The 123,886-nt window shown below is 34.3% G+C and overlaps 3 protein-coding genes across 8 annotated transcripts in view; all 3 read right to left on the bottom strand.

Annotated features, from left to right (window-relative positions):
* Positions 1-10,207: 10,207 nt before the first annotated feature.
* Positions 10,208-77,150, bottom strand: HK1 (histidine kinase 1). Its single transcript, XM_090009673.1, has 13 exons — positions 76,923-77,150; positions 67,368-67,610; positions 66,462-67,253; positions 59,405-59,652; positions 57,170-57,329; positions 56,323-56,449; positions 36,508-36,597; positions 32,380-32,532; positions 32,192-32,261; positions 29,173-29,215; positions 23,469-23,609; positions 20,141-21,619; positions 10,208-10,498 (listed from the first exon to the last, which is right to left on the bottom strand). Exons 1-13 carry the CDS (start codon positions 77,148-77,150, stop codon positions 10,208-10,210), a joined length of 4,065 nt encoding a protein of 1,354 aa, XP_089865799.1.
* Positions 77,151-82,425: 5,275 nt separating this feature from the next.
* On the bottom strand, positions 82,426-111,326 carry ERD7 (Senescence/dehydration-associated protein-like protein). 4 transcript variants are annotated; one of them, XR_016432380.1, is made up of 6 exons: positions 110,214-111,326; positions 109,706-109,872; positions 108,098-108,182; positions 107,387-107,602; positions 90,086-90,284; positions 82,426-82,615 (listed from the first exon to the last, which is right to left on the bottom strand). XR_016432380.1 is itself a non-coding variant. In XM_090008869.1 (5 exons), exons 1-4 carry the CDS (start codon positions 111,236-111,238, stop codon positions 107,410-107,412), a joined length of 1,470 nt encoding a protein of 489 aa, XP_089864995.1. In that variant the 5' UTR covers positions 111,239-111,326; the 3' UTR covers positions 82,429-82,615; positions 107,387-107,409. The 4 variants fall into 4 exon arrangements, 2 of the variants coding, with proteins under 2 accessions (XP_089864995.1, XP_089864994.1); XR_016432379.1 differs by having other exon boundaries at positions 82,427-82,615; positions 90,122-90,284; XM_090008869.1 differs by lacking the exon at positions 90,086-90,284 and having other exon boundaries at positions 82,429-82,615.
* Positions 111,327-123,329: 12,003 nt separating this feature from the next.
* LOC149835936 (amino acid permease 3-like) overlaps positions 123,330-123,886 on the bottom strand; it is an 11,087-nt gene continuing 10,530 nt past the window's right edge. For all 3 annotated transcript variants that reach the window (XM_090010723.1, XM_090010722.1, XM_090010724.1), the window contains exon 8: positions 123,330-123,886. This exon is cut by the window's right edge and continues 64 nt beyond it. In XM_090010723.1, coding sequence (XP_089866849.1) covers positions 123,522-123,886 — 365 coding nt within the window. In that variant the 3' untranslated portion in view covers positions 123,330-123,521.

Raw genomic sequence — 123,886 nt, 5'->3', positions numbered from 1 at the left:
GATGGTCATCATTTTTCCATAAGAAGTTGCGCATTACTCTCTCCATATTGTTGATAATTGACATTGGGATTCTAAAGCAGCTCATCCAGAATTATGGAAAGGAGGCCAATATTGCTTTTATGAGCACCAATCTCGTTGTTCTCGATGAGATATTGCCCTTCCATGACTCCATGTGTGCACAAACTTTGGATATGAGTGGAGCACACGTCTTTCCTTATCTTCCCCATAAACAACGACAACCCCAAGTAGGCTAGGGGTAGACATTTGAGTTGCCAACCACTGGCTTGTTGTATGAGCTGAGTTATGGCCAATGACATCCCCTTCAACTCTAGGGTTGCATCCCTTAAAGTTATAATTATTAGTTTCTTGGGAGGCATGTAACCATTGGAGGTGTCCCTTCCCAATGGTTACCTTATGGCCATATATTCTTAGCATCTCTCACTTTGCCATAAGGGGCAACCTATGTTGTTATGATTGTTCTCAATAAGAACTATGCATTGACACACACTCTTGAGCGATATTTTATTCACAAAGACTATGTGGATGTATACACTCATCATATAAATATATACTTGAGTTTCACCAAACTCATGTCTAGTAAAAACTTCCTCAGTGATTGTCTAGGTTAACAAATCTACTACCATGTCACCTAAAGGATAATAATCAATTGTTATTCCATTCTTTATAAGGCTCTTATTACTTGTATGTTTGTCACGCATTATGCAGATATTTCATATGTTCCTCGTAAGACTTTTATTCATAAACATTTGAGTCTTCTCTAACTCTCATGCCTTAAAGGTTATTTGCTTTTAATCTTAATCAACTTTCATATCTTATAGTGGTAAATAATACATTGCTAATTATTTTTTATTTTCATATCATGTACCAAACAAAGGGTTAATTATCTAATTATGGGACATAATTCACATGCCATGGAATTATCTATGATATTAGTTGTTACACTAATTATCATCAATGTACCTCTTATGGACATGTAGAATTTTATACTCATCCCAAACTTGTTATACTATGCATAAAACAAAATTTTCATAATATCTTGAGAATAAATATATTTAAGATACATGAGTTTTTATGTCAATTTGCAAATATTGAGACTTATTCACATACACTATAGATTTTGCAGGATATCATGAGGTATTTTTGTTAGCATTTCACCATCATAGTCTAAGTCATGTCTATCTTACATAAATATATGAAATTTTTAGACATCCTTTAATTATAACCCTTGGTGCAAATAATGCATCAATCTTATGCATCTTAATAGAGCAAACAAGCATGTACTCTTATCTAGAGTACCACTATGGTAAAGTTTCATCATGATTTTACTCATATATTATATATCAGCAATATTGTATTATCTCATATAAGTTCATATGTATAAATTGGTCAATTCGGTCTCTTATCACTCTTCCAAGACCTTAAGACATCTTGTGTCAACATTCCGTATATACTAAGTCATATCATAACTCACTGATAGCAATTACATAAATATTAGTGAAAACACTCATCACTTGCATGGATTCATGACAAATACACACACTATTTTCATTGATAAACCAAACTCTCACTACCCATTTTGCACCATCCCAAACAACAAAGAAAATCAACATCGTGTGCATTTTTAAACATGTACTTTATCACATATTTATAAAATATGCTAATTAGACCTGTCACTTCCTGATTACTTTGGATTGATATATATTTAAAATCATGAATCAGACAATCCAATCCATGTTGCACACCATGTAATGCCTGTGATTTTTTACAATGATTAAATAATTATTTATACCTTAAATTGATGGAATTAGAAGTTTATCTGATTGTCATTTTGAGATTGAAATTTTAAATTGAATTAAGTCAATAGTTTAAATGTAATTTAATATTGAATTTAATTAGGCATAAAAATAAAATTTAATCACATGTAGGAATTTAATTGAATTTGGTAAAAATTTAAGATGAACTTAGACTTTCATTGGGATGCGAGTTTTATTAATAAAATATGGATGTGAATTTGATATGATTTACTTTTAGTGGATTGGATCTTAATTGGATTTAAAATCCAGTAAGAAAATCCAATAAAATATCTAATTAAGGATAAATTATGGATTTTAATTAAAAATAAAATTGGTATTGATTATGAGCATGGAGTCCAATGGGCTGGATGTCCATTGTGAACCTCACATATGGCCACACCACTTGAAAAAAATATTAAATATTAAATAATAACAAAAATAAGGAGATAAAAGAAGAAAAACAAAATAAAAATTTTTGAATTTATAAAAGATAAAGAAAGGCAAAAGACCAAATGAATTGGACTCTTGAGAGGTCTATCCACAAGGGGATGTCTCCCATAGTTGGCCCGCTTGTGTAGATTTTAATATAAAGTCAAATCATGAATATATGTTATATATAATAAATAAGAAATAGTTTATAATATATAGTAATTAAATAGTTGGAAGAAATTTTAGAGATAACCAGAGATTTAAGAAATTAGGTTTTTTAGGATAAAGGGTTAAGAGTTTGTTTAGGTTTAGAAGTCTGAACCCTATGCAAGACCCCCCTTGTCATATATTATAAGAAAAAAAAAAGAGGAAAAAAAAATAGAAAACTTATTTTGTCTCTTTATTCTTCCTCACATCTTCTGCTTCCTCATAATCCTAAAGGTAGTTCAGACCTTCATTAGAGAACTACAACTACCGTGGTTAAGGTCTAAACTAGCCCAGAATAAGGTACATGTAGATAAAAAAATGACAATATTATTGTGGGAAACACGTTTTTGGTAGGGAATCTATACTTTTATGGTGTTCGATTTTGGGATGCATTAACATACCCTCTTTTTGATACAGAGCTTAGATCTACATGTAATCTATGACTAGAACATCTATGGCTATTAGATCTAAATGAAAAAGATTTTTGAAAGCCCAAAATGATGTTTTGGAATATCAGTTTTGAGAAAATTATTTGGAAAAAGCTAGTTTTGAAACCTTAAAAAGCAAAAATTATATGAATATTAGATATGTATCTTATTGCTTTGTTTAACATGTATAATGAAAATAAGACATTTTTGAGTGCTTCTTTATAGGTCTTGATGTTGTAAATTTGGCTTTTGCCTGGATCTTGGTTAGAGATACGCAAAAAAAAATTGAAAAAAGGTTTTGGCAAAAATGTTTTTGGGTTGTAATGTTTTATGATGAAGAAAGTTGGTCTGAGTATATATGGTAGATTAGTTCATGTTTAGCATGATTAAACATGTTATTGCACAAATAAATCATAATTTCATATTGTTTAAGGTTTCTTGTGATTCTTATATAGGTGAAATTATATTTGAGATATTGTATAAAGGTTTTGTGATTCTTAGATGGTGAATGTTAATATTTTAGCAAGATTAGCATAAATATAATCAAATATGTGTTGTATAATATTATAAATATGTTTAGATTATAAAAAATTATGATTGAATGGATTATAATATGATTATTGCTCTTGCTTAATGAATCTTGCATAAGTTTGAATCTTGGCTATACTATTTTTGTTTTTTTTTTCTGGCCAATTTTAGAAAAAAATTTGATATCTTTTAAAAATGGAGTTAATAAATAAAAAAAAATACTAAAATATTTTACATGTCTAGGGCTTGAATTTAGAATCTTGTCTTGTTCTATTTGGGTATGTTTAAAGGTCAAAACATCCATTATAACAGAGCATAGATTTTCCATCCTATCAACATAACTGTTTTGACTAGAGATTTTGAAAGTTCTAAAAACCTAATAAAAACTGATCAAAATAAATTATAAAAAATCTGACTGAAAGCTAACATGCATAAGAGAATTATGTAAAAAGGATTTTGTCAAAAGATGTTTCTGTAAGTTTTGGAAAATTCCCCAATCTGGGATGAATTTCTGTAGTCAACAGGATCTATCTTAAATTTTTCCTAAATAGGGTTCAGTCCGTGATTTTTTTTTATTTTACTATGACTTATTTTGCAGTTCTGTTTCTTGAATTATGATCCTGAGATATTGAGTCAGTTCCAATGAACTTTTGAGAGTGAAAATTGATTCCTATGAGTTTTGCAAGCTTTTCCAAAATCAGGTTAACGGGGCTCTAAATTGCATAGTATGGCGTGTGTTGGTGCCTAGTTGTGTTTTACTTTGTGCAGCGTGTTTATTGGTGCTTAAATTGAAAACTTGTCTGATATGCATGTTAACTCAATGCAATTGAATTGTGTATGCATAAATATGAATGATTAGTCTATATTGACTATGTAAATGCATAATGATTGCATTATTATATATATTTTATAGTAGAGACTAATCGAAAGCATGTATAGAGTGTTATGAATATTATTGCATATGAACCGTGAATATGATTGCATGTTTGCATTGGCATGATTAGCAAGAGAGTTAATTAAAAAATCAAAATAAAGTTAATTCTCTTGTGACTTATTGAGAAAGTAAGCATGGTATTGATGATTTTATGGCGATATTGCTTTAGCATGAAAAATTGCTTTAACCCTAATCCATAAAGCCTGTAACTAGGAGAACTATCATGATTTATCTGCGGTGTGGTAGGTAAGACTCGCGAGAAAAATCTGATATACCGGGTTGCAGGAGGTTAAAAAATCTCTCTAAAAATTACATTGCAATGTTCTAATTCATTTGCAGGTAAAAAAAAAATAAAACGATAATTATTGCTAAGTATTGCTTGTTGCTATAAAAGCTATGCGCATTTAATGCAGTGCAAAATGCAAATCAGGTAAATATACATATTGCAAATGCATCACACATGAGTTTATTTTTACTGTATGCAAAACCTTCATGCTCACACACACCACAATTATGGATATCTAGGAATGTTGTGATTGTAGTTCAAATATCATGTTGAACATAATTTGAATGTATGAGAATAGAAATATTTTTCTTGTTGTGGTTAAGGAGATCATGCTTGTCATGATTTTAGATAGTAGAATATGGAGTGTGTTTGTTGCAGGTACATATTTGAGCATGCACTTGTGTGAAATAAATGTTGCATATTTAATGTGATTGTCATAACTGTTATAAATGTTTGTATAAAACGATAATTTTGTAAGCATATCATGTATGTAAAGTATATATCACGAATGTATTTTTTTAATTGAATGAATCATGTGTGTGAACATGAATAAGTTCTATCATGTATAGTATTTGTATGTTGAATTATGGTGTGACATGTATCATGAATAAAAAATTGAATTATTTATGACATATTTTATGCATAAAAACACATATGATTGAATCATGCATAATGCATGTTGTAATTGAATCATACATGAAAACATGTTATAAATAAACCATGCATAAAAGCATGTGTAGATGAATCATGACATAATATGATCATGCATGAAAGCAAATATGAATATGTCATATAGTATGCATGAGGGCATAATTACAAGTTGACATATAGCATGCATGAGAGCATATAAGATTAAGTTATGCATATGACATGGGTTGTTAAGTCATGCATAAGGACATGAACTCGTAATATCATGTATAAGGACATGAGAGGGTTATCTTGTGAGATAATGACACTAGAATATGACTTGTGACTTAATAATAAAGATAATCTTGGACCATGGTCTATTTGAGGTATCAGTGAAGTCGAGCTCTTAGAGGTGTCTGGATTTTATCCCAATCTCATGAGATGGCTAGGTTCATCCCGATCTCTTTGTCCTCTCGAGGGAGAAAATGATAATACAAGTCTCATGAGATATATTGAGTTTTTTATGATTGAAGTTGCCTCTTGTCTCCATCACACGAAGGTTAGAGGACAGGTCTACCAATGAGTCCTAGGTGATAGTACCACAACTCTACAGAGTTAAGGTTGCATGCTCGGTTTTAGCTGACAATTTTGGTTTGGTGTAGGCCTAAATCTAGGGCCGTGAGTCCATTTTCTCAACTGTTGTATTGTAGGGTTAAATTGCTCGAGAACGAATCAGTTAAGCTATAAGAAAATAAAATAAAATACATAGAATAATAAATACTCATATGATTGTTTTTGGATGTTTATACCTTCTTTTGTACCTGATGGGTCTGAATAAAAAGAGAAACAATGAACTAGATTTTTAGAATAACTGCTATCATATGCATAAACATATAGATGCGAACATGTAAAAACTACTAAGATTTGCATATATCATTGCATATAAATTTCACATGTTAATGAAAAAGACATGTTTATGGTCATGTGATTGACTTGTTAATACAAGTCACAAACTTGTTAATGCATGTGTGGTGTTTGTGTGTGTAAGACACACATGAAAGGTCGAGTTAGGGCATGCTTCTTATATATCTTAATGCAATAATGCATTAATGTCTTGAGAATGGATATGAAAATTTGATAATTGAAAGAATGCATAACACAGTCATGAGTTGGACATTAGTATGCTCTTTTGAGAAAAAATAATATGAAATTTTATATTTTTATAGGTTGTTATGTCTTATTACACTTGAAAATATGCGCGTATCAAGTCTGCTAAAATGGTTGAATGAGATTTCGATCTATTGGTCATACGCATTTTTTTAAAAGCATATGATATGTTTGTGAGAGATTCTCATGTCATGAATTGTTTGATAAGCATGCATGTGTGTTTCACGCTATACACGATCAAATGAGATTGGGCCTAATCATGTATGTGCAAATATGTATGAATTGTGTATTGTTATTTATTTATACGAATACCTATCATGGATATGAATGAATATAATGTTTAATGTTATGCATGAGAATGAATGCAAATTTTGAATGTTATGGATGCAACTTACGTAATTATGAATACCATGAAATGATTAATAAAAAATATGAATGAATGATATGCGAATGTTTGGATGTTGAATCTCTTGACCTTATTTTTTGTAAATGATTGGAATTACACCTTGAATGTACCATTACAAACTTGATATTTGTTCTTTAAGTTTAGTTTTGAGTTTCCTACGAGCAAGTGGTTGATGCGCTACGACATTACAGATAACCTCCTAAATGACTGAGATAAAGTGTGGGTTGCTACGTGACTAAAAACTTCACTTTTACCTACTCTAATTTCTGTTTAGGAACCATCAAAGGAAGACACTATTTAATGAGGATTTTTTAATAAATACCACCTCCTCCCACGGGTGCTTGGGAACCCTCTTCTAGGAGAAGAGAATGGTGTTGGGAGTGGAGATGCCCCATTTCTTCTCCATTCCCAACACCTGCTTCCAAACACAGCCTTAGCCATTAACAAGAAACAAATTCTGGCGTATTTGTGATTCATAAGCTTGTTATAAGCAGGGTTGAGCCCTAGCCTAGCCTGACCTCCAATCAAAATCAAACATGAGTTAGACTAGGCCAGTTAGGCTTGCACCCTACCCATAGTCTATCATTTTTAGAAAAAGGTGGCCAACTTATAGGCAGCACATAGTCCACGATGCACACATGGTTAGGTTAGTGTGATGCGTGATTATCTATTTTCTCTCGGACATCTCATGATCGATTGCTTGTGTTTGCATTCTTGTTAAAGCAGTGAGAGTATTTTATTGGGGAGCTTGGAGGAGATCTTAAACTCTTACACCATCATTAAAGGCACTCCGTTAGATTTTGAGGAGTGGGGGCCAGGCTAATATGCATCTTCATGCCAATGACTAATTTCAACCAATAACCCTTGGACTTGATCCGCACCACACCTTAAAAAAAAGGAAAAAAGAAAAATTAATAGGTAACCGATAGTGGGCCAAGCCTCAACCAAGCCCATATAGTGCATCCAAATGGATGAGCCATTTTGATCAAGCTGTAGCCCATTGTCAACCTCAACATGTGAATTCTTTGATAAATCATGATTAATAAAAAAAAATGGCCAATTTTCGTAGGTTAATTCTTCGATTATTTATGATTAATTATGTAATAAATTGCATTAATCAACTAAAGAAAAATTATAAACAATACAATTGTTTTTTTTGCTAAAAAAAAGTCAATGTCAGGATACATTAAAGTACCATTAATAAACCACCATGTAAAATCTACGAGAAGAAAAAAAATAAAATTGCTAGAAAGGAAAAAGTGTGATATAATTTTTTGTTTATTTCAACATATTATTTAAAATTTATTGTTTTTAATACGATATTAAATCACAAACACACACACATATATATGCATATTAAAAGCGCCATATATTTTTTAGTTTTTTATTAAAATGTAAACATTGCTTTTTATTTTTTTTTTCTTGTTTATTCAATACATGTGCACTCTCTCTACATTTAATACTCGACTTTTGATTTTTTTTGACAAAAAATTACTATAGTATACAAAAAAAATGACACGCTTCCTGAAATGCCTTAAAACTTTTTAAATTCATCTCCTCTCCAAAATCAACAATATTATTATTTTTAGAACCATTTTAGCCTTCACAACTATTATTTTCAGTGCGAATTTTCTTCATCTTCACCAGAAATGCCTTAGATGCACATATTTTAGGCGAATTTAGCAAATTTTTTATGCGAGGTAACTCAACTGTTTGTGAGGTTTCTTGGTTCAAGTTAAAAAAAAAATTACAATTTTTTTATGCATATTTTTGAATATTTTATATGAATTAACTCAGTTATTTGCTATATTTCTCGATTCGAGTTTAAAAGAAATTTTATGAATATTTTATACGAATTTAAGAATTTTTTATGTGAAGTAACTCAAGTATTTACGATATTTGTTGTGTTTCTCAGTTCAAGTTTAAAAATAATTTTGTAGATTTTTTACATGAATTTATGATTTTTTTATGTGAAGTAACTCAGGTATTTGTGATATTTAGAGTTTCGAATTTAAAAGAAAGTTTGCATGCACTTATTTTATGTAAATTTCATAAATTTTTATGCAAGGTAATTCAAGTATTTGTGAAGTTTGTAGGAACAGTTTGTAGCACATTCTTTCTTGTCAAGAGGGAATGACCTAAGTTACTTCACATAAAAAAATTTAAAATGCACATAAAAAAAGTTATATTTTTTTTCAAACTTGAATTGGGAAACCTTGCAAATAGTTGAGTTAACTTGCATTAAAAATTTATTAAATTTGGATAAAATATGTACTGTTTCCTATCATTTTTCATTTTAGACAATAGACAATAGACATATTTGTACACTGTAGTCATTTCTCATTTTTTCAATCTTTTTTACTTCAGACACTTAACACCCTTCTCTCTCTCTCACACATGCACACAAAGCTGCTCAATTGTCTTTTCTCATCAAAATTTTGTCATTGTACCACCTTTTGGGTTGTGATTTTTTTGATATCCACCTTCATTATGGTTGGTAAGGATCAAGTGATCTGCCAAATCACTTTAAACTGTGATTTGACATCCTTACCATTCACAATGTCCACATGAATCATGAGGTCTTGTGGTGTGATCTGCTCTCCCATCATGGGTGTGTTTTTAGGCTCTTCTTAAGGGAATTTTTGTACTACCATTAAGATCCTTCAAAAGGTATTTTTTACCACCAGGGCATTTTGGTTTTCAATATCACCTAATCCCAACAGCTAACTTTTCATAAAAATGGGCATTGCTTAAGTCTCCAGCTTAGATCGCGGTTCTTCAGTGATTTGTACGATTCGACTTTGACATGTGTGAAAAGATCAAGTGCCATATGATTGCACAAATATTTGTGCATTAAGCACCTGATCACCCTTCATCTTGACATAGCCTGTCACCGGGACCTGATGGAGGGCGATAGGATGCTTAATGCACAATTTTTGTACAATCATAATGCACTAATCGAACCAAATCTAACCAAATAATCAAATCAAATAGAATCGGTCATTGATCAATACGATTATATATCATTTAGAAAATAAGTGCATATTTTAGAAAATTTTTGGACCCTATAAACCATCGTCTACTTTATTTCTGCATTTTCCATGTTTTAGATAATTTTTTGTTGATTTATTCTGATTTGTTGAATTTGTTAAAAAAAAAACACTTAAAAAAAGCTGATTAAAAATGATTCATTTGAAAAAGGATTTTGACGGCATTACGGACTGTGCTTTTTAACCGAAGTCTCGATTCGAAACCAAAAAAAAAAAGAAGCCGTTCCTCATGTATGTGTATACATACTTATCCCAGAGACCACGAATCAACCAGCCATTCCTTTTTGCGTGTTAGTTTCCTCATCGCTTTGTCGCTCAGGCTCTGATGGCTTCATTCCGATGGCCGGATGAGTGGGGAAGGGAGGGACGAGGGCGAGGGTTTTCCACACGTCGATAACGTACGATGAACTGAATGGTTCTTCGTTAGGGAGAGGATGGTGGAAGCCATGAGGTTGGTGTCGATGGGCTTGGTGAGGTAGGCGTCCATCCCCACATCCAGGCACTTGGCTTCGTCGGAAGACATGGCGTGCGCCGTCAGCGCCACGATCGGGATGTGCTTTCCGGTCACCGCCTCCGACGCTCGGATCGCCCTAGTCGCCTCGTACCCGTCCATCCTCGGCATCTGCATGAATGCATTTAAATATCTTCAATTCATATTCATCTGATGGCAGCCAGGTAACAGAAACAACCAAATAAGGGAGTTTCTTGAATAGAGGAGAGGATGATATGTTTGAATCAGTGAATGGGCATGTTCCTTTTCCATGCCAGATGCAACATCTGAATTCAAGGGATGGGCATCCAAATCGGCATTTTGGGCTGTCAATGTTTCACTTAAAGTCGCCTCATAAACAATATAACATTCTCATGTAAAAATTTACATGAAGAAAGCGTACATTGTTCCGACTACTGAATTTATATTCTGCCTATGTAACTAAGTGTGCAACTATATGATAAGTAGTACAGACAGAAAGAAAGAAAGCATTTGCTTTTGTCATGATGCCTGTTGTATAGTACAGCTGTCAATCAATAAGAAGATACAAATGAATGGATGAAGAAAGAGAGAAACGTATCAGCTTTTTTACTTGTGTACTATTTATTGAGTTTGAGGAGGGATGTCATGCGTTTGAATTGTTGACACCCCATTACCTTTCTAATTATCTATCTAAGGTTGGGCTCTGACAGTATCAATTCATTGCTTAAGGAGATGGTAAAAAACAATTACCAGAGGTTACATCTGGAGACCCATCCAGTGGGTTGTCTTCCTGCTGAAATTCTCTTTCCAGATCTATCAGGATCTTGTTTCTTCAAGCAATGTTGCTATCGTCTTCTAATTTCCTCTTGAAAGCCTGCACAAAGAGCAGTTCTTCCCTTGATAAAACTGTTCATATCTTTCTTTCTTCTCTTCCATATTCTGACACTCAAAACAAAATGATCCTACTCAGTATCTTGTCACTAGGTTTTCTTTTGCCTAGAATTTCTTCTAAGATCAAATTGATTATCAAGTTTCTGACTACAAATGATGATGCCCCTGCAGAGTGTACACGGACTGATGGTTTTTTTATGGTGCTGAAGGAAGCATCGTGGAATGACAAAAGGCCATCACATGGATGGAATGATTAGGATATGTTTGCTTAAGTTAATGATTTTGTTAGATGCCAAGAGCGAGCATGCAAGTGTGCAAGAGCCTTTGTACTTCTTGCATGATGGCATTTGTTATATGATAGGTTTCCTGATGGTATGGTTGCTTGATAGGGAACAACTGTATTTGAATCGGTGCAGTTAGATGCTTCTTATCTGCACTAGATGAGACATGCGGTTTCCAAGTGGGAGAGTTTCTTGGACAGGAGGGAGGATGATAAATTTGAATAAGCAAAGCTGGATTTTCCTTATCTATGCTATATGGGACATCTGAATTCAAGGGATGGACATCCAAATTAGTGTGTTGTGCTACTCAGTGTTTCAGTCGGTCACCTCATAAAGAATATAAACATTCTCATGCAGAAATTCACATGGTAAAACCTTTTGTCGATCTGATTATTGCATTTGTATTCTGCCTATTTAAGTGTGCATCTATATGATAAGAGGTACAAAAGAGAGAAAGCATTTTCTTTTTGGCATGATGTTTGTTGTATAGCACAGCTGTTACAGAACAGGAAGATATAAATAAATATATGAAATGAGGATGAAGGGCTGATTGGTTTTTGCTTTTTCTCTTTGTCAAGTTTGAAAAAGGATGGACATGTGTTTGAATTGTTAACACTATTGACTTTCTACTTATCTACCTAAAGGTTGGGTTATGAAAATACCAATTTGTTGATTAAGAAGATAATATATAAAAATTACCAATGGAATGCATCTGGAGACCAATCAAGTGGGTTGTCTTCTTGCTGAAGTTCTATTTCTAGATCTATCAGGCTCTTGTTTCTGGAAGCAATGTTGCAACATTTGTCTAATTTCCCCCTTGAAATTTTACTCAAAGAGCAGTTCTTCCCCTGATAAAACTGTCCATATCTTTCTTTCTCCTCTTCCATATTTTGACACTCTCAAACAAAATGATCCTACTCAGTATCTTGGTGGTGCTCCTTTTCCATTTTTTCGTGAATTTCTTTTAAGGTCAAGTTGAAATTATCAAGATTCTTACTACAAATAACGATACCCCTGCAGAAAATATGTAGACTGAAGTTTTTTAGCTGGTACTGAAGGAAGCATCATGGAATGACAAAAGGGCATCATATGTGTTGGGTGAATAGGATTTGTTGGCTAAAGTTAATGATTTTGATTGGATGCCATGAGAAAGCATGCAGACGCCAAAGAACCTTTATACTTCTGGCATTTGTATATGAGAGGATTCCTATTAGTTGGGTTGCTTGAACAATAGCGAGTTAGATGTATTTGAATCGGTGAAACTACATGCACCTTGTATGCATGAGATTGGGTATGTTGTTTCCAAATTGGAGAGTTGCTTGAACAAGAGGGAGGATGATAGACTTTGAATTCATGAAGCTACATTCTCCTTATTCCCAAGAGGTGATATCCATGAAGAAACAAATGGGGAAAAGGGAAGAGCAGAAGAGAGTAGAGAAGGAAAGGAAAAGAAAGAAAGAAACCAAAATGAAGAGATGATCACAGGGCTGTGATATGTATTATGCAAAATAAAGGCACTCTCCAATGCATTGGATCACTTATTGGACCCATATGGGGGGTGTTTTTGTGAAGAATCTTCTAGATTAAGTGAGTTGGAAAAGAAAGAAAATGAGAAAAAAAGAGAGTCAAAGATCCCTCGTAGTGGAAGGATATCCACAGGATATTCTTCCCACTACCCCACTACACCACTAACCCACCCCCTTGGGTCGATCTCCCCTCTCTCGCTCCCTTGAGAGGAATCTTCTAGAAACTTCTAGAAGATTCCCTCTCCACTCACATTGGCTATAAAAAGCCCTCCCCCCCCTCACTCTCTCAATCGGTACTCTCTCTCCACGCATTTTGGAGAGAGGTGCTCTCTCTCTTCTGCCAATTTCTCCCTCCTCCCCTCTTTGCGGATTTTTGGTTGGGATTATTAAGCTTCTTCTTTTCACGATTTTGGGAGCAGCCTCTAATTAGGCTCTCCCTAAATGCACGAAATTTGAGGTAGCTCTCAAAGGCTGGAGCTCACTACTTTATTGGAGGAAGCCTTGCCATTGGAAAGAGCTCCCTGTTAAAATATGTGTACTCGTACACATATATGTATGTTGAAATATAATCCTTAAATGTATATATATATATTTATATATATATATAAATATATATATTTTCTCTTCCTAAAATACCCTCAAGGGTATTCTTGTAATTTGTCATTTTACGCATATTCCAATTGGAATATGCATTGTAATATTTCTTTTATTTTCTGTTTTTTAGTTTTTTATTTTTTGTTTTTTCGTACCATATTGGGGGCCTCCCAATAGAGACGTTGGGAGCCCCCAACGGTCACAAATGTGACCGTTGGGGGCTCTCCAACATCTCCTTTGGGAGCCCCCAAGGTGGTCCCTTTGAGAGTGTATAAATAGGGGCTCTCCCCTTGGTATTTACTACTCCTTTAGAGGAGCTTTTGCTCCAAGTAATGGGTGTTACACCCTTCCTCTTTTCAATAATATCAACTTATGCCTTATAGGCATTTTTTGCCCCTTTGTGGGTTTATGTGTTAGCACATTATGTGCTTGTGTTTTCCCCTTTAGTGGGTATATTCGCACTTCATGTGCATGTGTATTGGTTCATTATTGAACCTAATATATTCAAAACCGTTTCCTTACATGGTATCAGAGCAAGGTTACGATGGGGTTGTCTCTTGGTGCAACGGAAAACGTGGTGCTCAAGAAATGGTGAAGTATTCATTGTTGCTTTCTTTTTTAGAAGTTTTCGGTATGTATCTATTTTCTTAACATATTATGCATTATGAAACTATTTTTCTTGCACATTTAGTGTTTTTGATAGTTGAATCATTTCCTTTCACATTTCGCGTGTTCGTATATTTTAAAATATCTCCTTTTGAATTTGGTAAACTTGTTTATTGTCCAAATATATAATTCTTGGTTATATATTTATCGATTCCTCATCACATATAATAGTAATTTATGTTTTGCAAAATTGTTTTTCAATTATGTGAGATTTATGATTTTTCCATAAGAATTTCGTGATTAACCTATAAGTTAACTTTTTATATATGATTTCTTGCTAAATTAATGATCTTTGCTTAAAAACTCTTGTGTATGGTTTTTAGTGCATTTTTTTGTGAAAAAAAAATATTTTGATATAATTCTTGTATGAGAATTTCTCACATCTAAATCTTTGTAGTTTACTTTTTTATGAACCCTAAGTAGTTCTTGTTAATGATAAATATTTATGAACTCCTAAAAGTCTCTCAATGGTTTTGGTTTATTTAAAGAATTTTGAAAAATTATTTGTGATAAATATGTTGTATGAACCATTGTGTTCATTAGGAAAGATCTTTTAAAAATCTTCTCACACTATATAGAATGCATAGTGTATCTATTGCATCCTTTGGTATAAAAGATTTCATTAATTTTTGATTTTTCTTCTAATAATGCAACTTTATAAACATGTTTGTTTATATTTTTCACATAAGGTTTCAAAACCTCTTGATTGTATCTCTAAGGATGCCTACATTAGCCATAATATGGTCGTCTTTGTCTTAAATTGCATTTATCAAGCATATAATTGCATAATTAAAAGCTTGAGTCTCAAGCAATTGTTCTTTTTATTCAATACATGCATTATTGCATGCTTACTACTTTTACGCTTTTTTGCGTATTTTGTTCAAGTGTTGTGAGAGTGTTTGTGAACACTTCTTTTATAAAGTATTCATGCTTGTATGCGTATTGTCTTTCCATAGACAATTTTACATGGTATTGTCTCTTCGTAGACATTTTTACTTCTTGGAGCTTTTGTTCTCCATTCTTCTCAATAAAATTCTTTATATTTTGTATGCCTTTGTGCATTTGAGTTTCTTTATTGTACCTTCGTGTACATTTGTTCTAAGTGTTCTTGTGCATTTCTGCACATTGGTGGTGTTGTGCTTATCGCACACTTTATCTCCTTTTTGAGATATTTTCACATTATGGAGCTTTTGTGCACATTTCTTTTGGTGAAAGTGTAATGAATTTAGATATTGATTCTTTTGTCGAATCATTATAAAACATTGTAAGCGCTTATGGCACTTTGTACGTTTCCGCATATCTCATCACAATCAAAGAATATTAAAATTTGTTGTATGTGATTTAATCCCAATTCTATAAATTTTCAAGTATTTTTTGAATATCTTTTCCTTGGATATTGTGTTAAAGCTCTCTTTGCGAACCATTACGGTTCTTGTGATATCTTTGTTAAAAGCTTGATTATCTTCTCTTGATTATCCCAAGATGATTTTTTTATGTCATTATGTTTGTTGAAAAGGTATTTTTGCCTTTTATGACACTTATTTTATCCATCACAAGTTGTTATATGATGCATCAATCCTTTTATGGCCTTATTGTTATATTAGAGATGGTTGTTGAGGTGAGTTATAGGCACCTTATGTCATTTTAGATTGTCCACTTGCCATATTAAAGATGATTGTTGAGGTGAGTTATGGGCACCTTGGGAACTCTAAAATGATTTGTTATATGATCTCTAATTATGAGTGTGTCACTCATTTTTCCTCTTTTGGCCATTGATCTAGTGGATGCTCTCATTTATATGTAAATGTGATGGATATATGAAACCTTAAATGTTTTAAGGTATATTAAAATCAAGGTTTTTGGGATTATTGAATCTTATGAGTGCATTTGCACATTTGTGATTTCGTGTTTTGTGCTTTTGTGCACAAGTGTTCCAAGTGTTCTTGGTGTGTGTATATTTACACATTTATTCCAAAATGTTATTGTTATGGGTATTCTTTTTAAAAGGAATATTATTTTATTGATTCAAGGTTTTATTTATATGTTCGTCATTACAAGTTTTATTGCCTCGAAAGTCTTCTCCTTTTATGCCCCTTATCTAAGTGTCATCATATGTATACAAGACATATTATTACACCTTTGTGTGTTGGTAGCCCTTTGTTGGTTTTTGTTCTCTTGGTCTAGTAGCTGAACACACTTGTCTTGAGTGTTATTATATGTAGACAAGGCACGTTGATTCACACCATGTGTGTGATTTTAGTCCATGTTGGCATTTGTGTCCTTGTTCTAGTCGCTGCAATGTATGCCCATGGTTGACTTCTTTCACTCATTTCAAGTGCCATTTTATGTAGACAAGAGATGTATTGTGTTTTAGCCCATGGTTGGCTTGATACTCTTGTTCTAGTAGCTGAACATACTTGTTTTTGAGTGTCTTTTTACGTAGACAAGAGATGCTTTTGGTCCATGTTGGCATGTATTCTCTTGTTCTTGTCGTTGATACACTCATTTCAAGTATTATTACATATAGACAAGATGTATTTTTACACACCTTTGTGTGTGTCTTTTGGCCTTTAATGACATTATGGTTATGTTCTTGTTCTAGTAGCTTATACACTTGATTTGTAGGTTTTTGAGGACTAATGAGGTATTTGCTTGTAGTGGATGAACTACTATTGAAAATTACAAAATTTCATTCATAACTTGTGTTTTTAGATACAAGTGAATCATATCTATGATATGTTTTTAAATCAAATTGATATTTTAGCATTTAATCTATATATTAAGTGCTTACAGTTTTTCGGCCACTTTTGTATTTGATATGCAAAATGAGTCTTTTGTATCAAATGATATTCATTCTTGAATCTTGGGTGGATGTTTTAATATACTTAGTCAAATCATGCTTCTTATATATGACATTTGATTGACATAAATCTTCTCCCTAAAGATGTGAAAAACTCTATTGTTGATCTATGCGTGTTAAATATACCTTTATAAAGCCCCTCTTATTGAAGCTCATATTCGTCAAACCTTTTGAACATTTGTATCCGTGTTCATTTTGACTAAAGTATGTTTGGAGCATGTTCATTAATGATTTTTTTAAGTGTTAATTCATTTTATGATAGTATATGCATATGCTCATTATGGCCTTTTAGACTCTCATTCAATAAAGCACATGTAGCTTATGCCTCTTCGTAGGCTTATTGTGGTGTCCCTTAGTGGACCGTTTTGTTATTCCCCATTATGGGGTTGTGTTTATCCAATGTTGGACCTTATGAATGCATTATGCATTTTTGCAATTCGTTTTCGCTCACTATTTAACATGATATATGATTTTGAAACCTTGGTTTTCTAAATTTTCTTTTCATGCTAAAGTAGTTATCCTATCATATGCTTCAAATTTCTATGCATAAGTTATAATTTTGCACCTTGTTAGGAATGTTCCATTTGAGTAAAGTGCAAATATATTTTTTACTTGTTCTTTGTTGTTATTCCACAGGATCTTGGAGATAGGATAAAAAGAAGTACCCTGGATGGATCGGGAAATGTGTTCACTATTAGAAGGCAATTGGAGGAAGGCATTTTCAAGTTTCAATAACATCCTTACCGAAGCCTCTTGGAGTCTTGCGACTTTTTTCAATCTTTTCGTTTCCCCGCAAAGATTGAGGGGGGGTGTTAAAATATGTGTACTCGTACACATATATGTATGTTGAAATATAATCCTTAAATATACATATATATATTTATATATATATATATATATATAAAGATACATATACATATATATGTATACGTATCTCTATTTATATATATATATAAATATATATATTTTCTCTTCCTAAAATACCCTCAAGGGTATTCTTGTAATTTGTCATTTTACGCATATTCCAATTGAAATATGCATTGTAATATTTCTTTTATTTTCTGTTTTTTAGTTTTTTATTTTTTGTTTTTCGTACCATATTGGGGGCCTCCCAATAGAGACGTTGGGAGCCCCCAACGGTCACAAATGTGACCGTTGGGGGCTCTCCAACGTCTCCTTTGGGAGCCCCCAAGGTGGTCCCTTTGAGAGTGTATAAATAGGGGCTCTCCCCTTGGTATTTACTACTCCTTTAGAGGAGCTTTTGCTCCATGTAATGGGTGTTACACCCTTCCTCTTTTCAATAATATCAACTTATGCCTTATAGGCATTTTTTGCCCCTTTGTGGGTTTATGTGTTAGCACATTATGTGCTTGTGTTTTCCCCTTTAGTGGGTATATTCGCACTTCATGTGCATGTGTATTGGTTCATTATTGAACCTAATATATTCAAAGCCGTTTCCTTACACTCCCCTCTTTCATTCACGATTTTGGGAGTGACCTCTAATTAGGCTCTCCCTAAATCCACAAATTGAAAGAAGCTCTCTAGGGAGGGGATCTCACTCTCTCTAAATCCACGTTTGTGTATTTTCCTATTTCTACACACACTACAAGGAAGGGATTCTTACACTAACCTCATAGAGTTTGTAGAATACTAAAATATATATTTAGGGGTCTATGCCTATGTGAATACATGGAGTTTTGTAAATTATTAAATTAGGCATATGATAATTTTGTAGATCCTACATGCATGTGTTGATTTTTAGAATATGCATGTGTATGATTTTTAGAATATGCATGTGCATGATTGTTAGATTATGCATGTGCATGATTTTTAGATTATGCATGTGTATGATTTTTATAATATGCATGTGCATGATTTTTAGAATATGCATGTGTTGATTTTTAGAATATGCATGTGTATGATTTTTAGAATATGCACGTGTGTGGTAACTATGGTTTTAGAATATACATGGGTATGATTTTTAGGCCCTCTTGGAATCAGATATTATGTATCCATAGCTCTTCATAACATCCACTTCAATTGGTGTTTTTTCATGAAAAACAGACATGAGATAACAAAATAAAAAATTTCACTAAGATTTCAAATGGCTGTCCGAATTCCAATTGATTATGTTTTGCTTCTTCTTGGAGAAACACGATCAAACAATTCCCAACCATGGTCATTGTGGATCACATCATCCATTAGGATACTAAAGGAACTCCAGATATTTGATATTTTTTTCTTTGAATGAGATTTCAGTTCCAGCTATTGTTTCATTAGATATCTTACAACTAGATTCCTTCTTTTCTCTAATTTAGTTTCTCCACCACCATAAACCCTATTTTCCTTGGTAATACCTCAATGATAAATGGGATTTAGAAACTGATCACCAGGCAGGTATGAGAAATGAAAACATTACAAATCACATAGTAGAGCAATTAACAAGAAAGGAAAAAGATTGGAAGCATGGGTAGTTTAGATACTTTTCTTATTTTCTGGAGTTAGCTAAATAATTGCAGTGTCAACTAATGCCATCATGCTAATTCCAGCATCTCAAGAACTAAAGAACTTATTATGAAACGTGACAAAATCCTACAACTTGTCATATAAGGTGATTTATTTAAATGAGTTGGAATCTGGAAGAGGAGCAAAACCATACTACTAATGAAGAATTTGAAGAGTCATCTGCACCAATGTTGGAAAGGGGCCCAATGAATTTAAGGAATGGAAAGCATAGATACAAAAGCCAAGCTGCCCTTCAGTACAAAAATAATATAATCAACAGCAAATATGGTGATGGATTAAATTATGGTGATTTATGTTCACAGGTTGCATTAAGCAGAGACAAAATCTGCAATTGAAGTTACAAATTAAAATCAGTTAGTGAACATGTACTAGATAAATGCACTGTCATAAATAGGTTTTATGCATCCTGAGTTATGAAAGAACTTATTCCATTAGAAAAAGTTTGTACCTGACAATCCATGAGGATCAGATCGAATGGTTCAATCTTCTCGTCTTGCATTTGGACTAGAGTGACAGCAGCATTCTGAGATAGACTGCATCTTTTATATTTTTCTGCATTCAAAATGTGTTCTAGAGCATGTACTGCCTGTACTCCATCTCCCACTGCTACAACTGTGGCTCCCAATTTTTCAAGCATTATGGTTGCAACTCTCCTTAGTACTGCTGTATCTTCTGCAAGTAATATATGTAGTCCTTCAAGAGTTTTCTGATTGGGGATGTCCATAATTGGAGTTACACTTCTTTTTCTAGGATCATCATGCTCTACATGCATTTTTCCAGGGGTTATACTTCCACTGTCAAACTCTATTAGTTCTGTTTGTTGCTTTGTGGTGTTTCCATCATTTGAGGTGGAAGTAGCTGATCCTGTTCCATGGTAAAATAATTTCTCGTTCAACTCATCATTGTCATAAGATTCCAATATCTTCTTGCATGGACGTGCTTCATTATATGATAGTCTAACGAGGCCTTTTCTCTCATAAGCCATTGAAGAACTATATTGATTTTGATGTTCTTCTGGTTGTAAAAGCTCTCCTGAATTCACTTTTTTAATGTTATTGGGATGGCTATAGTTCTTAACCAGACTTCCTGTGCCGCAGTCATAGGAATAATTATCAGGATTAAAACAGACTGTTGAGGCTTCTATTGCATGGTTGAATTTCATCATTTTTGCAGGTTTTTGAAGTGCATTATCTAGCTGCTTTGCATGGGCTGGCGATGCTTCTGCTGAACAATTGTCAAGTGATTGATATGAGTTAGGAGATCCATCTTCTAACTTTCCTTTATTTTTAGACACACTTAAGGTTTCTTCATCAGGCATATCTGAATCATCTGACTGGGCCACATCAGAAAAAGGACCCATCTCAACACAGTTTTGTGAATCATCATGTGCCCTTGAGAAGTGTCGAGCATTGGTTCCACTAACAGCTTCCAATATTTGAACCAGTTTTGATTTATATAACGGCCTATTGACCATTATTAAATAACCCTTCCTTCTGAGTTCCATCTTTAATATATTGGGGGTGTTATGGCTAATCACCCATGCAAAGACTGCCTTGTGACCATATTTATCTAGAAAGTCTAGTTGCTCCTTCCATTTGCCTGAACTTATGTCCAGCAATCCTGTATCAACTACAACAATAAGATCTAGTCTCAAAGTATTTTCGAGATTATGGTTCCATGGAAGTGTAATAGTGGAACTTTTACATTTTGAGCATTCTATTATGTCAAGGCATTTCTGGTCAGACTGATTCTCCATTTTCATGTAATGGTGCATATCTATAGAAACCGTGCCCTTATCTGGATAAAATTTGTCAAGAATTTCTGTTAATTTGTTCCAGCCAGATGATTCACATGTGTGTATGCCATGGCCCTTCAGCCACTGGGACATGGTAGATCTACCCATGCTGCCTTTTACTGCAAGTAGTACCTGCAAATTGATAATGAAAAGCTGAGAAAAAGCAAGATATTCCTGGTCACAGGCATCAGATGAGAAGAGACAATTTCTTTGAGATGTGGATGTTATTGTTATGTCACAAATTGATAAATTGAACATTTTCTAATCATTTCATTGGTTTCTGCATACATGTTCATCTCCAGCAATTGCTTACTTTTTAAATTACATTTTGCGTTCTGATTTATAATGTTAATCTGGGCTGCTGGACGCTAGATGAACTCTATGGATACCTTATGATAATAGTTGACTAGGATTGAAGAAACCCTTTGTTCAATATATTTGTCATTCTTGGGAGACAAACAATTGTGAGGCAAGCCACTCATACCGTTGTGCTCAAATTTGAAAAAAGTAACATACCGTTGCGTTCGGCATTTCGAGACGCATCCAACGACATATTACACAAATATCAAATTCCGAAATTCACCAGAAAATAACCCAAATTTCGCTTGAATTTAAAGGTCAAAAATAAAACTCTTTCTTACGCTTCGATTGGCTCGTCTCGACCTTGTCGACGAGACCTTGGCCAAGCCCAGACTTAGAAGCATTAGTTAAAAATCGAGGTTTAAACGATTTTTCTCTCAAACTTAGCCAAATTTTCGAAAAACCAGAAAAATGACTAAGTATGAAAATACATGATATTACAATGCACAGGAAAACAAAAGAAAGATCCATTTTGACCATTACCGAATGGATTCACCTGAACTGTCCCATTCTTGACTTGACCCAAGTTGGTATAAAATCAAAGTGCAGGTTTAAAGTGCTAACCAGTTTGTGCCTTGAATTGGATGCAGATTTTGATGTCCCAAACTAGAATAACCCCATATCAGGCCCAACTTAAAATTTAGCTAAAACATATATTTTTTCCTATGTGTCTGGTTTTATATACCATACATAAAATAATAACATTATATGAAGTTATTATGATATGTTGTTTTAAACATTAAGATAGTAAATAAACAATAGTAAGATTAAATATATAAGATCATGAAGAAATTGGAAACTTTTTATTTATTTATCAATAGATGTGAGGTTCTTATGCTAGTAAAATAAACATGACTCAAATCCAAAACCTGCTGGTATTGACCAGACTTGTGCCAGACCTGATTTTGACCCAAGCTGGCCTGAACATGGTTGGGTCGATAAGTGCTTCGTACTCAATTGAGTTTAACCTGGCTTTACCTGATCCTGAGCAATACCCCCAACCTGACTAGAACCCTACTTCACTCCACCCATTGCCAGCCCTGACTGGAATCGGTTCATGACTACGGTGTGTTCAGGTTTAGGTTAGGTCCATAAACTAAATTAATGGTGGTGGGATTTAGTCCAAAATATATACCATAGGGTCTTATCTGCTAAGAAACACTTAACTGAGAAAGAAGATTAAATAAGAAATCCTAACAACCTTTTCCTTTTTCTGGGTATAAGAGGTTATTTTCAGAGAAGGTGGACAATCAGAATTCAGTTTTATGGTAATCTTATTTACAGTTCAAGTTCTATGATTTGAAACTTTATCAGCACCACATTTGCACACATGCTTATCATTTAGATGCTTTCTATTGAGGTTCTGTAGTCATTCATACTAGAACATTCACAACATAAGAGAAAAGCAAAAGGGAAAACATGCACACACATACAGTCTGGTGTTTTCCCATTGTGGAATCGTAAAACAAGAGAAATCTAGAATAAATGAAATAAAGACAAATAACAACTCAAGCTGATTATCTTAGTCTGCAGTTGCAACTTGATAAAACCTTGAAAGAATCAGGCCACCCATAAAATGTTATCAACATTTAATCTAGAGGTAAAGCTCATGTTTGCTCACCATCATACTTCTATTTTCAAGTTTTATTGAGCAAGTCTGGCGCATGCTTTCTGTAGGAGCATTCAAGACTAGGTATAGTTGTATCAAAGTCCCTGGGCCTTTCTTTTTGACAACTTTGATTTCTCCACCCATTTTCCTTACCTGGAATATTCATCCTATTAGATGGAAAAAGCAATGCTAAAAATATGGAGACAGCATAAGGTGTTAGTGACACCAAATTGAAAGGAGAAATATATGCTTATAGATGTTAAGTGTTTTATTTGACACCAACTTCCAAACAAGCACCAAGGAAATGAATGAAGAAATGAAGCTTCATATAGCAGGATAGAATGAAATAACTCCAGGCAACACAAACTTTTAGTCTTGATCGTTTCATGTGACCCAATTCATTTTATTTTTTCCCTTTTTTCAGCATGGATGCTTTCATATCAATTCAGATAAAGTAATAGTATGGTCATGGTTTTGTGCCACAAAGGTCACAGGAATATGATCACGAAATGGGAATTGACATCCAGGTATCATTTTCAAGTTCAAGTAGAGTGTTTGTGTTGGTGTTGGTGTTGTTAAGATGAATATACTATTTTTGTACTATTTCATATGTATATAATACATATATATATATTATATTGTACTTAAGTCAACTTAAGTTGACTTTGACTGGCCATTGGAGGCTAGTCCAACTGCTAGTAAGTCTCCTTACTCTCTCTTCTCTCCTTTTTTTTCTTTATAAATTGTGGGTGTGTGTATGTGTGAAGGTTGAGAAAGTGAAGGGTAGATTTAGGTTCTTGATGAGTGTTTTGTAGTGTGGTTCTTTGTATCTTTGAATTTTATTCTTAATGAAATTATTCATTCATAATACTTGTGTTCCATTTTTATTTCTTATGGTGAGCTTGTATTCAAATACATTATATTTTGGTTCTTGATTTTTATTTTAGCTAGAGTACATCAGGATCCGTGCCATTTCGTTACATGGTATCAGAGCGAGACATCGTGGTCTTAGAAAAGATTGGTATTAATGAATGGTATGGATTCAAGGACTTCGTATGTATCTTTGGATTTTTTATTTTCATATGTATGGTAGGTGTTTTAAAAGGGTTATATTAAAAATAAATGTTTTTTTTAAAATTAGAATATTTAGAAATTGTTGTCTTTTGATATATGAAATATATGTTTTAGATTATGGATATGTATAATTATATTTTGCAAAAATATATGGTTTCTTAAAGTCTTATATGTGCTTCATGATTTGCAAAATTATATTTTTTGTATGTCTCTTAACGTATGTGTATACATGGATTATCTTTAGGATTTTTAATATATCATGATGTTTCTTTGGTGATTTTAATTATGTGACCTGACATGGATTTTAAGATATATTGTTTGAACCAGAGTTAGTGAAAGCTTCTTAGATAGGTGGGAAGCTCACTTCCCGCAAACTTGCTTCGGAAGCGCGATACTCCTCGCTTTCGAAACTTGATGAGAACCTCAATTCCTCCATGCTTCTCCTATACTTTCCACACGCTTCATCTATTCTTCTTATATGTTCTTTTACTTAACTTTTCTTGTTTTTTATGTGTTTTCTCTCACTCTTCTCACTCACTTCCATGTGCTTTCTCTAAATTGGTTGTCATCATTTTTAGATTTTGTTAAAAATGTAATTCTTACACTAAAAAAACATAAATTTAATATTTGTCACTTTTATTTTAGTTTTTATTCGTGTTTCATTTTGATTCCCATTCAATTCTTTTTTTTTTATTCCTTGCTTCCCACTTCCTATACATTTTAAAATGCATCGCTTCTTGCTTCTGCTTCCTAGTCTGACAATCTTGATTTGAACTCCATGATTAAGATTATGAATCTTAGATTTTTTTTTGTATGGCATTGTCATTGGTTATAATGTAGATGTTTTCTATAGGTCCTTCTATCATCATGTGAATGTGTTATTCCATGTATGTTTGAGTAATATCGCTCTATTTTAAAATATCTTATTAAGTAAAATTATTCTCAAGATCAATGGCTTGTGTTTATGCTTCTTATTGAGCATTTTATGAAAGAAACTTATATTTTTAGACTCTTGTATGCTTATTGTTTAGTACTTAGTAGCTTTATGTACTTTTGCCCATTGGTGGCTTATAGTTTTGAGTGCTTGTGCTCTTTTGTAAACCTTAGTGGTTTCTTTCTTGTGTATTAATATTTCATTGCATGCTTCTTATAGATTTTATATTTGTTGCATTGTGATAAAATTTCTTGTATGACATATGTAGGTTCATGGTTGGTGATAGTTATGTATGTTATTAAACTTCTATATAGCTCTTTGTGAATCTCTATATGTTTGCTATCAATTGTCTCATAGTAGATTTATGATTTAGATCTAGCTTCTTAGAAGCTATTCTTTAATAAGATCATATATTCTTGTCTCTTATTGAGATTTATTAGATCCTTTTTAATGTGATGTATTGAGATTTCTTAGCGCACTTGTTCCTTGATTGATGAATTTATGATTCCATTATCTTTTGAAGGATACCCAAACTTCATGATTTTATCTCCTCTATGCAGATTGCTTATATTGGGCATGATCCTTGTCCATTATTTGCTTGTTTAAGTTTGTGAAAATTATCATGAGACATCTTGTGTTGCATATAATTGCACTTATTTCTAAATTTTTATTAAACTTTATTTGAAATTGTGTCTTTCAAATCGTTTTTTGTATTTGAACTCACCTTATTTGAAATTGATCTTTTCGTGAGTTCGTTATCGTCGTACTATGGCATTTGTTTGTCTATCACAAAATTTTATATAATGCATCATTTCTTTTTGGCCATGTTGTTCGGTCAGAGTTAGCCGTTGAGGTGAGTTATGTGTGCACCTCAAGTCATCTTATTAGTCCGTAATTATCAAAGTTTATGAGTGTTATATTGACACTTGTCATGGATTTGATTGATAGTTGATTGGTCTCTAGATCCATGTTTTTGTTGAACCAGAGTTGTTTGTTAAGGTGAGTTGTATGCACCACCTCTGTTTTATCAGTTTAGATTGCCGGCTTATAGTTTGGCTCTAATTGACGGTTGTTTGATCTCTAGTTCTGTGAGTATATTGTATCATTCATTTGTATATTTGGCCATTGTTATTATGAATGGTTATAATTATGTTTATCTGTGATGGCTATCTATTTTTTTGAAACCATGGTGTTTTGAAAGTTTATAAAATTTAATATCTCTACCTTGATTTGCAAATCTTTTCCTTTTCTTCCTGGTGACATTAGATTGTTTTCATTACAAGCTCTCTTACTTCATGTGTTTTCGTATATTATGCCTCTTATTTAAGTATCATTTTAGGTAGACGAGATGATTTTTCAATGTGGTGAGTTATGTGCACCCATTGGTGTTACTTGCAGTTTTACAATCATTTGTGAGGTGAGGTATGTGCACCTCTTGTGGTTGTAGCTGGTTTATATTGTCAGGGAGCCTGCATTGTCGGTGCATGGTCACGAGAATGATTATTGTTGACATTTGTGTTCAGTTTCGATTACCAGTTTGTTGGTGCATGGTCACTGGTTTGATAATGGCTAACATTTGTATTGTGCTCTTGTTCTAGTGGCTGATACACTAGAATTTTGTTGGAGGTCTAGTAAGGTGATTTCTTGTGGTGGTCGAACTATTGTTGAGATTTGAATATATCATTCATTATGTTATATGAGATTTTTAAATCTCTTCATAAATTTTTTAAACTTTTTATACTCATTTGCCTTTGTATGGGAAATGGTTATTAAAATATTTTCATGTATTTTGCATTGAATATGCTTTAATTGCATGATTAAGGATATTTTAAATTTGTTCCATGTTGGTTGTCTTGCGTGTTTTGCATAAATTTAATTAATGTTTTTCTAAGCATTTGTTAATGAAAGATATATTATATTTTTTTACTTGTCTCTCTTTGTAAGTTGTTGATGTGTGTATCCATTGTGAGAGTTCATGGTGTAAGCATTTCTTGATATTTGTGGGATTTTAAATCTCTTCATATTTTTTATAAGTTGTTTTTTCTTGAAAAGTTTTCTTGTAATTGGTCCATAAGTGACTTTTTCATTGATTCTAAACTTTTGCATGATTCATTCATATATGCATTAGTGGTGTGGTTAATTGATTGATCCATGTTTGTCATATTCGTCTTTTCTTAATCTTTATTGAATGATTTGAATCATTTCTTGTATCTTTCGTTGGGTAGAAATTATTCATTCTTAAAAGAAAAGCTATCTATGAGTAATTTTAAATTTACTCTCCTTTATGAGATTTTATGATTTAAACTCTTTTGTGAGTTATTTATTCATGATATCGATGTTGTTTCAAAATCCATATTTCATACCTTTTATGCCTTAATGTGCTTTTCGTGATAGATATATGTGTGTATTGACTTTGAATAATGCATGTTTTCATGAATGTTTGAAGTGATTAATGATTTATGAACTTATCTTTGAAATATTTTATGCATGAATCTCTCCTTTTGATAATATGCAATTATGTTCTTTTATGAATTAAGAACTATGATTTCTTAAAAATTATCTATTGAGGTGAGTCTTTCAATAACTACTATGCTTGAAAAATTAATGTCGAAATTTTTTCTTACTTTAAATGATTTTGAAAAATGCTAAATTGTCTTATTAATTATTTTCTATATATTGTATTTTTTGCGTGTTTGACCATCCTCTCTCCATAATATATAACTAATATAGTTAATTTTTGAAATCTTCTTATGATATATGTGTACAGTTGAGATGTTTTGTTAGCTCTATTTACAGGTTCTCAAGTATTGATGATATTGAAGATCCTAAAGACCCTTTGTATAATGGAGCATATGTTTGAAGATCAAGAGCACCCTTTAAGGAAGCAACAAATGAAAGAACTTGATGAAGTTAATGAAAATCTTTTATCTAATGGGTTTTTTATTTGTATTTGCAAACTTACAGTAAGTCACTGTAAGTTTGAGGAGGCGTTGTTGAGATGAATGTACTATTTTGTATATATATATATGTATGTGTATGCATATACGTACATATAATATATATTTATATATATCATATATTGTATTTAAGTCAACTTACGTTGACTTTGACTAGCCGTTGGTGGCTAGTCCAATGGCTAAATATTCTAGCCGTTGGAATAGGTCAAACAGCTAGTCAAACTAGTCATTGGACCCTCTCTAGTAAGTATCCTCACTCTCTCTTTTCTCTTTTTTCTCTATAAATTATGGGTGTGTGTATGTGTGAAGGTTGAGAGAGTGATGGGTAGATTTAGTTTTTTTATGAGTGTCATGAGTGTTTTGTAGTGAGATTCTTTGTATTTTGAATTTCTTCTTTGTATTTTTGAATTTCATTCTTAATGAAATTATTCATTCATAATACTTGTATTCCATTTTTATTTCTTATGGTGAGCTTGTATTCAAATGCATTATATTTTGGTTCTTGGTTTTCATTTCGGAGTGCATCGGGATCTGTGCCATTCCGTAACAAGTGTTGCCTTCTAATAATTTTAGTTTAGAACATTATTCATTTATTTTCCTTTTTGGAACTTATAATGCACTGATCTTTACCCACATGATTTCAAGGCATTGTCACTTTTGTACAATTTCAGAGTAGATATTGCACTTTAGTTACTCACTATCCTCCATGAATATCAGACGATCAATAAAATAGTGAAAAGTTGTATCTCACAAAGGTGCGGACAATGCATAGACCAAGGCCTGTCCCTCCATACCTGAAAATAAAACAACACAGTAGAAGCACTAATAGGAGTAATTTCTTAAGTATTAAATTACTACCTATTTATTTTTCTGACAAAGTGTTTGGAATATTTAAGGGAAAAATAGCCTGTATTAGATGTTGAATGATCAAAAAGTGTGTAACACTATCTCATGTTAAAGTCCATAGCATCACATTCATGTATGATGAGTACTTCATAAAAATAGATAAGTTCAAAACATTCAATTCTATGGCTTCACTGCAAAACAATGAGCCAATGGTAAAAGCATAGATGAATTATTTTATTTGAAAGGTTGGTGATATATATATATATATATATACACACACACACACACACACACACACACACACACACACTATGAAATCTAAGATGTTATTCTCCCTTGTTAACGAGATTTAAGGGCTCTTGCCTGTATGTTTCTTAGACATGAAGGCTGTATTTACTAAAATGACTTTGTGAAGAGAGAAGTTGAAGAAAGTAACAATAGGAGGTGTTAGATGCCTTCCTGTGTGAAATCATACTGATGATGTGTTTTCAGTAAACAATTAGAATTGCATTAGCAGTATGAAAAATGAAAGGATGTCCTCGAGGGAAGACTGCTACAATGAGCTTGTTGATAGACATTGGAAAATTTACAAACGATATGTTCTTTATTATATTAATAAAGATTACAAGTGCTAGTCACAACTGCTGTGTCATTCTCTGTTGATTGTTGTGGACAGCAACTCTGTTATTCATGGTATCGGAACCATCCACAGTCTCTCTCTCCATCTCTTTAATGACTTGTGAAGCAATTCTGAAGTTCAAAACCAGAATCTCTGATGGAACTTGAACACTTGTGAAAATGTAGATGTTATAGAATGTGGATGTTATAGAAGTCACTACTGTCTGATCATCCTTTTTCCAAGCTATGTAATTTGGACTGCAAAAGGCTGTACCTTGATTGCTGTGCCTTTCTTTAGCTACAATATTAATGGAAAACTCAGAAGTTAAAGGAGTAAATTCATCAAGAGGACCCATTAAGTCATGACTAGAGAGAAAGGGGATAATTTTTCTTTCAAGTAATAAAATCGGTGAAGTGATGCTTTTCAAAGACAAGTTGGTTTTGGAAGGAAGAATGAAGAGATGTAGGTGTTGTATGAGAATTAGATGAAGTCTTTGCAAAAAAAGGACAAAAAGAAAGAAAACAGACAAAGTGGACACAATGAAAGAAAGTATAGAAGGATTGAATAGAATGAACAGAAGATGAATCTACAGAAAAGACACCTGCAGATAACATTTGCAGTGGGGTCAGCAGATGATATCAACGAATGACGTTACCTTTTTTTGAGATTAAAAAAACTGTGAGATCTGGTGTGCAACTGTGTGAACTTACACTTTTTCCTTCCTTTTCTCTATTAACTTCATTTGTTATCTCTTTTATTTTAATGGATCACAAACAAATCAAATGGGTGAATTTGTTCCATATTGATTTAAAAGAGAAAAACAAACAAGATAGAGAGTAAAAAAGACAGGCTGCGCGTGTTTCACCCAAAATGGTGGGAATATGATTTCATTTTCATACGAAATGGGTATTTTCCATCTTTAGGGAAACAGTCATAAGGTGGCATCCATGTGGGATCCATGATTTTTTCTATGAAGCAATGTGTTTCTTAAGAAAACATTATCATACCCTCCCTGTGTATCTCTTTCACATGAAAGGCTCGATTCTTGTGTCTTTCGTGCGAAAGTGGCTTCCCTTCCACATCCTTGAAACAAACAATCCCTTAGAGATAAGAGAAAAACAAAGAAATAAATAAAAGAAAGGTGATGAAGGAAGCTGTGGACTGTAATGAATGGGGATAGAAAGAAAAGAAAAGAGAATAAGGTGATGAAAACAAGGAGAGGGTAATGGCCTGATCTCACCTTAATAAGGGGTCTCCTCTATGATCTCATGAAACAACTGGAGAAGCTTTCAAAAGGCAGAAGTAGACTTTGCAGCCAAGGGAAACAATAAGATCTTCCAGTCATAGGATGGCCTTTCTATTAAAAGCTTTGGTATTTAAGTGATGTAGAAAGAGTTACAATTATGCCCTTAATCATTTATATACTACACATATAAGTATTTGAAATTAAAGTTTGCCATTAGTAAATTGTGTTGGACATGAACCCATAAGTAGCTGATGAGTGATCTATAAATGTTCTGCTTGAAAATGACAAAAAGGTTGCTGCTGCGAAGTATTACAAAACTTCCATTCTATGTATGCATAACAAACTTAACCATCTTACACACACACACACACATGTACACACACTCAGCTCATTACATTTTCTTTTTCTTGTATTTTTATTTCTTTTGTATATTGTATTTTTTCTCTCTTTGTAGGTAGCTGTTAGACTCTTCCTAACAGCTAGCTATTCCTTCTTTGTATATATAGGACCAAAGGCCTATCTTGTATTTTATGCACAGTATTTTTGCATTTTGAAGATAAATAAAACTTTATTTGTTATTCTAAGCATGTGCTCTTCTGAGCCTTATTTATTTTACTTGTGTACTTGTGAAATCTTTTGATTTTGTTTGTGAGCATTGTGCTTGTATTCTTGTGAGCGCTGTATGATTCAATGAGGATATTTGTACTTGGGACCGCTTCATTATGATTTGATGTATGGATCATCTCTGCTCATTGTATCAATACTGTTCTTTTGGTGAGCTTAAAACATTTAAAAAGTTACTTATGTAATCTTACTAGTAGGTTGTTATTTACTCTTTTTTTGAGATCCTGCGCCTGGATCTGTCTTGCTTCCACTCTTGATTTCAGTTACTATAGTCAGATGCTCCATAATATATTGGCTATTCTTGCTTCATAGTGATCATAAGTGCAAGTAAATGATTGTACATGATCAGACATTTGACCTGAACAAAAATTGGGCTACTTGAAGTATTCAAATTTATGATACAAACTGTAGAAGGATGTTAGATATTCTACATACTTTCTAGTGGTTGTTGGGTCTGCTTGCTCGAAGCTTTCAAATACTGATTCCCACTTGCTTGGATCAATCCCTGAAATATAACATGAGACTTGCCCACAATGATTCAACCTATTTGCATGGATACCATTTTCATATTTGATATGGAATATAAAATTAAAAAATCAATTTTCAGCTTTTTGAAAACATACCACAGCCTGTGTCTTCAACTTCGAACCAAATAGTCAATCTGGTGTCTTCCATGGTTTTTCTTCCATTGCTTGTTTCTTGATGAAGAAATGAATTATTTATGCTGCTAAAGGCATTGGAACTCTCACACCATCCTCGGAAAATTATGTAGCCCGCTTTTCTCCAGCCAAAACAACAAAAATGCAAACTACATTAGCAGCTTTATTGCTTATACAACAATGAGATGATAGTCTTTCTTCTCTTTTATTCCATAACTTGCTTTCTCTGTTAATTCTATTTACATCTGTATGCACAATGTGCATATATATTCTTGCTATTGTGTATTTGAACTCCCATCATATAAATAAAAGCAATATGTTTTTTTGTTTCCAGAAAATCTCTGTATGTAAATTGTGGGAGACACTAGACTGTGGTTCCTTGATTTCTACTTTTCTCGGTTCTTATTAGTACAAAGTTCATTATGGATTATTTAGACTATTTTAGGTGCAGTGTCTCTTAAAGGGTATGTTATGCTACACCAGTTTTTCAAGATTGCTAGAAAAGGTGGCAGAAGAGAGAATGTATGTGAAGCAGAAGTGAGAAGCAAGGTTATTTTAGGCTTATGTAAAGTCAAAATAGAAACTGACTGAGAAGTGAAACAGGAAAATATCGGGAAGTGTTTGCTAAGCAAATGGTTTTTATTTTACTCAAATGTTTGAAAGAATAAAAAAGTAATACTGTAATAGATAATCATATGTTTTTCTTCTTAACTACTCCCATGTCATAATGAACACGTTGAAATAGGTTTTTTCATGTGAATAAATAGTACAAGTATAATATGGATGTAGGACTATCAATTTACACAAAAGTTTACTTGCTGAGCAACATCCCTAATAACAGGAATTGAGTTTTTTTTCATATAATATGTTGGCACATTGGTTACATCTATACAATTTTATGACTGTTCAATCTCAGAAGGCTTATATACTTCATTGCAAACAAATGTATAGTTGGATTACTTGTATGTTACCAAAAACATCATGAATACTAATGCTTAAACAAATGATTAAATGCTAGAACGACACATTTTTCATGGGAAATGTGTTTCATGCCAAGGGAAGCACATTTCACATGCAAGGGGAAACATGCAAGAATTGCATTTCTCTGAATTTAAAGCATGCTTGCCAACATTTCGGAAATGATGCCAATCAAGGTTGGGAAACTGTTTTTCTTGGAAACACATTTCTCATGTGTAACTATCTTGCCTGGTAATGTGCTATTTTTCATTGCACTTGCTGCTAGAAATCCCACTTTAGTGGTAGAAATACTGGTTGTGTTACTCTGTGCACAAATGTTTATATATAGGCAGTTTCACCAGATGAGGGAAAAATGCTAGTTTAGGTTTAGCTTGCTTCTTCTTGGCACATAATAGATGGACCAGATTCTGTTTCAGATAGTTCCTCTTCTAATCTCTTGATGCCACCAAACTCCACATTAGTGAGAGATGATTATTTGGGGATTCTAAACTTGTTAGTTGTTACCAATCAATGTCGAGGAAAGTTCAAAGTGCCTGGGCCAAAACTCATGGACTCATGCTTCTCACTCACTTCCATGTGCTTTCTCTAAATTGGCAATCATCATTTTTAGATTTTGTTAAAAATTTAATTCTTACACTTAAAAATCATTAAATTTAAGAATAGTCACTTTTATTTTACTTTTTATTTGTGTTCCATTTCAATTCCCATTCAATTCTTATATTGTTTTTTTATTCCTCGCTTTTCACTTTCTATACATTTTAAAATGCATTGCTTCTCGCTTTTGCTTCCCGTATCATTTCTTGCTTCTGCTTCCTACTCTGGCAACCTTGTGTACAACACCTGGTTAACTCTTTTGGTCTGATTGATTTTCGGCATATACCTTAATTGCAAAATGAATTGACTGATTCAATGGCCAGAGATGGCTGCCTTGTTCCCTTTCACCTTCCTCAGTATATTAGCAATTTCCATTTCCTTTGGAGAGACTGGCCATCTTGCTTGCATCATGCTATTAGGATTCATTTTGGAGTTGGCTGTCATGAGGTTTTACATGGTGTCGTGCATAGTCTAACCATGTATTTAACCTAGTTTTCAGTGGAACTAGGTTTTAGATGAGAAACCATGTTTTGATAAACTAGGTTTTAACCAAAACTTTTTCTATGAAAAACATGAGGAACCCAGGTTTTTCTTTGGACATAAAGGCCCTCCCCCCCTTCATGTCCCTCTCTCGCCTATCTTCTTTTGACTGAAATAAAGAAAGAGAGGAAAATATGGTGGAACATGGCCTAAGACTCCCTTTCAAGTTTCAGAGTTGGTCCTGACATGTACAACCTGCTCTTCAAATAATTATGTCTTTGGAGGGGTCTTTAATGAAAATATCAGCAACTTGGTGTTCTAGATTGGCACATTTCTTCTATCCTTTATCTGTTAAAATGTGTGGATATGTTTGGATCTATCATAAAAAAACTAGATTTGTTACAAGTTCAATGTACTTGTTATCACAATAAATAATTGTCCGTTTTGTTTTGAAACCAAAACCATTCAACATGCTGTTAATCCATATTACTTCAGAGATTGTCCTTGCAAAGGCTTTGTCTTCTATCTCTATACTTGATCTAGTAACACTCTTCTGTGTTTTGCTTCTTCATATATCAAATTATTTCTAAGATATATACAGTATCCTGGTATTGATCTTGGTGCATTTAGATCAATTGCCTAGTTTGTGACTGAAAATCCAAACAAAGAATTTACGTATGTTTTTGGATTTCTATTTTATGATAGACTAGTTCATGAGATATTGTTCCTTTCACATGCCTCAATATTCTTTATAGGTCTTCCATGTGAACATTTGTTGGGCAATGCGTAGATTCACATACTTGGTTAACTGCATATGCGAGATTTTAGATGTGCTATGGTCAAATATGGTAACACTTTTGCCATGCTCCTATATAATTCTGTATTGGCAATTGATTCACATCATCTATAGACATTTTATTTCCTAATATAGCTGCCGTATTGATAGGCTTGCAATTACTCAACTTAAACTTTTCTAGCATATCCGAAGCTTGCTGAGGTCTTTCATTTTAAATCCACTTTCTAAGAACCCTTTCATCTTATATCTTAAAACATTGTGGAAAATTTAAGACCATGTTTGTGATGTTTGTTTTAGGCCATATGTGGATCTATTAAGTTTGCAGACAAACTTTCTTGGTTTTGCTTGATATAACCCAACAGGTTATTCCATGTAAACTTATCCTTTCATTTTTCCATGCAATAATTCACTCTTAAGCATCCATATTGACATAACGGCCACCCATATAATAAAGTGAGTGGAAGCACAACACAGTTACTATCTTCACAATTGGATATGTCTCTTCAGAGTCCATCCCATATTGTTAATTGCATCCTTTTGCCACTCGTCATGCCTTAAAGGGTTCAGGTGTACACCTAATGTGTATTTAACTTTACAAATGGGTTTGCTTCCAATGACATTCTTATTTATTGTCTTTCTACTACTATCTTTGCTTTTAACAATCTCTTGTATATTCATCTCTATCAGTTCAAGCATTAGATTGTAAAATGGAAATACACTGGGAGAATTTTCTTTGTTTTTTATCTCATTGATGAGAAAAATAAATTGTGCTTTCCTACACACACACAAACACACACATATATATATAATATGAGCATTTATCTTCCTGCCAACCTGCACTTAATGCAGTTGTGAAATTGATAACCCCTAGAAAAAGGTCATGTAGAACCACCTCCAGATGACTTTCTTTTTTCATGCCTTTTCTTTTTAATGATTCAAGATTGAGAATTAGAGATGACAAAGTAAAACCAATATAGCATCTGAAATAAGCAATTAATAAGTATGTAACTGGATAAAATTCATGAATGTACAAACTGATTTCAGACAAAAAACGTTTGCCCACCTTTTTATCCAAAAAGAATCATTATAGCACCTATAAATATGTTTTTCTTTGGTAGGCCTTTAAAATTTTTGGTAGCCATGTGTTACTATATAATGATCAGCAGAAAAAAATTCATGGCGTGGCTGTTCATAAGATTAAGGCAATACGTTTCTAACTGGGTTAGAATTATGATAGCACTTACATGACGTGAACTTGATAGAGTTGCTGATCAGATTTGCAAATATTTGAACCACCCGTGCAGAATCACCTCGAACAAGCTTTGGCATGTCATCTATGAAAATAATTAAGAAGCATAATGAGTTAATGTATCAATTTGGAAACTTAACAAGTTATAATGGAATCCTTTATTTCTAGCCTTATCAAACGGGATCCAGAACTGGCTATTTGTCTCCTATGTTATTGGTTGCTGTCAAAGAAAACGTGCTCCAACTGCTTTCTGCCACAGCAAACCCGGAACAGTAGAGGGATGAGAGCCCTTTGTAGATGGTTCCAATCCTCGTCTATGGCCTCACCATGGCCAAAAGCCAGTAAAGTGTATCTTTAATCTTATACACCCAATTGTATAGAACCCTTCTATCTCACTTATTTTTGTCCTAAATAAGTATGAATATATATAAATATTCACACACACACACAGATATGTTCTTTCCTGGAACAAAATTTAAAATGCCCAATGCATGGACCACAAAATATAGTAATGGATGTTTGTGATGATCAGTGAGCTAGACTGCAAAGAGTTTGCAAGTTTATGTACAATTGAAGCCAAAGTTTGAGAAAACATCTCAATGGTTGCAATATTTATGAGCAATATTAGCCCTGTTATATTAGGGGCTGGGAGTCCAATTCTGTTAGGATGATGTATGTTGATTTGCATATGTCATAGGGATGTTTATCTGCAACAGATGGATTTTAGGTCCAAACTTAAGAGACATGGAGATACTAGGTATCTTGTATCATAGATCATCACTGCACACCGATGCACATACACATCAAGACTATGATGATGAGTTTGCACAGATCTTTTTCACCTCGGTAGCTTAGCATAAAATTCATTTCAATTTTAACTCAAATTTTTCATCCATAGTTGCCGAATGTCACGATAATCATATTTATTGCACTTTAAAGCTTCTTTTGAAACATGAAAACTCCAACATCATGATGAAAAAAACTCAAGTGAAAGGTTGTGTAAATACCACAATTTTTTTTTGAAGTTTATAATTTGATTTTTACCCCCTTCAGATCTTCCAAAAAAAAATCACTTATTTTTAAATTATCATGAGGAAGACACTGATATTACTTGAGACCAGTAGTGATAATTATTCTTTGGGCCAACTTTAAACTTCAGCCTGGTTTTGCATCCATATCTGTGATGAACATTTTTTGGTGTTGGGTGGTTAAGTCAACCATGTTTGCAGATTTTGGAACTAGAAATGAATATATAACTGCTCGAGCATAAGTTGCATCTGGCAAGTAATAGTACAAGTCCTCCTCTTGTGAGCATAAAATTTGTACAGCTGACCGTGCACACCATCAATTTGGAATACCATATGTGACTCAATCTGACTCCACATATGGGTTTCGTTATGGTCTGTTTGCTAGGGATCACATCGAATCATGTTTTTTTTTTTTAAATATGAAAATACGTTTGTGTTTAAACCATGAAATTTAATTTCATTGTAGGCTGATTCTTTCAAGTTCTTGAAAAACCTGCGTGCACCTTAATAATCTCATGATCCAAAACTCCTTTTTCTTCTTTTTTTTTGAAAGACCAGCTGGGGTTAGGCAGACCCCTACCAGTTATACAACTATACCATTGGGTTTTGAACCGGCAATGTCCCAATTAAAGCTGACGTGCACTAGCTGCTCCTACCAAACAAGTGGAACCCACCCGTTGGTCAAAACTCCAGTTTCTAACCAACAGAACAACCCATATATGGATCAAACCTACAGGATCAGATCCACCCAAAAAAATATGGAAAAACAGTATTTCTCACTAGATAACATGAACAATTGACTGTACAAATTAAACATACATCCTAATGAAGAATCTCCATGAAAATCCTCAAATCATCTTAATCTACAAAATTCAGTGAAAGCTCAAATTTTATCCCAGGTTTGGGCAATTTACTAGAAGTGGATCCCATCCCACTCATCAAGCTAAAAAAATGAGAGGCTTGGTCAGGGTGCATCACAATTAAATCCAGCTAGCAACTAACAGAACATGGCCTCAACTTTGAAAATAAAAATTAGGTAAATCAACTGCCCTTCGGTTTTCAACTTTGGAAATAAAAACAGAAGAAGGCGACTTGACTAAATCAACTTTGGAAATGAACTGCTCCTTGCTATTTATTTATGCTTATTTTAAATAGCAGTGTTTGGATTGTTTACTTTTATTTTTTAATGATAATTTATAAATTTTACATTTAAAAAAAAATTCTTTCTTTCACAAGAGCTTATTTTCTTCCATTTCACCTCCACCACCATTACTAATCTTTTCAAGTTAAAAATGCCATAAAGTGATATTAATTAGTTTACTTCAGTTTTTGGCTTATTCTCTAATTCTATTGGCATCACACCAATTTTGGAGAGTCAACGGCTCAGCCAAGCACAGTGGGTTTGTCCCTAGGTTAGTAGAGTCTAGTCTATTGTAGGTTAGAAATGCAATGAGACTTGACATTGTATTTGGGATATGGATCAGATTCAAGACACATTTTGTAAAGGGGTCTGGATCAGGGATCCAGTTATATAAATGGGAATGATGATGGATTGTGGGACTTAAAACACCACGAAAGCATCGTTTACTGGTCTAACACAAATGGAGATTCTCAGAAGCAATGCTGTTTAAGCAGAGTTTCACAATGGACGACATTACAATGAAATGGAGCAACTTCAAGACCCACGTAGACCCAGAGACCTGAATAATCTTGCAAAGCTACTGGGACGATATATCATATTAAGAGGGAGGTAACATGCCAGAAGAGTTGTAAGCTGTGAAGATAGATCGTGTGTGAAGATGTGTGACACAGTGAGCATGGATGTGGAGCAGCAATCAGGATGCAGTCAAGTCAAGGTCCTAGAGTCTAGCCTAGGTTATATCAACAGTATTTTAGGAATTGTTTTAATGGGTCTTTGACTGGATACAAATGTATTGGATTTATGGAGTCCATTAATCTACACATATACTCCTTGGTGGGAATGGACTTAGGCTAGAATAGGTAAAGATAGCTAGAATTAGGTGGGGTGAGCCACAAACAAACTTAAAAGGGGCGAGCGAGATGGGGCTTGGGGTTAGGATAGACCATGCATGAATAAGAAATACCATGTTGGCATGGGAAGTAGCATGAGAGTTAAGTAGAGCTTAGGTAAGGGGTTACTTAGGTCCTAAGTTGCTTAGACCTCAAATTAGAGAGCCTATTGTTAAAATGTATATATATGTATACATATATTGAAGTATGTATGCATATAAATCTATATGTAATATCTAGTAAATTTTACCTAATAATAAATGTAAATTTTTTATTTAAATAAATATATATTTTAGATATGGATCTTGGGCCCTTTGGGTCAAGATCCAATATCCAATTGTAGTTGGATAGATAAGTCTTATTTTTTTTAATAAGATGTATATAATTAAGAGTTTCATAGTGAGTCCCTTTTGTTTTAAAACAACTCTTACAAGCCCTCCTCAGTATTCGTTTGGGAGGAAAAGGGAGGCTGAACTGAAGAGAGAGAGAGAGAGAGAGAGAGAGAGAAGGGGAGCCGGCTGCAGGCAGCATCGCCTATTCTCCTCCTTCTTCAACGCCTCCTTCATCTTCTTCTTTTTCGAGAATCATCGGCAGCAAGGTACGGGCATTCTCTCTCGTGACTCGACAAGGGAGGGAAATCACATGGGCCGTTTCAGATATATGTTTAAGAAAAATAATAGGTTCTGTTTTCTTTTAGGAGGTGCGTTTTTGTATAGGTAAAAAAGAAAAATCGGTTTTGATATGGGGGTTTTTGGACTGAATGATCGATTAATCAAATACTGGTTTTTGTTTCATGTATCACGAGGTTCAGATGAATCTTCACACTTTTGATTCAAGCATGTACAGATTGTCAATTTCTACCTGTTCCGATTTGTGGTGGCAGTTAATTTAATTTGGACTAAATCGAAAACTTGATTTCTTATCTATGCTAAAAATCTGACTGCGAATTTATGTTAGTAGTGGACTTCGTACCTACTGAAAAAATTGTCTTACATGTTTGTGAGATATGTTATATCTAGTGAATCTGATGGGTTGATTTCTGCATTTTTTATCATGATATACTGACTTTGGGATGGGCAAACATTCTGATTTGTCAGGCTTATTTTTCTGTTCTTCATGCCTGACCTAATTTTTTTTATGTTGTGTGTTGGTTAAACTTCGAATCATAATAAACTGAATTGGTGTCGGTTAGTCTTGGTTTAATAAACCTGGATTTTAGTCTGAAAAGTTTGAGTTTCTATTCATGTGTATTTAAACCTGAATAGGTGCCTATTAATTCAGGGATTTAATTTTCTTTGGAGGGTACGTGTACATGCATTTGTGAGTATGCCCATGTGGTTTTGATGATGCATGTGTACATATATTCTTATGCATGTGCTGCTTTGATAGGCATGTGTACAAGCAGTTTTATTGAAGTTTTTCTACATGCAGCTATGACAAGCACTATGCCTGTGTTTTTTTTTTTTATATGATAATTGTTCGCCTTGGCCAAGAATCTAATGTTATTTATTTTAACCACAAGTTCAAGTTTTATAAACTGTATAGGTGTGTTTGCACCTTCACAGAAAAATCTGAGTTTTAAGCCATGGAAGCGTGTTAGTGCTTATGTAAATATGGGTTTTTAAATTTAATTAATCTAGATTTCCGTAACCCACGATTTAGAAGTCTGACAATTTTTAAAGGTCCATAAATCTGAGCTTGTCTTAACTTGTTAAATTTGGTTTTGGAATTGAATAAGATAAATCTGATTTTTTTTGTTAGTCTTAAATCTGTATTTTGATGTTAAACTTAAGTGGAGTCGGTTTTAGTCAGAAATACATATAATTTTAGACTTAAAGATCGAGATTTATTACAAGTACTTAAATTTTTGCTTAAAACATGATTTAGTTCGCATTTGATTATAAAAACCTGGATTTTTTTAGAGTTAAATGAAATCTGGGATTTTGTCACTAAACCTAGAGTTGGAACTATTAAAACCCAAGTTTAGGTGATTGATTTAAACCTAATTCCCTTTTTGAATTTAATGAACTGGATTCTTCTTTTGATCTGTCAAAACAATTTTCAGGATAAATAAAAATCTGATTTTTATTTAGTTATGAAATCTAGTTAGATTGAAGGAAATCTGAGTTTTTAATTAGTTATAAAATCTGGTATTAGATTTAATTAAATCTGAATCTATCTTGCTTAATTAAATTTGGTCTTAGACTTAACAAAATCTGAGTTTTTCTTGATTAATTAAATCTGGTTTTAGATTAAATAAAAAACTTTGTTTTTATTTAATTGGTTAAATATAAATTTAATTAAGTTCAAGTTTAATTTAAATCTGAGATTTAAATTGAATAAATCTGGATTTTTGTAAAATGATTTAAATGTGAGATTTAAATTATATAAATTTACATTTTTGTCAACACGATTTAAATCTGGGATCTTGTCAAATGAATCTATGTTTTTCTTAAATAGGTAAAATTTGAGACTTTAAATGTAAATCTGATAATTTTTTGGGTATGATTATATAACCTGAATTACTTGTTGTGGATAAACTTCTAATTTTTTTTTTATAATCTGGTTTTGGTTAGCTATGTAAGGAACCTAGGTTTAGCCAAAGATGTGAATATGTGTTTCATTCATGTGGATTTGTTGTGAATAGCAATTCGTATATTATATTGGTGTGAATGAGTCTATGTTTTGTTTAAATGACACAAATTGTGCAGTGGCTATGGTTGAACCACTTATGGGCCTTTTGAGGTTGTGTTTGTGCCTTATTATTGAGATAATAAGTGTGAAATGTGCTGATATGTTGATTTATAATGCTTATGCTTTAGTTTTGCATGTGAAAGAATAATACACTGTTATGACCGAGCGGGATGATGATCCAAATCGGTTGATGCATGATGATGTGCATATTTGAATGATTAATGCTTGGTGATGTGCATGTTTGAATGGTTAATGCATGATCATGGGCATATTTGATTTGATGGTGCATGTTATGGATATTGGGATTTATTATATTCTTGTGGAAAGAAAATATAATATTTTAAAGAATATAAGAAACTTGAACAATATAATAATTTGATATCTTGGTATACCAAGCAATGCCGTCTAGGGTGAGGATGCTCTGACGGTGGCCGTTCAGGGTGATGATGCTCTAACGGTGGTTGACTAGGGTGAGGATGCCTGCATGGTGGCCTAGGGTGAGGATGCTCTTGTCATCCCGACACTGGGTGAGGATACCCGATGTCCTGACTTAAGGTGGGGATGCTTGACGTCGGTCGAGAGACATGTGTATGACTCAGTTAATAAAATACAAATTGTGTATTTGAAATACAGTTAGAAACTGCCTTAGACCTCGAGGATTTGACTCGACTAATATAACCGTGGGTCTTGTAAAAGATGAAACTTAATTGTGTTGCATTGAGAAGGGACATGCATTCAAAAGCGATACTTGGTAATTGAACTTAAAAAGCCATTCATGCATGTTGCGTTGGTTTATGCATCTCTATATGTTCAATTTAGTATGAAACTGTTGGTTGCTTGACTTGAATTGCTTATATTTGTAAGCCTCTTATAAATGTGTGATATTGGTTGAGCCCTCTTAAACTTGTTTGATTTAATCTATGCTAATTTTCCTTACTGTTGGATTTCGAGAGGGTTTCATACGAGAACTTAAGTTTTTTTTCGTTTTCTAAAAATGTTTTTCAGGCACTGAGGCTCCGTGATGATGGGACTGGCTGGATGGAGGACTCGAGGGTTATGAATATGGTGGCTCGAGTTCTGACGGATAGAGTTGTTTTGTCTTTTTGATTTGGGAATAATGTGAAACTTCATTGAGACTATTCAATTAAGTTTAATTCAATTCGAGTTCATGGTTTAAATTTTATTCTATGTCTGAAATGGTTGTTGGGTTGTGTATTAAATCTATAATGTGCTCCGGATCCCTAGGATGTTTTCCGCAATTGTTAAAAAAAAAAATTCATAGTTTTTTGAGGGTCAATTTTGGGTCGTTACAATATGTATGTATAGTATCATTTTTTATATTTTTATTTATATTTATTCTTTTATTTTTCTTTCCTTTTTATTGTAGTCAACTAAATGCCATTAGACAAGCTTCGGTTTAGGCCCACCCAATTGTCACATATTAAGTATTGCCCTCGTTCTCCCTTGGGAGTCGAGAGTAGTAAGTTGTGCCCTTATGCTGATCGAACTGTTCAAGCACCAAGTTCGTTATGATCCATTTTGGTTTTCCACTTGCGAAGTTGGAGTTCTCAGGTAGCACTGCCCCGTGGTGCTAGTTGAGAGCTGCCAGACAGGTTGTGTAGACAAGATGTTCTATCATACCCACCTCGAACCACAGGTCCCAACATCAAGGATGGCCACATTAGGCGTGATACTCACCATCTTAATTGATAATGCCTAGATCTATTCTAGTTGGAGCAGATCCTAGAACTTAATTCCTAACAAATTCAGACTTGCGAGTGAAATCAACTTAAAACCACTTTAGATTGATCTGCATGGATTTTCAAGCATGCCATGTGGTTTCCATTCTTTTATGATTTCATGTGCTGGGAAGAGTTTAATCAAACCTCTTGTTGCACATGAAGGTGTGTGGGGGATTCTTATGCCTATTTGCACCCAAAATGAGTGCCATGTAACTTCACATTTTTTCTAGTTTAATGGGGGGTTATTGGGTGAACTCTGAAGGGTGGTTGGATCAAATATGGATGTTATGGGTCATCCTTGTACCTATATGCATCCATAATGGACACTTTTATTAAGTTGTATCATATATATATATATATATATATATATATATATATATATATATGATCATATATGTATATACATACATAGTATATACATATAAATATATACAACAACAACAAACAACAACAACTACGCCTTCATCCCAAAATAATTGGGGTCGGCGATATGAACCAAAAAGAAAATCATTATGGGTCTTCCACATGAATCCTTTTCCTCCAATCATTTCTATCCAATGCCATGTCCTTGGTGAGGTTCAAAGCATTCATATCCTTTCCTATCACCTCCATCCATGTCTTCCTAGGCCTACCCCGACCTCTTTTAACTAATATATTTTCCCATTTCTCCATCCTTCTAACTGGAGCATCATTAGGCCTTCGCCGAATATGTCCAAACCACCGTAAACGATTCTCTCTCATCTTATTTTCAATGGGTGCAACGCCTACCTTCTTACGTATCTCCTTGTTCCGAATCTTATCTTTTATTGTATTTCCACACATCCATCTCAGCATACGCATCTCAGCTACACTCATTTTTTGAATATGATGTCTCTTGGCAGCCCAACATTCCTTGCCATATAGTAAAGCAGGCCTAATAGTCGTCCTATAAAACTTTCCCTTCAACCGCAATGACATTCTACGATCGCACAACACTCCAGTTGCACTTTTTCATTTCATCCACCCAACCTTTATCCTATGATTTACATCTCCATCAATTTCTCCATACTTTTGAATGATAGATCCCAAATATTTGAAACAATCATCCACCGGTATTTCTTGCTCACCAAGCTTCACTACACTCTCATCATTACTTCGTTGCTTACTAAACCGACATTCCATGTATTCTGTCTTACTCTTACTCAACTTAAAACCTCTTGCTTCCAATGTCTGTCTCCATAATTCTAACTTAGCATTAACCCCAGCTCTAGACTGATCAATCAAAACAATATCATCAGCAAACAACATACACCACTGACACATTTTCTTGAATTGATCTCGTAAGCTCATCCATCACTATAGCTAATAGGAAAGGGCTTAAAGCAGATCCTTGATGTAACCCAACCATTATAGGAAAATTGGTTGTCACCCCTCCACAAGTGCGGACATTGGTTACTACTCCTTCATACATATCTTTAATTATTTTAATGTACTTGAGAGAAACACCTTTCTTTATCATTGTCCACCAGAGAACGTCCCTAGGTACTCTATCGTATGCCTTCTCTAAATCAATAAAAACCATATGCAAATCTTTATTCCTCTCTCTATTTCTCTCGATAAGTTGTCTAAGAAGATGTATAGCTTCCATAGTTGATCTTCCAGGCATAAAACCAAATTGATTCTCCGATATCATGACAACCTTCCTCAACCTAGACTCAATCACCCTCTCCCAAAGTTTCATAGTATGACTCATGAGTTTTATACCACGATAGTTTGTGCAATCTTGTATATCACCCTTATTTTTATATAGAGGCACCAAAGTACTCTTCCTCCACTCATTAGGCATCTTATTTGTCCGCCAAATCTTGTTAAAAAGATTTGTCAACCATTCTAAACCTTTCTCTCCCAAGCATTTCCAAGCTTCGATAGGAATACCATCTGGGCCAACTGCCCTTCTTGATTTCATTTTCTTCAAAGCCTCTGCAATTTCTTTCTTTTGAATCTTGCGCATGAAGTCACGATTCATCTCATGAAAAGGAATAAAGAAGTCTCCAAGATCCTGAGCATGACTTTCATTAAATAGCTTATCAAAATAATTTTTCCATCTTTCCTTAATCTCCTCATCTTTGACCAAAACCCTTTGAGTTTCATCTTTGATACATCTAACCATACCCAGATCCCTCGATTTCCTATCTCTCATCTTTGCAAGCCTATAAATATCCTTCTCGCCTTCTTTGGTATCCAACTTGTCATAAACCTCCTTATATACCTTATCCCTCGCGTTCTGAACTACTTTTTTAGCTTCCTTCTTTGCTATCATATACTTCTCCAAATTCTTCTTATCACGACTCTTACTTAGATTTCTATAACACTCTCTTTTAACCTTAATAGATTTCTATGTTCATATGATTGTAATAGGTAGTACCCAATAGGAGTATTTCAGTCTTTTCATTGTATAGGCTGTGCCCACTAGGGGCAATAGTGTCTTTGTATATTTTTTGTTTCCTTTATTTTTTTCTGTTTTGTAAATTTCTGGTTTTGTTATGGGCAATATTGTCATTGCCCAAATATAGTTGTTGGGATGCCTCCAACAGCTATAATGGCTCTCCTTTGTGTATCTATATAGGGATGATTTCCCTTGGATGTAAAAGGCTTGTCTCAAGCAATAATCCTAATAAGACATATTTTTACTCTTTGTTTCTTGTCCATTTGTGGGTTGTGATTGTGTGCTTGTATTTGACCCATAAGTGGTCCTTGAGTATGCACACTTTTGTGTATTTGTAAAGCCCATAAGAAGCACTCTATTACTCTTTTTTGTATTTGATTACATGGTATCAAAGCTCTTCTAATTCTCCCATCATATCTCCCATAATTTCTCCTTACCTCCCAAAATTCGATCATAGATTTTAGCCTTGTTAACTCCTCAATATAGAGCATGTCTAGCTAAGATATTTTTTTATTTTGAACTCTCTTCATATAACCAGACTAAGAATTATCCTGCATGGATGAGTGCCATGAATGATGAAATTAGAGCCTTAGAAAAGTCCAAAATTTGGGATATCAAAAATTTCATGGAAAGAAGACAATAGGCTGTAGATGAGTATTTAAAATTCTAACCAAGAGTCATGATGCTAGATTAGTGGCCAAGGCTTATTCTCAGGAGTATGAAATAGATTATGATGAAACCTTTTCTCCGTTAGTTAGGTTGACTTATGTTAGAAATCTTATAGCTGTAGTTGCCATTAGATGTTGGCCTATTTATCAAATGGATGTAAAGAATGACTTCTTTAATGGGGAATTGAAGGGAGAAGTTTATATGGATCCACCACCTTGATATGGAGTTCCTGTTGAAAATGTGCTTCAATTAAGGAAATCCCTTTATGGTTTGAAACAGACGCCTAAAGCCTGATATGATCGATTTAGTTCTTTTATAGTTAAACTAGGTTTTATTTTCTGTTATACTGACATTGCTATATTTATTAAGAAATTTAATACAGGTATTGTTATTCTTCTTCTCTACGTTGACGACATGATCATCACTGGAGGAAACAAACAAGAAGTTACTTTTATTAAGAATGTTTTAAAACAAAACTTTGAAATGACTGATCTAGGTTTTCTTAGATACTTTTTAGAGATTGAGGTTGCATATTCTACTCGTGTCTATTTTCTAACTCAATCCAAGTTTACTTCTGACATCATAGATAATTCTGAAATTACAGATGAGAAAATGGTGGACACTAATGCAAAAATGAAGATAGATGACACACCTTTGAACGATCATACTCCTTACCACCAAATGATTGGGCCTCTCACATATTTGACCACACATTCAATCCATATCGTCAGTCAATTCCAACATTGTCCTACCACTGTCTGTGTATATGAGTACCGTTATGCGTATCATTAGATATTTACAAAATTCTGTTTCTAAAGGGATTATTTTGTCTTCCTCCTCCCCACTCGAATTAATTGCTTATACTGACTCTGACTGGAGAGGAGATCTTAATGATAAATGCTCAACTACATGTTTCTGTGTTTTTGTAGATGACTCATTGGTGTCTTGGAAATGCAAAAAACAATAGAAGATGTCATTATTGTCAACCAAAGTTGAGTACTGGGACATGGCCACCACAACATCAGAAGTTGTGTGGTTGAAAAGATTATAAGAGACACTCTATTACTCTTTTTTGTATTTGATTACAACTTTGTCTCTCTAAAAAAACATGAGCTCTTATGAAACTCACTAGTCACTATTTGTTTTATTGCTGGTTCGACCAGATACCTACAATCATGGTCACCATTTCCCTTTTTCCAGTCTTGTCTTTAAAGTATCTGGATCCAAATCCTTTTCGGTTCTTATGGGGCTCGTCACAACAGATTATAGAGACAAATAATTCTTATTTATATGTGAATTAATGATAAAGTTATGAAGGTTTTGTTAGAAAGTGACTTGGAATACATTGGGTTCAATAATGAACCCATACTTATGCACGTGGAGTGCAAATATACCCATTAAAGGGAAACAACATAAGCACATAATGTGCTAACACATAAAACCCATAAAAAGGGAAAAATATGACATAAAGTCATAAGTTGCATATTATTGAAGAATAATGGAGAAGGGGTAAAAACCCCATTACAATGGAGCATAAGCTCCCTCAAGAATTGGAAAATACAGAGGAGACCCCTATTTATAACACAAGAAAGGAGCCACCTAGGGGGCTCCCAAAGGAGTCGTTGGGAGCCCCCAACGGTCACATTTGTGACCGTTGGGGGCTCCCCAACAACTCTTTGGGGAGCCACCCTAGGTTGCGCAAACCACGAAAAAAGGAAAAAATAAAAAATAAAATAAAAGATAAAATTACAAACATATTCCAAATGGAATATGCGTAAAACTGGAAATGTCTAAACTACCCCTATGCCTATAAATAGAGAAATATATATTTTATATATATAATTAGGATAATACATATGCATATATACCATATATGAATATGTATTATACTTTATATATATAAAATATATATAATATTACAAATGTTGAATGATACATTTTAACACCCCCCCTCAAGCTTTGCGTGGGGGAACAAAAAGGTTGAAGACGGCAAGAAGAAGAATCTCAAAGCTTCAAGAGCCTTCAGAACGAATGCCATTGTAAATATTTTCATCCAATGTCTTTATCGATGAGCACCTTCTATCCAAGGGGCTTCCTTTTCTCTTATCTTCAAGATCCTGAGAAAAGAAAACAACAAAGAACATTGCACTTTACTCAAAAAGGAACATTCCTAGCAAGGTGCAAAATTTATGTATAATATGATAGTTACTTTAGCATGAAACGAAAAATTTAGAAAACCAAAGTTTCTAAATCATACATTATGTTAAAACAAAAATGAGCGGAAGCACATTATGCAAAAATAAATTGCAAGAATGCATAATGCATTCATAAGGTCCAACATTGGACAAATATAACCTCATAATGGGGAATAACAAAATGATCCACAAAGGGATACCACAAGAAGCCTACGAAGAGGCATAAAATACCTATGCTTTATTGAATAAGAGCCCAAAAAAAAGGCCATAAAGAGCATATGCATATACTTATCATTAAATGAATTAATACTCAACGAACTCATTAATGGTCATGCTTCAAACATGTAATGAAGTCCCAAACAAGAGAAACGAAGTCTCCAAGCATACTTTAGGTAAAATAAACCCAAGAGTTCACAAGGTTTTAAAATCATTTATGAAAGTCATACTTAATTGACAAAATCCACATTTTGCATATAAGGGTGGCAAAAACCATAAGCACTTAATATATAGATTAAATGCTAAGAAATCAACTTGATATCCATATCAAAAAATATGAGTTACTTGAAAAACATAAGTCATGAATGAAATTTTGCAAATTTCAACAATAGTTTATCCATTACAAACAACTTCCTCATTAGTCCTCCAAAACCCATAAATCGAGTGTATAAGCTACTAGATCAAGAATATAAAGCCATTAAAGGCCAAAGACACACACAAAGGTGTGTAAACGAACCTCTTGTCTACATATAATAATACTTGAAATAAGTGCATCTACGACAAGAGCAAGAGAATACATCCCAACATGGACTAAAAAGTATCTCTTGTCTACGTAAAAATACACTTAAAACCAAGTATGTTCAGCTACTAGAACAAGAGTAATAAGCCAACCATGGGCTAAAACATAAAACATCTCTTGTCTACATAAGATGCACTTGAAATGAGTGAAATAAGCCAACCATGGGCATACATCTAAGCGACTAGAACAAGAACACAAACGCCAACATGGACTAAGATCACACACGATGGTGTGAATCAACGTGTCTTGTCTACATATAAGATCACTCAAGACAAGTGTGTTCAGCTACTAGACCAAGAGAGCAAAAGCCAACAAAGGGCTAAAAACACACGAAGGTGTAATAAAATTCTTGTCTACATATGATGACACTTAGATAATGGGCATAAAAGGAAAAGACTTTTGAGGCAATAAACTTGTAATGACAACAATAAAACCTTGAATTAACATAATATTCCTTTTAAAAAGAATTCTCATAACAATAACATTTTGGAATAAATGCATGTAAAAAATATCTTCAACAAGATACTATAATCGATAAAAATTCTTGAGAACAAATGTGTGAACATACACACACTAAGAACACTTAGAACACTTGTGCAAAAACACAAGAACACAATAACATAAATGTGCAAATGCACTCATAAGATCCATAAGCAAGAAAAGGTTGGGCAATAATCCCAAAACCCTTGATTTTAAATATACCTTAAAACATTTAAGGTTTCAAAACACCATATGTCCATCACATTTACATAGAAGCATCCATAATATCAATGGCCACAAGAGAAAAAATGAGTGACACACTCATAATTAGAGATCATACAACAAATCATTTTAGAGTCCCAAGGTGCCCATAACTCACCTCAACAACCATCTATAATATGGAAGGTGGACAAACTAAAATGATATAACACGAGGTGCCCATAACTCACCTCAACAAACATCTCTAATATAACAATAATAAGGCCAAATAAAAGATGCATTAAATAACATGTGATGGACAAATATAAATGCCACAAAAAGGCAATAAACACTTAAGGAATCATTTTTCAAAGAAAAGAGGACCGATTAAAAAATTGAATAAAAAAGGTCCAATAATCAATAATGTGCTTTATAACAACAATTTTGCATAAACACAAATTATGCTTAATCTTCAAACAAGTCATTTATACCAAAAAGGACTTATTAAGCAATAACCACAACAACATAAAGAATTCATCAAGACAATCAAGTTTTTAATCAAAGAAATCATAAGAACCGTAATGGTTCACAAAGAAGGCTTTAACACAATACTCAAGGAATGAATATTTAAAACACTTGAAAATTTATAAATTTGGGATTAAATCCCATACAACAATTAAAAAAAAAAAACTTTGATTGTGATGAGATATGCGGAAACATTCAAAGTGCTAAAAGCACTTACAATGATTTAAAAAGGACTCAATATCTAAATATATTTTTCACAAAAATAAATGTGCATAAAGGCTCCATAATGCAAAAATGTCTACGAAGAGACAATACACATGTGAGCACAAAAGGCTTTATAAAAGATGTGCACGAGGGCACTCATACAATACTTGAACAAATACACACCAAGGTGTAAACAAACATGCACTAAGGCATGTATTTCATAAAAAGAGGGAATGCATACAAGCGCAAATATTTGAGAAACAAATGTGAAAGTGAGCAAGTATGCACTTTATAAAAAGAGCAATGCTTGAAATTCTCAAACTTTAACAATTTGCAATTGAGGACAAAGAAAACCATATTATGGCCAATGTAGGCATTTTTTTTAAAAGATATTATTAAGAGGTTTCGAAACCTTATGAAAAATACAAACCAACAAGATGAAAAATGAAATCATTTATACCAAAAGGATGCAAAAGATGAACTATGCACTCTATGTAGTGTGAGAAATTCCTTTTAAAAAATCTTTCCTAATGGTTTATCATAAACAATTTTTCAAAAAAGAAACATTGAAAAACTTTTAGGAGTTCTTATAAGTTATCATTAACAAGAACTACTTTAGGATTCAACAAAGATTTTTAGATGAGAGAGATTTTCATATAAGGATTATATCAAATTTTTCAAAGAATGCACTAAAATTCATAATCAAAAGAGGAACTCAAATCAACTTAGGGTTCATATGAGAGTTAAGAAATTTTAAGCAAAGATCATTACTTTAGCAAGAAATCATATATATAATTTTAAAAAATAACTTATAGGTCAATCATGAGATAGTTATGTAAGAATTATAAATCTCACATAATTGAAGGTAATTAAAAAAAAACATAAATTGCTATTATATGCGATGAGTAGTTTGATAAACATAAATTATATATTTGAACAACAAACAAGTTCACCAAATTTGAGGGAGATAATTTTAAAATATACGAGCACACGAAATGTGAAAAGACATAATTCAACTATCATAACCATTAAACGAACAAACTATATGCAAGAAACATATTTTCAAATGCATAATACTTTAAGAAAAGGGATACATACCGAATAACTTCAAAAGCATAATACTTTAGGAAGAGCAATGAATACTTCACCATTTCTTGAGCGACACGCTTTTCGTTGCACCAAGAGACAACCCCATCATGACCTCGTTCTGATACCATGTTAGAAAGTGACTTGGAATACATTGGGTTCAATAATGAACCCATACTTATGCACGTGGAGTGCAAATATACCCATTAAAGGGAAACAACATAAGCACATAATGTGCTAACACATAAAACCCATAAAAAGGGAAAAATATGACATAAAGTCATAAGTTGCATATTATTGAAGAATAATGGAGAAGGGGTAAAAACCCCATTACAATGGAGCATAAGCTCCCTCAAGAATTGGAAAATACAAAGGGGGAGACCCCTATTTATAACACAAGAAAGGAGCCACCTAGGGGGCTCCCAAAGGAGTCGTTGGGAGCCCCCAACGGTCACATTTGTGACCGTTGGGGGCTCCCCAACAACTCTTTGGGGAGCCACCCTAGGTTGCGCAAACCACGAAAAAAGGAAAAAATAAAAAATAAAATAAAAGATAAAATTACAAACAGATTCCAAATGGAATATGCGTAAAACTGGAAATGTCTAAACTACCCCTATGCCTATAAATAGAGAAATATATATTTTATATATATAATTAGGATAATACATATGCATATATACCATATATGAATATGTATTATACTTTATATATATAATATTACAAATGTTGAATGATACATTTTAACAGGTTTCTATTTGCAGTCGTGATTTATGTTGTGATGTATGTGCAACACCACGTCATGGGATATGCTAATCTTCTTGATTTATTTAGGGATCGATTAGGGAGATAATTTGTTACTGTAGATCCACGTGGAGGTTTCTATGTGCTTTTGGTGATTTTCTTTGTTAAAGAGTGTTGTGAAAAGTGTTGTTATTTCTCTTTCACTCTTCGAGATGTAGGGCAAAGTTTTGGCATTCACAACTATACAAAGTTCTACTCTGGTTACTACATTGTTGTCTCTGTCACCTTTATGTGGTGGTAAGAAGGTATCCTTTATATTGCTAATACTAATTTCTGTGAGCAAACCCACTGAGGTGGAATATCACCTAGTTAAAAGTAGCATTTGGTGGGAGCTACTCATGGGCTCATTAATTGCTGACTTAGCCAGCCTTCTTGTTTGAATTTGTCCTCTGTAGAGTCTCATCCAAAGGCGGAGCTGGGGGGGGGACAGGACTGGGCTCCTGCCTCCCGGCCCAGTTAAAAAAAAAAGGCAGAGCGGGGGGTGCGGGGGGGCTCTCGGCCCAGTTAATTTTTTTTAAAAGCCCAGTCCTAGCCCAACATTGATTCTTGGGTCGGATCCAACACCTGGCGAGGGCGGGCACCCGCCCGTGCTGGATCCGACCCGTTTAACTTATTACCCTTCAACCCCTCTTCTTCTTCGATCTTGATTTTGAGTGACCTAGCCCTTTCCCTCTTCTTCCCCAAATCCCCTGACTCCCGACGACCGATCCAACGTTGCCCAACCGCCCAGCTTCTTCTCCGATGCCGGCCGAGCTTCTCCTCCGACGCTGGCTGCCCACGCTTCTCCTCCAAGCCTTCGGCGCTGCTCCTGTGCTCCTGAGTGAGCGAGATGATAAGACATCGATCGAGCACGACGATGAGACACCGATCTTTTGGGTAATTTGACTAATCAAATATGTGCTAGTTTGATTTAATCAAATTATAGGCGGATTAGAGTGGATTGGAGTTGATTTAATCAAATCAACTCCGAAGTAGGGTTGATCCTGACCTGAAACAATTCACTGCATTTATTTTTGATCAAATTTTATTTAAAATAAAAAAAACAATTTACCCATTTTGGGGATAAATCCTATTTTTTGTTCCTGAATGAGCTCCTATGCATATATTCCTATGTATATATGTATATATTATATACATATATGCAGATGTCTCTCGGTCTTTTATCTCATGTTAATTGTTTGACTCACAAATTAAATTAAAGTGGAAGATGAATGTTGACTGTTGATGGTAATTTATGTTTTTTGGTGCAATAATTCTACTTTATCTACTCATTTTAGTTGGAACAAAGCTAGGAGAAGGTTGTGAATCAGTGACTTCTGAATTTTAGAATAAGTCCTGAATTCTGAATTATAGAATCAATTATCTACTTTATCTACTCAAATTATATAGAATTATAGAAAAGTCCTGACTTCTTACTTGTGTTTTAATGTTCTGATATCCAAATTAATTATCTTTGGACAATAAGAGAAGGTTGTGAATTAGTGAATTTATTTGAAGAACAAGAAGATATATTTGAAGGTTGTGAATCGATGAATTTATTTGAAGGACAAGAAGATATATCCCTCAGTTGAGCATCACTATCATTTTGATGTTTTCAATAAAGCTATAGATTTCTTGTTGGTGGAGTTAAATACTAGATTTAATGACACATCAGTCGAACTTCTTTATCTCAGTGCGACATTGGATCCTAGAAACTCATTTGAATCCTTTAATATAGTTGATATTTGCAAGCTTGCAGAGAAGTTCTATCCTCAAGATTTTACACCACAAGATATATTTTACTTGAAAGCAGCGTTACAACATTATTAGATTGATGTGGTTTCTGATCCTCGATTTCAAGTACCTACTCTACCTGATTTGTATCAAAAGTTGGTTGCAAGGGGAAGGTCAGAAAGTTATGTCATGCTAACTAGATTATTTCGTCTTGTATTGACATTACCAGTTTCTACGATCATTACAGAACGAGCATTTTCAGTGATGAGATTGTACATCGAACTAGAATATACTATGACTTTAGTTATAGATTCTCTTATAGATGAATTTTATGCTGCGGGTAACTGTCGGGGTCAATTTTAGTTGGTACTTTTGTATTTTGATTTATTTTGTCATAAATAAAATTTATGCATTGTTATGAACTTCAAATTATCGCACCAGTGTTATATATTGCCATTAGATAATGTTTAAGAACTTTCCGTTAAGGTTGAGAAAGACCACAACAAATAGTTTAATTTGTCCATATGAAATAGATTTTTATTAATAATTGTAGCCATTTTTTATTTTATATTTTTTTTTTGCTACACCCCTATTTGCCTGCCCCCCCCCCTCACATGAATCCTAGCTACGCCCCTGGTCTCATCTGCATGTGAGTATAAGGTGCTGTTGGAGCAGTGCTTACTAGTGGCTGTATGTGACTGTTTTCTATTCTTTTTCCTTTTTTTTTCTACAAGGGTAATTGTATCCTTATGTCATATATTTGTTGGTCTCATGGATGCATTTTTTGTCTGTGTATGCTTAAAAACAAACATAAATAAAACATGGACATTGGATATGTATGTGTATGCACATATGTATGTATGAGTGTTTGTGCTTGTGTGTATGTATATATGTATGTGTGTATATAACAGAGGCCAGTTTACACTTTCTTCTTGTGTTATTGAGTTGCTTCGTGGTTCATTTCAAAATTGACAATTTTGAAGCCATAAGAAACAAGCAGATATGTAAAATGACATTTTGAATGCACATTACTCAGTGGAATTAGATCAATAAGGTGGGATTTTCTTATATGTTTATTAATGATGTTTCTCTGGTCATAGTTTGCTAATCCTATTTTTTGGTCGATTTTGATGTAGTATTAAGTGTCATATCTTGTATCCATACTGGTAGTTGGTTTTCTTGTATGGAAGTGTAAGGATTTCCAACTTTTTCTTTCTTCTTACCGGAGAGGTCTAGCACAAGCTCTACGTTCTGATCAATGCATTGTACTGAGAACATGTCAACAAGTCCTTCCAGTTCACGTGATAAGTCAAACTCAGCCTCTTCCAAAATTAGTTTCCCAGCTTCAACCTATGAACATTTATGAAAAATGTATCAAATTCCTAACCAATTCATATTTCCAGGCATATTTATAAAAAAACGATTTTGGTTGCTGTTACTTGATAACTATATTAGATTATGTTGACCACTAATCAAATCTTCTTGGAAATAATTTAAGATGCTTAGTGTTATCCATGGTCCAATTTGTATTGAGAAGTAGTAATGACTCCATTTTTTCTCATTCTCGCCTGATGAACACAGAGTGAAGGACGAATACAACTTTAGCTATTGATGGAGATCATCTACCACTGGATTATAGAGAAAGTATTAAAGAAATAGAATTAGCGTTATTTGCTTATTTTGAGACTCACTGCAGCAAGGTATGTAGACTAGGAGTGCCTAGCAAATCACAACTTTAGCTGTTTAGATGATAAATCATATTGCATTTATAAGCTAAAAAAGTATCATGCCACTATTGTCTGGGGCTTTACTGAATTGATGTGCATGTCAGAGAGATAACTAATTAGATATTTATATGGCTATTTTCTCAGTTATTATTCAGAAATAGTATATTTTAATCCAGTTTGTGTGGGTGAAAAATTGCCATAGGTTTTAAAAAAAGTATTGTTCAAGTAGTCCAGTTTCACAACAGGAACAAAATTTGTATGCAAATATTGGTTGTGTCTGAACATCCACAGTCAGTACACAATTTTTCTTACCACAGAGACAACAAATATGATTTTTACTCACCTTGCTGAGATCCAAGATGTTATTCAGCAGTCGAAGTAATGCAGTTGAGCATTTACGAATTTGCGAAACTGTAGCAAATTGCTCATTTGTGAGACAGTCATCACAGATAAGAATGTCCAAGAGTCCAATAACAGCAGCCATTGGTGTTCGCAGCTCATGACTGTACCATTTGCATTCTCGTTAGAAACTTTCAGATGTGCATGGGAAAGTTATATAATTGATGAAAGGAACTGGATTGTGTTAACTACATGCTTTACCATCATACAAGTTGCATGTACATGCATGGCAATATTCTTGACTATTTTACGTACGGTGCCCATTGACAAAGATTTTGTTATCTTCTGGGCAAACATACACATGCTGTTCAATCTCATCAATCATGTTTGTTGGGCTCAATAAAATCCATAGGGTAGTCTTGATGCAGCAATCATGAATAGTAATAATGATTATGAGAATGGTGATTATGTAGATTATGATAATGATGGAAAAGGTATGACTATAATGATGATTAATGAGGATATAGTGGTAGTAGTAATGATGCTTTTGGTGATGATAATGACTATGAAGACACTGATGATGATATATTTTTGTTCTTATAATAAGTTTTCATCTATCTTGGTATTGAAATGCTGATAACAATAAGAGGCAGTTGCTGGTGGTAATGATGACAGTGGGAAAGAAACAAAATCGATTGCTACAAAGAAAAATTGTGAAACAAGGTTTTATGAGACCATTTCAATTATTTATGTCCTAAAGTAAATTTTAAAACATTTGATTCTAATTTCTTTAAAAAAACTGTGGTTTTCATAAGCTTACTATTAAATGAATTTGACACAACTAAGTTTTGAAAAGTGTCACCCAATTGGGAAATTTATTCATCTAGATTTTGGTGCTTTCCTAACTTGAAGAATGTATCACCAGTTGGGAATGTTGGTCATCTAAGTTTTGGCTTTTTCCTTGAAGAACTTATGCATGTCAGAGAGAGAGAGGGATGTCCGATTTATTTAGATTTGATGGTCTGAGTGTGTCTCTGTGGGTAGTTGTCCAATTTATTTAGATTTGATGGTCTGAGTGTGTCTCTGTGGGTCCATCATTTAATCAATTAAGACCTACTTGTATACACATGGACAAACACACACATAGACGTGTATCCACTCATATGCTTTTCATGAGTGCACTAAGCATCTAGAGTCAACAAGAGCATTTTCGGGGTTTTATTTCCTTACTAATATCATCATGCCATCACACTAAGATTATCTCCATCACCATCATATTGTCATTAATACCATCATCACCACAATCACCATGATAATCTCACAGTTGATGATGATGATGATGACCATCATCATCATCTTTATTCCTCCTTTGCCACTACCTTCTCTTTCTCTATCAACAAAATCTTCACCGAAACCATTACTACCACCATCATCATTATCTTCCTTTCTGACCAATCTGCTCTTTTCCTCGCCACATCCACCATCATAATTGTTATCCTCTCTCTCTCTCTCTCTCCTGATGGAAATTACATATGACGGTGCCCTCCATGTTGGTTAACACCATCTGGCCGTTTTTCAAGAGGTTTTCAGAAAGCAGGCTAATATGTGAGGAAAATTGAGGTAATCAGACTCACTGGCCTGGATTTTGGGCCACTATTTAGCAAAAAAATGGTCAGGATGCTGTCAACATGGACAACACCAACCCATCCAATTTCCAGCCAGAAACTAACCATATGGTGGCAGGAAATTAAAAGGGGTGGGAGGGAGCAACAAGGAAAGGGATAGAGGCAAGAGGTAAAAGAGGGTCAATCTTTTATTTGCGTTGGACCAATTAGTATTGATGATTTATATGTGCGTACATTTACTTCAAGGAGAGAACAGGAGCAGCGAATTGAGAATAGAAAATTGAACAGTTATGAAACATTTCCTCAACCTGATACAAAGAAATGATATTATTGCTCTTCATCTCATGTTAATTTGAAAGACTTGACAGAAAATTGAGAGCTTAAAGAGTGATCTAGGTCATTTTTCGGATGACTGATCTTGTCAAAACTCAACTGAAATTTTGGAGCCTAAAGATTCATCTAGGTCATTTCTAAGTTGATGAATCTTGTCATATTTGTTACTTTCAAGTAAGTTGGAGACAAAGACATGAATGGGTTACCAACTAATGTTTCTATCACCTGAAACATGCCATGGTAGATCCAGTGCTTGCTGAGTAGTTAAATTTGAGAATTACCTCATGTTTGCTAGAAACTGGCTTTTATAGTTGTTTGATGCCTCTGCCCGTCTTCTTGCTTCAAGATGACTTATCAGTTCTGCTCTTAGATTCATTTCCTTTGAGACCCCGCTCGTCAATATCAAAATACATACACATCCAACCACAAGAATACAGAAAGATGCACAAATTAAAATCACTAGAGTAGCAAAAGCTCGTTGGTCAACCTTTCCCATTATATATTTTCTTGGGATAATGATTACTCCCACCTGTGTAAAGAGAGAGTTGCTATTAGTTAGATTAATTTGATAAAGTATTTTGTAGATGAAGGACAATAATCATCACCCTCTATTAAAATACGTAAAAGATATGTTGCTATCTAATTCTTGAAAACTATGAACATGTAGAGAATCTCTATCAACCACTTGTGAAAGAAACAAGTTTGCAAGGAAAGATTATTTTGTATCTTGTATAAATAATGGGCATAGACATTTTTAATATTTAGATAAATTATACTAAAGGGAGTCTATTGGAATGTTCAGAAGGTCATCAGTTCTAATATATTTGGATATTTGAAAATGTAGCAATTTGCTATTTTTAGTTCCAATTTGTACTTTATTTCTCCTACTCCATTAATTTTTCTTTTTTACTTTTTGCTGTATATAATTTCTTGAAAACAATAATCTGGCATTTTCTTTATTATTTCAATTTTTATTTCTTCTCAGAATTATCATGATCTTGCCTCTCAATGAACATCTGACAATGATTGTGGCTACTATGGTGCTAGCATAACTTTATCAAGTGAACCTTGGCATATCTATAGAGAAAAAAAACTTTAAATATGATGTCAAAAACATCATAGGGGCACTACAAGAACACAAGAAAAGAAAAGAGGAGGCTTGCAACTAGTTATGCCCTGCTTGTGAAGTTGCTTTCCTATTTATAGGCATTAGAGAAGAATTATGTATCTCCATCATTGATTGACCTCTTTTGGAGGCTTGCATAAGTAGTCTCTCCTTTTGGACAGTGGAGTCTCTTTTTAGACTAGTGGGAATCTTGCTTTATTCCTTCATATATTGTTTTGGGTGGAGTAGGTCTTCTTTTCTTCTTTAGGTCTTATCTCTTCCTTTTCCTTTTGGTAAGAGCCTTCATTTTTGAGCCCTGTAGATGATGTTGACCTCCACTTTAGGTCTTTTCTAATGTAGATGATGATGACCTTGGGTAGTTTTGTACTTAGCCAGAAGATTATTAAAACTGTTTTTGTCTTTTTGTGGAGCCAAAGGGCTCAACCCCTATATGTTGTAATTCTTCTCATTCTCGAGTTAATGAAGCTTCTCTTTGTGTTTGCCTCTTTCTTACTCTCTTACAACTCTTTTTCCCTTGCTCTAATATGCTATTAGAGCAATATCAAACCTATTTTGTGCCTTTATGGTTGGTGTTTTATTATCTTGTAGGGTGTGGGTGTGACTTTCATATGTTCATGATTGAGTAGGTTCTTGATAATTGGGTCCCTATGTTTCTTGATACTCCTTATGTATTGGGTTTGGTGCTTGGTGGTATTGAAATTGTGCCATAGATCTTGTGTTTTGTTCTTGTTGGGTGCTGTTTGCTGTTTGTGTGTAATGAAGTATGCGGAATTGTAGGAATAAAGTGCAAAAGCACATACAAGTCCAATAGTGGACAATATAAAGGTACAAAGGCACAATATAAGCAAAAGAGTGCCAAGGCACAAAGTCTATTATGGGACAATACAAAGAGCCAACAAGGGGCAACACAAACAAGTAAAAAATGTATTCTTATTAAATATATGCTTGAAAATCATTGAGAAATAGGGGGAAACACATCCCCTATTTATATACAAACCACAAGGGAGGCCATTAGGAGTTCCCCACATAGAATCATTTGGAAAAGATAACACTTTGAAAATCGTGAGCTTTGTTGAGAGAATATTTCTAAAGAAAAGGAAAATCAATTTCTGAAGAAATCTTGAAGTTTTGAGGAAATCGATTTCTGATGAAATTCAAAAATGACTTTAGAGAAAGTTGATTTCTCTGAATTTAAACTTTGAAATGGGGAATATAACTTGGAAAATCGATTTTTGAACTTTGACAAGCATTTGGAAATCCTTTGAAAAACCAAGGGTTTTTGAGAAAATCGATTTTGAGGAAAATCAGGGCAAATTTGAGAAAATCGATTTTATGAGATGGAATATGGAAAATACATCAAAAGGATGGGCATGTGGCCCTGTGAAATATGTTCATGATGCAATCTAAGCCTAGATGAATGAATGCAATTTATCAAAGATATTTTCTGAAGAAATTTTGAGAAATCATTGATAAAAGAATTTTTGTGCCTTATAGAACTTTAATAAATCCGATTCATGATCCGTAAACTACAGTAGCTTCGTATTGGTGTTTATTATTTTCTATAATTTTCTCATAATTTTCTGTCTCTGTATGCTATTTTTCCTCTATCAGAAGGTAGGATCAACTTCTCCGAACTCGTTATGCTTCCTTTAAACCCTAAGATGACTTGTGTCAATCGTATCTCCCTAACCAGAGATTCGATTGACAATCCGTAAAAGGGAAAATCTTTGTCTGAGTGTCTCATATTTACTTTTAAAATTTCAGAATTTTTAAATGAAGTTTGCTATTTTTCTCTATACCCGAAACTGGAAGCACCTGTTTTAGTATATTTTATTTTCGTTAAATTCAAGCACAGATTGCCGGAACGATATCTCTCTAACCAAAGATGATTTTTCCGATCTGTAAAAGGAAAATCTCTGTTTTTCTTTCCAGTAGTTCTCTGTAAAATTTTATGAATTTTCATGGTGATTTGACCCCTAATTTGGGTCTAACACTATGACAGGTACGTGCCCGCGGGTAAAATAACATATTTAAGGTTTTTGTGCAATTTTCATATTTAAATAATGTCAAAAATAGATTTTTATGATTCCAGGTTACTTTTAGGGTTATCATAAGGGCATGTGTCGATTTTTATTAATTTTTGAATTCATTTGATGCTTGGATTGATTAAATTGCAAAACAGGGTGCCCGCAGGATCCCGAAACACTGGCAAAATCGTGTTTTTTGTGTTATTTTTAATTTTTTTATACAAGTTTATGTTTTTAGGGTTTGTTCATGTTTAGAATCATGCTAGGACATTGCATATTCGATTTAGCTTCGATTTGAGTCTTTTTAAACCCTAAATCCAAAGTTTTACCAAAAGATTTTCTGAAAAACCCTAATTTCAAGGCCATAGTCTTGTTTTCAGGGGTATTTTTGTTAATTTTCTCCAAATTTCGAATTTCAAAGTTATTTATCTTTATTATTTCTTCAATTTTATTTTATATTTTATTATGTTTATCTCAGGAAAACATGAAAAAAGGCTTATATCTAAATAAATCCAATAATTTCTAGATATTACTAGATAAATCTAGAAAAGCCAACATGTCTTCACTAACAAGCTTTTTAGTTTTGCAGGGACATTCAAGGCTGTATTTCTTTTATTTTTCTTTATTTAAATTCAATTAGTGATGTAAATTAAATATAAATTTGGAATAAGAATTTACTTTTCCTGCTTAGAATAGGTTTGCATATGCATATAGTTTAAATTTTCTTTAATAATGTTAGTGTGTGATGGATGATGATTCATACATATTCAAACTCACAATGGTCTACACGAATGACACATGCACTAGCTTCTAGGGAGTTGGTAAACTCGATCGAGTTTGTATTTATGGCCATAGTCAGAATACAAACGAAATCCAGATTTACCATATTCTTTTAAGCCATAATCAACCTACACTCTTAGGCTATCTTAAAAAATCGTTGCTTATTTCAATTTTTTATAAATGTTTATGAGCGAGCGAAACATATTGAGATGAATTGTCATTATGTTCGAGAAGAATACTTGAAGGGGACGATTACTTTGCTATATGTTCAGTCTGAGCTTCAGATTGCAGACTTCTTCACCAAAGCTCTTCCTCTACCAAGAGTCTTGTATCTCCTTAGCAAACTTTCGGTGATTTCACCGTAAATTTGAGAGGGAGTGTTAAAATATTGTGTATATATTTATACCTGATTGATATCCGTATATTTATACAATATATGTATATCAAGGGTATTTTGGTCATTTTATAATGTATTTTAGTACACACCATTATTTGTACAATCAAATGGACTGTTGGGGTGACAATCCAACTAGTCGTTGGACTGCCCCCAATGACCGTTGGAGGCAGTACACCTCTCTCTCTATGTTTATGCTTTTCTAAAGCATTTCAAGTGTTAATACAATAGTCATTTTTCTATTGTGTTCTTGTGGATTTCGTGCTTTTGTGTATCTCTTTTATGAGACAGGCATCGGTCCATTAGAGACCATATTGTATTTATGCACTTGTGTAGCCCTTTGTTAGCATATTTAGATGGATTGTCATTATGTGCGTGATGAGTATCTGAGAGGAACTATTATGTTGTCATATGTCACATCGGAGTATCAGCTTGCGAATTTTTTTATATTTAGATGGATTGTCATTATGTGCGTGATGAGTATCTGAGAGGAACTATTATGTTGCCATATGTCACATCGGAGTATCAACTTGCGAATTTTTTCACCAAAGCTCTTCCTGCTCAATTTATTTTTCTTAACAAACTTTCGGTTATTTCCCCGTAAGTTTGAGGGAGTGTGTTAACACACACACACACACACACACATATATATATATATATATATATATATATAGTTTTACAGTATTGTGATAGTTTGCCCTATAAGAGCATTTTAGTCTTTTCATATGTAATTATAACGGTTTATTAAAAAGAGTTATCCTTCTCTTTTTTATTATTCTTTATTTTTTATTTTTCATCTTTTGTAATTACTTGCCATTGGAGGCTCCACTCCATAGAGTCGTTGAGGCCCCAACGGTCATAAATATGACCGTTGGGATGTTGATAAGAGCCTCAAGAATAAGTTTGGAGATAAAGCTATTGTGTGTAAGTTTGTTGGATATGCATATAACTATGATGGCTACAGGTGTTATGACCTATGTCACATGGGTGTGGGTGTGGGTGTGGGGGTGCGGCACTTTCAAAAAACTTAGGTGCGGGGGTGCGAAAAAAATATAAAAAATTATATATATATATATATATCATATAATTTTTAAGTTTTAACAGTTAACAACAATAACACTAATGAAATAAAAAACAATTTGCCCTAATCCTCCTCTCCTCGGTCTATTTCATCCGGTATATATATATATATATATATATATATATATATATATATATATATTTTTAAGTCCAAAAGTTAGACATAAATGACCTTGGGTGCGTTGATCGCACCCAGGGTCAGGTTGACCGCACCGGGTGATGCACCCGCGTTGCGTCGCGTCGACGCGAATGCGGCACCTGGTTGGCCGAATCCCTGTGACATAGGTTATGACCGAGTAAGGAAACATATTCACATTTCAAGGAATGATGTTTTCGATGAAAGTTTTGAGAATATTTCTGCAGGGACCACTCAAGAGAGACAAAGGGCTGAAGTTTATGAACCTTGGATCAGTGCTCAACTATTCTCAAGCACTTCCATGAATACAACTGCTATTGAAAATGGAGTCACAGAAAATGAATTTCAGTGAGGTGAAAATGAAGAAAATGAGGAGCAAGTGTCGCTGCAGGGAGGCACTAGATATGGTTTGGTGTATAGTAGACGAAATAAAGTTGCAGGAAGTGTGCAACAACATGATCAGTTGCCAGAGCAGCAAAATAATCATGGACAAGAACCAGTTTTAAGAAGGTTGAATAGAATCAAGTATCCGATTGGTTGATGGGTCAGCTATGAAAGTTTTAGTTTAGAACGAGATAGAAAAACAAGAGTCGAGGACATTCATGGAAGCACAAAAAAGTAATAGATGGATAGAGGCCATGACAGAGGAATTAAAAGCTCTGAATGAGTGTTAGACATGGGAACTTGTGCAAGACCAAAAGACAAAAATGTAGTTGGATCAAAGTGGTTTTACAAAATAAAGTACAAGCCTGACGGCAGCATAGAACGATACAAGGCAAGGCTCGTTACAAAAGCCTTCACACAAGAGTACATATTGGATTATGAAAAAACTTTTAGTCCCATGGTAAATATGGGGACAATTAGAATCATCATGGATCATGGCTGGTCATTGAACCTACTCTATATAAAGAACATGTTTTTTCATGGGGATCTCAAAGAAGAAGTTTATATAGAGCAGCCTCATGGTTTCAATGAAAAGGATGTTAAAATGTATATAAAACTATATATATATATTTTATGTATATTTAATATTATATACATACATATATATATATTTATGTATATACATATAAATATATATTGTATAGTTTCCTTTTCTTTCTTTCTTTATTTTTCCTTTTTGTTGGACCTAGTCAAACTAGAATGACTAGGCCCCAACTGCTAGATTTCTAGCCATTGGAATAGGTCCTTGGGTGGATGATTCACTCTCTTGCTTTCTTGTATTCTTCTAAATTGTTATATGTTCTCATGAGATGTGGCTATATTTGTAGTTATGAGAACATATTCTCTATAATACTTTCTTATTATACAAACTTTTTCACTCTCTTGTCATGCTTTCTCCAGTTAAGAGGTTTTATGGTTCTTACAGTTGATAATGACCTTAGTTGTCATAGGCGCCAGGCGGAGCCTATGCGGTGAGCCCCTAAAAAGGCCTAGGCGCTACCCAAAATAAAAAAAAAACATAATAAAAAACATGTATATTGTCTTCTCTTTCTTCTTCTTCTCCTCCTCCTTGAAGAAGAAAACAAATGATGTGTTTTAAAAAAAAAAAAGCCTAGGCTTTAAAAAAAAGCCTAGGCGGCACCTAGGTGGCAATATAGGGCCTCACTGCCCAGACCTGGTCGCCCAGGCAGTGGGGCTGCGCCTAGGTGCCGCCTTTGACAACTAAGATAATGACTACATAGGAAGGGTTTATCCTAGTGTCAGGTAAGTTAAAGTCAATGTTAAAAATAAATTACTAACCATAGAAGCTTCATCTCAAACAACTAAGAGGGTTTAGTCCTGAGAATCTTACCAGTGGAAGCCTTTTAAGATTCAGGAAAAAGGTGTCAACATAGTATTGTTGGTGGGACAACATGACATTTTCTACATGAACCTCATTGCTCAGTAGCAGTTTGTTACCATAAGTTTTCTCCAACCATTCTGCACCAGATCTTATTATTGGTTCTTCTGAATCAGTAGCCAGCATAAGCTTTGGACCACTGCTTGTGTTCCTTAATAGTGGCAAATCTGTTGATGTTGCAAGTGTAAAACCCTCTTGAGAAGTCAAATATATGTATCCACTATGGAATTCAACCAGCTCCCTCATCAGCTGGCCCACACTATAAAGAGCTGTGGTGACCCCAATGACAGCCATAATGCTTCTATCAACTGGATGCCGTACTGGCAATGCTGCTGAGAGCAATGGTGAATCTGTGAACTTGCTAACTGCAACATGCCAGGAAGCTGCACTATCACGTAGTTCTGAAATGCCTGCAATGTTGATGAGATCTTCTGGTGGAATTTGTCTTCTACTTCCTATTTTCTCACCCGTAACAGGATCAAGTGGTACTCTAAACCAAGTGGCAGAGACATTTCCATTCGAAGATATGTTATTCCCATTATGAAGTGATGATAGTGTCCCTTGTTCTGACCCACTTGCAGGATGAGACTCAGCAATGACAGAGTAGATGTAAAATGTACTGTTGTTCTTGTGGTCTCTGTGGAATGCCTGTACAAATCCATTTCTGTAGCTTATAGTAATTGCGTTGAGTGCTTTTCGACTTGAAAAAAGTGCCCATGTTATATCCCTCATGACTTCGTACAGCTGTTAAAGAGCAAAAGTGGAAAACGTGGATTTAAAGACTAGTTCCATGCAAATTCTTTATAGCTCAGAAGTAACTAAATAAAAAAAGTAACTAAATCAAAAGTGGATAACCACCTCAGGTTTAGCTGTATGTGTTACTGGCATTGTATAACGACCAATCACGTACTCAGAAAGTTTAACCTGTGCCATGGTTATCTCAACGGTGGAATTCAGTATGTTCCACATTCGCAATATAGGGCGTTGCAAGAGCTCAAAGCGAAGTCCATAGGCTAAACTGTTTATTGACCTTGTTGTGTACACCCTTGTAAAATGCCAGGTTAGAATTGATAACATGCCAATCAAAATAGCCAGCATTACCTGTATTTCCAGAAAGGAATTATTGACATGAGATATTTCGGCCACTATATTGTTTCATTTATATGCATTATCAGGCATTGCATAATAACAATTGTTAACAAGTAACAATTTAACAGATGCCTATGTTTATTCTCCATGCTTTGCCTAAACCAAAAGATTATGTCATGGGGAGACGTTTTGGACCAGTTCCTTGACTTCATCAAAATCATACTGTTCTCAGATCAAAGTCAGTCACTCCAGGAACTCCGCCATTTGAAATATCAATCAAAACCTAATAAACAAAAACAATAAGTGGGATTTCATTGAGTCATGTTTTTCTGTTTCTTTCTACGTAGAACTAAAAACTTCACTCTAAAATCTCTCATATTTTCTCAAGACGATGTCCTTAAAGATCCTCGTTAGTCTTCTTTTTCTTTTTGGGAAATCATTTCAGTCATATTTTATAATTTGCTAATATGACAACAGGTCTACGTGCAATGTGCCAAAATCATTTTCGATGACCTTAATATTAATTTCTTATCAGCAAAACACACACACACACACACACATATATATATATATATTGGGTTTTCAGTTTTTTTTTTTCATTTTATTTTAAAATTCTGACTGTACAGATGCAATCTACATATTTGATTTTATTATAGGGATCAGCTCCTGGAGCGTTTATTTTGGACACGTGTGTTTTTATAAGGTTAAAAAATCAACGGTCCAAAATCTTTGAAATTTTTTAGGCTCCAAAGAACTTTTTTTATTGAAACACATGATCTAAGTGTACCATACCGAACACGCATATGGGTTTGGAATCACGAAAAAAGCACCTGAAAAGCTGACAAATCCATTTAACATGTTTGCATATATATAGGAAAACCCATAACAGCGGACGAGGAAGTGTTGGATGCGCAAACAGGCACTACATGTAAAAAAGACCTTTTAGCGGCGGTCTTTGAAGACCGCCGCAAAAGGCTTGTGCAGAAAAAAGAGCTTTAGCGGTGGTCACGATCACCACTAAAGCTCTTATTTCTTATGAGCATCCGATGTAACATCGAACTGTTTGTGAGTTCAACATTATGAATTACTCTATATATAGGGTAAATATTGGCTACTAATGAAGGTACAAAACTAATGAGTATAAAATCACTTTTTTCTTCAGTTTTTTTTTTTTATATTTTTTGTAGATCATATGTTACAGATGTGATCTACATGGTTTGTTTAGTAGGAAACTTTTTTTGAATCATGTGATTATGATAAGTAATTAGGTTTTTAAAGGGGTCAAAAAATCAACGGCCCACAACGTGTCAAAACTTCATAACTCAAAAGATCACATTTTATATTAGAAAAGCATGATCCAAGGCTTGATCCTTAGTAAACAAACCATGCTAAACACGTGTGATTAGATTGAGTCGATACAACATGCACCTATGATTTCTGGTTTATTAGTTTTGTACCTTCATTAGTAGCCAATATTATATATATATATATATATATATAGTAGTGAGTAGGTGGTTGAACATGCTGGTGGTCCATTGCGTGCTTGATGGATGACCAATGCAAAAAAAAGTGAAAACTTGTCAAAATGATGAGTTTTTCCACCCAAATGGCTTTAGCTGAGTTTTTTGAGCACCGCTAAAGGTCTAAGAAAAAAAATGACCTTTAATAGCGAAAAAAAAGCGCAGCTAAAGGTATAAGGGACATACACAACATTACAAATTTATAATACCGTTCATGTCTCTTATATCTTTAGCTGCATTTTTTGAGCACCGCTAAATGTTGTTTTTTGGCCCAGACCTTTTGGCGGCGTTCAAAAACAGCCACTAAAACCATTTGGGAGGAAAACCCGTCATTTCGATGCTATTTTTGTTTTTTTGCACTAACCGTCCATCAAGAGTGTGATGGATGACTAGCATGTTCAAGTAGGTGTCAAGCACTTACTACTCTCTCTCTCTCTCTCTCTATATATATATATATATATATATATATAGATATATATATATATATATATATATATATATATATATAGAGAGAGAGAGAGAGAGAGAGAGAGAGAGAGAGAGAGAGAGAGAGAGAGAGAGAGAGCAGTGTGTGTGTTACTTTTAGACCGTATCTCTAAGACCATCCCAGACCCCTTTGAAAAAATACTTACGTGCATTTTTTGCTTAATCAAAACATGTAGATGTGTTTATCATTACTTATTCATTAAAAACCCTACTTTAGATTGAATTAATTTAACAAAAATGCTTGACTTTTAGTTAATCAAGTTTTTGATGTAATATGAACAATTGTTTTTTTGTTGAGCTAAAAATACATATAAACATAAAAAATGTTTAACTAATACATGTTTCCTATTAAATAAAGTATAGAGACCATATCTATGAGTTTATATTAAGCAAAAACCACATGCAAGTATGTTTTCTATAAGGTTTGCCAGATAAATGATGTGAAAGTTACACTTATCTCTCTCTCTCTCTATATATAGTAATGCTACTCCAGGAGTACCTACTCCCACGTACTAGAAATCATGGTTGTAAGTTCTATCGTCTCACCCAAACCTTATGGATGTACTACTCAACATAGTTTATTTGGATAGGAATCATGCTTTGGATCATGTTTTTTGGACATAAAATAGTTTTTTTTAAGTCATGAAATTTTGATATATTGTGAGCCGTTGATTTTTAAAGGTCTTAAAAACATATATGTATACTATAATCATATGATCCAAAACTTGTTTTCTACTAAATAATGCTTATAGATCATAACTACAAAGTCTGATCAACAAAAAAAGTTCAACAAAGTTGAAAATTTAAAGCTTCTATTAAGTGGGAGTAGGTACTCTGGGAGCAGGAGTATATATATATATATATATATATATATATATATATATATATATATATATATATATATATATATATATATATATATATATATATATATATATATATATATATATCAACCCTACAGATTCTTTAATCAAATAATTTTTGGGGTATAGGTAGGATTTGTTAAGATAGAAAGTTTCAGAATTTTTCAAAAAGTTGATTTTTAGATCTAGGGAAAATCCTATTTATGGATAAATAAGGCATAGCCCAAGAGTCCGTGCACGTTTTCAAACATGAAAATCACATCTATATGATTAGATATGTCGAAAAATGTCTCTAAATATGAGTTTTCAAAGGACAAGTTATGGACCCTTTAGTGGGAGGACAAGCCGCTTTCCATATATATATAAAGTGGTTCTTCCTAACCGTCCATAAAGTATGAACAATGTTGATTTTTTATGTTTCAGGCCATGTTTGGCAAATCTGATTTCACATGTATTGACGATGCATTCAACATGTTCTATTTGCTATGAATCAACTATTGGATAATGTTTTATGAGGAAAAAATATAATTTATGAGTCTTTAAATTTACAAAAATTTTGGGCCCTTGGTTTTTGAAACATTACAAAAACCCGCTCACATGTAATAATTAAATGATTCAAACTCCTGTTACTACTAAAGAAGACATGTAGATCACCTAAGGTTGGGTTTTAAAAAAGAGAACTAAAAAGTTGAAAATTAAGACTATAGGCACTCTTCTACTTATAATATCTGTAAAATTTTTGATAATTATTTAAATAAATAAAGACAAGTTGCAATTTTTTTAGCAATTATCTAAATAAATAAAGAAGATTTATCATCTTAAATATGAATTTTATTTATTTAAATATGCTTGTGAATTATAGCACGTTGAATGGAAATGAAATTTCAGGTGAATTAAAATTTTGTCGAAAATTAAAATGAAATTAGAATTTAACTCAGTGTGAATTTCATATAAATTCAAATTTAATAGAATTTAACATGAATTTGGGTTTGGATTTAGTTTCGATTAGATTTGGATTTGGTAGGTGGGTTTGGATCCAAATTTATGTTTGAAAACTAATTAGATTTGGATCTAAAAAAAATCCAACAATGGTTATGGGCCCCAGTGAGGGACACTCCCTATGATGTGGCATCCATATGTTTGTGAGCCCACCAGAGGTGTGGACCAAGTCCCATCCAAGTGGGACATCCTTACACTCTTCACACATTCAAATAAAAGTTAAAACTTAATTAGGAAAGTCCTTATGAATCTTGATAATTAATCTAGAATATTGTGATTACTACTAATTAGATAATTATAGAACAAGAGTTAATTTGAGTAAGAGATCTAGGAGAGTGGGACAGCCCTTTTCTTTCCTCTTTGATTGTGATAAGGAACCATTTTAGTTAATCAAGAAATCTCTTTTTTTTTTTAACTTCCCAAACTCAATTAGGAAACCTATATGAGGGAAGTCAATATATACACTTCTAGGTGGGACATCCCCACCTAACCTAGTTAACCTAGAATGTATTAGATCAAACAAAGTTAACTTGTGTAAAAAAATAATTAGAAAGAAATAATGGTTTCCTTGTGAAACAAGGAAACCGTATGAAAAAAAAATCAAATCATAAAGGAGAGGCACTATTCGTGTGCCCCTGTTTTTATTTCTCACTTCTCTCTAGGTCTCACGACCCACCCCCTTTCCAATTGCTCTCTCTCTCCCTCTTTCTTTCTCTCTAGACCTCTTTTCTTATCCTCCTTCCATGGAGGGCTGAACTGGGGTACAACAGTTGTACCTTGTAGAAGTTGCAACTTGGAGGAGGGTGACAACCAATCAATCCAACCATCTACACGATCTTTCTTTGGGTTCTTGCGATTTTCGATAGGTACCTCTATCGTATATGCTTAAAAGTCGATTTTGAGTATGTAGAGAATGCAAAATCAAGATCAAGATCAATGGTAATTCATGAGGGATCAACCATAGATTTTGTATTAGAGAGGTTTTAAATGTTTAAACTTGACATACCTCGTGTTGATATGCTTCAAAAATATCAAATCAATTTTTAATATGCTCATTTATTGATTTGTATGCATGATTCAATGAGTTAAGATGTTAAATTTGATGTATATAGGGTTTTATTAGATTTGAAAAAAAACTTGTTCTATTAAATTTCATGATAGTTTATGAAAATGTGTTTTTCCAAAGATGTGCTTTAGATCTTGGTAAAAACATGATTTTGGTTGTGTTAATGTATGAATCAATTTCTATTCTGTTACAATATTATGATTGCTTGAACATGTGTGTACTATGTTTAGATATCCATGATTAGATGTTTTTACATATGCTTCTTTCATGTAGATTGTTAAATTCAAAAAATAGCTATATGTTATTTGTATTTCCTAATTAAACAACGTTGGTAGGAAAATCATAACGCTTAAACGAATTAGATTCTGATGAAATCCTTTTACGTGGATCGTTTAGACATGTACACGAAGTCTTAGTAAATAGGGCTTGACCAAAAAGTTCATCATTTGAGGTTTATAGTTTTTCTAACATGAACCAAAAAATCTGATCTGTGTATAGAACCAGATCTGGTGTGTCCTACCATAAAAAATTTAATAAATCTATTTTATAGATTTTTCTGCTAATTTTTAGATACGTGTTGTTAGGCATCTTAAACATCCTGTAAAAAAAAAGAAAAAATTATAACTCTTACTAGTAAGTATTAGAACTTCATTCAAGTTGATGATAATTTGTTACTTACAGGAAATCAAGACCTATGAAATTGTCTCATTGGGGTCCGGTCCAGAATAATTTTAAAAACATTGGAAAGGAGCTTTGTAGTAAGAATGGATTCAGTTGAAAAGTAACAGACAAAAATTAAAGGTTTTTCAGATCTATAAATTGGAAATATTAGGAACACTTGTAGGTGTTATCCAAAATTTTTGATTGAGTGTCAGAGCTCTATATGAGTCGTACCTATAATAATAAGGTAATTTCTGCTAATTACTATTTTAACTATGCTTTGTGATCCTATGTGATTAAATGCTTATCATGCTCACATGTACATAATCAATGTATGAATCTGTGTACAACTTAGAAAATGTGTAAAATTGATATCTGACAGTATGATAAGTGTATGCATGATGATTATGATGAATGCCATGTTACTTGATGTGATGAATCATGATGAGATAAGCCATGCATGATGATAAATTGCATGAATGATGTATAAATGGTTTACGTATAGGCATGAACATCATGCATTGTCTTGAAAGATGTATATAAAGCATGTGGGATGGGACATGGGTCATGAGGGACCCTATGTGCACATGGCTCGAGAATGAGCCTGGGTTCGATGAAACCATTACGGTATTTGTGTACACTTTGTAATGAATAATTATAATACATGCACATATATTCTTTAACCTCAAGGGAGGTATGGCTCAAGGGTACTCCCGAGGGGAGTATGTTATTGCGAATATGACTTGAGGGCATCTCGAAACAGAGATATGTTATCGAGGGCTCGGTTTGAATTAGTTGATATTTTTCTTATGTTGCTGTAAGAGCATCCTGAGAGAGGCTCAGGCTAGAGGCCCTTGGAGCTGAGACACTCGAGTTGACTTGTGAGTTTAATTAATCAACACTAAGTACCCATTCCAAACTAGTGTCTACCTTAGAAAGGGTAGGTGGTACACACGACCGAAGAAAAAAATGATTAATTTGGAGAACAAGGTGTCTCTCTGATTCTCTATTCTCGACGTAGAGAACCAGGACTACCTAATATGGCATGGGTTAGTACATCCATAACTTTGCAGAGTATGAATCGATTCCTTGGACCATTGGAGTGTCTCTCAGTTGTTGGCCGATTCAGTGTGTATTTGCAAATCTTTATGAGTCAATGGGGTTAATAAAATATATATGCAATGGTGTATGATCCCTGATTGGATTGGTTAGATCGAAGTTGAGTCCTTGAGAGTGTACCCTTACAAGACGAGAAAAGAGAAACAATACATTAGATATGAGATTCACATATTTTATACTGAATACCATGAAATGAATGTATGCAATGGTGTATGATCTTACTTACTAATGAGTTTGAATGTAGGTACCGAATCAAAGAGTAAGTTAATGTTGTTTGTTTACCTATATGCTCAAATGTATATGCATGCAATCTGGATCGGTGATATATGTTTGATTGATATGTCTATTGCATGCATTATGTATTCAAAATTTATTTTCCTATTTATATGGTAGAATGTTACCTATTGGGGCACAATTTGACTCCTTACTTTTATCACTTTTCAGGCAATGAGTAAACTAATAATGCAGTATACTTGTGGTGGTATCAGGACGGATGTCATCGCTCTCTTCCCGAATACTTGGCTCATGTTTTGGCTCTGGGATAATTTAGATATTTTAATAATGTGTTAAGACTCTGATTTTATTATGATTGAACATTTTAAATTAATAAATGGTTTGTTGAGAACGCTATTTCAATCATGTGTGTCTATATTGTAGTTTGATTGTAACCCACCTAAGTTTATTCGGGTTTTCAAAAGGTTGGTATAGCCCTTTACTGGTTGAAAAAAAAATCCTTAAAATTTTCCTATATAAATTTGGTGTGTTAATTATACTATTGATAAGAGGAATTAATCACAATATATATAAGGAAATGAAAACCTACAAAAGACAAAATCTACTAAATGAAACATGCTATTAGATTTTCTTGAATTTTTGATATTTTTTCGAAATTCTAACCATACGGATGTGATCTATATGCCTGTTTTTATATGAATCACTTATTGAAACTTTGGTTATGATGCATGGATAGGGTTTCATATGGTTTCAAAAATCAACAACCCAGAATTTTCATAAATTTTTGAGGATCCAAATACCATTTTTTCCATCCAAAATGCATGATCTAAGTATAGATTTCTAGTAAATCAATTGTGCTTAAGACATCTATGGGGTCAGAATTTTGAAGAAAATACCAAAAATCCACTATCATGTTTCATTTAGTAGGTTTTGTATTAGATAGGTTTTCATTTTTCTTCATATATATATATATATATATATATATATATATATATATATATATATATATATATATATATATATATATATATATATATATATATATATATATATATATATATATATATATAGAGAGAGAGAGAGAGAGAGAGAGAGAGAGAGAGAGAGAGAGAGACCTGTACACCAAAAATCATGCCAAACCTACCTACCATAAAGTTTTTGCAACTTTCGGCAAAGATTTGGGCCAATTTCTACAGAATTAAGGTGAGCCAATTACTTTTTGGCATACTATGCATCAAGATTTTACCAATGGTGGTCTCAGATCAACGATCAGAATGCTCGAGCCTTACATAGTTACAGAGATATGGTTTTTTTGGCTGACTTTGTCACCAATTTTCGGCATCTACTGTACCATGAGGAACCTTCGGGCACTCATCCAGTCAACCGACAGACTCACGCGAAATGGTGCATTTGATCACAGGTGGGGTGGGTATGTTTGACATGTTTTGCAGTGGGCAAGTTTTCATTCCTCTCTCTCTCTCTCTTATATATATATATAATGAGAAATGAGGCTTAATATCAGTTCTCTATACGAGTAACGTGTCCAGGACCACTGCTAACTGAAAGGGCAAAAAAAAAAAAGATGTTGCCGATCGTTACTAATGCGTCCGATATGATTCATTTGCTAGGAACTGACCCTTCGTTCGATCTTTAATGTTTTAAATTTAAAAACTGTGGATCTTTGAAAGTTTTCGTTATCAAAGTTGAACTGATTTTCTTGACGATATGTTTAGGTGCTGTTTCATATATTTTTTTATTTTTTCCTGTAGTTTGTTTGGATCCAGAGATTTGGCAATTGCCAGAAAAATCCTGAGGAATTGGATTTGTGACTTTACAAACTCTTCCTTTTCACAGTCAAGAAAACGAAAGCAGTGGGGATGCTTGCCAAGTACCTTCTTCTTTCCCACTTCCAATTCCCTGTAAAATAGGGGTACTTAGGATTTACCAAATTTTACCTCTTTTGGAACAACACAGAGTTCCATAGAGTATTTGGCTGGGATGTTTTCAGTATCTCAAATAGGCAGGGATTTTCCATAGCTCCCATTCTCGTATCCTTGTTTTTTTCGACTCTCTGAATCCAAAGAGTTTATATATCACAAAAAAGCGAGTTTATCACTTTTTTCTTGTCATTTTCTTTATCAGTGTGTACTTCAAATAACAAAACTCAGTTGGTTCTTTCTAAAGTTTGCACTATTTTCCTTCTCCTTGTGGGACCACAACCAAGCCCTTTCTAACTGTTGCAACTAAGGTAACGTGGGATCAATAACTCGAAAAAGACGAGCGCATTACAAAAGTGTGATGCATTTGATTAAACAAAAGTCTGTTGCGCACATGCAGAGACAGCGAGAGAGGAAGTGTACTGTTGGAGCATTCATACCATGATGGCAAGACGAGCAACGAACACACTGTAATAGGAAGTGAGGCAGCGAGCGTTCCCATGCTGAAGTTCCTGATCTTCCAAATCTCCCCTGGGCATCATCCCTTGTTGGGACAAACGGCAGCAATTGATAGACGATACCCAGCTGCCGATTCTGCTACTGGGCTGTGCCTTCTGTGCAAGGCTGGCTGGAGGAACATCCACTGTTGATGCTTGACTCTCAGCCATATCACTCAGAGAGAGAGAGAGAGAGTTGTTGAAGCTGGCAGGATGCCTTTAAGGAGAGTAGGTTTATTGGGAGATCAAGAGGGTTGTTATCCCTCCCGGTGTGTGTGTGTGTGTGGGGGGGGGGGCGGCAGAAAGGATTGTTAAATGTGTATGGATAGAATTTAGGAGAAGTGGGGTTTTACTTGGCATACAAGGCTCTTTTTTTTCCTATTTAATTGTCGGGGTGGCTACGGAAAAAACACGGATTGCGTTTTGCTGTGTCATTTCGCACTTTAATTGGATGACTGTGTGACAAAATTCAAAAAGTGGCGGGGCGTGCTCATCCCAAATCAACTGTGTTTGCACGCCCTTGACCGTTGAGAGATTTGGAGGCCCCCTCCGCCCTTCTCTTAACAACGTAAATTACTAAAAAATAATCACGCGCGCGCACCCACGCACGCTTTCTTTCTCTTTCTCTCGTCCGGGGCTTAGGTGACCATATACACACGCACATCCCGCTGCACCTCAGCACCTTCCATCTTTTTGACACAGCCTGTAAGGTGTGGGGCTCAACAGTAGACGTAGGGTGCTTGGATGCAGTGGCACATTGCTTTTGTGCAATGTGATTGCACATGATCCTCCTTCCTTCCCTACTCTCTCTCACACACACTCTCTTGAGGGTGACCATCGAGCCGAGCTGCCCGCCAGGCTTCGGGTACCTGGCCCGACCCGAGCCCTATTGTAATTGGGTCGGGCTGGGCTTGGGCCTGCTGGGTCTTAATCGGGCCGGCACGATGTCCACCCCTACTCTCTCTCTCTCTCTCATATGTGTGTTGGCTGTGTATATGTGTGGTGTGTATAGGGATGTCAATGAATCAGATTTCATTTGATATCCAGATGAATTAGATTTTGTTTAGTTGCATTTGGTAAACCAAAAGGATTTTAATAAGATACAGATATGGTTTTGTTATTTTGCTATTGAATCCAACAAATATCTAAATTTCACAGATATCCGAATTCGTTAATATTTGAAAAAACAAATCTCGTTTGAGCTTTTCACCATCCAAATTCAGACCTGAATCCGAATTTGAATCTGTTTAGCTAACATTGGATTAATCAAATATGGTATTGGCCACATCCCATCCGAATCCGAACCGTTTACGTCCCTAGGTGTGTGCCTGTGGGTGTAAGTCCAGATCAGATTGACATAATTAAACAGACTAGAAGCGAAAAAAAAAGGAGGGCCTCAAATATTGAAAAGGACGGGATAAAAAGCTATTACTTGTAAAGCTTAGGTACAAGAATGAGAAGAAAATGTAGGATGACATGAGCATTCGATGCCGGCCTATTTTGGATGTTGGACCACCAATGTTGCAAGAATAATGATTTGCTGACCCAGATGGAACTCCAAATCTCAAGTCCCCGTCATTTCTTTTGGCCAGTTTCACAAATCAGGGATGATTTTGGAATTATGTGAAAGTCTGATGCGGCTTTGGGAAAGAAGGTTGATTACATGGTAACATGGCGGTAGTTAGCTATCAACTGGCCGGCGGATTTAAGAAATCATTGCCCATGTTGCACTTGAGATTATTTTTTATAATGCTGCTTTCTTGAATTGGATATATTCCTGCAGCAAATATGGGTTCCACCTAAGATATACACCATGAAAAAGATAAGATAACAGTGTCTAAGGTCTTTTGCACTTCATAAAGTGAAACTAAAGATTCTTCCATCACAGACTTGGACATCTTAGATAATGTGTTAGATATCCCGTTATTAGGAGATTCTACTGATTGTAGGACAATTGAAGATCCTGTAAAACGTGGGTTCTGTCATGATTTTTTGAGACCTACAAGCCAAATTACCTCAGTTAAGATGAAAAAGCTATGTGGTTTGCACAAACATGAGCAAAATCTTTTGAGAACTCTACGACAGTAGCCAGTCAACCTTTCTAATTCATAAGGGCTCTTGGATAATCCACCGAATGTATCAACTAAGTAAACACCAGTGACTAAAATACAAAAATATCCTACACAAAAGTTTTTCAAAAAACAACTGAGTGGTTATGGCAATTGAGTTCTTAAAGTGATAGTTCTCTCACTTAGGATTAAATCCTTGGTGCAATGAATATGCATGTAACATCATTGTAACACCGGAGATTTTTTTTCATAATTTTCTAAGAAATAAAAATGAAATTTGTTTCAAATTTGGATCTGAACTTCAATTTGAATTTTGGTTTGAACTTCAATTTGAATTTGGTTTGAATTTGGATAATTGCATTTTAGTATCTAGACCTAGACTTCAAATTTGGATAAATTTAATTTTGATATTTGGATCTCAAAATGGTAATTAGGACCCATAGGGTGGGATGCCCAGTAGGAGGTGAGCCTCCCCTAGAATGAGAAGTCAATGCCCAAAGGAGGGGTTGAACGTCCCCAACTACTTTTTTTTTCACCTATTCTGCTTAGTCAAAATTAGCTTAATTGTTTTCTAATTAATTAAGAGACCTAATTAGCTAAGAATACTAATTTATTTCCTTAATTGGATAGGAATCTTAATTAGCTGGGATTCATAGTTTGCTTCATTAATTAATTAGGAAACCAAATTAGATAGGTTTTCTTATCTTTTTGGGAGACTTTTAAGAAAGTCTATATAAAGGGAAGCCTTCCTCCCCCCTCCCACACATTTTTACCTCTCTCCTTCTCTATTTCTCCTTTTCTTTTCCTCTCTATATTCCCTTTTCCTTCTTCCTCCCTCACACCCCACTGTGAAAGAAGAACTCTATTAAAGTTTGGTGGTTGCGTATCCTTGGTGGTGCATATCATAGGGAGTCATTGAGTGTAGACGAGTTTGGTAGATCCAATATTTTTTAGGTAGGTACACCATAACTTTGAATGTGTATATAGTACTAAGAGACATGAGGATGCTGTTAAATGATTTTCAAATGCGTATTAACATGTATATCAACCTAGAATCACATAGACACTGATATAATTTTGAGCATGGAGGTTTTAAAAACCCAAATTTCTTTTTCGAAAACCGAGTTTAAGAAAAGCGTGTTTTTTTTTAAAATGGTTAATTTCAAATGTAGATTTATGTTATGTATTATATTTCTGTGATTACATCGTGAATAAATATTTATATACATGAATTTGATATGTTCTTGAGGGATCAAAATTATTGAATTTGTTTCTTGATATTTTTGGTTAAAATCATGAAGTTTTTGTTTAATTCTTGAAAATCTATGTTTTGTTCAGTGTATTTTGATCTGACTAGTCATAATGATAAATTCTGTTCTCCCAAACCATGAACCCATAAATCTTATAAAATTGTGAAGATGTTTCATACATGTGAAAGTAATCCCAAACCAAATGTCAGACTCAGGTGACTCTTGGTTTGAGAGATATGCCCTCTGCAAGCAAACCTAGAAATCCTATCATAACAGGGAGTCTATGAAGACAACTTATTTTTGTAAAAATCATATCTCCTAGAATACTTAGGATATGAGGTTTAGATTTTAAGGTATGATAGTCTGAATATAGAAGAACACACGGTCAAAATCTTGGAGGTTAATTTCTCATGGTTTGTAATTGAAAAATCAAGAAAGTTGTTTCATCTGTAATTCTCTAAAACCGTTCTGTTAAATAACAGAAACATCATATGTTTCATGATTTTTAACTCTTTGCTGGAATCAAATTTAATTCCGGGTTTTTATGGGCTTGAATCAAACATATCAAGCCACTCCTACTAAAAATTTCAGCATTTAATTTGTTCTGTATGATTTATGACCAGTTTTTCATTGGAAAGACATAATTGAAAAAGAATGCCCTGTGAACAAAAAAAAGTTCGTGATTAAAATTTTTTTAATTCTTAATCTGTAAGAATCCTCTATTAAGGTCTAGGTTTTTTTCTTGTATGTATGTAACATATGTAAGAATCCTCTGTTAAAATCCCAAATCCTAAATCACTCTGAATGATTTATGACAAAATTTATAATAACGGGTAAATTTTCTATTAACAATCCCAAATTAAGGGATTGTATTTGAATGCACGAGTTGGTTTCAAAAGTAAACTAGATGAACATGACATGGTTGAAGAAGTAAACTAGATTGATACATGACATACTGATGTACAATATAAGAGCCTACAGAGGCATGATATCTTTTATAAATTTTTTAATGTAAAGATATCAATTCTATTATGATGTTTTGATATGCAGCATGATCATATAATATGCAATATGATGTTATAATGTGATTATGTTAATATGCAATAAATCATGAAAAACATGCATGCATTTGTGAATGCCAGTAAAAAAGCAAGTGGTTTAAAGAACCAATATGATGTCATAAGTGCACAAATATTATGTGGTAAGTTGCGTATTGAGGTTGTGTGCTAGTGCATTATGTCATGATGCATATAAGAATGACACATACTTGTACATATTGGCACATAATTAGAACATGATGGGTATCCTTATGTGTTCGAGCTAGAAGATTGCCCATTTGAGCATGTTTGAGCTGGATATAGAGCTCTTGTGTCATGATTGCATGCTATGAATATTATGGATCCAAAATATTCTAGGTGAAAATAACATATGAAAATTAAAGACGTAAAAAGATACACGTACAATATGCTTGTAATTTTTTCCTTTGTTGCACTCTAAGAAGGTGAGATCATTGGATGGTTGTCGTGAGGGACTCCATGATGTTTTTTTCTAGAACCCGATATTAAGGTTCATGTCCTCCATGGTAGTAGAAGACATTTTTCCACCATTGAGACCCAAGGATGGTGTGTTTGCTTCAGTTGTTAGCGTCTTCATATATCGAGTAGTGTCATTAGAGTGGTGATTCGATTATGACAACTATCTAGGTGATGGTTTCGATAATGATTCGACGAATATGTACATACTAGGTTAATAAAATATAAATTGTGTGTAGGTGAAAATACTCCTGGTATTGCCTTCAACTTCTATTTTTACCTGTGACAATATCCACAGGGGATTTAAAAAAAAAACTTAAATTGATTGTAAGTAACATGTTCATACATTCAAAAGTAAGTACTAATATAGAAAATAAAAACTACGTCATGCATTATGTATTGGTTCATATATCGTGTGTGATTGCCAGCATACCTAAATTGGTTTACGTACATTAACATTATCTAAGGTTGATGCTTATTTGATTTATACTGTAACGCCCCAAAATTTTATCCAAATTTTTAGATTTTTTTTTAAATATGCAGTGGAAATAATTGATTAAAGTTGGAAAAATCTTAGGGAATCACAGATTAGTGCATCTTGGATCAAGTAACTAAAAATAAAAATAATTCTGTCAAGTTTTAAATAATTATTACATCATAGAGTTTCAAATTCAAATAAAATCATTAAACTAAATGTAGGTTGATCCCAGATTGGCAAGAAAGAGGCAAACACCACGACTCCGGTCCCAACACCTCACAATAGCTCCCAATTCATTTACCTTGACCTGTAAATTGGTAATATCGAGGGTCAGAAACCACAAACCCCAATAGAACATCTCTTCCCAAGGCACACAAGTAAAGTGCCAGCACATAAGAGCATAATAGAGTTTTAAACAAGCCAGAAGTACAATGATATCAAGAGAACAATATTTAACACAAGCATAACATCAACATTCAAGTAAGTACTGACATAAGTAAAATTTACAACTATGAAATAATGATTATGTTTCACTTGATTAACCCCCTGTGGGTACGTGCAGTTTGAATACGTTGATACAAATGAGATCAACTAAGGGTCGATTATTCTTTGGGTGGTTTAATACCGCAATTGACTATATGAATCAGATTCCAAAAAATGTGGTATAATGATCGAGAGATAACCCCTAAAGGCCGAGATAATAGGATGCATCCAACTTTTGTAGAAGTTTTGTGACCTACCTACCTAGGATTCAATTTTGGTAGTCCTGGTCCCCTAACTCTTATGTGCGGAGGACCATCAAGCTATTGCCACTCGTAGCATGATAAGTAACATTGTATGTTTTAACAACAATAACTCATAAAGTTTGTACCATCTACCCTCTCTAAGGTAACACTAGAACCAGATGAACATCAATCTCATCAATTTAGTGTTTATGACATTACCGTACCCACCTCTTTGATCAACCAAGGCTTTGAGAGTCCACGTACCGCATCAGGGTACACAAAAGTTTGCCTCATGGTTAGAACATGGACTACACTAGTGTGGTAGTCAAAACATTATTCTATGGTACATTATCACTACAAAAAACATGTGGATTAGCGAAGGACATTTGAGACAGATTTTTTCTGTCGCAATTGTGCGATGGATTAGCGAGAGAAAACTATCCATCACTAACATTCAAAATATTTGCAAAATTAGCGACAAAAATATTTCTCTCGTAATTCCGTCGCTAATGAGCGACATATTAGCAGCGATATTTTTTCGTCGCCAAACACTACAAGAAAAAATGCTAATTAGCGAGGGAAAAATTCTATCGCTACTTTTCGATTTAAATTGTCTCAGTTGAGGCACAAAATTTTCCCTCTCTCCTCGTTCGAAACTTAAACTGATGACTTCTCGAACGATGATGATTTCATGGCAAAGGAACGCGAGGAAGAAGAGGAGTCAGAGTCGCCCGCCGGTGCTGAAGGACCAGGCATAGTTGATTTTTCGGCGTCCAATGGAGCCGACGAGCCGGACCACCATACATCAATTGCCGACCGACCCACTTGAGAAGATCTTCTTGCACCTCTCCCTCTGAGAGATCTTCGCCTGCTGTGCTGTGTGCCAGCTATTCCAGCAGACCCTGACTTGCCCCTTCTTCCTCCAACGGGTCAAACTTCTCCTCTGGGCTATTGTCGAAGCTCCAGAGCCTCGTGCTCGTCGGATTCGTAGTCTACGCCCTCTGCGAGATCGGCTCCCCGTGGAGATCCTAGTGGAAGCTCATCTTATGCAAATTGGACGAGTTGGGACACAGGCACACCTGGGATCGACTCGAGCGACGAAAGTGGGGAGAGATCTTCGACATCCTGAGGTGGCCCCGGCTGATCCAGAAGAAGGGAGCGAGCCTGTTCATGGTGGGAGGGCTGAAGTCATCGTTCACAACATCGGAGAGTGCATCAGAGAGCGTGCCAGTTCTGTGCAAAAGACCCCACAATGGCGGGCCGGGCCACTCGGGTACAATGTATGTGTGGTGCGGTATAAGGATGACCTATTGCTGTCGGAATACCGTCCGACAGAGAGCATTTTTTTTTAAAATTTAGCAACGGATTAGTGACAAATATTATCCATCGCTAATTTAAAATAGCGACAGACTCACGACAGATCATGTTCGTCATTAATCTGTCGTAAATTAGCGACGGAAGTAGCGACAAATAAATTCTATCGCTCATTAACGACCAGGATTATGCGACAGACACTATCCATCGTTAATCCATTGCCAATCCATCGCTAAATTGTTTAGCGATGGATAACGTCCGTCGCTAATCCACATTTTTCTTGTAGTGTATGATTACCCATCAAGTGTACTCATGGTGCCGAAACACCGATGAGGTCTGGAAACAAGCCCCAGTACGAAATCGAGAGAACGTTTTATTTTATATGTGTACATGCAACTCATCATATTTTTATGTCTTGGGTATACTCATGGTACCCCACAGGTCAATATTGACCATAAGCCCAATTTGAGGACCAAACATCGATGTATGCTAAATTACACCATGGATCAATATTATAAAGTTCAAATGTCACACATAAAAGAAATCACCAGCACTCGTGTGACAGTGTGATGGTTCTATGGAACCTCAGTCTCATTTTTAGCCTTAGCATGATCTTGCAAATAATCATTGCAATTCAACACATATAGTTAGAGGGAAGAAAAGAGAAGAGGAGAGAGGAGACACTTCACGAATTGTGAATAGTGTTTCCCTTCCTTTTCTCAAAATATGATTTATAAGAAATTCTTAGGGGGAAAGTAGGTGAAGATGTAGGGTTGGGAGAGATTGGTGGTTGATGGAGGGTTGAGCAAAAAAAAGAGGCGAAAGTTTTCCTTCGAAGGCTTCATTTTGAGTTTTCCTCAAAAGAGAGCCCACATGGGCCATACGACTACCTCCTTGGGCTCTTAAGAGGAGATTGGTGAAGTGGGCCCCACTCGATTTTCTCAAAATTCAAATTTTCCTTGGCCTCACTTTGGATTTCCAACCGGTTTGGTCCCACTTCTGTTGGGTCTAAATCAAAACCGTTGTGGATCCAAACCCACAAGAATACTCATTTTTTATGTGTTAATCAATTACATCTTAGGTCAAAATTCTAAAATAATTATATTTATAAATAAAAGCTAATTAGAAATTCACTTAATACCTTAAGCATGAGTTACACCATATGCTTGTTAATTAGCAACCAATCACTAATTAATCACAATTAGTGATTAAATGCTTATTTTCTAGCAAATAAATGCTAATAAATCCTAATTAGCGAACATAAATACTAAATAATCAATATTATCAGTTAAACATCATTTTAATTTGTCACCCAAAAGAATAATTAAATTTTTTATTTATTCCATACTTAGCTAAAATTTTCTACTCACTATGGTTTTATTAAAGCTAAAATTTCTACTAATTATGGTTTTATTAACTAGAATAGTTAGTTATGATTTATCATGGTAATTAGTCACCCAATTAATTAATTCAATCAAATAAATTAATAGCTTAATTTAGTTGCTAATTAATCAACTTTCTTAATTTCTTTATCAATTAGCCCCTAATTATCATTGTATCAAAGTTAAGCCGAAAACATAGTGGTTTAACACAATCAATCACACAGGGAATACAAATTTTCGTATTGTTTACAAAAATTCCCATTAAAATTCCCGAAACTTTCTAGGTTTTATAAGTCAAATATCTCGAAAGCCATAAAAACATTCAAAAATTTATTTGACACTGTCTATCTTGCGATCTCCTGCTACATTCCATTCCAACAATACCTTTGTACATCTTTATACTACCCGAATGTATGGTTTACCTGGCTTTATGAGCCTCCTCTAGCAGCTCTTCCTTTAGTTTAGGGTCATTCAGTACCCAGATTCACTCTTTTATTCATAACCTTCCATCATCTTTTTGTCTAAAAGAAGTATGCTCCTACTGAGCGAGGGTCTTCAGCTTCTCACACTGTGGAAGTTTTTGTTGTGCCTCAATGATCCTGGAAACTATAGTTGCACAATCACACTGGATAATCAAATAACTCTTGAATAATTGGCAAAGGGCTTCTAGTTGACAAAGTCTTCTAATAATTTTTATTTTTTTTCTACAGTACTAACAACCTTGTGGCTAAGAGCATCAACTACGATGTTGGCCTTCTCTGGATGGTACGAGATGGTGAACTCATAGTCCTTGATAAACTCCAACCACTGTTGCTGCCTTATGTTGAGCTTCTTCTGAGAGAACAAGTATTTCAAACTCTTATGATCTGTGAATACCTCAAACTGCTCCCCGTATAAATAATGTCACTATATTTTTAGTGCAAAGACTATGGCAACCAACTCTAGATCATGTGTGAGGTAATTCCTCTCATGAGTATTCAACCCCATGTTCATATGATGACTTGATTAGCTAGTGGTCTTGCAGGTTAGTGAAGGTGGACATTTGTATAGTGACCTAGACATGTTCCATCATATACCATATGAATGTCTTCTCCTTTGTAACTGCCATGCAAAGGTGAATCCTAAATCTTAACATTCTTAATTTTTTCACATTCATTACAGATTTAAACAAAATGGTGAGTGCTTCTAAAAAAGGTTTTTTTATAATTATTATAGAAGTTTCTTTATGAAAATGTTAAGATCATGTGTAGTTCATTCCAACCTTGTAGAAGCAAAACTAAGTATGTTGGTGGAGGTAGGAGAAAGAGGAACCAGAGATATATTAGGCTGGGATACTATAATATGAAACCAATATCATGCTAAGAGCATATAGCTGCCTAGGTAAAGCACCTAGGCATGATTTTAACTACTTACTATTTTCTTTCAAAAGCAAGTAAATAATTCATGGAGTCCTTATTTTGCCTACCATTGGCTGAGGTACTTGCAGTGTGATCAGGCATTGGTCCCTGATCAGACCTTTGACCTTTGAAATGCCTTATCTTGGACAGATCTGGTCAGGCATAAAATTTGGTCTATTTATTTCAAGTTCCTTTTCGCAGTACATCACAAAATGAACTATTCATTCAATTTATTTGTTTCGTATTGTTTTCATTCCATATTATTCTGAGATTGTTATGATAATGGCATATCTACTTTGTTTTATATCCAGAAGATATTCCCAGGCACTCAATAATTATCGGGAAACTTATGTTCTAAATATTTTGGCATTTGAAACACATGATAGATCATTTTTGCTTTAGAATGTTGTTCTTTTTACTTGATTCATGAGCTTGTTTCTTTTCATTAATGAATGCTTTATGTACAACACTTGTACATATTGGCACATGCAGACTCTCGAAGTTGTCATAGTTCTTATATGAATTGAACTATGATAAGAAAAACTTTATCTATAGTCTATAGATTATGAAGTCTTTTATATTGTTATTTTTTTTTATAGGATATTCCAATATAGCTAATACTATGGAACCTTTTATTAGATGAATGGAACATCGACCTTTATCCCAGATAAAGTTCATGAACATTCTAAAGTAATAAATGGAACAATCTCCGGAGACAACTTTATCTTGCAGTCGACCACCCCTTAAGGACAACTACTACATTGTTCATGAGGATAGAAGAATGGCTGACTTGTACCAAGTCACCGAAAGGCTTGGTCTAACTAAGCCTTTCTCCTATGCATTTCTATTGTCCCTTATCTTGGAGCAGTGATTTAATAAGGGGAAATGGGGGACAGACTCACAACTCTCTACATTTGGAGCTTTTATTGAATTCAGACAAGGTCCAACTGACTGGTTATGAGTGCTGATCCCACTGTGATGCCTCATTAGGCCCTAATTGAGGTCTACCAAAGTACTTATGAGTATAAAGTTCCAAGATTATTATTGTATGATACACATTTATCTGCAATCTAGAAAAGGTTTGAGTATTTTGCATTTAAATCTGTCAAAAAATATGCATGTTGTGCCAAATGTTGGTTGCCATCTTCTTGAAAACAACTGTACAGAAAGTGAAGAAATTCTGAACATCCATCTTGAAGAATCTAATGATATATATTAATCATATATTTTAACTCCCAACATGATGACTAAAACATGTGGCATCATTTGTGAAAGCATCCATATGGAGAATGAACAACTCAAAGCACAATATCAAACCAAAACCTGTTGAAGGAAAGACCAAAAACCAGAACCATGCAATTATATTTACTAGAGGAAATGCAATTCAGACAATTGACATGAATCAAGTGATTATAATTTGTGCATACATTTGTTTTTTCTATGCATTTTCTATTGAATTTTTACTGATTTACTTCATGTGGAAAATACATCATCTTTTTGTCCAAAATGTTTTTTTTTAAATGTGATTGTATAAGCATGGTTTAGGTGACATCATATAATATTCTCATATGACCATGTTTTATCTCTTTTGGACTTTGCAGTCCTTTAAATAAAAGAATGCTTGGGAATTGATGATCATGATGCAGCTGTTGTGCATTGTTGTGATTTATAGGATGTGAATCCAAAGGTTTTGGTGCTTGCCCATCAGTTGACATTACATTGCAAGCATCTTGGCTGAAAGCCTTGGGAATTGATGATTCTGATGCAGCAGCTGTGTATTGCTATGATTTGCAGGATGTAAATCCAAAGGTAAATTTGGAAAACTTTTGGGTTGTTTTGCTGATCAAGGTTGCTGCCACTAAACAGAGCTAAAAGATCAGAAGACTGATGATAAAGAACAAGAACATTGTATAATTTGTGTTCATTGAAAACCACATTTTAATTTATGTAGTTTGTATCCAATGTAAACCGAAATTAAAGAAATGTTTCATGAATAAAAGAGATTTAAAGATTTTTTATCTACAATGTACAATTGTTTCCAATACCTGAATTTATTATAAAATACCCAGACAACTAAAAAGCTGTAAAAATAACTATTATCAGGCTGCTTGTATTGAAAATAATGCCCATTATACTATGGCACATGGTTCTGAGAGAGAATAACCCTATTGTGATGCTTGGCATTGTTAATGAATATAACACATTTTTATGTCACCAAAGAGTCCTTTTGTGACGCTATATTGCATCAGTAATTACATGTACTGTGACAGATACCGTTAGTAAATAAGCCTATTTTGACATTGAGGAAGCGTCAGTGAAAGTCTCATTTCTGATGCCGAGAAAGCCTTATTTCTAACGCGAGAAAGTGTCAGTGAAAGTCGTCAGAAATGATGCTATGAAATTTCGTCAGTGCTTCCATCAAGGATGCAACTTTTAGTGACGCTCATAACATGTCAATGAAAACTTACGATGTTTTTTCCATGCCATTAATGTTCAACTATGTTCATTTTTCTTCGGGAAGTCCTCCCACTGAGATTGCTCAATTGCAGCATGCAATTCTTGGCAGCTGGCTGTGCAGTTAAAGAATCTGGAAACCTTTGGCAAATTTAATTAGTCTTCACTTCATAATGGGCATAAGCAATTCAGCATGAAAAATACTCAGGGGCTTGTCAGCAAAGCCTTGAAAGGTTGAGATGCAAAACAGGAATCTGCAGGATATGTTTTTGTATGCTACAAGTTGAGTAATTAAGAAACCAAGAGCACATCCGGACATAGACACACACACACACACAGAGAGAGAGAGAGAGAGAGAGAGAGAGAGAGAGAGAGAGAGAGAGAGAGAGAGAGAGAGAGAGAGAGAGAGAGAGAGAGAGAGAGAGAGAGAGCACTATATTCAAGCAAACTACTGTCTCATTGGATAAAAGAAGGCAAAAGAAGCAAAAAAAAAAATGAAATTTACTTGGCAAAGCCCAAGTCTTGGTTCAGAAGGTCGCACTCTGTATCTGACCGAAAAGAGCCCTTTCCTTTTTTCCATCTTCTTCTTCTTCTCCTTTTTCAAGTTATTGCCCTCCCAGTCGCATGAAAAATCATGCAAAAAAGAAAACAGGAAAAATTTGTGAAATTGAACCCCAGAAACACTCTGAAAAGCACCAACAATCCTGTGATGGTTTAGATTAGATAAAGCCAAGATCCAAATCAGAAAATGGTGGTTCTAAACAAAAAACAAGCAGGAAAAATGAAAAATCAATATCATAAATCCTAATCTCAGTGAATTTGGATTAGAAAATGCTAATATTCTGATCGAAATAAAGAAAAAAAATCAGCTCCCAAGAACCAATCCACCCAACTGAATAAAAGAAAGTCAATACTCCGATCTGAAAAACCAAATCATATAAAACGTAAAAAGAGAGACAACGAACGTAATTTTCAACACCACATAGACCCCATAACTGGGAATCCCCACCAGAGAAACCCAATATCCGACTCAATCAAAATGCATTATAAACGAGAAAAGAAATAAACAAAACAAAGAATAAACAAAAAATCCAATCCGGCAAACTAATCTGAGTGGTGCAAAGCCAAGATCCAGTTCCCCAAAAGCATGCACCCATTAAAGAAAAAATCCCATCTCTTTGAATCCTGTCGTTAATGGCGGGCAAGAGAGAGAGAGAGGGCACGACAACTCGTGATCCAGCAGGGATGAGCTCTCGATGCTGGTTCCTCCTACCATTAATGATGGGCGAGAGAGAGACAGAGGAAGACAACTCAAGATCCGGCAGGAGGGAGAGAGTCACACGATGCTGGTTCCCTCATGCTGTTAATGGCGGGTGCGTTTCTATGTTTTGAACCAGCATAAAGAGAGACTCAGAAAGTCACCTCGTCTTTTGGGGTCCATACTTAATTTTTTATTGTTTTTTTAATCATTCAAAATGCAACGACGTCAGTTAACGAAAAAGGTAAAACAAAAAACATGTGGCACTCATCGGCAATCCGTAACCAAGGGTCACGATAATCGGATGAGCTCTAAAGTCATTTTAGAAATGACCTGATCTGCTTCCGAATTCCGCCCAGCTAGGGGAGTCCAACTACTTACCACCTCCCTCGAGGCAGGACCCTTTTTTTTTTTCAGCATGGCATGTGTGCTCAACGCAGACATCTTATGCATGCTTCTGGCAAGCTTCTTCCCACCTCCCAAAGAGTCTATGCTCAGCGTGAATCTAGAGGAGAACCAACTGCAGGAACCCAATCCCATTATGACATGACAGCTTTCTTGAATGGTTTTTAGGTGGAGGGTTTTTACTGTGCACAGGGCAGTTAAGGGCATCTCTTCTGGTAACTCCTAGAAGAAATCATAGAAGAAAGAACCTGAATCAACTGGATTCAGGTTGTCTCCCTTTGTCAGTTGTTAAGGAACGAGCTTCTGAAACACAGTTTACCCCTGGCTTTTGTAAAGCTCTTACAAAGGACCAATAGGTAGATAGTGGAGATGATCAAGGTGTTCTTGTGAGGTCATCAGATCATGTTGGTATTGAGGATATAACACGTCTGCCTTCCCTTTCTCACCTTATCTTCAAGCCGCTTGGTCCTGCTGCTTCATTGTCTCCTATAAAGCTGGTGCTTGAAAGTGCTAAGAAACATCGAAAGCTTGGAAGAAAGGAAGTTGACATGCTTATAGAGAATCCCATATGTGTCATTTTTTTCTCTTTTGCAGTACACATGAAGAAATGGATTATTTAGGATGTGTAAGAGAAGCCACTCTTTTAAAGTTGTGGTTTCTATTGTCTCATGCCTTATGCATGTTATCTAGGTGATTACCTCTTGTACTCACTATGCTTCTTTTTATCTTCTAAAATTGAATTTTCTTTCTTTTAAAAGAAAATATATAATGATGAAAAATAAATATCCTATAATAGTAATCAACAAATTATTGGATGAAATACATAACAAAACCTGTAGGATTTTAGGATTGGGGTGTGCGCACTGAGAGGAGAAAATCAGAGAGGCAGATGAGGGAAGGGAATGGCTGAATGGGGGAAATGGCCTCCGTCAAGGGGGATCACTCGTACTATGACTCACTGTGAGCGTATGTGAAAGGATGATATTTAACCTCCCTTGGTGTAGCCGTTTACATCCCAAATTGAATATATTCGAATGCATTTTTAATGCATACGTTTGGGTTTTCCATGAGTTACAAGCCCATCATTCTTGTGGCTCTTTGAATTCTTTTGTGAGCCTCTATGGCCAGATAATGGATTCGTTATTGGGATCCAACATCTCTCACTTAGCCGTATAGGCAAACATATTAAATACTTCAAAATAAAATATGCATTAACTAAACTTGCACAATTCCTTTGGTTATATCAATATTTAAGTATGATGTTTTTCTTACAAGATATGAGTTGTTTTTTCACAAAGTCATGTAGGTTTTTCATCATTCATTTTCAAGTTTGAGGTTTTCACACATGCTATGAGTTATTTCTCACACAGTTATGTGAATCTTTTCATCATTCATATTCAAGTATGAGGTTTTCGCACATTTTATGAGTTATTTCTCACAACTATGTGCACTTTTCTTCATTTTCAAGTATGATGTTTTCACACATGCTATGAGTTATTTCTCACATAATCATGTAGTCTTTCCATCATCATATGAACCGTGATTCTTTCCACATATGGTATGGGTTTAACCATGAAATCATCCTTTTATGCACTCGTTTCACGTACAATTTAAATTATAACCCTTAATATGTAATACTATATTCAGACCAATACATAATATTGTGGGTGTCACTTTCTTAGTTAGCTATGTGGTTTCATATTACTCTTCCACAACCATTCCATAGGACATCATCATGTGCTAACAATATTTCATAAAGGTCTATATGCATACTAGCAAAATACTTTGAATTTTTATTAAGTCATGAATTTATGATAAATCATGATTTACCAAACATGATAAATGCTTTCACTTTTCAAATATTTTACCACAGTCAATACTCCCACTATCCATGTGCATCATCATCACATGTAACATGCTTTAGCTTTCATTATGTTAAACACCACCTAATCATTTTTGTTTAATATATCCATATCTAAATAGACATAAATCTGATTAAAAAATATGAATGCTACCATGTTGCATATCATGCATAAAGCATAAAAACATAATTCATGCATTCATACAAGCAAACCATAAGGAGTTTGATTTGTGATAATTATTTATCATCATATGTAAATAAATATCCAAATGCATGTACAAATAATAATTCAACTCCCACTTTTCTAATGTATTACAGTTAAGCAATATATGCTTTAAGACATCACAAACAAAAAACAATATGCATTAGGAATAAATCTTAAGTCATCATATTCATATTCAATTTGGATGTGCACTAGATCCATAATCAATAGGAGTTATTTTTTTTTGTCCCATTACCATTTGGATATGACAAAACTGATAAGCCCATTAATTTTATAAGGCTTTAATCTAATAAAAAATAATAATAAGCAATCAAACCACAAGCCTGTGAACATATAAATTCAAATTCATTAACGAATTCAAGCAAAAAATTTATATCCATATCCATTGGGTTTATATGAGTCCATATAAAAAATTGACTTGAGATATTATCACCAAGTCCAATATTATCCATAGTAAAAATGGATCTCATGCAAGCTTAAATAGCTCAAGTAAAAACATGGCTTACAAGACCATAGTCCAAATCCATATTTTTAGATTCTAAATTCAAATGGATTCATACAATATATCCAATATTATACTTTTTTGAATTCATCTCTAGATCTTGTCAATAAGAGGACCCATTAAGAAACAACTCTAAATTATGCATGCATCACAATATTCATAGTTTCATATAACCAAGTTAAATAAACTTGAACGCCATTATACTAATTTAAAACAACAATAGATTTATATATAATAGCACCAAACAAGCATATCCATAAGCACAAACAATGCAATCATATAAAACGTTCTTAGATCTCATATGGATTCAACTCACCGATATTATATGGATTTCATTCAAATCATAACTAGGTTCATGCCCAATGGTCTTTTCTAGATCCAAAAATATTTAACTGGATGCATTCAGATCCATACAGGTTCAACTAGAACCAATATATTTTACTAGATCCATTCAGGTCTATTAGAATATTACTTGTTTCAACATGATGCAACTTGCTTCCATATCAACATTATTTATCAGATCCAATAGTATTTGATCTATTCCAACTCTATCTAACATAAAAATCAAACCAATACTAAGTCATACCAGATCCATATATAATAGAACCAAAATGAGATCCACACCTAGATCCAAAAAGTATCCAACATGCTAATATCTGGATCCATCATAAAACTGGATCAAATTAGATCCATACCAAAATATATTATTAGGTCTAAATACTCTGCTAGATTCTATCCAGATCCACCATAAAATCTGGATCAAATATGGACCCATGCAATTAAAAGATCCAAAAAGATCTTTCCTATTCAGCATGGATGTTTTTGATAAATCCTATATAGGATTTATAAAAGGGCAGATCCCTTCACACGCCTCTTATTACCTCTCTCTCTCTCTCTCCCTATTTTCCATCTTCCCTTTCTCTCTTCTTCTCCCTATTCCACGCTCCCTTGGAGGAGTTTGGTGCTTGTGTGGCTTTCCTCTATTGGTGGTGCAACAAAGTGGAGAAAATTGATCATCAAGGGAAGAAGGTTCACTACTTCTATGGTTTTGATTTTTGGTTTTTGGTTTCGGTTTTGAGGTAGGTGCACTCTAACTATGAGCGTATGTATAGTGCTAAGGAGCATGAGCATGCTAGGACATGATTTTCAGATGCATAAATATGTATATGAATATCAACCTAATATGGAGGGTTTTGATAATTCAAAATCTATTTATGAAAAAATTATTTTTGAGAGAAAAACATATTTTGCATATGATTAAGAATGTAGATCCATGATGTGAGTTATGATTATGTATTTAGCATACTGGAATTTGTTTATGCCTTGATTAAATGTGATTTGATGTATTAAAAATCTCATTGGAGGTTTTCGCAAACCGAAAATCTTTTTTAGAAACCGGTTTTGAGAAAACCGTGTTCATATATAGAAATATTGGATTTTATGTTTGACTTATGAAATGAATTAGATATCTATGTTTACGTCATAATTAGATGAGTACATGCATGTGCAAGTACATGTATGTGTATGTGTTTATATTGAACCAAAATCTCCAAATGCATGATTATAGTCTTTTCTTTATGAAAAATATGAATTTATTTATGTATTTCTTGAAAATGCATTTTGTTCTGTTATCGCTACTCTAACTAGTCTGAAAGAAATTCATGGTTCTAAAAAAAAGTTAATCTAAAAATGTGTTCAAATGAGCATCATCTAGGCCCCATGTGCATTTGTGTTGTGGTTGTTTGTTTCTGTGCTTTATTTAATAATTTTCACTTGATTTATCATTTAGAGTTTACTATGTTTATGGTTTTTTTGATATATATATATATATATATATATAATGTGTGTGTGTGTGTGAGTAGAGTATAGCTGTTGAACCAATAGGTGCTTGAATACCTACTTGATGTTGTTGAGCATCTATCGTGCGCATGATGGATGCTTAACAATTTTTTATGCAAAAATGAGAAAAAACGTGCAAAAAAGGGACAAAAAGACCATTAGCAGCAGTTCAAAAGAGTTGCTAAATCCCCAAAGAGACACACGTGAATTAAAATTTTCTAATGCCATGCGCATCCCTTGACCCTTTAGCAGTGTTTCTAAAACTATTTTGCTTGTTTTGGAGTGTTTTAGCATTTCTTTTTTGTTTTATTTTTTTTGCATACTGATCGTCCATCAATGCGTGTGTTGGATCAGCGCGATTATGTTGAGGTTAAAGACCTATTGGTTCAGCAGCTATGCCCTACCTTATATGCATATTTGTGCTGTAGATGATTTATGTATATTTTCTTGTTCTTTATTTATTTTTTAGTATTTCTATGTTGGCATAATGGGGCTAGGGTTGATTGTGTTAGTGTAATGCATATTTTTTTTTACATAGGTAGTTAATGATGACCTCAATATTTATTAAACTACATTACCATCTCGCTGATGATCATAGTTGAAGATCTTTAGTAGTCTCTGAAAACATTAGCTTTAAGGAATTCATGGCTATATTTTCTCATAAAACCTGATATAGTGAAGAGTTAGCCAACCTCTAGTATATAGTGATATGAACATATGTGGGTAAATATTTTTGACGATGTTGAAGTAAAAGCGATGTTATTTAGTGGTGATGTTTATGTAGTGGGTTGCATAATGCAACAAGAAGCACTTAGAAGGGTTGTAGAAGAAGTTGTTAATGAATGCAATGATGGGAATCTTGTGGTGAATATGCATATATCTCATGCATAATCCATCATGCTTAGTGTGTTGCCGAATATCAAACCGTCTCAAATAGTGAACGATGTTGATGTCCCAAACATGCAACCGTCTCAAATAATGAACAAATAGTAATATTATGCATGTGGAGGGCAGTTGCTTGAACCGATTAGGAATATAAATGTTCGACGGACAATGAAGAACTTTCATAAATAATTGATGGTGTACATGATTAGACAAAATATTTAATGATGCAACCGACTGCTAGTGATCGTCATCGTTGAAATATGAATGGCATCCAACCTTTCAAAGCTAAAGACAAAGCTAGGCACAAGTTTTGGACATTAGAATTTATATTTTAGATATAAGTGTAATGATGAATGTGATATGTTCATGGTGAATCTTCAAAGTTGAAAATACAGGATTGTTGCATGCATAGAACCAAAGGATGAAACAATGAATTTTGATTTATTTTATACAATCGAACAATTAATTAGTGGCAACAATGATAACATAGATGGTGGAGAATATGATGACAGCAGCGATGATGTAGATAGTGGTAGCAACACTAATGCTGACTATACCATCTCTACTGAGTCAGACTTAGAAATAATAGGAGATGATGATGACATGAGACAAATAATTGTTGTTGAAAATGATGTACTAATGACATATGAGAAGCCCAGACCTTGGCTTGTTGTATGAGCTATATGAGCATTTGTTGGGCAATATAATTGTTTTATGTTTTTATGCTAATGTTTAGGTTTTACTAGGTTCTCGCTCAATAGATTCTCTTTCAATGAAGATCAATTGAAAATCATTGGTAAAACAACCATTCAGTTATGTGAGTAGTTGCATAATAAAAGACTTATTGATTGTGAATAATTCTAGTGGCCATCAACAGAGTCAAATGATCGAGAAGTTGCTATGATAAAAGTTTTAATGATCTTCAGCACTGTCATGAATTTTTAAAAGATCATGTGATCAAGAATAACTATATAACAAAATTCACGAAGAGCTGCAATAATAGAGTCAATGTGGTATACATGAGAAAGAACATGCAGGCTGTGGTTAGTTGTACTTAAAGAATCCATTGAACGAAGGTGTAGGGAGCAACATTCTTTCAAGAAGTATCAAAGCAAGCATACATGTGGTGGATCATTTGGCAACCTAGTTGTGGAAAAAGTATCTTTTAAGTAGATTTTAGGTATTATTCATAGACGCTTGCATGATAACCTGAAGATGACTCTAAGAGAAATCATAAATGACATTAGTCGCAAGAAAAGTGTAGAGGTTACATACAAACAAGCATGACATGGATAAAAATTAATGAGGTTGACATTATATGATTCATTTGAAGAGTCCTTCAAGATGCTTCCTACCTATTGCCATAATTTGATGACCATTAACCGAAAATCGACAATGTACATTGAGACCGATAGATGACATCAATTTATGTACCTATTTGTATCCTTTCATGCATGCATCAATGAGTTTTTTAAAGGATGCCCTCTACTTCTTATGGTAGATGACACTTTCCTAAAAAGAAAATGCATGGGTATATTATTGTCAGCCCATGATATTGATTTTTGCAGTTGGATGTTTTCGGTTATATTTACAATTGTGGATTAGGAGCTGAACGAATCATGGGTGTGGTTTTTGGTGTATGTGTAGGCACAATTGAGATATTACGACGATGACATATACATAGCTAAAACACAATTGGAAGTTATCTTAGATAGACACACAGGGCTACAATATGATTCTCCTATACATAGCCAAATTGTCATGTTGGATTTTGCATGAAGCACTTGATAGAGAACTTTAAACATAAACTTGGGGTACCACTTAGTGAACTTTGGTGGACTGCAATTGAAGCACCCATGAGACAAAAGTGCAATTATTTTTTTGAAAATATCCAGGAGCAAATGGAAGACACATACAAGTATGCAACCAGGGATGTAAAAGAGAAACATTGGTTAATTTTTCTTATTGAAAAGCTTTGTCTTATGGTGCTTAAGGTAAACAAAAACTAGAGGATGATAAAAAAGAACCACAAAAGCTATGTGTGCAAGTAATGCATTGCCATCATCATTGGTATGAAACCCACAAACTATCTCATGGATATAGTGTTGATCTTGAGAAATAAACATTCTCTTATTGAGTGTGGCAGATTAGTAAAATTTTGTACAAACATGCGATCACATGTATTTTGTATGAAGGCAAGCTATTAGAGGATTTGTAATATCGTGTACTTTTCCTTTATTGTAGATTCTGAGATTTCTAAAAATTTAGCTAAGTATTTTGTAAATTGATCAAAATCTTTGTTTTTAGATGATGTCAGCTGAGTTTGGGCATGGCCCATGACCCATTGACAAGACCAAAATGAGGCAAATAAGATTTGGTAAAACTTTTTATTTTTGACCTTTAAAATCAAGCAAAAATTGATAAAGATTTGGGTTAATTTCAGGCAAGATTTGGTGGTAAAAATCATGTAGTATATCATTAAATGCGTCTCATAATTTTAAAAGCATTGATATTTTGTTTTTCTAAATTTGGGCTAGGATTGACCCAAAAATTGCACTTTTTAAAAAATAACCCGCCTCGATGTGACCAGTTCTGGATTGGACCGGTCCAATCTATTTGATCCAAGTTGATATAGATCTGGACTCAGTCTAAGATCCATATTAATTAGGATCTGATCCAGGTTGAGATCTATATGGATTTGGATCTTGGATTCAGATCTGGATATAAAATCCAAGTCCAACCAATTTAAAACTTTAAATTCAATTTAAAAGGTTAAATTAAGTAAATTTCATGTTAAGAAGACTCCCAAAAAGAAGAGATGCCCTTTGGAACATTCTTAAAACTTTGTTATGTAATAATCAAATAATAAATAATTACTAAAATATATTAATTAATACATTTTTAATTTTTTATTTTTTGGATAAGGGAAAAGTTCCATATTTGTAGAACTCCACCTAATTAGGAGATTCTAGAGGGGAGTCACCCCCTAGAAAATGCCAAATGAGGTTGAGATAACAAAATAATAAATATTACATGGATAAAAAAAGTAGTTAAAAAACAGAAGAAATTAGAGATAGAGTTCTACACTAGTAGAACTCTATCCCCTAACAAGAAGGGACTCTAGAGGGGTGTCACCCTCTCTAGATGAGCCCACCAATTATATAATACACGAGAGAGAGAGAGAGAGAGAGAGAGAGAGAGAGAGAGAGAGAGAGAGAGAGAGAGAAGAAGAAGGAAGGAAGGAAGGAATAGGACCACCTTTTGTTTTGAGCATTCGACAAAGATTTTTCGATTTTTTTCATCTCTGATCAAAGGTACATGTTCCTCTCTTGATCTGAATGGGAAAAAATAGGCTAAATCAGGTTTATGTGAGATTTTAGTTGAAAAATAAGAAATCTGATTTTTAAAGCTTATACAAACACATGCCTCAATGCACGGTTGCATGTAACTCGATTTTTTTTATGAAAGCGTGTTTTGTTTCTTGTTTATTCTTGTATAACTCTATGTTTAAATTATTGATATAGCAAAAGCATATATATATATATGTATATATATATATATATATATAAGAGGGGTCGACCATAGATCTGGATGACCCATCAAGGGTGCTGGTTTGGGATCAGATCTGACACCAAACCAGGCCTGTCGTAGGAACCTACATATATATGTGTGTGTGTGTGTGTGTGGGGGGGAGTTTGACCATGCGTCGGCTGACCTATCATGGTCTAGTTTGGATCAGATCTGATCCAAACCAGACCTATCGTAGATTTATTTCTACCGGCAATGCTATTTTTATTTTCATAGTTGCTATTATGATTGTGTTTATAAAAAAAATTGACTCTCAGGCATTTCTGCATATAATGAAAAATCAGTTGGCATGGCTGTGCATCACATTGATTTTCAGCATATTGTTTTTTTTGTTTTTCATGTGACTGTAGGCATGGCTGTGCATCAGATTGATTTTCAATATACTGTTGTTTTTCTTCATGTGATTGCTTGTATGACTGTGCCTCAATTATTTTTCCAGCATCATGTTTTTCTCATGTAATTGCTGGTATAACTGTCCATCATAGCTATTTTTTCAGCATCCTAATTTTTCTTCACGTGATTGTTGGTATGACTGTGTATCATAGTTATTTTTCTAGCATCATGTTTTCTTTATTTGATTGCTATTATGATGGTGTTTGATCGACTGCCAAACATACCCATTATGTTGAAATATTGTGGGCTGTGCACAAGCATTTAGAGCAAATTTTTCTGTTAAATGGATAACAAAATTATTTTTCAGCAACATCAATGTTTGCAGAATTGTCGGCCTTTGCTGGTGGGCAGATCTGGACAAATCTGTCACTTTATTTTCACTTGGACAAATCCAGGCTGTTCTCGCACAGGCCAACTATTTTGGTGTATCGGTTATCCAAAACCAAGTTCACAAAAGCCAGTTTTTGATGTGATATTTCACTTACCTGCATGTGACTGTCCAAAAATCTTTACACAAGAAATTTAAGGTGGTTGTCACTAGGTTGTTCGATGCTGCCATATGGGTTGGCATCGAAACAACCTTGATATCATGACTTTTGATCCATATTATTACCCTGTTTAAAATTATTCTTTCATGCTGTCATAGTTGACTGAATTTGTAATTATTCTCAATGCTGCCAAATGAGTTTTATTTGTATTTTTGGTGGGTTGTTGTAGGGCAAAACAATGTTGCACATTTATGTGCTGTCCACTGCTTTTGGTTGCATGTTTCTGCATAAGAAACATGCTGCTAACAATATACTAATATTGTCCTGTACATTGTGGCAGCATAGTTATAACTCAATGGGTATGTTCTGCATCCCAAGTAATGTAGTATGATCAATATTATTGCATATGAATGGCAAAAATATTTATTAGTTATGATATGCATTGGATTATCATGCTTATGTCTTAAGCATGAAAACTTATGAAATTTATTAAATGCATGAATACAATCATATTTGAGAGTTTATATATAAAATGGATTATGAAGAAAATGTATATTGCAAGCATTTGTTCATATGCATATGCAAATTATTTTATATGTATATCCTTGTTGTGTGTGATAGAATGTGAATTGTGAGCATGTTTTGAACAACTATGTTGCATGTCCACTAAGGATTTTGCATAAGTTGCATTGGTGGTCAGATGTGAACCACTGTAGGTCATATGGGCCAGGAGTATGTGTTGCTCAAAGATTTGTCTTTATGCATTACAAAATTCATTCTAAAACTATTGTCTTTATAATTTAATTGCACTGTTAAAATTGTATCATGTCAGATCCTGTGTTGGGTTTTGCATGTTGATTTGTAAAACGATTCTTATATAAAGAACTTTACTTTTGTTAAAAAGATAAAAGAGATAAACATCGTAATTAATTTGCTTTCTGGATGTCCCTTCCATAGTGTGTGAATCTTTGATGACAGTTTTAAAAAATCGTGAGGATACTAAAACCCCGTGTGCGTTTGTGCTCCTAAACTCGATATAGTGGTTCACCTCTAGACCACAGTTTTAGAGAGTTTTCAACCACCGTTTTAAGAAGTTTTCTGCCACTTTTCCTGGGGGTGTTGTTGTAGGCACAACTGTTGTTATTGGTATACCAAGATAGTGGCATTAGTGGATGCTGATTTCCTTGATGTCCCGACATTAGATGTTGATTTCTAATATTTTGATGGATGGTGCTGATTCCTGATATCAATCAATGAACAAGTGTGAAACCTAGTAATAAAATATAAATTATATGTTAAGCTACAACTGAAAACCTAACTTGGACTTCGAAAACTGTTGTGCCTCTTTTGAGTATCTACGGGTTTAATAAAAAGTGAAACTAAACTTGTGTGCATTTAATAAGGATAAATGTGCAAAAGAGAACTCTGATAATAACTTAATAATTTATTCATGCATGTGCATTGAATCATGCATCTTTATTGTTCTGTATTAGTTCATGCATTCTTACTTTTTCTGTCACATGTGAGAAATTATTATTGCATGATACTTGCTTTTAGATGCTTGAATGGTAAATGAATTATGAGATTGTTGTTATTATATTCCTCTAAATATTTTGCATGAATTTGATTTATACTCTTTTCTTTTCTGTTTGGATTTTACAGGAATTTGTACAAAGAATCTTTGGTTCTTACCCCGTGTTTCAAATATCTTTCTCAAGACTTGAAGCTCAGTGATGGGGATGATTGTCATATAGAGCCTGCGAGATTGTGTGACTAGTTTTGATATTTCTTGATAGTGTGGCTTTGGATTATATTTTTTATTTTAATTTTGTTCTATGACATTTATTTATTGATTAATAAAGTTGGCTATTTGTTGGTTGGTTCAATGTAAAGATCACTTATGGTTTGGTAGTTGTTAAGTCTCTGAGGCCCCAGATCCTTGGGTTTTGGTTTTCACAATTGTTTAAAAAAATTATACTTTTCATGAGGATAAGTTGGGGCTGTTACAAGATTACTACGATAAGTTCTACACTATTAAATCATATCAAACTGCATATAATACTTATCAATTCTTTTCGATGACAAATAATCTCCCACACATCGCTCCTCTGAACCTTATTCCCGCCTTACAACTAAAAGTGTATAATAAACCGTGGTTTCCTAAAAAGAAGGGATGAACAACAAAACACAAGGATATTGTGTCACACAAGTGCAATCACTGTGGTGAGGTTCCTATAATAGGCGAAAGCACAAATAATGGTATGTTAGAGACTGTTGGTTTGCAAAATTTGTATTCATTAGGAGTTTAATAATTTCTTTTTTGTATTTATGTAGCTTTTTTTAATTAATTGTTCCAATGTATATCTTAGGTAGTTTGCGATGAATACTTATAAACCAAAGGAAAAATATGGGAGCAGAAAGTGGTTCAAACCCCTATCCTTACCCCCAAGCAACAAAGCAATGGTGGTTATTAAAGTACTTGTAAATGTCCCAAGTCATGCTTATGTGTTTATATTTAATTTCAAGTAGCAGTTCTAACACATATGCATTTATAATCAATTTTAATTATTGATGAGAATAAGTTGGTCAGGAAAGTCAAAATGTATATGAGAGAGAAAATGAGCCAAAAGAGTCTAAATTTTATGAAGATACTTTGATGGCAAGTGACATAAGTGTTAGGTTTGTACGTTTGTTTGTTTATTTTTTTGTTATATTTGTATGTATACTCAAATGAATCTAACATGAATGTACCATACATGTAGCATTTAAAAAGATTCATATGAAGACTTGAAAAAGCCCACAATCAAAACATGAAAAAATGAGATAGTCTATCAATGGCCGTTTACCATACTTCTTTCTTTATGAGCCTAATAACTGACATTTCTGTTATTTTACTACTGACTAACAAAAACTAACTTATAAACATTGACTAATCACAATAAACACTCATAACTAAAGGGCAACAATAGAGAGCTACTGGATGCTTGGATGTTGACAACATGCCTTATGTTTGGTTTGGAGCTGACAAGGTATCCGTTAGACAGTATTGCATACGTAGCAAACATAAATTTGGGGTACCTAAAGTGACCTTAAACTCGATTTATGTTGCAGATCTTATTTTCGATCAACTGGGGCAACAAGCAATGGGTTTTTTAAGAAATGAACCTGAAAAATGAAGGAGTTCAAGTTGTACAATTCAAGTTGTAGCATAACTTGCACATATAATAATGTCTTTAACATAGTAAGTTAAGATTACTTATTTAAACATGATCTTATTGATCTCTTATACTTGGTAGGTTTAATGTTTTATTGTAGAATGATTTTTTATAACGTGGATGTTTGTCATTGTGATGTAAATTATGAGTTCGTCATTGTTCTACAAAATATTTCAGGTTTAATGTTCTGTAAATTTTGTATTTTATGACATCATTTAAGAGAAAAATCACATATTATTTATTACGAAAGTCCCAAAATTTTTTACGTTCGCAAAACATAAATACAAAGTTTCGCATCCTCGCAACACTTTGTTGCAAATCATTTAGGTTAAAATCACATATCTTGTGTATAAAATATGTGATTTTACCAAGGTATTTATGAAGTTACGATCATCTGGAGGTCCACATAAGTTATATTTATGCTTCGTGAAGACCACAAAAAAACATGTGTGAACATATATTTATGTAATACTTAAAGAAAGAAGAAAGAAATAAGATTTACATGGTCTCCAATGACTTTGATATAAAATATGCGATTTTACTAAGGTATTTGTGAAGTTATGATCATAAAGAGATTCATACAAGTTATATTTGCGCACTTCGTGAATAACAAAAAAAAGAAGAAGGTGCGAGCATACATTTAAGTGACAATTAAAGAAAGGAGAAAGAAAGAAGGTTTACACGGTATTCAACGACTTTGGTATACAATATGAGATTTTACATATTTTATATATGATTTTTCTTATATTGTATTTTCATATTATATACCAAAGTCGTTGAATACCGTGTAAACCTTCTTTTTATGATTTTACAATAGAAAATACATCATATTTGCGAGTTTCACATATTTTTTGCGATTTTTTTTTAAATATATGATTTTTCTTCTATATATGTATGATTTTCATATGGTTGAATACTACATTGTAGAGTGTCATATTCTGCGATTTTTTCTACGATTTCTACATCATATGGTATACAATAAAAAATACATCATATTTGCGAGTTTCACATATTTTCTGCGATTTTTTCTTAAATATATGATTTTTCTTCTATATATGTATGATTTTCACATATTTTTTTTATTTTTTATTAAATAAATGTGAATTTCTTCTTATATATGCAATTTTCTCTTATGTGATTTTTCTCCTAAACATGTGATTTTCTCCTAAATATATATGATTTTATCCTATATAAGCGATTTTTCTCTTAAAGATATATAATTTTTCTCTTTTATATATAATTTTATTCTAAATATATGATTTTTTTTTAAATATATATGATTTTTATAAACAAAAAATCACATATATAGGAGAAACTCTACATATATTTAGAAAAAACTTACATATATAGGGAAAAAATCACATATATATGAGAAACTCCACATATATTTAAGAGAAAATCATAAAAAATATATGCAAAAATTCAATGTTTAGAAAAAAAATCACATATATAGGAGAAAAATCACATATATTTATGAGAAGATCACAAAAAATTATGTGAAAATAACATGTTTTCTACAGAACAGTCTATTCTCAAGTCCGTATCTCTTTGCTTTGATTTTCAAAGTCTACATTTTTATAACCGTTGTAAAGCTGAGACATATGCCTATGACTTTCCTGTTTTAAGTTAGAGCCGAAAACCTCTTTAGAGTTCTCATTTTTTAGTTCTAAAATAGGAATAAAAACTTGTTTTATAAACTGAAACAACCGGGTAGTCTATCTTCCACACGACGTTTCTCCCCAACCGCTCATCAAATCAAGGTAATTTTGATGGCATTGAAAAGCTAACATCTTGAACTATATTTGTAATTTTTTATTATTTTTCTCGATTTTAGTACATGAGCTGAAAAATAACATAGAACATACAAAAATAAAGTAGTCATGCCTGTTTTAATATGCATAACATGATTTTATTTCGATTTTGGAATGCATTGGAATGCAGAAACAAAAATATTAAAGGGGGTTTCAGTTCTGATTCAAAACAAAAAAATTATAGGCCTATGTCACAGTTTTCAACGACCGAAAAAACGTAGGTTTTCGAAGTCATATAGAAAAGATACGAACCTAAGAACAGAGATGGTAGATTGTTTTACAAAAAATAATCACATATTTGAAAGAAACTTCACATATACTTAGAAAATCGTGTGTGAAGGGTAAAAAAGTTTTTTTTTTAAACCAAAAAATTGTGATTTTCAACATGAAGAAAATAACAAAAATTGTGCAGTATTTTTTAAAAATGTATCATATTTATTGTACAGTACAATTATTTTTTATTTTACTAAGGTATTTGCAAAGGTTCATAAAAACTTATTTTTGCACAAAAATAAATGTAAACATACATTTAAGTGATGATTAAAAAAATATAATAAAAATTCACACGATTTCTCACACTTTGGTATAAAATATATAATTTTTATTAAAGTATTTTTTTCATTTTACAATTAATACAGATCACATAAATTATGTAATTTTTGGGTGCTTCCAGAGAACTGACGTTGAGACATTCATTACATATGTACAAATATACATTTAAATAAGGCTTTGCTTTAGTCAACCAGCAAATCATGACCAAAAACAATGTCACACGAACTTCGTAACATTCACTCGGGTAAAAAGGTCATAAAAAGTTGTCAAGCGGATTTCAAAAATTTTAAGGCGTTAAAGAGAACACGTCATTTTTATCGTACAATATCGAAATTTTTTGAAAATTATTTATGCAAGTTGCCATTGTTTTGCTGCGCCTGCGCTAAGAGACTTCGAAATGGAACTGCGTTTAATCATATAGTGTTGCGTTCTATATCGGCGCTAATAAGCACGATGATCATGGTGATAGTTTTGCAGTGGTGAACTTGCCACAAGTAGTATTTTGTTGCATGCGGTAGTTGGTCTGGGGCTGCAGTCCCATTACCAAAAATGAAAAAGAAGGATGAAACAACTCCAGTTGTGGCATAATGGATGCCACTAAGCACAACAAACAGACAGCTTACAAGGCAAAAAAAAAAAAAAGAGTACCATTTCGGTGACAGTATTGCAAAATGGAATGTAAAAAAAAAAAAAAAAATCACCATCAGCAGTGAGCCCTAAATCATACAAGAAATTCAGTGGTGAAGCAATGAGAAAGCTTAACAAGAAGGAACAATCAAAATTTACAAAGTGAATGATGCTCTGCCATGCTACTTTGCTTGCTTCTTTGCTTTCTCTGTTTCGGCCACTGCTTTGGCCGCAGATTTGGCAAGCATTGATGGTTTTAACACGCTCTTCGGGTTTAAGGCTTTCCTTATCTTGAAGACCGCCCATGCTGTACCAAGAGCATGACCTGCAGCATTAAGTCCCTCTTGGGTCGCTTCACCAGCTTTCTCTCCATATCTGCAAAATAAGAAAACAAGTTACTCGTCCATCCCAAACTATGCATATTCTTTTTACATACAACCACCTGACGGTTTTGGTTGGTAGTTTATACTTTTACCTACAGAAGCCAATCCAAGATGAAGTAAGTGACCACAAGCAAGAGGGTGCTTGCAAGTATCTTGTGTTTTCTTAACAATAGAAAAAATAATATTGAAATTCCCATAACCCACGGAGAGCAGCACATGTTTTGCAGAAAGAAAATCTGGAGACATCTGTTTTGATAATTGTGGATGAATTATAAAGAAAAATTCTTTCCTCGCAGGAATTACAGAGAACAAACAAAGTGACCAGAAGCAAAACTGAAGAACCAAAACCATTATGTGTGAGTGGAAAAATTGTGTAAGCAAGGCATTGTTTTAGGTCACCTCACACATAACATGTACTTGCAACTGTTTTCTCAGTGGATCTATGTAAAACACACCGAAAATAACAAAAGATTGAAACGAAAAGTACCTGTGTGATACAAGTCCTGTTGTCACAACCGATGACGTTGATAAAACATTCTTCCCAGCAACTTCAGCAGCATCACAGACCTTACCTGTTTAAAAATAAAAAGATGTCAGTACCATCAACCTTCTTGTGCTGGCAAAGAAAAAAATCCCGAGCCATTAAAACAGCTGCAATCATGACCTACTAGGGGGCTAGGACAACTAAATTGGCTTCAAACATAATTTACTAATTGATTTTTGAGTTTTAAAATCCACTATAGATATCCAATTGCGCAGAAATATGTTTCTCAGTTGCATTTCAATGATAAGAAGAGAAACAAGCTCGAGAAGAAATGGTAACAAGATTTAGAGGGCAATAATAAGGGATCCCAACTCTTTAAGATGAGAATGTTTTGAAAACTCAGTCACACAAGCAACAAAGGTACCGAAATATTTTGAGCAGTGTAACTATGATATCCGCAGGGAAGAGGGCCAACATCATTTGATGGCCAAAGAGAATAGAGTTTTTATAACTAAAATTTCTCATGGTTTCTCCTTCTTGACGGTAGCTCGTGAAAAAATCATTTGAAACGGTGTTGTCTGTTTCAGCCTCTGGATAAAATTCAGGAATGCGTAGCTTGTCAGAAATGCTGCAAACAGTCAAATACCGTCTAGAAATGTAAATGCAGGTGTGAACAGGGAAAGTACAAAGTGTGCAAATTAGAGTTAAACAAGTGAGCTCCAATGGCAGGAGAAACCGAATGAACAACGTACAAAAGCATTAATTTACAAATTAAGAAGTAAAATGCAAGGAAAAACTCACAAAGAGAAGTGAGAAAAAGGTGGAACTGTACATAGACACGTACAGACCCACGAACATGATAAAATGAAATGAACTGCCACAAAATTAAAAGAAGATGCCAATCAGCCTAATGCTCGGAGCATAGTGTTACAGACTTTCTGTGGAGTTGATTATTGACCGGTCAAACCTCTGGAAAGAAGAAAAGCTATGATGTGGAGGACAATTCAAAACGGCCAATATACGAATTATAATCAAATCCATGAGATATGGACTGACATAAAGAAAAGGCAGACTATGAAGAGGATCATGATCAATCAAAGCTTTGGAACCTTTTCATGGTCCGAACAAAACTATCAAATTCCAACCTTTTCAGGATATAGCAGCATGACTGAATTGGTTGCAAAGACAATTCCAAAACTTAGTGCAAGTTAATTACCTACTCAACCCAAAATGTAACTGTGAGCCCCGCCAGCTGGACTACACATGCCAGACTTTATGGCAAGAACACTTAATAATACAGGATGATTAATGAAGGGAAAAGAGTAGGCAAAGAACCAAGAAAATGCATAAGATTCCATCAATAATAAATCACATGATATGAAGGGAAAAGGAGAAAGGGAAAGAAGGAGAAAAAAAGTGGAAAGACAATTGAATGTCAAGGTTTGGCGCCCAATTGCTTCTTTGCAAGGTGAATTGTTTAAGAATCAGCTGACAAATGAATAAAGCCTAGAGTCTTCAGAACATATAGCTATGATCATTTCCCGCATTTATCTAACCTACCAATCGAAATTACATCATAAGGAACAAACAAAAGCAGTAAATTGTGCGTACCAAACGAATCAAGGGAGGCAAGAGCAATCTCTCCTGGTAACAGACTGAAAAACTTCTGACCCACTTTAGAATTCACCACGGAGCTGGTGAAAAACCCAGCCACCTTCACCACCCCTGATAAGACCCCTGTCATTACCTTCTCAGACATTTTAGTTACTGACTTTGCCCTGCATCAACAACCACCAGTTAACAATCCAGGCTTAAACATTCCGGAAACCATTCAACAAAATAACACCCGACTCTTACTAATTAGATCCACTTTGAGAAAATCAAAGTTCTAATTTCACCAATCATTTAACAATTGCAAGACAAAATTTCGATAAACAATTTGCAGGAATATAGATATTTATTCTTTAATAAAAAAGCTAAAAACATGCATAATGAAGAAGAAGAAGAGCGAAGTTTTGCAAAAACCCCACGCAAACCCAATCACAAGAGTACCGCATATACTAAACTCAGAAATGGCAAATTAACAAGGCTCACTGAAACAAAAATGAGAACAGCGTACCTTTTGATCCTCTTCAACGTCTTCTTATCAATCTCTGCAGGGCTAGAATTGGGGTCCATCCTCTTCTTCAGGAACTCGTTCCCCCATTTCAACCGATCCACGGTCACATCCCCACACCATATAATCCCCCGAATCAGCTGCCCCGAACCCGATGCTATCGCCCGTGCCACGGACCCACTGTAATCCTCCACATTAGGTGCCAATGTAGTCCAATACGCCGCAGCGGCCGCCTCATCCGCCCCCGCCTTTTTCTGGGACACCGCCGGAACAGGCAGGTCTGAACCGGGAACCTTGGCAGCCGACTGCACCGAGAAGCAGCCATACTGCTCTAAGATCCCATCCAATTCCTTCATCGCCTTTCCCTGCCCTTCCTCAGGGAACGTCAGCCCGTAATTGAGCACATCCTCCGCCTTCTCAGAACTCGGAGACCCGACATCCGCAGGGAGGCGCAGCGAGAAGAAGTAATGCGAGTCGTCAAGCTTGACCACAGGCTCGTCCTTGGCAAGCGGCCATTGCACCTCGTCGCTAATCCTTACAAAGACGGCAACGACATTGCCTGACTGTAGCAGTCGGACGATCGAGAGCTCTCCCGAGGCCAGCTCGACGCTATACTGCTTGTCGATGAGGTGGGCGATGGCGCCCGGGATGGTGACAAGGGTCTCCTCTGATACTTCAGGGGGAGCGGTCGGATTGGGAACTGGAGCCTCCTCTTCGGCGTCGGCAAAGAGGTTCTCGGCGAGATCGGACATATCCAAAGATGGATACATGGACGAAGAAGACGAAGGAGGATGATTGGTCTTCTGGGGATCAACCGATGCGTGTGACGTCGAAGAAGAAGGGGGAGGAGGGGAGTTGTGGGTATCGATTGATGGGTACAGGAAAGAAGAAGAGGGGTTTCTGGGGTTGGAGAGAAATGGGGAATCTCTTTCTGGGTTGGTTTCGATCACGACAGGGTAGAGATTCGGTGGCTTCTGATCTTCTTTCCCTTGGTCATTCTTCTTCCAAGCGAAAGCCATCTTCTTCATCTCCTAAATCCTTACCTCCCTTTAGATTCTGAGGGTTTGTTTGCCTTTTCTTCTCTCTGTGCGTCACTTTTCGTCGTGGTGGTCGGGCGTCGGTTACACACGACGACGAAAGGGCATAAATGGGAAATTCGTGCATGTGGAACTGGGCCTCAACGTGTGCAGTGAGCGTGGTGGACGCGTATCGCTCCCTGTGGATTGCTTGGCGGTGGTTTTCTTAGCGGCTAAGGCGTCAACGCGGGCTCAGTCACACGGTGCGGTGGGACATACTGTGACACGTGCGTTGGTAATTGAAACTCGTGTCTTTAATATAACATGCGGCAACGGTATAAGACAATACAACATTACAGCTAAACAAAACAGTTTTAATGTGCATAGGCATCTACTAAGTTTCATGCTTCACGCCGGGAGAATTTTTTCCAACACTAATGATCATCTGCATAATGATCATCTGCCATATGCTTTGAGGGTGTTACCCCATTCGTCTCAACTTTAAGCCCACAAACAAAAGATATTCATATAAAATTTATTTGCCGGAGTCAAGTATTTTCTTATATAAAAAAACACATTTGTAGGGTCAGAACACAGAAAGAAGTATGAAAGCATCATACCTAAGCGAGCTCACTCAAACTTCGAGACCACGTATCTTCATGCATATTGAGAATTATCGAGCTAAAATCAAAATCTCACCGAAACATTCATATATAAGAAAGACACTATTACAATTATTTTGGCAAAAATACGAAATCTAGGTTCAAAAACTTTATTGAGAACAAAAATAATATATTTTTAAATATATTAAGGTTTCTTTCATTGGCAAGCTCAACACCCATAACACGTATATAGGAGACCTTACTCTTAACTTACATTAGTGTACTATTATGCAGTCCAAGAGTGGACAACCTCTATATCTCATGAGTAGCACATCGGAGTGCATGAGGTGCTCACGAGTATGAAAAATTCTCTATGAGCATATTAGGCATGCACGGGGTCTGCTCTTGTCGCTCGCCTTGCCGCCTAACCTCGCACCTTTATGAGGGGCTCGACGAGTGGATGTCGAATGATAGTGATTCTTCTTAGCTAATGAGTTTCATTACATCATACTAGTAATTAGCTTAGGCTGGTGGCTGAAAGGTCTTCTCCATTGTAACGAGAGATTACCCGTGGGGCATGCACTATGCTACACGGGGCCCGCAAGTTCCAAAATTTAATATGCCCCTCGTTTGGTGCATCTCAAGAACTCGATGCTTTCCAATGTCTCTAATGCTTATTTAGACACATAGCTAGCTCTATCGACTCTCGACTGCTCATGTGCTCGTCATAGGAAGGCAACACACCAGTCTCTCGTTGGCTTGAACGCTCGTACGCCAAAGACTTTGTCATTGCCCAGCTCTATCAGCCCATTCGACTATGTCACTTTAGATATTTTGTTGTGCTAAGAATGCATGGGATATGCACTGCCTTAAATCTGCTTCTACTAGGTTTACGTAGCTTCTCACCTATGACAAGTTGTGTGTCACATGATCCAAAATACCTGTCAAGTTCCCTCTTTACGCGAGTCAGGAAGACACGATAAGTTGTGTGTGACAATCAGTGTCAGAGCATACTATAATAGTATAAGAGCTCATCAATCTAGTCTAAGAGTTGACCTGAGCTATTATTTCAAAGTTCTCGATTTCATTCATGTATTCATAGAAAATAGGAGAATACTTTAATTCAATCAATTAAGTTGGATATACTTACAGTGCGATGCTGATGTTAGACAAACCTTAAACCATTTTTTTCTAATATTGCTTTGATACCAAAGTTGTAACACCCTAAAATTCCCAACTTAGAATATGTGAAAATTTAAACATTTTTTTTAAATAGAGTTTTTAGAAATAGCACAACGGATATACTTGAGATTACAAAGTTGTACAATTTTAACGGGTTACAGAAATAAAGTAATTGAACTAGGTTGGAACCCATTCCATTATAACTGGATCCATCCTTACCCACATAATAGGAAACAAAAACAATTTCATTAAAAAATCATAATATTTATTTAGAACTGGAAGTACAAGCTTTTGCAAGATAAATAAAAATATCTCAAATGAATTGAGACATCCCAAAAGCAGTCCTAGGATTGCCAAGACAGTTAGAAAGATGGTTTTCAGTCTCACCGCCATATTGCACCCTCGCATTGCTTCTTCATTTATCACCTGCACCCTATGAAATAGAGTCAAACTCTTGCAAGCAGGTAAGAAAATCTATATTCATGTGCATAATGAATATTATCAAAGCATAAATCGTGGATATATCATGGTTTCACAGTCTATCAATCATGTGAGCAGTATAGATGCATAAGAAGAGAAACTATTTATAGATGTTGCAAAACATGATCAGCTAGCAATGAATACAATATAGAAATCAAGTAGATATCATAATCATTGAAATCATCTGACATGGATATGACAATTACTAAGGTCAGAAGTTAGTAGTGTTAAAATAATTCTATTTATCTTTATTACACCTTTGGGTATGCGAAGATAGTTGGCATCATGTCTGCTAGAGTATACCATCAATGTTTATTATGCCATTGATGTATTTTTGTCGTGGTATCAACAGACCGAATAAACCCACCTATGTGTGTGATCTGTGACCAAGAGAATCTTCGCAGGAGTAGCCACATTACAATCCATACTACTGCAGTAGCTGAGGTATATCACTTTTGGGTAACCCCAACCTCTCTAACTTTCAGTGACTGAAGGTCTAAGGATGCCATTACTCTTGAATTCAAGTCAGTAAGACATATAGATGAAACTTATATGTGACACACACCATACATAATGCATGCACAAGGTTTTTAACCATGATTGTACTTTAAAAATGATACCACACAATACATAATGCACACATAAGGTTTTAAACAATGAATATGTTTTAAAAATGATAACACACTATGCATAATGCATACACAAGGTTTTTAATTATGAATATGTTTCAAAAATGATAACACACCATACATAATGCATACACAAGGTTTTTAACTATGAATGTGCTTCAAAAATGATAACACACTGTACATAATGCATACATAAGGTTTTTAACTGTGAATGTTTTAAAAAAATAATAACACACCATACATAATGCAATAACAAGATTTTTAACCATGAATGTATTTCAAAAATGATAACACACCATACATAATGCAATAACAAGGCTTTTAAAATGATAAAGCAATAAGAACCACATATGAACCATATTTCTAGCATAAATCATGGGTCAAAATGATGAAACACCATTAATGTTGGTGTATATCTTCATCAACCATGTATTTACATAAAAAATATGCTTAACATAAGAGAAAACATATAGTTTACGTAGTCATGGTTTCATCCATGCAAATCTTTGTTCATACTCACATGCATTGCAAGAATGCATGTTTGTATGGATTGAAAATAAGAACAACTTTAAAATAAAATTCAAATACAATGGATGAAAGATTAACTTCTTTTGTTGTAGTGGTGTTTGATCCTACCAAGACTTATTCTTCTACCACAACTTGTGTAGATCCCTCTAAGGTACCTCACACTATACTTGAGTGAAAAGAAAATAAAAATTCTTAAAAATGTTAGAGGAGAGAGAGAGAGAAATAAAGAGCTAAAAAATGCCTCTCTTTTACTTTTTAAGAGGTATTTATAGGCAAAGTTCATGTGTAGGTGACATGTGTAATTGAGCTTACATGAAGGGAGATGGAGGATTGAGATGCAGTCTAACCCTATCAAAAAACATTCTCAAGGTTGACCTTTGCTCATCTCTAGTCATGTGAAGTCTTTCACAAATTTGGTAAGCTACAATATGCTCTCATTTCATGCTTTACCATTTTTGTTTTTCCTAGGAATTCTAGAGATTCTACCTTGGGATCCATATGAGGAGCCACCTTCGTTCTCAACCCTCACACTACTCCCAAAGTAGGGTTTTAGGCAAAATCGCCCCCCTTTGGTTGTCGTAGTTGGTTCCATTCTAACTAAGTCTAATCACTAATTACCCTTTTTAAAATAATAATATTTTATTTAAAAGTTTTTATTTTATTTGTTATTACTTTTAAAAACTTCAAATTATGAAAATTTTACATTGGGTCTTCTAATTGAATCTGACTCCAATTATATCAGGTCCAAACTCCAAAAGAATATTAAAATCCTTTTAATATTTAACAAATTCTACTTAACTTAAATTCTCAATTTAATGGATAAATCAAGTGTAATCATCCACTTAATAGTAATTAAGCATAGTTTACAATTAATTATTTGTTAATTACCAAATAAGCACTAATTAATTATACTTAATAATTAAATGCTTAATATTTTATCTAACAAATGCTAAGTAATCTTAATTAGTCAAAATAAATACTAAGTCACCCAATTGACTAATATTTTCAGTTAAACATAAATTGAATTTTCTACATAAAAATTCTCTTTAAAAATTCAAAAAATTTGTGGATCTTACAATTAGGACAAGATTGGTGCGATGCCAGTTAAGTCACTAATAGTGATTGAGCACTACACCGAGCATGTGCAGAAGACACAAGATAAACTACTGGAAACTCAGAGTATACAAAAGAGCTATGCGGATTGACAACGATGAGAGTTTACATTTGAGGTGAGAGACTTTGTCTTTGTTCGAGTTTCTCCTACTAAGAGTGTGTTCCGTTTTTGTAAGAAATGAAAGCATAGTCCCAGGTATGTAGGACCCTTGAAAGTCCAAGAGAGAATAAGTGCAACAACTTACCGGGTAACATTGCCACATTAGTATGCGCAGGTTTATGATGTGTTTCTATGATGAGAAAGTATGTAGTTGACCATTTCATGTGATTCAGTACGAGGACATTGAAGTACAAGAGGACCTGACCATGAAAGAACAACCAGTTAAGATCATGGATCAGAAGGAGTAGGTGTTGACGTCAAAGATCATTTCTCTAATAAAAGTACATTATCAACATCACGTACTTGAGAACCCGTTAAGATCATGTACTTGGAAACCTGAGTTGGCTATGCGAGAAAAATACCCTCAACTGTTTGAGTAGTTATAATAATGAATTTCACAGACAAAATTTTTTAGGGAGGTAGGATGTAATATCCATAAATTTTTTAGCAATTATTTAAATAAATAAAGATGATTTATTATCTTAAATATAGTTTTTATTTATTTTAATATACATGTGAATTAGAATTTATGTGGTACATTTATTCAAAATGCAATTTCAAGAGAATTAGAATTTTATTCAAAGTTAAAATGAAATTTGAATTTAACCTTGGGTTAAATTCATGTAAATTAGAATTTAGGTTTGGAATTAATTTTACTTAAATTTGGATTTAGTATGTGGGTTCAAATCCTAATTAGGTTTAAAGATTTATTGGATTTGGATTTGGTATGAAATCCAAGAGTTAATATGGATCCAAGTTTCAATATAAAAATTTGGATTTTTCTCAAAATTAATAAATGCACTAATTAATATAAAGAATCAAGTCTTATTAAGAGGGTGGGATGCCCCCTAAGTGGGCCCACTCCTCTTGGCTGAATTTGGGTTTCCTAAAATCAAATTCCTTAAAAAAAATCAAGTGAATAAGCATAGGTGAAAAAAGTCAAAACTTGTCATGTTGGAATCAAGGCTTGGATTGAAAAGCCTTGGGGCCAATTATATGGATGCCAAGAAGTGACCAAAGCAAGGAGGGACCCACATGGGATGCTCCTACCTACTTGGGATGCTAAGAAAAATATTAAAACAAATATCAAACTAAGAAAGAAGAAAAAAAAAAAGAAATTTGAAAACTTTGAAAATTTCAACTTGTGCTGGATTTTTGGAAAAAAGGAAAGAGACAAGAAAGGAAGGGTCAACCAGCTCTCTTTCCCTAGCCTATTGGGCAGCTAAGGCAAGCCCAAGGACTTGCCTTAGCAAGTCCTAAAGTCCCATAAAAGGGGGGCATCCTACCCTTTCTCTCTTTCTTGCTTCTCTCTCTCACTCTTAGCCTCTTTTTTTTTTCAAGTTGTGGAGGAAGGTCCAGCCATCATTGGAGCTGCTAGAAGGTGCTTAACCAAGGGAAGAAAGCTTGTGAACTGATAAAATTTGTTTTAGAAGTGGGTACCTCTATCGTATAGGCTCAAAAATAAATTTCGGGTACATAGAATACAAAATCAAGATCCATGATAGATCAACCATAGATCTTTCATTAAAGAGGTTTTAAATGTTTGTAGTTGACATACCTCCTGTTGATATATTTTAAAAATATTGATTTCTTTGCAAACAAGATTCAAATCGAGATTTTACCAAAATCAGTTTTGAAAAAAATATATATATTGTAGATTAGATGCAAATAGTTTTTTATTGTACATATTTATTGATTTGTATGCATGATTAGATGATTATGATGTTGAAGTTGATGTGTATGAGGATTTAGTAGATCTAAAATAAAATTGGTTTTATAAAATCTTATGTGGGTTTATGAAAAAAATATTTTTCTAAAGATGTGATTTAGATCTTGGTAAAAACATGATTTTGGTTGTTAATGTATGAATCAATTTCTATTTTATGCTACAACACCATGTTTGCTTGATTATGTGTGTACAATGCTTAAAAATTTATGTTAGATGTATGTACATAAGTGTTTTCATGTAAATGCGTTAATTTAGAAAACTGAATATATGTTGTTTGTATTTTCCTAATAGAATGTTGGTGGAAAAAGTATAGCGCTCAAATGAATAAGATTCTGACAAAATCCTTTTATGTGAGTTGTGTAAACTTATACACAAAGTCTCTGTAAATAGGGCTTGGCCAGATAGTCTATCATTTGAGGGTTATAACTTTTTTAACACGAACCAAGAAATCTAGCCTATGTACAGATCTGAATCCAGTAGATGTGACCACAAAAAATCCATTAAGTCCTATTTATGAATTTTCAACTGATTTTTGGATATGTGCTATTAGACATCTTATATATCTCGTGAAAACTAAGGAAAAAATTATAACTCTTGCTAGTAAGTATCAGAACTTCATCCAAGCTAGTGAAATTATGTTACTTGCAGAAAATCAGGACCTATGCAATTCCTCGATAGGGATCCAGTCCAGAATAATTTTAAAAATATTGGCAAGTTTTATAGAAATAGTGGATTTTATTGAAAGACAACATATAAGTCTATCATAAAAAAAATTAAAAAAGTTATAATCCTTTGAAAATGATGTTGAATCCCTATTTCTTCAGGAAACAAAATTCTGCACCTATGTCTATTGACATAAAAAACAGTTTTTTAGATCTGTAAATTGAAGATGTTAGGAGACAAATATGGGTGTCACCTAGAATTTTTGCTTGTTAGTCTGAGCTCTATGTGAACCGTGGCAGAGCTTGTGATAGCAGTGTTACTTTTTCTATTTACTGTTTTTAAGTAATGAATTGTGAACCTATGTGATTCAATATCTATCATGCTTACATGTACATTGTCCATTTATGAATCAGTGTACAGTTTAAGAATTTTATGAAATTGATGTATGACAGCATGATAAATGTTTGTGCATGATGGTTATGATGAATGTCAAGCTTTCTTGATGTGATGTATCATATTAGTTGAACCTTATGAGATGACAAGTTTCACGAGTGATGCATTTATGGTTTATATGAAAAGCATGTGCATCATGAATTTCATTGAATGGTTTGTGTGTAGCATGCTAGATATGGTGTGGGTTGTGAGAAACCCTATGTGCACATAGCTCATGAGTGAGCCGGGTTTCGTGGAACCACTGTGGTGTTTGTGTGCATCATATCATGAATGATAGTTATACCTGCTCATACACACTTAAACCTCAAGGGAGGAATGACTCAAGGGTACTCTCGAGGGGAGTATGTTATCGAAAGTCAGGGCACAAGGGTATCTTAGAGTGGGGATAGGTTCATGAGACCCTGATTTTGAATGAGTTAAGGTTTGTTTTAAGTTAGTCGTGAGAGTGTCCTGAGTGGAAGCTCAGGCTAGAGAGCCCTTGGTGTTGAGGCATTTGAGTTGACTGGTGAGTCTAATTAAGAAACATTAAGTAATTGTTCAAACAAATTATCTACCTTAGAGAGGGTAGGCGGTACACACGATTGAGAAAATAAATTGTTATTTTGGAGAGTGAAGCATCTTCTCGGTTCTCCATCCTTGGCATAGGGAACCAAGACTACCCGATGATGCCTAAGTAAGTAACTCCATGACTCTACAGAGTAGGAATCAATTCCTTGGATTACTGGTGTGTCTCTCGGTTGTGAATCAACCAACTGGGTGTTTGTAGATTCTTCTAAGTCCTTAGGATTAATGAAATACATGACATAATGAATAACCCTTGGGTTGGTTGAATCAAAGTTGAAGTCCCTGAAAGTATACCCCTTCATAGCAAGAAAAAAAAAATAATGCATTAGTAATGAGGTTTATATGTTTCATACTTAAATGCATGAAATAAATGTATACAATGGTATGTGATCTTGATTGCTAATGAGTTTGAATGCAGATACAATGTTAAAGAGTAAGTTAATGTTGTGTATTTACTTGTTTGCTCATTTATGTTTGAATGTAATCGGGATTCGCGATATATGCATGTTTATATGTCAATTTCATGCTTTATGTTCTTGAAGTTTCTTTCTTTGTTTATATGGTAGAGTGTTACTTATTGGGGCATGGTTTGACCCCCTACTTTAAATATTTTTCAGGCAATGAGCAAGCTAATGATGCAATATGCTTATAGTGGTGCCAAGATGGTTGTCATAGCTCTATTCTCGAATCTACGACTCTTGCTTTTTTGCCCTTGAGCAATTGAGACATTTTAAATATTAATGTTTTGTTAAGACTGATTTAATTTATGACTGAATGATTTAAATTTGAATAAATGGTTTCAGTTAAACTTATATTTCAATTGTATGAGCGTGTGTGATGGGGTTTGATTGTAATCTACCCAAGTTTATTCAGGTTTGCATATGGCTTGCATATCACTTCTGCTGGTTTAAAAAAAAATAAAAAATAAAAATTTCCTTGAAATTTCCCTATATAAATTTGGGGTGTTACATCGATGATTCTTGGTTTGGCTGATCCCTGCTCATTAGAAGAGAAAAGGCTGTTTACCTTTTCTGCATTTTTAGGAACTAGAAAGATGTTAAACTAGGAACATAAAACATACCTTTTTTGCATTCTTAGACTCAGTGAAAAGCAGAAAAATGTGACTGTATTTTTTATGTTGAACTATCACCAAATTCTGCATTTACATTATTTGAAAATGGTTGCGAACAACATAAAATAGTCATTTTGGTGACTATGTTCAACTAAAAAGTCTCACATTTTCAGCGATATCTCAACTTCCTTCTGTAAAAAATTTAAGTTTTCTAACTTGTTGGAAAGCTAAGAGCCATATCTGCATTATTTCAGTTTTTAGTTAGAACCGAAAGTCCCTCTAGGGCTGCCATATTTTTTGTTCAAAATCGGGTAGCAAAAATTTTATGTTTTAGAAAATAACCGACCAGTTTGTGTTCCCAGAAGAGTATCTCCCTAACCCCTTATCTAATCATTATGATTTTGGTTGTTTTAGAAAGATAAACATTTTTTTATTATTTTGACTATTTTTCCAAATTTTTGTACAACTACTTGAAAAATATGTACTTTTAACTAGAATAGGGACAATTGTGCATGTTCGACACCTAATTTGGGAACGATTCTGGGGCCATATCTTGGCACCCGCCTGTCAGAATCCAGCATGCCATACTAAAAAGGTATTTTCATTTTTTATCTTTTCTCTGTTGTAATTGTTCTCTGATTCTACTATTTTCTCAATAAAAAACCAGTAGCAATCTCTTTTGCTATTTTTTGACTTGGAAAAATTTTGAGGATTTTTTTCTCTTTTCGGATCGAGTTGAATTTTTATCTAGATTTTGGGGCCTCGGTTCCAAAATCTGTATTTGCATCCTGATTTGCTGTGCTATTCATGTTATTTGGATTTGAATATATCTTTTGGATAGGCTCTATATCTAGATCCAAAACCCTATCCGCTTTCCTTTTTTATGCAAAAAAACATAGTGTTTTCCTGTGTGATTTTCTTTCCTTTCCTATGTTAGGTACAAATTTTAGGTAGATTGAATGTTTTCTTTTCTGTTTTAGAATTTAAATATCTAATTTAGAATCCCTTGTCGAAAAAAACACGTCACCTAGTTTCTTTTTTAAAAAATATTTTAACTCCCGATAAGTTTGAAAACTTAGTTTTATGTGAGACATTGCTTGCTTTGCATTTTCACCTTATATTTTTATCCTATCTCTTAGGATTTTGATTGTAAGGCCACTGTTTTTATTATTTAAATTTGAAAATCAAATCCCACCCTATTATTTGGATCTTCAGATCCCCCCACCAGAACCAGAAGCCCTAAACTTGGGTATATCAGTGGTGGATTAATGGGCCGTGAATCCGCTCACAGTACTAGAAACCTTAGTTTGAGTATATTGCAAAAGGTCTAGTATAGAAGAAATCTGTCCTATTAGATCCCATCTGAAGTGACCTCATAGATCCGTGGAGCTTTCAAGGAGATCTAGGAACCCTACTTTCAAAATCTTGATCCATTTTTCTATGTGTGTAAGTTGGACTCTTGGTTGCTTGTAAAACCCAAGCCTTGGTTCTGTAAATGGATTCCCCAAATTCGAACATGAACCCAAATATTGAAATGGGTCAGGGTTCTTGTAACCCAAACTCACTTGAATCAATTGCCATGATCCCACCTCCAAATATTCAGAGATCACCTCGAGGCTCTTGGGAATTGCAGTCCTTGATTAGAGAAGAAGCATTCCAGGGACTTGGGAGAACCTTCTCACTAGAATCCTCACGGATGCAGTGATATATCAGATGGAAGGAAGAGAAACAAATCCCAATGAAAGAGACTGGGAAGAGGCGAATTTAGGAGAAGAACATAATCAAGATGAGAGTATCAAGTTCAGCGAGTAAGAATGTTCAAAGTCGAAGGCATAGTCCATGGAGATCTAGATGCGTCGACTCTTGCTTTAGAAGAAATGCAAAATTCAAATGCTGCCTTAAGAAATATGATGTAGCAGATCCAGCAACAATTCTAGAAAAAAAACAATGCTTAGTTGAGAAGGTTTGAGCATAGTCATAGGGAAAGTGTTCGGAATGCTCTGGTCCCGCATGTCCATCCTAGAAGAGTTAGGTACGTCAGGGCTCTAGAAGCCACTGTCAGGATCCTAGGTTCTCCAACTAATGAGTATGAAGAGCGGGTCTGAAACTTAAAAGATAAATTAAGAAGTATGACCCAACAAATAAGAAATGCTAGAGGAAAGAAAAGTCCTTATGAAATCTAGGACTTTATTCTGGGTAAGATAATGAACATTTTGGGATCATTCTCTGTAAGTTCATAAAGTTCAATGGGTCAGAGAATTCGGAGACCCATATCGCTTTGTTCTTAGATACCTGCATCGATTGTGTCAACAATGATCGGGCCCTGATCTGTTGGTTCTCAAAGAGCTTAGAGAGAGAAGCTTTGTCATGCTTTGCGCATTTTGAATAGACGTGACTTTTTGCAAAGAGTTACCAGTTCTGAACATGTGTGACTCTGCAAAAGGTCACCAGTTCTGAATGGGTGTGATCCGACAAAGGGTCACCAGTTCTAAAAATGCATGACGATCCGACCTGGCATGATGCGGTGGGCGGGCATGCGCGCATGCTTGTGTGTGGTAGTTATCCCATTCTCTTATTCTTTAGAACAAGTGTTAAAATTTTCACGTAGGTTATAAAGCCCACAACCTTCTTGAGATTCTTCAATATGAGACTATTCCACGTCACCATTGTCCAAAAGTACTTCAAAAGGAATTACCCCTAAAACTGTTTTCTTCTTTGAATTAATCTCTCTCCTCTTTTCTACATCCAACACCTAGTTCGTTTATGCTATTTCCACATGATCCGATTCTAGTGCAAGCAGGCGTTGCAATACAGTAATGCTATGGGAACGAGACTAATTAAACATAAGATCAGAATGATGATCCTCTTTTGACTTCTGTATAAGACCAACTACAAGCCAACATTGCTATTTATATCTAAGACGCCAAATTATTGGAAATTCTCTTTTAAAATTACATCCCAATTATTAAAGCAGCTTGCCTGACATTACAACGTTTAAACTATTGAAATACATATTAAGATTAATTTGGATGCAGACTATATAGGGCGAAGATAACAGGACCTGTGGCCTAGTAACTGGACTAAGTGATGATGGTTACATATGAGGCTGTCAAGTAATTGTCAGTCACTAGTCTGGAATGGCCTATACGACTTGAGATCAAGTACTACTCCAGCAATCGAACCACACGCCGCAGCTATGGAGACAACCAAGCAAGTAAGGCTCAACACCTGAAGCCCAATCCACCTTGTGCTCCACCGACTGATCTTCTTGTGGACGATGTACATCTCTACCGGGAAGTAGACGGTTAGAGGCCAGAATCCGATGGCACCGAGGATGCCGACGACGTCGTTGAAGAAGGGCATGAGCATGGAGATGATGGTGGTTAGAATGACGAAGGCTGTCCTCCATATCAGCCTGAACAAGTTGAGGTTGTAGGAGCCAAACAATGGGATGGAGATCATTTGTCTCTCATTAGTTATCGAAT

Source organism: Nuphar pumila, chromosome 6 (genome assembly GCF_984573655.1).
Source record: "Nuphar pumila chromosome 6, dmNupPumi1.hap1.1, whole genome shotgun sequence".
NCBI classification, from domain to species: Eukaryota; Viridiplantae; Streptophyta; class Magnoliopsida; order Nymphaeales; family Nymphaeaceae; genus Nuphar; species Nuphar pumila.
Note: the sequence above shows the minus strand (reverse complement) of the source record. Positions and strands in the feature narration are given on the sequence as shown.

What these genes read in the sequence shown, in the direction of transcription:
- HK1 (XM_090009673.1), bottom strand. Translation starts at nt 77,150, where the DNA reads ATGGCTGAGAGTCAAGCATCAACAGTGGATGTTCCTCCAGCCAGCCTT. An exon ending in TATGCATTGTCCGCACCTTT is followed by an intron (nt 23,610 to 29,172) that starts GTGAGATACAAC and finishes TGAATATTCCAG; the next exon opens with GTAAGGAAAATGGGTGGAGA. An exon ending in TGATCCTCATGGATTGTCAG is followed by an intron (nt 10,499 to 20,140) that starts GTACAAACTTTT and finishes GCATTCATGCAG; the next exon opens with ATGCCGAGGATGGACGGGTA.
- ERD7 (XM_090008869.1), bottom strand. Translation starts at nt 111,238, where the DNA reads ATGAAGAAGATGGCTTTCGCTTGGAAGAAGAATGACCAAGGGAAAGAA. An exon ending in ACGTTGAAGAGGATCAAAAG is followed by an intron (nt 109,873 to 110,213) that starts GTACGCTGTTCT and finishes TTGTTGATGCAG; the next exon opens with GGCAAAGTCAGTAACTAAAA. An exon ending in TGCCTCCCTTGATTCGTTTG is followed by an intron (nt 108,183 to 109,705) that starts GTACGCACAATT and finishes ATTTTTAAACAG; the next exon opens with GTAAGGTCTGTGATGCTGCT.